The sequence below is a fragment of the Pteronotus mesoamericanus genome, unplaced genomic scaffold (genome assembly GCF_021234165.1).
Source record: "Pteronotus mesoamericanus isolate MK-2021 breed Mesoamerican mustached bat unplaced genomic scaffold, CSHL_Meso_final contig_177, whole genome shotgun sequence".
Taxonomy (NCBI): domain Eukaryota; kingdom Metazoa; phylum Chordata; class Mammalia; order Chiroptera; family Mormoopidae; genus Pteronotus; species Pteronotus mesoamericanus.
This window is the reverse complement of record NW_026555073.1, coordinates 6,342,499-6,447,389: the sequence shown is the minus strand read 5'-3', so window position 1 is coordinate 6,447,389 and position 104,891 is coordinate 6,342,499. Positions and strand designations below refer to the sequence as shown.

The window sequence follows — 104,891 nt, the reverse complement described above, 5'->3', positions numbered from 1 at the left end:
GGGTCCCTGCGTCCCCCTGCCGAGGTGGTAGGTTTGCCTGGGGAAAAGCAGAATACCACTTAAATTTGAATATATCAGGTCAACAACATGTTTAGCATAGGGATAACCCAAATCCCTCACTGCACAATTATTTATTGTTGATGATACATTCCACTTTAACAGGGCGTTCTCTATTTGCTAAATATGGCAACTCTGTAACCTATTTTCTACGCAACGGGCCTTTGGACAGCTCTGGTCACACTGAAAGCCCTGTCATGGTCGCCCGTTTTATACAGATGACAAGCTAAAGCCTTTCACCACTACCAGGATTCTCCACTGGAGCCCCTTCAGTCTTGCCCCTTGGCCCTGATCAGTTTTCTCCGTCCCTCAGTTGCCTCCCCGGTGCCCTCTCTTCCCATACTCTTCACAGAACACCCTCAGTAACTTAGTAAAACGTGTAATGTCACTGACTGGTGTGTGGTGTGGCTCAGTGGATTGAGCACCGGCCTGCGAACCAAAGGGTCACGGGTTCGACTCCTAGTCAGGGCACAGGCCTGGTGTGCGGGCTAGATCCCCAGTAGGGGGACGTGTGTAAGGCAGCCAAACACTGATGTTTCCCCCTATTTCCTCCCTCCCTTCCCTTCTATCAAAAAAATAAATAAATGAAATCTTAAAAAAAAAAGAAAAATGTGCAATACACTCTGTCTTAAGGCTCTCCAAGGAGAACTCTTCCTTAATCCTTTACAGTGAAGCAATGCCCCAGGGTTCTCCAGTCTGACCCCAGCACTCAGCCATGCTGTGCTTCCCGCTGGGGCCCAATCCGCGCTCAATAAAGTGTTTCCTAAAATTGCTCCAGGGAGTCAAGCCCTACCACAACAAATTACTCCATCAAATTGAGACAGTTAAGCCCTGTCAGCACTACGGCAGTTATTAATAGGTAGTTATAAAGCAATGGTTCACATCCTCTCCCTATTTTTGATTGGATTGTTTGTTTTGTGTTGAGTTGTATGAGTTCTTTATGTATTTTTCTATATTAACCCCTCGTCAGAGCTGTTTTTTGGAAATGTCCTCTCCCATTCAGTTGGTTACCTTTTTGTTTTCTTGATGGTTTCTTTTGCTGTGCAGAAGCTTTTCAGTTTGATACAACCCTATTCACTTAATTTTTTCTTTGACTGTCTTTGCCTTTGGGTCAAATTCATGAAACGTTCTCTAACACCAATGTCCATAAGTTTACTACCTGTGTTTTCTCCTATGTAATTTGTTGTTTTAAGTCTGGTATTGATGCCTTTGATCTGTGTAGGGTATGTGGAGGCGGTCAGGCTCCCTCCCCCGGATGCGTGGGGAACCGGAGGGAGCAGCTCCTCACAACCGTGGAGGAGTCTGATAAAGCAGTGTTCCCACAGGCTTTTGCCCGGGTCTCACAGCCTTGAGCCCTGGGTGCGATAAACTGCTCTGTAGCCTTGAGTAGGCCCGCATGTGCAGCTCATGATAGTTACTTCACTTTCTGGCCTGTTGCCTGCTTCGTTTGGGGCTAGTATTTAAGGAATAGGCCCTTTGGACAAGATGGGGAGTTGGGGCGCCAACTTGGAGACAGGTCTGTGGCTTGTGTGACTCCCTCCACCTGGGCTCCTGGCCTGTGTGCAGTGTGGATACAGGCTTTGTGGCCTGTGTGATTTCCCTGGTCCAGGCTTGTGCCTGTGTGACTCTCCCGAATAAAGTCATGCCAAGCATCCCCAAGGATCCACGCATGTTCTTCCATCTACCTGAGCCCCAAGTGGACCTGTCCAGCCTAGAAAGGCTGCAACACAATCTGTTTTGCACTAATTTTTCTATTGTGTTGGCCGAAAAGTCCTTTACATTTTTTTCCGGATGATGGCTCCAGTGGTACTTAGTTGTCTTTAACGTCATTCAGAACAATTTTATTACGTTGTGTTGTGACAGCTGTGATTACAGAGTACATTAAAAAAACAAAATTGATGAAGTTTTGTGCAGCCATTTCAATGTTGAAGATGGAAGAACATATACAACATTTTCAGCATATTTTGCTTTATGATTGCAAGAAAGGTAAAAACACAACTGAAATGCAAAAGAAAAGATTCGTGCAGTATATGGAGAAAGTACTATGATCAAATGTGCCGAAAGTGGTTCGTGCCCTGGCTGATGTGCTTTAGTAGACTGAGCGCTGGCCTGCAAACCTAAAGGTTCGATTCCCAGTCAGGGCACAGGCCTGGGTTGTGGGCCAGGTCCCCAGTAGGGAATGTGCAAGAGGCAACCACACGTAGATGTTTCTCTCTCTCTCTCTCTCTTCCTCCCTCTCCTTCTCTCTAAAAAGTAAATAAATAAAGTCTTTTTTAAAAATAAAAAAAAAGTGGTTTGCAAAGTTTCTTTGTACTATTGACACTTGGGCCAAATAATTCTTTGCTATGGGGCTGTCTTATGCATTGGGACATGTTTAGCAGTGCCCCTGGCCTCTGCCCACTGGAAACCAATAGCAGGAGATAGCCAAATATTTAAAATATCCAAATCGATAAAGTTATTGGAGAAAATGAAAAATGTGTCTTTTATTTTACAGACAAAAGGTACCAGGCTTTTTGGCCAACCCAATATATGAGGACAAACAGCAGTAGTTTCATTCATTCTGCATGTGGCTTCCTAGTTTTCCTAGCACCATTTACTGAAGAGACTTCCTGTTCTCCATTGTATGTTTTTGGCTCCTTTGTCAAAAATTATTTGCCCATGGACATGTGGATTTATTTCTGGGCTCTCAGTTCTCTTTCATTGGTCTGTTTCAGTTATTCTGCCAATACTATGCTGTTTTGATTATTGTTGCTCTGTAGTATAATTTAAAGTTACAACATGTGATAACTCCAGCTTTGTTCTTTTTTTCTCAGAATTGCTTTGGCTATTTGGGGTCTTTTGTGGTTCCATACAAATCTGACAACTTTTTGTTCTATTTCTTTTAAAAATGACATAGCAACTTTTTAAAAAGGATTTTATTTATTTATTTTTTAGAGATAGGGGAAGGGAGGGAGAAACAGAGGGAAAGAAATGTGATGTGTAAGAGAAACACTGATCCATTGCCTCTCGAGTGCCCCCTACTGGGGACCTGGCCCACAACCCAGGCATGTGCCCTGACTGGGAATCAAACCAGTGACCCTTTGGTTTGCAGGCTGGCATTCAATCCACTCAGCCACACCAGCCAGAGCTAAAAATGACATTGCAATTTTGATGAGGATTGCATTAAATCTGTATATTGCTTTGGGTGATATGGCCATTTTAACTGTATCGATTCTTCCAACCACTGAACACAGAATATTTTTCCATTTCATTGTATCTTTTTCAATCTCTTTTAATAATGCTTTGTAGTTTTTAGTATATAGGTCCTTCAATCCTTTGTTAAGTTTATTCCTACGCATTTAATTGCAGAAGAAATTGTGTTTTTTCATTAATTTTTTCTGGAATTTCATTGTTAGTAAACTGGAATGCAGTGGATTTTTGTACATGGGAAATCTCTGGACTTCCTAGATCTGATTGCCTTTTTCCTTCCCCAGTTTAGAGATGTTTTCTACCATTGTTTCTTTGAATAGTCTTTCTGCCTTTTTCTTTTCCTCCTGGGAACCATATAATGCAAATATTCATTTGATTGGTTTTACCCCATAAGTCCTCTGTGCTATCTTCACTTTTTTTCTATCATTTCTATTTTTGCTCTTCTGAATGGATGAGTTCCATTGCCCTGTTTCAACTTTGCTGAGCATTTTTTTCATTTCATCTTATCTACTGCTTAATCCTTTATTGAATTTTTTGTTCCGTTATTATACTCTTCACCTAGTGATTTCTGTTGGGTCTTTTAAAATTTTTTTCTGCATTGAATTTCTCACTTGTTTCATACATTGTTTCACCTGACGTTGACGAGCATCTTCATGACAATTATTTTGAACTCTTTCTAATGTAAAACACTTCACATTTCACGCAGGGCTTCATATTTCATGGAGTTTTATCTTGTTCTTTTTGGGCCATAGTCCTCCATTTCTTTATTTCCCCTGACTCTGTGCTGTTTTCTGTGCATTAGGGAAATCGGCCACCTTTCCAGGTCTAGAACAGGTGCCCTCATATAGGAGAAGAGCCTTATCGTTCTGTCTGGTGTCAGCTTCTTGTTTTCATTCCAGGCTTAGTGATTGAGCAAGCCACCTTCTTTGCTGTTAGCGGTTTTCAGTAGTTGAAGGTGGCCAAGACCTATCAACGTCCCCAAGGCAAAGATCTCAGCACTTACATTCAGGCTGATTGAAAGTTGAACCTCAGGCTTCAGGTTTTAAGATATGCAAAGCAGCCTGTTTCAGGGGAAGACCAGGAGATGGGTATTTGTGGCTGCTGCCTGTGAGCTGAGCCTGAGGGCATAGCCAGATAAAATCGGCTGCTCTGTTTGCTTCAGTATTACAGGGCGGGTGAGTGCAAGCTCCTCTGGCCACAAGAGCCAGAAAATCAAGTGTTCTGTCACCTGCAAATGCTGGGGGGCCATATTTGTGCACAAGCTGCTTTCAGGGAGATACTGGTAGCCTGGACTGGACCGAGGAAGACGACAGTTGGCCCTTAGATGTGAGCTAAAAAGGGATCTTGACCCTCAGGGTATAGGTTTAAAAATATGCAAATAGGCCTCTTTCAGGGAAAGATTGAGAAGTGGGCGTTTCTCTGTGCTGAGCTTTGAGGAAATAGCTACAGGGAATCCTCAAAAGTCCATTAAGAACTGTTTCTTTGTTTGCTATAAACTTGTGTGTCTCCTGAATAAATGCCCCATTGGCTTTTAGAGTTAGTTGTTCTGGTGGCTCATCCCTTGGGTATAAATCTTAAAAGTTGAGGCGCTATATGTTTGCTCCAGACTCTTCACTCCTCAGGGAGAAGCAGGGAGCTGCGTGTGGCATTTTTGGTGAGTGTATGTCTCAGCCTTTGCTACCTGTTTGATGTGGGTATTTTTCTCATTTTCTCAATGTTTATGGGTTGCTGAGCGAGTTTCTGAATTTCTTTCAGAGGGATTGTTCCATGTGTAGCTGTAGTTTCAGTGTGTCTGTGGAGGATGTTGAGTTCAGGAGCTTCTTCTGTCAGCACCTTAGAACAAAACCTCACCCTGGCTAGTGTGGTGCAGCGGACTGAGCGCCGGCCTGCAAACCAAAGGGTTGCTGGTTTGATACCCAGTCAGGACACATGCTCAGGTTGTAGGCCAGGACTGAAGTGGGGGCATGTGAGAGGCAACCATGAATTGATATTTCTCTCCCTCCGTTCCCCTCTCTATAAGTAAAAAAATAGAAAATAAGAGAACAGAGAACCCTGATGTTATTTCTTTCCTCAAGTTCCAAACTTTCTTTTGTTACCATTTCCTTTTCATGCGGAGTACTTTTTCCAGTGATTTTGAAGGTAATATGAGAATATCTTTATTTCCTTTTCATTCCTGAAAGATAATTTTGCTAGATGCAGTTTGCAGTTGACAGTTAATTTCTTTCAGTACTTAAAAAAATACTGTCCCGCTTCTTTCTGGACTTCATGGCTTCAAATGAAATATCTTGGTTAATTTGAATTTAGGTTCACTTATAAGTAATGTACCATATCTCTCTGGGTGCTTTTGAGGTTTTTTTTCTTTGCCCTTCGTTTTCAGAAGTTTATTTAATGAGGTGTTTTGGTAGTGTGGATTTCTTTTTTTTCTTTTTCTTTTCTTTTTTATTAGATTTGATCACCTTTTTTGAATCTGATGGTTTATATTTTTCCCCAAATTGGGTCATTTTCCTTATTTCTTTGGGTAATTTTTCATTCCCACTCTTTCTCTTCTCTCTGTCTGGGAGTTTAATAACAGGAATATTAGCTCCTTTGTTATTGTCCCTGATGTCTCTGAGACTGTTCATTTTTTCTCTTTTTTTCTAATTCCTTTCTTGTGTTCATATTGGGTAAATTCTATTAATAATGTCCTTAAGTTCACTGATTCCATCTTCTGTGATCTCCACTCTATTGCTGGTGCCCATCCAGTACAGTTTTTATGTTGGTTATTGTATTTTTCAGTTCTGTAATTTCCACTGGATTCTTTTCTCTATAGTTCTTTGCTGAGATTTTAAAACTATTTTTCATTGGTTTCCAGATCACTCATAATGGCTTGTTGAAGCATTTTTTTTTAAAAGGTTTTATTTATTTTCACAGAGAGGGGAGGGGAAAAAGGGGAGAAGGAGAGGGAGAGAAACATCGATGTGTGAGAGAAACATCAACCTGTTGCCTCTCGCATGCCCCTAACTGGGGACCTGGCCCCCAACCCAGGCCTGTGCCCTGACTGGGAATTGGAATGGCAACCTTTAGGTTCGCAGGCCAACGCTCAATCCACTGAGCCACAGCAGCCAGGGTGCTTGTTGAAGCATTTTTTGGTAGCTGCTTACATCCTTGGCAGATCTATAACTCACACCTCTGATTGATCACGGAGTCTGTTAATTGTTTTTTGTCATTAAGTTGTGATTTTCCTGGTTCTTCTTATGACAAAGGATTATTCTGGATATTTTGCCTATTATAAGACTCTAGGTCTTATTTAATCACTTTGTGCACAGGATCCCTGAGAGGCAGAGTACAAACATTGGGTAGTGTGAAGTCAGCTCCTGTCTAGGACCCTTTGACGCCTTTCCAGCAAATGTGGGGCAGCTCTTTGTACTGATAGCGTGGTGGTGGTAACTGCGAGACTAATAATACCCATGCGTCCCTGCAGGGTGGGAGTAAAAGCTCAGCTCCCAGCTGGGCCTTGGCGCAACCAGAAGGATGTTAGAGGAGTGCGGCGCTAATTAAGATAGCTTCCCCCCCCCCACCATCTAGATCTTTCTCTGGGATGCTGAGTAGAGCTGGAGGCTAAGCTTTCCACTGGCCCTTGCTGACAGCAGGTAGCGGGGGACCTGAGTCCTTACTAGCCCTGCTTCCCAACATCTTATGTCGGTCTTGCGCTGGTAGATTGAAATGTAGGTTCGGCCTCACACTGGACCATTCTGACACAGGAGTAGAAGGGAAGTAGAGTGCTATTAGCCTGAATCACATTGTCTTGCTCTGTCTGTTGCTACCCGGAGAGCAGCGAGGCTCAGCTTGCCCTGCAAGGGAAGGAGAGCACTGCTGCCTGCTTCTGTCACAGAGGTAGAGGAGATTGGACGCTCAGTGTTGGCCACCCTGCCACCAGCTGCCAGGGGAATGGGAGCAGAGCCCTGCCTGCTTCTGTCAGGCGGCGGATAGAAGTTTAACTCCATGGCTCTGCCAAAACTGAAACCCCTGGGTAGAAAAACTAAAGCGTGTTGCCTGCTTCTGGGGTGAGTTGGATGGTCAGCTTCCTGCTCGGCCTATTAAAACTTCAGAGGTGGGGAAGGCCAGGGGTGTGTGTGGGTTGGAGTAAGGCAGGTATCATGTACAATCTTTTCTTTTAAAAAAATTATTTATTTATGTTAGAGGGAGAGAGAAAGAGAAACATCAATTTGTTGTCCCACTTACTTATGCATTCATCAGTTAATTTTTACATGTGCCCTGACCAGGGATCGAACCCACAAACTTGGCGCATCAGAACAATGCTCCAACCAACTGAGCCACCCAGCCAGGGTCGCATACAATACTTTCTATTGTTGGGCTACCATTTTCACATACATGGTGCTTGAGGAGAGGCGAAACAGACTTTTCTTGGAGGATTTTTTTTTTCTTTCTGTCCTTGCTGGAAGTTTTGAAGCCGGAGGCTTCTCCCACAACCTTTTAATTGGATAAGCGGGAGGTGATAAGGAAACCCCTGGACTCGCTACTGTGTTTCTCAAGTTGTGAGGTTCCTAGGATCTGGTACTTTTCACATTTTTCTGCCTTTCCACCATTCAGAGTCTTCCTATGCTCGTTTCTTGTCTTATGTTCAGGGTTTTTTAGTTGTAAGGAGGAGGCCCTGGGAGGTATGGGGATACTCTATTTTGGCAGAAATCCCTCCCATTGATTTTTACCTTTAGTGTCTCTCAAATGCATTCATCTCAGCATTCTCGCTGCAGCAGCCAGCCTGTCCTTTGGACAATCGCAGTGGCCTTCTAACTAATAAATATATATTGTGAACACATTTTTCCAATACAAAATATAGGGACGACCGAAAAATCTGACAGAATTAAAAAAAAACAACTTTCAGTTGTGAAAGGCAACCTGGGAGATGTATCTTAGATGCCCAGTGTTAAGACTCCTAAGATTTGATGGCTTGACTTTGTAGGGACAACATATCAGGTAGTTCTAAATTTGGGTTGTTGCCCTGGCAGGTGTGGCTCAGTGGATTGATTGTTGGCCTGTGAACCAAAAGGTTGCCAGTTCAATTCCCAGTCAGGGCACGTGCCTGGGTTGCGGGCCAGTTGGTGGCCAGTTGGGGGCTCGCGACAGGCAACCCATCAATGTATCTCTTGCACAAAGATTGGTGTTTCTCTCCCTCTCTTTCTCCCTCCCTTCCCTTCTCTCTTAAATACCCTGTCTCTTTAAAGTAAATAAAAATTAAAAAAAAAGAATTTGGATACAGAGCTCAGGTCTCTGGGGAGGAGGAGGGAGGGGCTGCAGGAGGGGTCGCCGGAGGCGGTGGTAAACGGTCTAGGACGGGATCGGCTGAGAAGCTGGACGCCTCCAGAGCGCGTGGAATTACAGGCAAGAAGATGTGAAAGAAAAGGAGGGCTCTCGGGCTCTCTTCTTGGTCAAGGATGCCTGGGTGATGGCGCTGCAGCTGCCTGCGTTCCCTGTGGAAGGTAAGGTGTTCGTAAGGTATTTCGGGTGGGAGAAGGAACTCCGGGCACAGCCTAGGGTCGGGCTGGCCTGGCAGGGGCTGGCTGGGTTCTTCTCCTTTGGGTGCTCTAGAGGGAGTGGGCTCCGAGGCAGACGCCTGCCATCCTTCCAGAACTGTGTAGCTTTTGTGTGTTAGGTTGCTTTAGATGGTAAACTAACCCTATAGAAATAAGGTAATTAAAACTAACGGGGAGAGATGCTAGGAGAACTCAGGTGTTAGAATTGAGCCTTAATTGATAGGCTTAAGTGACTGATGCGTGTGGAAAGCTGTTACTGCAAAATTGTGTAGCTGTTGAATAAAGACTCCTTTCCTTTATCGCCAAGGTTTTGCTTCCGTAACTCTGCTTAGAGGGTGGTAGCGGGCAGCGGGACCCCTCTTGCTGTTCGGCGATGCTATCTCCCTAAAGCTTAAAGTGATGAGTCATAATCCCAGTAGTTCAGAAGAGGAAGACACTGATAGCTAAGGTTTTCAGGGAAGCATTCGTGCAAAAATTTGGTTTTTATGGGAAAAGACAGGCAGAACACAGCATGGGTAAATGGGCAAAGCGTACTGGGGGGGGTGGTAGCATAAACTTGTTTGAGATAGTTTATGCAGTTTTTCCTAATTGGTAATAATTATCACTCTGGGTGCTCTGTAAATACACAGATTAGCAAATCTTTGGGTTAGAAACTTTGATTCATTAGGTCTGACTGGAGGTGCTAGAATCGGTGTTTTTAAACAAGCATTTCAGGTGTGTCTTTCAACCGTTCAAGGCTGGACAGGCTCACTTGGGATTCAGGCAGACAGAAGAAAATTCGCAGAGCCATGGTAATGTCTGACAGGCCTTTATTCTGGGGTGGGGCGATCCACGCACTCTGTAAGCCGGGTGTCGCGCCGCGGGAAGTCCCAACTCCCTTATATACTACATGCACACAGAGCCGGCAGCGTGCCAAGTTATTATATAACAGAATGTGATTCTGCATATGTGGGCCCATCCTCAAGGTTACGGGAATGCTGCTTCCATTGGGAAAATTGACTCCATTTCCCCTACAAGGTGGTGGTTAAGTTCATCGAAATTTGGGAAACACGCACCTGCAGAGGAAGTAATGGCAGATCAAACTGGAATAGAAAGTAGGTCCCAGATTATGTGGGGCTTTAAGTGCCCAGTAAAAAAAGTTCAGAATGTTGTTGCTAAATATTGGAAATCTTTAAGGTTTAGAAGTGTGTGTGACTCCCTTTGGGTATCTACACTGGAAATGGTACCAGTATTATAAATGTGGATAACATAGGTCACTAGCTGTTGCCTTACTTACGTTGGAAGAACAGTTAGGATTACCTGAACTCTGCAAAATATATGTAGTTGCTGGACTGAGACCTTGAACTTCACAGCTCAGACAAAGGCAAGGGTAAGTCAAGAGCATCGATTCTTCAATTTGTCCCTGTTCTAGGCTGTGATCAGTGATTTGAGCACCATTATATACAGGTATCTGAAAGATGCAGCAAACAGAAATTGAGTTTTTTCTACAAGTGTTTCCTCTGCTACATACTGTGGAGAGTTACATGCTACTTTCAATGTCATAGTGTATAATCTATTAAATGGTATGAGATAGTAGCCCTGGCTGGTGTGACTCAGTGACTCAGAGGACTGAGTGCTGCTGGCCTGTGAACCAAAGGGTCGCGGGTTCGATTCCCAGTCAGGGCACATGCTTGGGTTGCAGGCCAGGTCCCCAGCAGGGGGCACATGAGGTACAACCACACATGGATGTTTCTCTCCCTCTCTTTCTCCCTCCCTTCCCCTGTATCTAAAAATAAATAAATGAAATCTTTAAATGGTATGAGATATAGACAAGTGTACAAATAATTACACATAAGAAAGCCATAATTAACATCAAAAGGCTCAAATGAAATGAAGAGAATTGACTAAGCCCACATATTTGATGAATTACTATTTAAAGATATTTAAAGAGTTTATTTATTTATTTTTAGAGAGAGGGGAAGGGAGGGAGAGAAACATTGATGTGAGAGAGACACATTGATTGGTTGCCTCTCATATGTCTACAAGTGGCGACCTGGCCCGCAACCCAGGCCTGCGCCCTGACCGGGAGTCAAACGGGCAACCTTCCAGTTTGCAGGCTGGCACTCAATCCACTGAGCCACACCAACGAGGGTGAATTACTATTATTATTTTATTAAAATTATTTTTGAATGGGTTAGTTAAAAAAGAGTAAACAGGTATATTACTGTTGATTAATATTGCTATTGATTAGTGGGATTAAACATAAACCCCAGCACTCTGGCTTTTGTACAATGAAGTAATCAGACTCGTCATTTATTATCACGTTAAAGCTTCTGTGTTAATGCCAAAAACCCTTTCCTAGAATATGGCAAAAAGGGAAGGAAAATTCAGAGATACCTAGGTGGCTTCATAACTCGGACAACTCTTATTTTTTGAACTTGATAAATTTGAATGGGAAGATAGACACATGGGTGTAAAAATTATTTTCTTAAAACCTTCATTACCTCATAGTTACATTTCATATGTGTCCTTTTATAGAGATAACATCGAAACAAGCACTACCAGACATTTCCCAGTGATGCTTTTAAAAATTACTAATTTGTATACATTGATTTGATTGAAAAAATTTGATTAGCTACCTATGAATTGCCTATTTGGTTTTCCAAGTTTATTATCTTCCATAAGTATAAGATCTGGAAGACAGGATTAGCATAGCCTTCGCCTTCCTAATAGCACTAGTATTGGGCCTAGCACTTGTGTGTTCTGGAACCATGGTCAAAATTTGTGAAACCCTAATCTAAACTCTAACATCTTAGGGAGTCCGAGACTTTCAAAAAATTTGTAAACCAGCCCTGGCTGCTTTGGCTCACTGGATTGAGCACTGGCCTGCAAACCAAAGGGTCTCTGGTTCGATTCCCAGTCAGGGCACATGCCTGGGTTGTGAGCCAGGTCCCCAGTGGGGGGTGCGTGAGAGACAGCCACACATCAGTGTTTCTCTCCCTCCTTTTCTCCCTCCCTTCCCCTCTCTCTAAAAGAAAATAAATAAGATCTTTAAAAAAATTTTCTAAACCAATCACTGTGATTTTATATGACCAAAATTAATAAAATTAAATTGATTAAAATAGACTCATTGAGATAATGAACAGACTGATGGTTGCCAGAGGGAAGAGGACTGGGAGACTGGGTGAAAAAGGTCAAGGTATTAATAGGTACTAATTGGCAGTTACATGGTCACATGGATGTAAAGTACAGCATAGGGAATAGAGTCCATAGTAATGTGACAACTGTGTACGGTGCCAGGTGGGGACTGGAAATATTGGGAGGACCACTTTGTAAAGTATATGGTTATCTGGCCACTATGCTGTACACTTGAAACTAATACAAAATAATATTGAATGTAAACTGTTATTGAAAAATAAAAATGAAACAATACCATCAATTGATAACATACTTCCCTGGGAACAGCAACATGGGTTGAATCCTTGCAGGCCAGCGCTGAGAAGGAGGGCTTGGGCTAGGCAGTTTCACACTTCGTTGAATGAGATCCAAACTGCAAGTAAACACAAATAGGCAAATGCACAAGTTATTGTGCAGGCATGCTCGCTCCCCATTTTGACAGGAAGTAGAAGTATATATTCATCCAAAGTGAAATTAACTAGAAATGGATCAACCAGAGAGCATACCCGTTCCCCGCCTATTTACTCACCAGGCGTATCATTTTGGAGCTGCAGTGCCCTCTTGTGTCGACTTGGTTCTCCTTTGCCGTTTTGACATATGCAAGTGCTTCAGAGTTTCCATTAGCACGAGGGTTGTCTATAAAAATACACAAAATAAATTTAAATTTTTTTCAAATACTTTTAAGGGTGCTTCTTTAAAATAATCCTAAATAACTTAAAACTCTGTGAAAACAATAAAATAACAGAGAACTCAACTTATATTAATTCGTATCAATTTACTTTTTAATTTCCGGGCATTTAAAAAACATCATTTTCATGACGACGTGAGAAATAATTTTGTAAATGTTACTTGACTTTGTAGTAAAAGAAAACCATGTGCTCTGCTTTAATAACATTGAATATATAAAAACCAGAGGCTACAATACAGGGAATTCAGGTACAGTTATGTAAATCACACAAGAGACTTGAGCACATTCGCCATTGGTTTGTTCGTGCTCTGCTTTACCATTCAACGGTGGAGGACAGCAACATGTAGGGGAAAGAGTAGGTCTTTGCATAGTCAAGGTGGCTGAAGGCGAAATACCTTATGGCTACAATGAATTCAAGTTCACTTAGTAATATGATACAGTTCATTTCAATTCTCAATTCAAAACCTTTCCATCTCTGTTTCCTCGCCTGGCTTCAGCCTATACATGAAGTGCAGAAGACTGTTTATATGTAATACCAGCTTGCAGGTGATCATATAGAAATTCTCTTGTGGTTCCATTGTAGATAATCTTCCAGAAATTCACTGAAGAGATAAAGGCAAATTTATCTAATTTATTTATAGCTTATAAATTTTATCACTTTCCTGCTGTTATCTCATGTATATACAAAGGAATGGCCATTTCAGAAATTATCTGTGTTCCACTTACCTACTTATAATAGTTAAATATTTATATTCCCTGTAGAATTAATCATAAACTCATAAAAGGTCAGAAAGTAAACATGATTTGTTACCCCAAACTGGGGAAATCCAGGTAGGTCCTGGGGTTCAGTTAATAGCATCATACCAGTGCCAATGTCTTGCTTTTGATAATTCCATTGTTGTTATATAAGATATTAGGTATTAGAATAAGCAGAGTGAAGATTATACATGGGAATTCTTTATATTGTTTTGCAACTTTTAGGATAACATTATTTCAAAATAAAAACTTAAAAGAATCATGATGCCTTACCGTTTAAATTTTCACTAACTTCTAAACTATAACTTGAAATGCATGTCCAAACATCATCCTTGGGTGATTCTGAAAAGAGAAATAAAATTAAAATTATTCTTTTTTTCCATTATTGAATAAACTTAAAAGTCTTTCACTGGAGAGTTATCTCAAATTAAAATGTTTAAAAAGAATTTGTTTATTTGTTTTCAGAGAGAGGGGAAGGGAGGGAGAAAGAGGGGAAGAGAAACATCAATGTGTGGTTGCCTCTTGGGGGCCCCCTACTGGGGACCTGGCCTGCAACCCAGACTTATACCCTGACTGGGAATTGAACCAGCGATGCTTTGGTTCACAGGCCGGCACTCAATCCACTGAGCCACACCAGCCAGGGCTCAAATTAAAATTTTTTCATTGAGGGAAAAATATAAACAATTTAATAGAATATTAATTTTGCATATTAATAATGATGATAAAAACATAATCCAAGAAACATGCTTGGAGTATTGGACATGAAGTATTCAACTGATATTTTGAAGTTCTTTGGAAGAGACTGAAATGCTAAATATATGTACCTTTAAGTTGATTTTGCCAGTTTAGAGGCAAAATAATTTACATAATTATAATTTATGTTAAGTTGACATTTATCTTTGATGCATCCTTCTAATTGTGGCTTCTATATTAGATATAGTCTTACTTGGAATAACCATAATTGTAAGGGCCATATAAAGTTCAGTAGTTTGTTCATGTGTGAATGAGATAGCAATAGAGAACTCAATAGAGAACTAGAAAGAACAGCATAGCTGACACCGAAACTCACTTACATGGTGAAATATTTCAGATACAAATGATTAAGAGAATATTTTTTAAAACTGGGGGTGATTCGAGGAAGATTTCCTTTTAATAGTTAATTTTAAGATGCAGAAGGTAAATTTTAAATGCAAAAAGATTACTTATCCCATCCAAGTTTTATTCTGTGCATGGATCTTACCCTTTACATATGGTTTTTTAGGGGATCCAGGTTTACCTGGACAGGTAGTATGTTTTACTTCTCTGCTGGGGTTACTCCTTCCCTCCATTTTGCAGGCAAAGATCTGTTTGAGTAACAGAGAATGCCTCAGTTGGCCACTGGAAATAAATGTCTGATTTGAACATGTGTAGAGTTTGCAAATAATATAAAGCAAGTTATTTGACTGAAAATTTCTGAAAACTAAATGCAAAATAAGTTTTAATTTCAACCAAAAAAAAGACTCATTTTTATCTCTAGTGAAGAGTATAATTTTATATTAAAATGCAAATTTATAAATTATAGCCACATATCCTGAACTTGCATGTAGTACTTCTGCAAAGATTTCTTATAGTGCATGAGAGGTGCTCTCTCGTGTGTTTATGTTTCAAACCCAACCCTGAAAATGAAAGACAAGGTACTTAGAAATCAGGCAGGTCTGCGTTCAAGTTTCAACTTCAGCTTATTTTCCATCTGGGTGGTCCTAAGTAAGTCCCTTAATCTCTCTGAACATCACTTTCTCTATATAAAAAAATGGAGATAATGCTACTTTAAAAGTCTCCTTTTTTTCAGGATGTAACATGTAATATATATGAAGGCACTTAGCGTTATTATTATTTACACAGAATACTTCGTTAGTTGCTTTATTTAAAATGTGGTTAAGCCCTGGCTGGATGGCTTAGTCCGTTGGAGTGTCATCCTGTACACCAAAAGGTTGCAGGTCTGATCCCCAGTCAGGGCACATACCTAGGTCGCTGGTTTTTTGAACCCCAGTCGGGGTGTGTATGGCAGGCAACAGATTGATGTTGTCCTTTCCCCTTCCTCTTCCCCTTCCTCTTCCCCTTCCTCCCCTGCCCTCCCCTCCCCTCCCTTTCTCTCTCTTCCCGCATTCCTCTCTCTTTTGAATCAATAAACATATTTTCGGGTGAGGATTTAAGAGGAACTGCCTGGGACTCCAGAACCTTCCATCTCCCTCAATTTCAATGTGTGTTTGTTTTTAGAGATGGAAGCTATGGGTACTTCTCTTTCTGGTGCTGGAGGCCTGGTGTGGGGCTGGGACCTTGCTCCTCAGGGCCAATATCCAAAGCCAAGATACCCCTCCTGATTTTTATCCACTGTCCCTGGGTATGGGATCAGCCCCGTTTGCATTTCTGCCCCTCCTATCAGTTTCATTGCAGTTTCTCCTTCAATTCCATAGTTGTAGGACTTCCACTCACCTCGATTTCAGGTGGTTCTGAATGATGGTGGTTCTGTAGTTTAGTTATAATTTTGATGTGATTGTGGGAAGAGGCAAGTACCATGTTTATCTAAGCTGCCATATTGACCGGAAGTTCCGAAAATCTGTAGTTTGATGTAGTCCCTTTGTTTATTTTGGTTTCCCCTGACCAGAGTGAGATAGAAGAAAAAATATTACTGAGAGCAATGTCAGAGGGTTTACTGCATCTGTTTTCTTTTAGAAATTGTATGGTTTTGGTTCTTGCATTTTAAGTGTTTAATTCTTTTTGAATTTGTTCTTGTATATGGTCTTACTAAGGTGGTCTAGTTTCATTTTCTTATGTGTATCTGCAATTTTCCCAACACCATTTATTGACTAGACCGTCTTTACCCCATTGTATGTGCTTGCCTCCTTTGTTATATATTAATTGTTTATATAGCCTTGGGTTTATTGCTGGGCTCTCTCTTCTGTTCCATTGAATTATGTGTTTTTATGCCAGTATCATACTGTTTTAATTACTATAGCCTTGTAGTATAGTTTGATGTCAGGTAACATGATACCTCCAACTTTGTTCCTTTTTTCTCGAGAGCACCATGGCTACTCAGGTTTTTCTTTGGTAGTTCTGTATACATTTTAATATTATTTGTTGTAGTTCCCTGAAACATGGCATTAGTATTTTGACAGGGACTGCATTGAATTTATAGATTTCTTTGGGTAGTATGGGCATTTTAATAATGTTAATTCTTTCTATACATAAGCACGGTATATGCTTCCATTTATTTGTATGACCTTTACTTTTTTTCTTCAAAGTGTCATAACTTGCTGAGTATAGGTCTTATTCCTTGGTTAAATTTATTCCTAGGTATTCAATTTTTTTGATGTAATTTTAAATGGATTGTTTTCTTAGTTTTCCTTTCTGATAGTTCATTATTGGTTTATAAAAATGCAACTGATTTCTGAATATTTATTGATATTTTGTATTCTGCTACTTTGCTGAATTCATTTACCAGTTCTATTGTTTTTTTTTTAGTGGAGCCTTTAGGGTTCTCTCTAATATAGTATTTGTCATCTACAAATAATGATAGTTTTACTTCTTTACAATTTGGATTTCTTTTATTTTTTTCTTGTCTGATTGCTGTAACTAGGACTTCTAATATGGTGTTGAATAAAAGCAGTAAAAGTGGATGACCTTGCCTTGTTCCTGATATTAAGGAAAAAGCTAGAGAATATATTCAATAATATTGTAGTAACTAAGCATGGTGAAAGATGGGTATTGGATTTATTGGAACAATAACTTAGTAGGTTATATGATGTCCAATCACTGGGTTATATACCTGAAACTAACATCATATTGTATGTCAACTGTAATTGAAAAATAAAAAAAAAATTAAAAAGAAAGGAAGACAATTTTAGCTTTTCCCCATTGAGTATGATGTTAGCTGTGAGTTTGTCATACATGATCTTTGTTATGTTTTGGTACATTCCTTCTGATCACATTTTGTTCAGAGGTTTTAATCAAATGGATGTCAGATTTTTGTCAAATATTTTTTTCTGCATCTATTGATATGATCATATGATTTTTTATCCTTCATTTTGTTTATGTGGTTTATCACATTAATTGATTTGGGGATATTAGAAACACCGTGGCTGGTGTGGCTCAGTGGATTGGTTGCTGGCTTGCAGACTAAAGGTTGCTGATTTGATTCCCAGTCAGGGCACATGCCTGGGTTGCAGGCCAGGTCCCCACTTGGGGACGTGCGAGAGGCAACTGATCAACATATATCTTGCACATCGAGGTTCCTCTCCTTTTTTCTCCCTCTCTTCCCCTCTGTCTAAAAATTAATAAAATCTTAAAAAGAAAAACCCAAACATCTTGCATCTCAGGAATAAATCCCACTTTATTATGGTATATGATCTTTTTAGTGTTTTGCAGAATTTGGTTTGCTGGTATTTTGTTGAGGATTTTTGGTTCCACGTTCATCAGAGATATTGTTCTATAATTCTTTCTTTTTCTTTTTTTAATAGTATCTTTATCTCATTTTGTTATCAGTGTAAACTCATAAAATGAATTTGGGTGCCTCCTTTCTGCTTCAGTTATTTGGAATAGTTTGAGAAGGATAGGTATTAATTATTTTTTGAATGTTGGGTAAAATTCACCTGTGAAGCCAGGACTTTTGTTTTTTTGAGAGTTTTTTTAGATTACTAATTAGATGTCTTAGGTAGTATCCCATGTTTTACGGTTTTTTTTGTTTCTTCTTGATTCACTCTTGGAAGATTGTATGTTTCTGTGAATTTATCCATTTTTCCAGCAATTTTTGCCATGTAATAGTTGTTTCATAAAATCCTTTGTATTTCTGTGGTGTAAGCTGTCACTTCTCTTTCATTTCTGATTTTCTCTGTTTGGGTTTTCTCTTCTTTATGAGTCTAGATAAAGGTGTACAAATCTTGTTTATCTTTTCAAAGTACTAGCTCTTGGTTTCACTTTTTTCTAGACTGTATTTCATTTATTTTTGCTCGGGTCTTTAGTATTACCTCCTTCTACGCACTTCGGACTTTGTTATTCTTCTGGGAGTGTGGTTAGATTGCTAATGTGAACGTTTTTGTTGTTCCCTGAGGTGAGCGTGTATTGCTATGGAATTTCCACTTAAGGCTGCTTTTGTTGTGTCCTGTAGATTTTGGGTCATGGTGTTTTTATTTTCAATCGTCTCAAGGTATATTTTGCTTTTTTTCAATTTTAAAGTATTTTATCCATTATCATTTATCTCCCTTATACCCCCTACCACCTCCCTTCACCCCGCCTCCCCACAATCACCAGATAAACAGGACTTTTTTGTTCGATCCCTCCACCGCCCGCGCCCCCCGCCCCGCCACTGCCCCTCCCAGAACTGTAAGCCTGCTCTCCATCTGTGAGTCTGTCCCCATTGTCTTTGTTAGTTCAGTTTGTTAATCAGATTCCCCATATGAGTGAAATTATATAGTATTTGTCTTTCTCTGACTGGCTTATGGCACTTTATCTCATTATTATCTCCTTCATTGTATAGCAGCATGATTTTTAGCCTCGCGTTTGTGTGCTTTTCAGTTTTTTTTCCTGTAATTGAGTCTATGTTTCTGCCATTTTGGTTGGAGAAGATGTTTGCTGTGATTTAATCTTCTTAAATTTATTGAGACTTGTTTTGTGGCTTAACGTGTGGTTTATCTTGGAAAATGTTTCATGCGTTTTTGAAAAGAATTTATGTTATGCTACTTCGGGGTAAAATGCTCTGAAAATGTCAATTAAATTTATGTTGTCTAGTGTATCATTTAAGGCTGCTGTTTCCTTGTGGATTTTCTATCTGGAAGATCGGTCCATTGATGTCAATGGGGTGTTAAAATGCCCTGCTATCACTGTATTACCATCAATCTTTCTCTTTATGTCCATCAAGATTTGCTTTACAGGCAACGGGTTGGCTGGGCCAGTAGATGCGGCGGTAGGAGGTGCGCTCCAGCAGGTGGCGGCGAGGAGGAGGAGGAGGACGAGGAGGGGGAGGGGAGGGGGGGGGGGGGGGGGAGGGGGAGATCATGATGCAGCTGCCCTTTTGGAGTTCTTTTTAATAACGTGTGACCCTTGACCTTTGATCCCCTGACCTGCATTGCCTTTGCTCTCTCCACACACTTGTTCATGGGCGCAGCAAGAAGGGAGTCCACAGAGCTGGAGCCGGGAGAGCTGACACGTGGGAGTGACAGCTGGCGGAACGCGTAGGGAGAGCGTGGCCGTCCTTCCAGCTCTGTGTCTGATTTCAAGACAATTCTGTTAGTGAATTAATTGTACTCAAAACCCGAAATTCATTTGAACCGAGTGTTACTGAAAATGAAATAGTTTGAAGTTGACCCCCTCTTGCTTCATCCAGGGTTATTATGAAGGAGACCCCTCGGCCTGACCTGGCTCCAGGAGAGCAGGTCTCTCCACATGCCACCCGGTCACCAGGCCTCCGTGACCACCCTCGCCCCGTGAGGCCACTCCCAGTCCCTCGGCCAGCTCCTCTTCTCATGAGAGCACTCGCCGACCATGCTTACGTGCTGGCTGCCCCTGTCACCTGTGAGAATGGAAGCTCCATGAGAGCAGGGCCCCTGTCTCGTCACCCTTGTGTCTCCAGCCCACAGAACGGTGCCGGGCACAGTGTAGTCTAAATAAAGGCTGTCAAGTGAGTGAACGGAGGGGTCCGCCAGCAACGCATCCTCTCTGCACATTTTCCTTTTGATTTGCCTTTTACTTAGGACTTATTAAAATGATAAGGCATGAGATTTGGGGGCCAATATGAACATTTTGTTGTGGTTGAAATGACTGGCAGCCCCATGCAGGGCACCTGTGAGACACCAGAGCAAAGCAGGACTTTGGGATGAGGGATTGCAGGCCCGCGCTGTGGCACGGCATCCGTGCCTCCTGAGGAGGAGGAGGAGGAGAACTAGAAGAAGAAACGTGAGTCATGCCTCTGGACCGCTTTAGCATCAAGCCATCTAGTGAGAGTCTAGAAAGAAACGTGGAGAAATAAAACAGAGAGGTAGGAAATAGACATCTAGTGTTCCTTAATATTTAATCATTTACAATAAAAACGTTGGCATCAATTAAAAAAAAACCCCAATATTTTCTAGATCAAATGGGCATTCACAAAGGTAGAGATTGGAGGAAATTATTCAGATAATACTAACTTGTATACTTTTGTTCCAGATTGCCTTCATGATCACTCCATCTTTAGTTTTTTGGGTTGGGATAGGCCAGATAACGATACTGTTCTTGAAAACTTTTGAGGAGGGATTTTTTTTTTTAATGTAAAGCAAAAACAAAGCCAAGGAGACAGTATCCTGTGATGCAACCTGTTATCTCAAGATGAGGTCATCGGTGGCACTACCATGTGATGAATTATTTAAAGAACAAATTTCGGGTATGGCGTATATTATTTCTCAGACTTTTTCATTTCAGTTTAAACTTTGGTGGTTTATTGGACACTGAAGGAATCAACTAAAACCAGAAAAAAAGAAGGGCTCATTGCTCTTGAGTTGTATTTCACATTGAGAAGAAATATTTCTGATCAACATTTCTGATGAGCTCAGTACTATGTTTCAGTTCCTGGTAAATCAAGGGTGGAAAGCAAAGACCAGATTTTTATGCACCACAAAGCAAAACAAAAGCAAAAAACCTTCCAGGGCATAATGCATTTTTTATTAAACTTACTGCTGAACTGTTTTGATCACGTGATCCTATCCAGCCATGAAAGTATCAGAAGTGTAAATTCTGGGGTGAAGAAATAATTGCTGGAGGTGGTTAATTAGGCAGAACTCACAAATCTGCATTTACAGTTTGTGCACAAATAAATCATCAGTGGATGACACAAATGTAAAGAAAAATTCTTGACTGCATTCCAGAGAAGCAAGATTGAACTTTTTACCAAAATAACATTTTACAGCTCCCAGAGGGATGTTGTGAGTATTACATGTGATGTGCTCAGAATAGCAATACCGGGCGTTGTGAATCCTAGTAAATGCTCCTGTTTATTCTTACAAGGATTATAGTGGGAAGGATTAAGTCATGGCTTAATCATCCGTAATAAACTACTCTAACTAAAAAAAATTAAAAGATTTGCTTTATATGTATTGCTATGATCGATGCATAAATATTTACAAGTGTCTTATTCTTTTGTTGTATTTATCCCTTTATCATTATGTAGGGTCTTTCTTTGTCTTTTATTATAGCCTTTGTTTTAATGTCTATTATGTCTTAAGTATTGCTACCCCTGTTTTTTTCTTTTGTATTTGCATGAACTATCTTTTTCCACCCATTTACTTTCAGTCTGTGTGTGTCTTTCATTCTGAGGTGGGTCCTCGTAGGCAGCATATATAGGGTTCTTATTTTTTTATCCATTCAGTTGCCCTATGTCTTTTGATTGGAGCATACAATACATTTACACTTAATGTGATTATTGATAGTTAAAGAATTATTACCATTTTACTTTTTGTATCGGTGTTCCTTTTTCCCCTTTCTTCTTAAATAAGACCCTTTAACATTTCTTGTAATGCTGGTTTGGTGGTAATAACTCCTTTAGCTTTCTCTAGTCTCAGAAGCCCTTTATCTGTCCTTTGATACTAAAGAATAGGTTTTCTGGGCAGAAATTATCTGACAGTTTTATGACAGCTTCCTTGTAGGCAATTAACTGTCTTTCTCTTGCTACTTTTAGGATTTTTTTTTATCTGTAACTTTTACCATTTAATTATGATGTGCCTTGGTGTGATCCTCTTTGGATTCATCTTGTTTGGGTCTCTGTACTTCCTGGGCTTGTATGTCTATTTCCTTTACCAAGTTAGGTAAGCTTTCAGCCATTATTTCTTCACTTAGGTTCTCAGTCCCTTATCTTTCTCTTCTTATGGTACTCCTATGATACTAATGTTGTTACTTGATGTAAAAACATAAAAAAGGGACTTCTGGTCAAGATGGTGGTGTAGGCAGATATGGCTTACCTCTTTGCACTACCGCATCAAAATTACAACTAAAATACAGAACAACAATCAGTCAGAACTGTCAGAAATCGAATTGAGTGGAAGTCTGACAATTACGGAAATAAAGAAACCACACCCATCCAGACTGGTAGGAGGGGCAGAGACACGGAATGCAGAAAGGGCTGGTCCCTTGACCACGTGTGGTTGATAAAAATTCAGGAGGGTTATGTCTGGAGCAAGGGGTCCCAACCCCACACCAGGCCCCCCAGCCCAGGGTTCCAGTGCCAGGAAGATAAGTCCCCAGAACTTTTGGCTATAAAAACCAGGAGAGATTGAGTTGGTAGAAGAAACTGCTGGAGCACCAAGCAGTTCCTCTTAAAGAATCCACACATAGACTTACTTACTCACTCATTCCCTCTGAGCTCCAGTGTCAGGGTAGCAGCATGAAAGGCACCAGTGGCATAGAGGGAGGAACTGTAGCACTTGGCATCAAGGCAAGCAGAGGTCATTGTCCCTTTTCTAAAGCTTCCCCACACATAGCCAGCACACTGGTGCCATATCTGAGAGTCCATCAACTTAGCTAACACTCTTTGACCTGCCTTAGAGGTCCCCAGAGACTTTGTCCCACCCAATTTACAGGCCCACCCAAGCTGCTTTTCCATATGAATGTCTGGTCTTGGCTCATGCCCCACAACTTCCTACATCCATCCTCTCAGACAAGCAACAGCAGGCCTCAGTGAGCCCCAGGCATTGGCACTAGCAGCAGCCAGCCTAGATTCACAGCTTGGCTTTGCCTGGGAATCTTGAAGCCCAGCACAAGCAGTGACCATCTCAGATTGCTTTATAGTTTAGGCAGGGTGGCCCCCAGCAGAACATAGGTGGGAGCTGATCTTGGCCTGCACCACCCAGGAAGCCCCAGGGCCAGCGCACGCAGTGGGCACCTACAGACCATGTCAGAGCACCACCACCCTGCCCCTGCACAGCTGATCCTCCACGGAGGGCAGAGGTTGGTGGTCAGGGGTCACAGCCAGTCCTTGCAGCTGACTGTGCTGGGTAAATCCCTCCCATTGATCTGCCAACAGCAACCAAGGCTCAACCACAGGAGGGTGTACTCAGCCCACGTGAAGGGCGCACCTCAAGTACTCAGCTTGGGTGATAGGGGAGGCTGTGCCACTGGACCCTACAGGACACCTACTACATTAGGCCATGCTACCAAGACATGGAATCAAAGCAGCTCTATCTAATACAGTGAAACAAACACAGGAAGGCTGCAGAAATGAGGAGACAGAGAAACATGCCCCAAATGAAAGAACAGATAAAAACTCCAGAAAAAGAGCTAAGTGATATGGAGATAAGCAATCTGTCAGATGTAGAGTTCAAAACACTGGTTATAATGATGTTCAAGGAACTTGGTGAGGACCTTAACAGCATAAAAAAGATCCAGTCAGAAATGAAGGATATACTAATTGAAATAAGGAATAATTTACAAGGAAATTACAGTAGAGTGGATGAAGCCAAGAATCAAATCAATGATTTGGAACATAAGGAAGCAAAAAACACCCAATCAGAACAGTAAAAAGAAAAAAGAACCCTCCCAAGAGAGAATAGTGTAAGGAGCCTCTGGGACAACTTCAAGTGTGCCAACATTCACATCATGGGGGTGCCAGGAGGAGAGAGAGAGAGAGAGAGCAAGAAATGGAAAACCTGTTTTAAAAAATGATAGAAAACTTCCCTAACCTGGTGAAGAAAATAGACATACAAATCCAGGAGGTGCAGAGAGTCCCAATCAAGATGAACCCAAAGAGGCCTACACCAGGACACATTATATTTAAAATGCCAAAGGTTAAAGACAGAGTGAATCTTAAAAACAGCAAGGGAAAAGAAGTCAGTTACCCAAAGGCAGCTCTCGTAATACTGTGAGGTGAGGCGCCCTCCCACTCCTAGAAGCATGCCTGTACCTTTTTCTTCCTCCTCCTCTTCCCTCTCAGACATGCATCTCCTAAACTCTATGGGACCCCCTGAGACTTTCAACCAGGGGAGCAATGGGCAGTGGTAACTTGTCCCTGCCTGTCCCCTGAACCTGTCTCCAAGGCCCTCTTTTCTCTGACTTCTCAGTGAGCTAAGGCAGCCCCACCTAGACTCACTCCTGTTGTTTCTTCTATCTTAAGCCCTTCTGTGTTTCACTGTCCCCAGCTTTAATAATCGTACTCTCAAAACAAAACAAAAAACCCTACCTCATAGACACAGAAACCAGTACGGTGCTTACCAGAGGGAAGGCGGTGAGGGGCATTGAAGGTTAAAGGGGTTTTAAATATATGGTTCCGGAAGGTGATTTGACTTTGGGTGGTTGGCACACAATGCAATATACACATCATATCATAGAAATGTACACTTGAAACCTATGTAATCTTACCGATGTGACCCTTATACATTTATTTAAAAAAAATAAAAATGGCATCAGTTATTACTACGTCTTTGAGGTCCTCTCTCCTATGTTTTGAGTTTTTACCCAATGGTTTTGCAACATTAGATGTGAAATAGAAATAACATACACATTTAGAAAGAAATCATCTTTTCATAACTTGACTTTTTCTTCACCATTATCATTTATTTCCTCTGAGGTAATGTGCCTTTTGAAACACAGAATTAAGGAACAGACCACAATTTGGCAAAAACTTGTCCATTAATATTATATTTCAGCCATAATCAAGGGTTTTTTTTTTTGCTATTTTAGGAACAAAGCTTCCACTGTAATATAAAAACCATCGTAAACATATCCTTGATATTTCTGTCAACATGCCAATAAAAACGTAAAAAGTATAAAACACTAATAAAGCTTGTAATTAACTTTCACTTATAAATGTATATCATAGAACAAAATCTCTTACATATCATTATACACATAGGCATAAATATAAGTATTCCCTAAAACAATTTGTAATGTCAACAAATTTTTCTTAAAAAGCCATTTTAGATAATTTTGCTCCCAGTAATAACCATGCAGAAAGGCAGACCCCTTTTCATCTACTTTAGATAAGTTTTTAATTATTTCTGTTTAAAGATAGAAATGCCCGTTGTCTGGTTTCTTAAGGAAGGCCTGTGTGAGAGAATTCCCTCTAAGAACCTCAATAATTAACAGAAAGTTCGCCATTCTCTTCTAGGGGACCTGGGTCAGGAGCAGAAGAAATTTGGACACAAACTGGCCTTTGACCGGGCTTACCTTCCTCAGTTTGCAGACTGTACGTTGCATGGAGCCTTTGGGGCCATTTGGGTGACTTGTAGGCAGTCCTAGCACTTGCACATTCTCTCTTGGAAGAAATGGCCCTACTTTGCCTGGTCAGTCAATACTGCAAAGAAGGCGGCAGTGCGTTTTATATAGCTCCGGGACATTCCAGTTTTCATCTGATCGAGTGCGTGCAGAGGGATATGTTGTTAGTATGACTGAAAACTACTTGCTAGTTTTATATCTTAAAAGGCTAGCTCTTATCCTTTGTAAAGCTTTTATGTGAGGGGGAAATCCTTGATCTTGGACCCATTTAAGTGCCAGTGCGTAAGTATTCTTCACCCCTTGGCAAATGATCGAATTTATAATCTAGTTAATAGTTGCAGACTGAAATTTTAACACTTACAAATACTTTTAGGATCTCTCATAAGGTGGATGCATAAATCAGATAAATTTATAGGCACACATCGAGTTAAGTATTTACAAATTATTAGCGGATGTTGTAATTTTTATTGTAGTTATTTGAGAAAATACTTGCTCAGGAAACTATGTGTCAATGATATGCATTGGAGATGGGTTTACACTATTCTTTACATATTTCATCTTTTTCTGGCAGTGAGACCTTCTTCTTGGGTGAATAAGTCATGCTGGACAAAGAGTGCTTTCTAAACGTAGACAACCTTCTCCTAAAATTCCCCCCGGAAAAGAAATATAGGAGAGGGTCAAAACAACAATTGGATGCAGCCAGAGACAAGGTTATAACCACTGACTTTTGCATTCTAAGAAGAGAATCACAAGATTTAGTTTCACTGACCAAAAAGTGAAGGTGAATGGTACGTTGAATATGATATGGCGTGAAGCTGATTAAAAAGGCAGCCGTCACGATTATGATCATTCCTATAGCCTTTTTACGACTTGACAGATTTTTCTTCATTGCATTTTTTAGTAAAGTCAAAATGATCATTGTGTAACAGACAAGTATAATAACAAAAGGAATGAGAAATCCAACAAACAATGACACATAATGCAAGATCAAGACATGAGTTTTAGTTTGATCATCCTGTGGAGGCTCAAAGCACTTGGTATTGTTTTTCTCATCTTTGTAACTTTTGGACATTAAAAATGGAGAACTGGTCAAAATCACAAAAATCCAAATGCTAACACACACAAATCTGGCTTTTTTATGTGTCACCAAATGAATATTCTGGACTGGGAAAACAATTGCAATGCACCGGAAAAAGCTCATGGCTGTCATAAAGAAGATGCTACAGTAGAGGTTGACGTACAAGGCATAGGTGCTAATACGGCACAAAACGTCACCAAAGAACCAAATGCCTTTGTGAACATAATAGACCACACGGAGAGGCAGTGTACACACGCACAGCAGATCTGCTAATGCTAAATTCATCATGTATATTTGGAAGGCTGACTTCTCATGATATGTTTTTATGAGGACATAGAGCACAAAGCCATTGCCAAAGAAGCCCACAACAGAGATCATGGAGTACATGGTGGAATACACTTGATTGCGGAAGTCTTCAATACTGCCATTGCACATGTTACTGCTGGCAGACGATACTGTCAGGTTTCCAACTCCATCCATGTTTTCCTAGGAATGTCTGCTTGTTACCTACAATAGATACACACATATATTTATAAAAAGCTTGTCAATTTTTACCAGACCATAAATAACAGGAAGTACTAAGGTTTCACTTTATAATGTCACTCTGTATGCATTTTGACCATGGCAGGAAGCGGGGGTGAGGGGTGGAGGGGTGAGGGGCAATGAGAAGGGATTCAACTGCACCTTGTCCCCAGGAGAAGGGTTGTTTTTTCTTCCCTTTTCCACCCACGGTTGCCTGATGGACTTCCTTTTACTCTTCAAGGCCTAGCTACAACAGCTCCGCTTTATTTGATTACTTCAGTACTCATCTGTGAATCTTCATTTTAAGTGAGTTTGTTTTTCAATTAGAGAAAAGCTCTACAGAAAGTCTCATAAATATGAATTTATCATCTATCTATCATCTATCTATCTACCTATTTATCTGTAGATCAATCTATCTATGTATCTGTCCTCTATCATCTGTTTATTGGAAGAGCAATGAATTCTTTTGGAAAATAAAATCTGGGTGAAAATGTGTGGCTCTCCCAAGAAGAGAGCTTACTGGGTAGCATCTGGGTGATGCTCCTACTTCCGGAACATAATTGGATTTGTTGTTAATGGAACTCACTCCCCTGGGGGATAATCTTAATCTAGAATATGGTTAACTCTATTTAGAACCACAGAACACTAAGGCTGGAGACAATTTAGAAGCCATCCAGTCATTTTAATGGGGAAAATAATTTGCGAAGAGGTGAATTGCATTTCTAAGATCTATACCTAATTTAAGTCTCTGAGGAAAGATGCAGCATAACTCATTGGAATATACCGTATTTTGCTGTATATGATGTGCACCCATGGTTTTGGCCCAAAGTTTCAGGAAAAAAAAAAAAGAATCGTTTTAATTTTTTAATTCAATTGTTTATCTATTTATATTTAGATACTTTTTTTTGTATTATAAAGAAATTGTAGCAATTTATTTTTGAACGTGCTATGGTACAAGAAATTTTATGTCACAAATAATTACAAAACACAAGCCACAGATACAAGGTATTCCAGGTATGGCCCAGGTATAATGAGCATCCTTATTTTTCCCTCAATAATGTGGGCAAAAGAGTAGACATTATACACTGCAAAATACGGTACTTTGTGAGTATATTGTTGTAGATCTTCATCCTTGTTCTCCCCTTAGACTCACAAACATTCCTGTTGGACAATACATGATCATTTCTCTAATAACAAGAAGTTGTTACTTGATCTAGCCTAGTCCAACCATATTAGGGTAGTTAATCAGAGCAATCGATAAGCTTTGATAAGATAAAAATGGGGATAAGATAGTGTGGAAGCACTGATTTCTTTAATGTTCCTCCAGATTCTTTTCCTTTATTCTTTGGGAAGACGGGGAGAAAACTCATCAATATACAATATGGTGGATAACATTTGATTGAAGTCTAATTTGTTGGCCTTTTACAAAGCTCTTGCTCCATGGTAGGAGAGGAGTTGGGGTTTTTAAGGTGAGAGGACTGCTTGAGCAGGCAAGAACGGCACAGTAATGTGCCCTGGCTGCTGTGGCTCAGTGGATTGAGCACTGGCCTGTGAACCAAAGGGTCGCTGGTTCGATGCCCAGTCAGGGCACATGCTTGGGTTGCAGACCAGGTCCCCAGCAGACGGCGTGTGAGAGGCAACCACACCTTGATCTTTCTTTCCCTTCCCCTCTAAAAATAATCTAAATTGTTAATCTTGTCCCTGCATTAGGGACATTAGGGACAGAAACAGACAGCTATGGGGGCTATGTAGTGGTTGTAGGAGGGATATAACTCCCCAGGCTTACTATTAAATGCTAGCAATTATATTTGCTGCAAAGTTGTGACAGCCTTCCATCCATCCATCCAGGCTAGTTCCATATTTCCCTTTCATTAAAAGTGTTATTATTTTCACCAAGAAGTGTTGGTATATGATAAAACGGTGAAGATGAATCATTTTGAGGGTGGATATTTTAAGACGATAGAGAAAAATGAATTCACTGTTCCCAACCTCTGCATTGTTTCTGTTTGCTTTCACCATTTATTCCCTGAACTCAGGTGTAATTGTGAAAAAAAAGGGAAACTGCCTAAAGTTAACCTAGTCTTTTTTTGTTAGCTTCCTATTGGGTTTTCCGCCAAAAAGAGCGGTGTTCCTTTGTGAAGCACTAGATGGTGCTGTTGAGATTTTTGATAGAGCTTTTGTTTTAGGTACTGCACAGGCAGGATCTTGGACAATGACTGTCTCTCCTCCCTGTCGCCATCGACCCTCACTATACCCTGCCACAAACTCTTTCCAGAATGATTTTCCATACATTATAGCTTCCAATTATGTCACGTCCTTGCTCTAAAACCTTCAGTGCTTCCCGAGTAAAATCAAGAATAAAATCCAGATTCCTTGGCCTGATTAAGTCTCTTTACAGTTTGATTGCAGCTAAACGTTCCTAGCTTCTTTTTCATTTCTTCCTTTTGCACACCCCAAAATTCAATGGAACAGCTATGCTACAGTACCAGGGACGTTGTCTACATGTTTCCCATCACCTGCCTATCTTTTTTCATGGATTTCTTCTACTAGAAATGCCCTTTTCTCTGTCTACTTGCAAAAACTACCATCCTTCAGCTTAAATGACACCTTCTTGACCAAGGCTTTCCTCAGCCTCCATCCAAAGTAATTTCTGTATTTTTCCTTCCTAAGGAACTTTAAATTTATCTTGTAGATCAATGATTTATATGCATATATTGTCTTTTCTCACAGACTATCTGTATCCCATATAAGAACGCATCACACACAGGGCTAACACATGTGTTTTCCCATAAGTGCCCAATAAATGTTAATTGAGTGACTGAGGAAATGAAAGATGGAACAAGTTTCTGATTTGAAATGATTATTTATCATTGAAAATCACTTAGAGGTATCTTTTCATTCTAATATAATTATTGGGTTGGCCAAAAAGTTCATTTGGGTTTTTTCCTGTAAGATGGCTCTAGTGGTGCTTAGTTGTCTTTAACTTCATTTGAAACAACTTTCTTAGATTGTATTGTGCCAGCTGTCATATCAGCTTGCGTTTAAAAAAAGTATCAAAATTGGTGAATTTTTGTGTAGCCAATTTAATATTGAAGATGGGAGAAAATGCGCAACATTCTCGGCATTTTATTATTTCATGAAAGGTAAAAACAGAACTGAAATGCAAAAAATAATTTGTGCAGTGTATGGAGAAGGGGCTGTGCCTGACCAAATGTGTCAAAAGGGGTTTGTGAAGTTTCGTGCTGTAGATTTCTCGCTGGACGATACTCCACAGTCGGGGAGACCAGTTGAAGTTGACCGTGATCAAATCAAGACATCGGTTGAGAAAAATCAACGTTTTACCGTGTGGGAGATAGCCGACATACTCCCAACATCCAAACAGTAAAGTTTTTGGTGAAAATGAAAAGTGTATCTTGTATTTTACAGAAAAAAGAAAACTAAACAGATTTTTGACTAAGCCAATGAAAACCTTCCCAGCCTCAGAGCTTACAGTGGCTCTGTTAAGTATAGTCGCTTCCTAAAGTATTAAGGAAGGTACGAAATCATAAAGCTAACTCTAAAGTTAAAGTACACCCATATCTTGATACAGAGTAATCGTTTGTTTGTTAAATATTATAAATATATTTGAAATTCCCAGATCTTTGAGTGAAATATGCCCCCCAAAAACCTGATAAATAAAAAAACAAGGAAACAGGTTATCTTTAGTCCCATAAATAAACTTTACAGTCCTTACAGACCAAAATCAGAATTTCCTAATGTCTCTATTAAGCTTCAATTGTTTGTTTATATTAGATTCAATTGTTTATAACTAAGTCAAGTCAGTGATTTGTTAGGTCATTAAAAAAGACTAAAACTCTCAAACCGTAAACTCTAAGGGGTAGGCATCATTTAGGCTAAGCCATTCATTTGACAGATGATGGCTTTACTGGTCTTAACGAGCATTTAATTCATTTTTATGGAATTAATTGTGATGCCCCAATAATGAGACCCCACTAGGTGGAGACACGGATGCCCAAGAGGCCATGCCCGCCTTCAGGAGGCTCACAGTGTTGTGGGGGCGGAACTGAGGGGCCAGAGGTTCTGATACATTATAGCCAGAGCTATCTTAGCACACAAGTGGGTTATTAATTAACATAAACAAGCAATAAACATACATAAAATTAATTTTCAGCGCAGACGATGAAGGGAGTTACTTTGTTAAGATACTTTGCAAGTTGAAAGAGCAAGAATCATTCAGATAATGGAGCCATACCTCTTTGTGGCTCTGCAGTACTTTTCGCAAAGGTTTCTGCTTTGTGGTCAGTGCCTCTTACGACGTAATGGCAGATGAAGCCTAAACTGAAATCATAAGGTTGAAAAGGAAGTTAATGACATTAGTCCGGAAGGGTCATGGGAGCTTAGCAGCTGTATGTACGGATCCAAATGAGTGGTGGGACATCAAAGCTCTACGGACAAATTTAGGACTAGTTATTGGATTCCATGCTGCATTCTTTGTATTGCTGTTAATCTTGACATCCCTAGGGGCAAAACTTGGACTACGGACCCGGACTCATCACAGATGTTTGCTTCTGTGTGCACGTAGCTTCTGTATCTAAAGATGAACACAGTGTTATAAAAATGCTCTTCACTATGGAACCACGATATTTTCCCTATTTTCTCTTCTAAACAGTTTTTAATGAGGTTCGAAGGGGAAATAATTTACGGGTTCATATCCAAGCATCTAGGTTTCTAGGAGGGGTTAGAACATCAAAACCATCAAGTATATATCTGCCTGGGATGGCCTACGGACAGTTTTCCCTGAAGGGAAGATGGCCTAGAGGACCTTGGACTCTTCTCCCTGAAAATTATTTACATCACTAATATGCCTTTGGAGATCAAGTGCTTCCTAGTTTGTATAGGTAATTTTCCATGAGTGTATGTCCCTTCTCTTCCATTAAACTATATCATAAAATCCAGGCCCCGTGGACATGAACAGCTGAGTGGTGATTGCTGGGGGAAGGGAGGGATAAGGGGACTCAGTGGTAATGGGAAAAAATATATAATAAACATAAAAATAGGTCCAACAAAGTATAACAAGAAATGAGCAGAAAGGCTTTCTTAGAGGAGCAGCAACCTGAACACTTTTCTTCTAAATATGTGTTGCTCCACATCACATTTCATCCATGTTTTCAAAAACGTCAGAGGCTGAAGTGCTCTAAGTGCCAGTAAAATAAACATCTTCCTCCAGTTTATTCTTAGGAACTATAAACAGTCCTGGGACTTTCCAAAGGAACTCTACATGAAAAACAAAAAGGGAAATTCAGGGGAAAATCAAGGAAATGTAAAAAAAAAAATAAATAAATAAAACAGATATGTTTTAAAACTAGGACCCTGAATCTACAACCACAATATTGCTGTTTGAGTCTACTGTGTACTCACATAAGCATTTTTCAGATCTTCAGTTTCTTTTCTCTCTCTGAATGTTCCCGCCTTCTCCAGGTAAGGAGCTGACATAGGTAACGTATTACTAGCAGCCTGGGTGAAGTATGGGTTGCAGGTGGGAAACAGGTGGCTGTTATATTTTGTTACTCAGGCGGTAACCTTTTTTTTTCCAGCTCATCCTAGGTCTCTGTAATCAGTAAAAACATACTAACTGAGTGCAGAATGAAAAAAAATCCTTTCTAATCCCGGAATTATGCGATTCCACTCATCTTCTATATGGAGAGCATTAACTGTCGCTCTTTCACAGCTTTGTGTTTAGACAGAATTGAACATTCCTCCCTAGCATGGGAAGAGAAAGAAAGTTAATGAATTTCGAAGGCCTATGTATAAGAAGCTGAATCCTAATTTACCAGGCTAATACACTAATTAAGCATTTCCATGGTAGCTGTGCAGTTACAATTTGGCCCACTCATTACATTGTCTGAGTAACAGTGCAGTTGTTTCCTCAGGCTTGGGATCCTGAGCTGTCCTCTTGGCTTCTTTTAGTAATTTGGAGCTTTGCACTTAGCAGAGACTTAATGCTTTCACTCTTTTTTCTTTTTCCTTTTTCCTTTTCAGTTCCCTTCAAGACTCTTGTCTCTGACAGTAATAGCTTTAGCAGGATTTAACTTCAATTACTTAATTTAGGAGTTATTCAGATCTCCTATTCCATCAGCCTTTTTATTTGGCTTAATTTATATACTCATATATACACACACACACACACACACACATATATGTATACACACTCCACATATACATATATGTGGAGAGTATATATACTGTCTATAGATATGTATATATACTCCATATATTTGGAGAGTGTATATATGTGTGTGTGTATATGTGTGTGTGTGTGTGTGTATGTGTATTCTCTCTCTCTCTCTCCCCCCTCTCTTTCCATCAACGCTTAACCTCCTTTGAAGGTGTAACCTGGTCAAGCTCCAGTGAATGAGGTAAATAAGAGAGCCCAGAGATAATCTAAAAATATAAGGTCCCAATTCACCCACCAGCCTCTTTATTGTTGCTGCCCTAGAACTACCTAGAATGAAAAGGACGGTCATGCTTTCTACGTGTGGTTCGGGTAGAGCTGTGATCTGCAGTGGCCTAAGGTGGTTCCCAGGCTAGAATTTTCTATTAAGTGAAGATACTGGCCATTCCTCTTTCTATTTTGTTTCTAGTCAAACAAAAAGTCCTTTCTGATCCTCTCAACCCAATGTAACATTTCTCTCCTTTGATGTCCCGTAGGATTTTGTTTGCAGTTTTGTGGATAATTGTCATTTCTTGTTTTGTGCCATAGTCATCTCTGGGGTTATTCAGTTTGAACTGCCCCATTCTTCCCACCTAGTCCTACTCAACTTAAAGGGCAAATAACCAAGTCATATTCTTTTTGTGTGTTGTGCTGTACCTAGTACTGCGCCTTTTAAATATTGCTTGATTTGAGTAAATCAATTTTCTGTATTATTTCATTGATGTCTTATCAATAGCAGAGGGCATCGTGGGATAAAGAAAGGCAAGGGACATGGCGGAGAATTTACAGGACCAGTAAACAGAAGACCCGGATCATGCATCGGGCTGTAGTGGACGATGGCGTGATCTTGACCGAATCCCTTCTTATGACCTCTTCGCTTATCTGTAATTTAATAGGGCTGTATTATACGATCTTTGAATTCCCCTGTAGTTTGCCATTCTATAGATCTATGAACATCAGGGTATGTTTTGCCCCCCTTGATATGGTTTTGATCTTAGGGGAAGAAAAGAGCAAGCAGGATAGGAGACTTATGGCCGCAATGGAATGTAAACTTGTCCCACTTTCTAGGGCTCGGAGGTCGTTCTCTCTGGCCTAACCCCTGTTTTACAAGTTACAACATCTCTGCTTCTGGAGAAACTCATAAAGTCACTTTAGTCGGTTCCTTTTAATATCTCTTGAGTAAGATGCCTATCCTGCTTGATCACACAGCTTTAGGGTTCCAGAAAAAACAATCTGCCCATCCATATATTAGCTGATCCCTGAAATCTACTCTACAGAGTTCCTGGCAGGCCTTGATTTCTTGGTAAAATGAGTCTTTAGGAGTGTCAGGCCCCAGATTTATCGGACTCTGTCATCGCAGATGGAAGGACTGTGATGAAGGGAAGGGGAGAGAACGGAAAGACGCTGGCAACCTGAGACTTGAAGACACTGGTTAAAATTGCAGCTGGGAAACAGCACAGGCCTGGGAAGCTGGCGGTGAAGGAGGGGACAGCTCTCACTCCTGCCCGGTTTCACCCCAGTTTAACATCAACTCTTGATATCTTTCCTCTCCATTCCTCTTCATTAATACTGCTGCTTCTTCCATTCTGGCTCTCATTATCCCAGACATAGATGACTTAAAATGATCTCCTCCTTTTCCCTTGGACCTTGTATTTTACCACGCTGAACTGTTTGTAATTCTTGAAGAGATCTTTCATGCCCTTTTAATTTCAGGCTCTTTTCTCTCAAAATCATCTTGCAAACCACTGCCAGATTAGTCATTTTTAACCTTTGGTTTTGCCCTATCTTTTTATTGCTCAAGAGCTAACAAACACCTATGATCAGTCCCAATCTTATATTTCAGGCAACTACCTATACAAACTAGCCTTACCCTCCTAGCCAATCTTTTGTCTCCTGGAGAAAAGCCTTAATGGCAGAGGCTAGAGAAAGGTTAATAATACCTGGAAGAAGAAGAAATGCATTAGTAAGTACTAAGGAGAGCCTAGGGCTCTTAGAAAGAGAGCTTTGTAACAATCTGGAGCATCTTTTTGGATGTGCAGTTATCTCTAAGATACGCTATAGAATGAAAGTGGCAGCTTGATTTTTGGAATAGGGGCTCTTAGGAAAACTTGGTTGAGGAACAATGTTACCCTGATATGCTAGTTTAGAATCTGGATTTGTCTTCCCTGGGGTGTAGGATAGTGACTCACCACAGTAGGCTAATCCACTTGCTCTTTAGATCAGTGATTTTGCCCTGAGACCATGTCTTCTAGTACCAAAGTTTAACTTCTTTTTATGTTATCCTGTCTTCATGTAAGCGTCTCCATGGTTACCACCCGCCCTGCCCTATGCTGAGCCCACCTCCAGCCTTGCCCCAATTGCATCATCTTTTGAATAATGAAACACCTATTTTGACCTCGTTATTTATGCAGTATAAACAAGTCGTCAACATTTTTGTTTCCTTAAACATAGGATCTTGGGAGGTAGTTAAATATACCTGATATCTCGAACAACCCTCATCCAAGGAAATGCTGGGATCAACTTTGATCAGCAGGGTGAGAGATGGGCTTTTGTTCTCTTTCTAACAACTGGGCTCTAAAACGATCTTAGGAGATCGTCTTCATTCTGGAAGTTGGTTCCAAGAAGATTGTGAGAAAATTTCCCAAAATGGACAATTAAGAGGATCTGTATTAGTCTAATTTTGGAGACGTTATACATTACTGATCTCACTTTGTGGGAGTTAAAAAAAAATTACAAATAGTTTTACTTGGGAAAAGGGATTTACTTATGTGGGTTATGAAATGTGCAAGGAACCAAAACCATCCACATTAGAGGAGACATGTACTTTCTATGAGGGGCAAGCAGGTAAGTGAAAATGTATACCAAGCCTACTTTGTTTTATAACATACAGGAAGATAAGGCAAAAATTCAAAATTAGAGGAAAAAAACATGCTTTATCTTAAGGTCAGTTAGTTGGTTTTAGAAAATGTAACATTGAAAGATAGGTATGGTGTTGAGGGGGTGGCAAGGAATCTCTTCAGTTCACATTGTGGGAAAGCAAGAAGGCTATATGGTTCCACACTGAGATTCTAAGCTTTTTAAAATTTTCATTATTTTTTATTTTTTAAAAGATTTTATTTATTTATTTTTGGAAGAGGGGAGGGGAGGGAGAAAGAGGAGAGAAACATCAGTGTGTGGTTGCTTCTCACACGCCCCCTATTGGGGACCTGGCCCACAACCCAGGCATGTGCCCCGACTGGGAATCAAACTGGCGACCCCTTGGTTTGCAGGCCGGTGCTCAATCCACTGAGCCACACCAGCTGGGGCTAAATTTTATTTTTCAACTACAGTTTACACTCAGTGTTATATTGTATTAGTTTCAGGTGTACAGCACAGTGGTTAGACAATCATATACTTGACAAAGTGGTCCCCCTGATATTTTCAGTACCTAACTGGCCCCATATACAGCTATTACAGTATTATTGACTATAATACTGCACTTTACATTGCCAGGGCTATTTTATAACTACCCATCTGTACTTCTTAATCTCTTCGCCTCTTTCGCCCAGTCCCCAGCCCTCCTCCCCTCTGGCCACCGCCAGTCTGCTCTCTGTGTATACGAGTCTTTTAATTTTGTTTGTCCATTCACTGTGTTCCTTAGATTCCGTGTGTAAATAAAATCATATGGTGCTGGTCTTTCTCTGACAGACTTATTGCCTAACTCACGGTCTAGTGCTATTTTCATTATGCCATGCGATTAAGTTTCAGGTTCTATGCTGATATAAGACAAACTCATATACTGGCATAAATCTTGGCCGTTGAACAAACTGTTACATAGAGGACTGCATAAAAGCCATGGATTCGTGCATTTCTTTGTTCTTTCCTTGAGAATATGGGAGCACTGTTACTGACTATGAGAAATCATATCTTTGTTTGTAATTTTCTTGTTTCTCTTCTGCTGAGCCTGTCCTCACGTACGCCAAATTATTCACCTGAAAGCACAGCTGTGATGTTACCACTTCCCTTTCAAAGGTCTCCAGTGACCTATGAAGTTAAGCTCAAAACATCATTCAAGGCTACAAAATACTCTGCCTGAACCTTATAGAGTCACTTCCCATGGTTTATGATTTATTTCAACAGTTTTCAGCAGCCAGGGTGTGGGAGATTAAAAAAATGCAAATGCTTAAATTGGTACAAGGTTGGGTGGTCATATAGCAAGCGTTGTGGAAGGACAATGGGGTACAGGAAGTTGAGAATGCTACACCTAAAGAACGGTTAAAAGGAAAACCATGAAGTAGTTGAGTAGATTTGGAGAAAAGGGCTGGGCCCAGAGACTGGAAGATTCTTGGAGATTTAAGAACTGGTGTAGTAACAATAAAGGAATGAAGGGACCAAAGGTCTGGGAGCTTATGGTCAGAGTGTGTACTCTGGAGTTGAAGGTTTTTCAGTTGTGTGCTGAGAAATAAGGCCCCAAGTATGATCATAGAATGAGTAACCAAAGTGGAACATGAATGAACGTTTTTCCAGATAAGGTGATCAAAGAAATTTAAAGTCACTTTACTGCGTAGGTTGTTCACCTGAAAGATGAAGTTACTAGGATTTGGGTTAAAAAGGAAGACTGCAAGCCAAGTGTAAAATATTCAGTGAATTAGGGAAAAAGAAGTATGAGGTCAATAGATGATGACATTAATAAGGATTAGAGGGTAGCATAGAGGCATGACTGTTGTACTATGGCAGAAGGGTAATTGTTTAAAGTGGCACCAGGGAGTCAGGAGACATACGGTAAATTCGTCAGGTCTCACAATACCTAGTACATATAGAAAAATAAGCAGCTCTAGCTGGTGTGGCTCAGTGGATTGAGCGCTGGCCTGCGAACCCAAGGGTCGCTGGTTTGATCCCCAGCCAGGGCACATGCCTGGGTTGCGGGCCGGGTCTCCAGTGGGGGACTTGTGAGAGGCAACCACACATGGCTGTTTCTCTCCCTCTCTTTCTCCCTCCTTTTCCCTCTTGAAAAACAAACAAACAAACAAATAAAATCCTAAAAAAAAAGTAAGTATGTGGGAAATCAAATTGAAAAGAAAAATAAGCAGCTTACTATTTTGTGTGTGTTAGTAAACGTTTTTAAAATTACAGCTGGCATTTGATATTATATTAGTTTCAGGTGTACAGCATAGGGTAAAATATTTATATAACTTACAAAGTGATCCTCCCCAAGTCTAGTACCCCCTTGGCACCTTATATATTTATCACAGTATTACTGACTATATTCTCTTTGCTGTACTTTATATCCCAGTGACTATTTGGTAACGCCAATTTGTACTTCTCCTTTTTTTAAAAAAAGATTCTACTTATTTATTTTTGGAGAGAGGGGAAGGGAGGGGGAAAGAGAGGGAGAGAAACATTGGTCGGTTGCATCTCTCATGTCCCCAACTGGGGACCTGGCCCACAAACCAGGCATGTGCCCTGACTGGGAATTGAACCGGTGACCTTTTCTTTCATAGGCTGATGCTCAGTCCACTGAGCCACACCAGCCAGGGCACCAATTTATACTTCTTAATCCCTTCACCCTTTTCACTAACCCCCATACACCTCCCACCTGGCCACCATCAGTTTGTTGTAAGGAGCCTGCTTTTGATGGGGACGACAAAGTTTCTATTGAGGCGAAGAGGTGGTGGGAGAATTATTCGAAGAGGCTTAAGATGTTGTAGAACTTACTCATGATGGAAAGAGGGTTCCAGAGAGCAAAGTGAGGAAAGGGTTAGTAGAAGGGTTAGAAGTAGAAGAAAGAATTAGGAAGGAGGAAGTACAAGGTGTTCTCAGTATGTTAGGACCTTGGAAAGTAGTAGACCATAGAGGTCAATGATTCAACTACAGAATTCAAATTTCTATTTCTACTTACTTTGTGTTTCTGCTTCTTTTTACTTTTTCTTAGAGTAATCTCTACTTGTCTAATGTCTACTACTAAGTGAGAGACTTTTTGCAGACAAGAACTAGATCTAATTAATATGCATAGTGTCTGTAGAACCTGGCAGGGAGCATTATACTTGGTGCCCAATGAATGTGTTAAATCAGACGAACGCATCTCAAAGTTGCTTTCTTGAGGCACATTAGATCTTACAGTTCATTTATTGTATTACCTTCTTATTTTTCCATTGGTGTAATTTTGAAACAGTTAACAGGGGTTTTTTTTTTCAGAACATCTCACCAAAGTAAAAACATAGAACTTGCATGAGAACTAAATTTAAGCAGCTTGTTTCTTATCCAACTAAAATAGCGAGCAAGTCTGACAGCAGCAGGGCATGATTTACTATGTAGTAGCTGAAAGTGGGTCTACTAGGTTCAACTAGATTCCTTGAAAACAGTGATTAAATCTTTTTTTTTTCATGTTTTCTTTTTCCTATTTTACTTCCCCTTACGCTTCTCCATGTTTCCTCTGGAGTGGTTAGCATAGTGCTTTGCAGAGCAGGAACAGAACGGATGGCCAGTGAAATTCTATGTCATTCCTTTTTAAGAAAATATTATTGTGCCATGTTGGTAAAGTGTGCCCTTTGCAATTCCAGGAATAGATGCCAGTTGGAGCCAGAAGTCATCTTCGAGATACTGTTCCAATGAATTTTTGCGTTTGAAAAAAAACCGAAATGTGGGGATGACAGTCGCCTGTCCTGTTGTGCTCCTGTGCTGCTGCCCTAGTACTGGCTCTTCTTTCTGATCTCCCTTCGTCAAGGACAGATTTTTCCGATCTCTCACTGAGGCTGTCAGTGCAGCCAGAGTCTGTGACATGCAAATGTTTGGTGTTCAGGATTTTGCTTCTCTCTTCCCCCTCAAGAATGTATTAACGTCTATGGAATAAAAAGATCATTTTCACGTGGATGACTCAAAATCTCTGCCTCAGCCACAAAAGACTCACCTGAACTGGATTTTTTCTTCTCAAGATTTTGTTTATTTCTTTTTAGAGAGAGGGGAAGGGAGGGAGAAAGAGACGGAGAGAAACATCCATGTGCAAGAGAGAACTGGTTGCCTCTTGCACGCCCCTGACTGGGGGCCTGGCCCACCACCCAGGCATGTGCCCTTACTGGGGATCAAACCTGTGACCTTTTGGGTTGCAGGCTGGCACCCAATCCACTGAGCCACACCAGGCAGGGCATTTTGTTCAGTCTTTTACTGCAGTATCTCCCACTTCTCTCTCTTTCACCAACTTAGTTCAGCATGCTTATCTCATCATGCCTTGGCTAATTGAAGATAATTGAGCTATGCATCCTCTTTCGCCCTTCCGTGTAAGGTCCACGGGGTGAACTTGGCATTTTTCTACTGATAATTCAAGATTCAAGTTGAAGTTATTTTCCACAAACACTCCCTTGTTCATGGTTCTCTTATTTTTTACAGTGCTGTAGTTACTCTTTTAGCGTACATAGCTATCATACCCGTTGAGATGGTGAGCCCATTAATGATGGGGCACCTGCTTCATTAATTTTTGCTCTCTTCCTCTCCTTATTGACCAACTAAAGAAGAGTAACTCTGTCACTAGGTGCTTTTGAGTAATACGAGTATTTAACATCCCAGGGCGGGTGTCTAAGAGGTCGAGGGTGGAGCGTGCTTTTTGTGTGGAAATGTAGGTGTTATTGTGCAAGGATGTAGGCCCCGGCATAAAGGGGAAGTGAAATGTGGAGAGCTCTTGGAGGGTAGAGTTTATTAACAAGTTCTGAAAAATCAGAAAGAATATAGGGGACCATGACTTGTGAATGGACACTTTACAAATCACTGGAGAAGAAAGTAACATGGTTGGGAAGATGAATCCACACATTTAGGACGAAAGAGGAGGCCAAGAGCTTCAAACAATCAAACAAACAAACAAACAAGAAGACAAAAGTCCGGTGAGGCTCACAGGACAGTTCAAAAGTGGCAAGGCCAGAGATTGATAGAATCTAAAGACCCAAGGACGTTTCTGACAATAGGCCTGGGTGAATCTGATAATGGTTGTTTTTGAATTCAGCCAACTGGAGAGACTGAAAGATAAAATCAGTATTTGGATGTAGTTTTATGACTCTATTAATTTGAATGACTCCCCAAGACTTCCTTTACCTTTCTAGTAAATGCTCGCATGCACCGGATGGTCTGCTCTTGTTGGCGGAAGGCGGGCAGGGGCGGGGTGATAAGGGCAGCGCCAGAGCAAAAGAGGAAGTGGGGGAGGTTGGGACTCTGGGCTCAGCCTTCTAAGGCAGGCGCTTCTTCCACTTCTGCTGAGCAGTGGCAGGATGCAGGAAACATAGTTTTCATGAGGCTGCAGCTCCGTGGGGCCCTACTTTTATTTGGCCAACCCCCCCAGGGCCCTCTTTCTCCTGTTCTCCATGCATCCTATTATTGTCAAACGAAACAAGTGAAGTGTGGTGTTCACTTTGAGGCTGAGCTCAGAGAGGTGACGGACTGAGGGACAATGCCCTCTCCAAGCTTTCTTGATGTATAATTAATGAATAAAATGAGGAGCTATTTAAAGTGTCCAACGTGATGATCTGATACATTTCTCCATTGTGAAGGGATTCTCTCCAAGAAAGTTAACTGAGACAGTGTTTGATTAATTTTTTGATATGGCAGGTATTTGTTGGATGGGCACAGGAATGGAGAATCAGCAAATATGAGCATTTTGTAAACTGTAAAGCACCATACAAAGGTAAATTCGTATGGTTTGCTTTCCTGCTCCGAGGAGGCTGAGCTCGGGTTCCACTTCCTGATACCAGCTTTGACCACCCTATTCCCTGCTCGCATTTCTGTTCTTTGAACTTGTATTATGCTCATTGTTTGTACTGATGATATGGCAGCCAGCATTCTAATACCTTGTATTGTATCTTCTAATGTGTAGGAATCTTGTCTCCTAAAGTAGATTGGGAACTACCCTGAGAAAACATCTAGCCTTTTCTTTCCTGAAGCTCTGCGATCGCAATGCCCAGCCTGTCTCAATGGTTTCACACATAGAAAAATGGGCAATAAATATTAGTAGCGTGATTGGTTATTGATTGAGTGGAGCAAAACCACGCAGGGGGTTTCAATCCCCAAAAAACCAGGCTTATAGACCCCAGTGGCTTTCCTTCATGGAATGGAAGATCTCGAGGAAAGGACTAGAAAGATGCTCCCACCCTCACTGTAGCCTTCTTATCACAAGAAGTAGCTTTTTCACTTGCATTTTCAGCGGCATGCTTAGCAGCATTCTCGCAGGAATTAGAAACTATTGGGGAGATGGTATTGCACAGCTGACATTTTTCAGATGTTTCTTCTCTAATGACTTATTTACCCCTAAGGGGAGGGAGAACATCACATTCATCAAGCTGGGCTGTTGTCAGTCTGTTGTCAGTTGGAGTCCAAATACAGGAAAGTGCCGCAGTCTAAAAGGCACTTGGACTGTGTCATTCCGAGCTAATTATACTGTGTGCCCCTTGCATAGTACTGCGACACAGATATTTATTATCATGTGTTATCAGAATAGAGCAGTGCATAAGGACTGGCTTGAAGGGAAATGCAAGCCCGAAAATGGCAATAGGGACCTTGAGGGCCCGTGAGACTGCCTGTGGGAATGCACAGTGGAAGAGAGTCGGATCCTTAGCCTGGGCGGTAGGAATATGTAACAGGCAGCTAACACGCTTCTGAACTGGTAAAGCACTAACCAGAGGGCCTACCTTCTTCCAGGGACACCTGTGTAAGCCTCTGCCTCAGTACCAGAAACGTGGAATCCCTGTTAGTTCTGCTCACAGCTGACGCTGAGACCTGCCTCTAACTTCTTGGTACTTAGATGCCTGGATCTTGGAAGCAAAATAATTCTCTTATGCAGGCGTCCAACCTTTTGGCATCTCTGGGCTGCACTGGAAGAAGAAGAGTTGTCTTGGGCCAGACATTAAATATATTGTGACACGTAATCACACGCACACAAAATCCCATAATGTTTTAGTAAATTTACGACTATGTGTTGGGACCCACAGGCTGCAGGCTGGACACCCCTGCAGGAGATGGCTTTTTATTGAAGGTCTTCATCTTAAACAAGAACTCAAATTTAGATTAAACAGTAAGGGGAACCAATTAAGAATGAAAAGATGCTTTTAATGTCTTCTAAGGCCTGACCTTCATAAGAGTTTTGGAATCAGTACATGGGATGTGTGAGAGATGTTTCTGTTGTTATTGTTAGCTTCATTCCATGTGCCATGTTGAGTCCATGACAACACAAAAACAGCCTTGTGGGAAAACAGAATCTGTTTAGATGAGTTATATGAGAAATCTTAAGAAGGTTTACACATCAGACATCTCCAAATGTGATTCCAAACTGGATTTTTTTTCCTTTTTTGGGAAAAGTGGTTGGATGAAAAGAGAAGAAATGCCCCCTATGCCAGGAGATCTAGACCTCAGCCCCATTTCCTTTCCCATTGGCCACATTTCGGTGGGAGCTCAAATGCTTGGAATATGTTGATTCCACAAACACTCTAAATAATACTTTATTCATCAAAAGGAAGACCAACTTTGTGTTTAAGTGCTCAAGGGTCTATATTTATTCTTCATTTTTTTCCTTTCCTCCTGCTTCTCGCTGGGCCCCTTCCTAACTTCTCCCAAATATTGATTACTATTTCTTTCTCTTTTCTCTCATAAGAACTCCCCGCTAAGTACAGAAGCAAAACTGGTGAGGCACAAAGAATGGAGGGATCCTGGTAGGGTCGAGATGAAATGAGGAAGAAAGACTGAAGAGTTTTGGGGTGCACAACTCATCTATAAATAGTGGTCTTCTCTACCAACCTATAAAGAGCTCTCGATTGAAGGCAAAAATAATCATCAGTTCGTGCTGTTTTAGCACCAGTATTGTAACGTGAATTAATGGATTTAAGAAGTCTGAATTTATAATCTGGTTAAACGGCTTTCTTTGTTGCCTTTTCTGCAAGGATGATGATGTGCCACTACCTGCTTTGAGTCTTCTTAGCGGTTGTATTTCCTCAGTGCAAACCAACAAGTTGGCATCCTGACTCATGAATCACTTTTGTAGGGTTGCTTAGCGGGGCTATGTCTGCTGGCAGTTTACTTACCCTGACCGAACTGGAAAAGTTGTTTCTCACTGGCTTTCAAATCACACCACGTAGACATCCATGTAACCTGAAACCCAAGTAACATTGGTTTGAGAGACAAAAATGACTTTACGCCTGCATTTTATGGAGAGACACACGTGCGCTATACCTGCCTATGTATTCTGGGAACATGATTTGTATTATAACCGAATCTGTGGTTAGACGAGTGGCTTTAGGACAGTGGGATATCACTGTCCTAAATCCATTCAGAACTTTTTGTAAAAATTGTTTTGATCCTTAGCATTTAATCCTAAGAACAGTGGGCTTAATGGAATTAACAGCTCATGAATAAAGGTGGGTAGTGTTTTCACAGAAATACTTGTTACATACTACTCTTAAATATTTTGGGCATTCACGTGGAGGCTTGCACAAGTACTGTACAGGTAGTGCTAACCAGGGCGCTGGGTCTTACTGGCAGGTCCTGGGAGCTGGGGGAAATTGCTGGTACTTCCAATTCCACTGCGGGGGTTATACCCTAAGAATCCCCAAAACACCCATTCAAAAGAACCTATGCACCCCAATGTTCATAGCAGCACAATTGTCAATAGCCAAGTGCTGGAAGCAACCTAAGTGCCCATCAGTAGATGAGTGGATCGAAAAACTAGGGTCCATTTACACAATGGAATTCTGCGCAGCAGAAAGAAGGAAGGAGCTACTGCCTTTCGTGACAGCTTGGATGGAACTGGAGAGCATTATGCTAAGAGAAATAAGCCAGGCGGTGAAAGACAAATACCCAATGATCTCACCTGTAAGTGGAACCTGATCAATGCAACAACCAAGCAAGGAAAATATAACCAGCAACATTGAAAGAAAAAAGAAACTGTCAGTAACAGGAGAGAAGGAGAGAGGGTGGTAACTGGGAGAAGAAGGGGAGGGGTCAAATCAAGGAACATTTATGATGGCCCCATGGGCATAGCCAGAGTGGGGAAGGATGGAGGGAGGGAGATTTGGGTGGGTGGGGCAGGGGAAAGTGGTGGCGGGGAAATGGAGACAAATGTATTTGAACAGTAAAAAAAATGAAAGAAATTGCTGGTACTTCTAGTAAGGACCCTGGATCTGGAGTATGTTTTTGGGAGGAAAAAGTAACTGGCCCCACTACCACCACATGCTATCAAGCTTGTTGGGTATTTTATTCACCTGGAATGGACTTTAAACAAGACCCTTTTTGATGCTGGTTTGTAGTTTCAAATTTCTTTCGTATTTACACTACTTATTTTAAAAGATCTAAAAAGTATTCCTGTACGCTTGTTACTCTAGCTGCTACAGGAGGAAACCAAGCAAAACTGATGTTCGGTAACTTGCTAAAGACACGTAGGCCATTGGAAGGCAAAGGTTGGGTGACCTCCCAGTCATCCAAGGCCATTTCTTTTCCATTGAAATTCAGCAGCAAGGCAGTTTACAGCAGCTACTGTTAGGTTGTAGGGTTTATGACAGAGTCCAAACTGGACGACTGCTTGAAGCAGAAGTTCTCCATGCTTGCTTCTGTTAAAGTAATTCATATTTATTGAGTGCTCATGGTGTGTATGGAGCACTATGCTAGTTATTGTTGGGAAGGGGAGATTTGAAAGAGTAACTAACCTGATACCCTCCCTCAAGATGCTTGCTATCTTTTGAGAAGAAGAATTGTATTTCTGTGGCTCTTATTTCTTAGGACCCTCTTCTTCATCTGGCCTGAAAATGTAGGTGCTGCACAAATTTCAGTTGTTGGTCATCTCTTAGATTGAGTAAACCTAACTTTTAGATTTAGTTGAGCCATTTATATGACCTTGGCTATCAATCATACTCCCCAGGTTTAACTTTGGCCTGCACGTATTCTCCATCATTCACATTCAGGACCATTACTTCCAACCAGTCATAAGACATTACTTTTTGGCACTGGCTAGTGGGTCAGCGAATTGAGCGTCAGCTTGAAAACTGAAATGTTGCTGGTTCGATTCCCAGTCAGGGCACCTGCCTGGGTTGCGGGCCAGGTCCCCAGTTGGGAGCATGTGAGAGGCAACCAGTCAATGTTTCTCTTGCACATTGATGTTTCTCTCCCTCTTTCTCCTTCCCTCCCTTCTCTAAAAAGAAATAAATAAAATTTAAAAAAAATTAAAAAAAACCCCAAACACTATCTGGTCACAGAGATACTCACCTCAGGTCAGTTACCCCATCAATTAAAAAAAAAAAAGACATTGCTTCTTGGAATTTTTGCCATGCCCTCAAACTCAATGGGTCGAAACAGAACATGTCCTACACTTCCCATTTCTATTCCCAAATTACCTATTTCTAGTGGTACTGCTATAGCACTACTGCCCAAAGTGTACAAGTTCAACATCTCAGAGATGTCTCTGACTTACTTTTTTCCTGTGCTGCCTGTATTTAATCACTCACCAATTTCCACCTATTGTTCCATAGGAATGTCTCTTGAGCTCCTCTATAGTCCATTTCTACCGCCATCAACCTAATCTAGAGCCTCATTAAGTTCCGCTCTGTCAGTGGCCTCCCGTCTCCAGTTTTCTGCAGGTGTAGGCAGGTGATGAAACTCATCTCCTGAAAATGCTTGTCATCCCTTACGCAAGTTTGCTGATAAGATTTCCCTTTAAAAAGTACCTGGAGTTCTTTTTTTTAAAAAAAGTATATTTTATTGATTAGGCTATTATGGTTGTCTCGTTTTTTCTCCCCTTGATCCTGCTCTGCTGTACACCCCTCTCCCACCAGCATCCCCTCCCCTTAGTTCATGTCCATGGGTCGTACATGTAAGTTCTTTAGCGTCTCCCTTCCCTACACTATTCTTAACCTCCCCCCGTCTATTTTGTACCTACCATCTATGCTTCTTATTCCCTGTACCTTTCCCCCATCCTCCCCCGTCCCCCTCCCCAGGGATAACCCTCCATGTGATCTCCGTTTCTGTGATTCTGTTCCTGTTCTAGTTGTTCGCTTAGTTAGTTTTTGTTTTTACCTTCAGTTGTTGATAGCGGTGAGTTTGTTGTCATTTTAGTGATCATAGTTTTGATTGTCTTCTTTTTCTTAGGTGAGTCCCTTTAACATTTCATATAATAAGGGCTTGGGGATGATGAACTCCTTGAACTTGACCTTAAGCACAAAAAGTGCCTGGAATTCCAGGTCTAATAATCTTGTCTTACATTTCTATCCAAATTAATTTTCTGTTATTCCTCAACTCAGTCCCTTTATGTAGCCGGATCAGGTGCCTTGTAAATTCCCCAAGGCAAGGAACTATGACTTACCTTGCTCTGTGCCTCAGACTGTATTGAGTTTAATCAACATTTATTTAACCAGATTACAATGTATTTGTACATTGTAATGTACAATGCACATTACATTAATAAGAACATAATTAATAAGAACATAATAAGGCATTAATAAGAACATAAGACATAGCAGAATAGATCAAAGTAGTGATCTGCACAGAGCTATGTTATTTGGGAGATTATAATAGTTATCCTTCACGGCATTAGATTAACAAGGTTGGATATGTAGGTTAAGGATCGGTCCCTTAATCCCTTAATCCCAATGACACAGCAAAGGCAAATTGATAATTTCCTGCACCATGGAAAAATCTTGATTTTATACCGGATAGCTAGTTCCTAAACACATCAAAAGTTTGATTAAAGGTAAGGAGGGAAAAGGTAGTAGAGAATGAAATTGGTAGTTCCAGGTTAGGAAGACAGAAATGCTGGACTCCAGCTGGGCCTCAACCTGCAAACTTCTTTTAACCCACCTTTCTCTTGTGCTTCGCTGGCCCCCAGCCTGATTTATTTCATTTGCAGGAACTCATGGGTATGCAGTGCAGTCCCAGGTCCAGGTTTAATTACATTTTGTTTTTTAATAATCACCTGATAAATGTATGGTGTTGTGGCCTCTCTCTAGATTTCAAAACAATCAGAGTACTGGAAGGCAGAAAAACTGCATTCAAAATTCAAGGATTTTCCTTTTTTGGCTATAGATGGAACCCACCAAGCCACTTGTTTACCCTTAGAAAGAGATCTTTTGCTCCTCAGTAGAAGAAGGTTCCTGGCCAACGATTTTGATTAAAATGTATGAAGTGCTGGTCTGTGTCATATACGTCTAAGGTGCTAAAAAGATGATGTGATTTTGTTATGTTCCTTTGTAGTTTTCAGAGTTTTCTATTTTCAGCCTCTAGTCCTAACTTGCCTATTTCTAGTTGTGTGGCATGTTTCCAGACTATTTCACTTCTCTGAGTCCCTTTTCTTATTTGCAAAACAGGAGAGTAGCACTTACCCTGTCTAAATTGCAGGATATTGAGAGGTCAAGTGGGAAAATGAAGGTGAAACTACCTTATGAAAACAACAGATAATTCTGCACTTTTTTTTTTTTTTACCTTCAGCAGTCACTATATATTTTATTTCAATATTGAAGGAACTGCCACTACGGATTAGAGAAACTCCATTTGGTCCTGAAAATAGGATTTGAAAATATGCCTTAACGTTTCTGACTTAACTGCAAAGGCGCTGGGCTTGGAGAGTGTCCCCTCTCTATTTTGCTACAAGGAGCCCCTACCTTGCAGAAGCACTGAGCAATCCTTGTTTGACAGATTGATTCGATTATCACATCCGTGGCCAATAACTAAAGCAGCCCAATTTAAAGCAGGTGGGACAGATCCTCAAGCTCCCAGGAAATTGCCCAAATCAGCAAAATTTTCCTATGTACAGTTCTGGTCCTCGCATGGAAACATTGAATCTCCTTACCTGCACAGGTCGAGATTGACTCTTCAGGGTCCTTTAGCTTTTGCTCCCAGAAGCAGACTCCAAGTCTTCAGCAAAGCCGATCGACCCGTTTCTTGCAGAGCTGCACAGTGGATCTGGATAATCTGCAGGGTCCCGAGAGTGCAGCTCATTCACACGGCGCCTGCTCTTCAGGCAAGCTTCTTTGGAAAGATGGGCTGCTGCTGTTTTTAAGAGCAGAGGGGGTAGGGAACATGCTAGTCAATGTATACAGATCCTTCTTCCTCTTTCAGATTGGCTTCTCTGGTGCCAGACGACGGAGGGATAGGGAGAGAGAGGGTGGGAAACTGGAGGCTTACAGGTTATTGTGTGTGTAAATGAACTTTTATCCCTAGAACCAGCAACAGAATCCTCAGGAAATCACACAGCTGCCCTGATATGAGAAGCAGGAAGGAATATACTCTGTCCAGCCTAGTTTCTCAGATTTTTATGACTTGGGGGTGGTTAAACTATTTGTAGGCGGAGAAAGATGATATACTCATCTAACTGCCATTATATGAAACTTGATCTTAGGCAAGATAAATTTCTTCTTTCTCTCTCTCTCTCTCTCTCTGTTATGACACTTGTGGCCCTATCTGTATTCGAAAAAGGCTTTTCCTTTCTGGTGGCTTATGTCCTGGAAAAGAATTGTTTTAATTTGAGCTTGGTTTTCTGAAATCCACACAACAGTACATGGCCTCCACAGAATTAAAAGTGGGTTGTTTTCTGTCACACGGAGAATGATCTGGAATGACTGGGCTTGCTGTCAGTGGCGCTGTGTTAAGAATTTGGAAGCCAAGGGAATGCTCTTGCCCTTTGGCTAGGCTCTGGGGTGTTGAGCTATGCGATGCCCTACCTGGCTCTTGGAGAATAGGGGCATGACCTCTGCCATGTGCCTTTTTGAGCTTGGGGTAGCATCTTGATGTCATGAACCAGATGAAGAGACCCTGATGTGAGTTGGTTACATCGATTATATTCAGTTATATTATATAAGATGGTCTATATGGGGGTAGACATAATTATGTTTATTTATTTTAAATATTTTACTTATTTTTTAGAGAGAGGGGAAGGGCGGGAGAAAGAGAGGAACAGAAACATCGATGTGCGAGAGAAACATCAATCGGTTGTCTCTCATGCGCCCCCTACTGGGGACCCGGCCCGCAACCCAGGCCTGTGCCCTGACTGGGAATCAAACCGGTGACCTTTTGGTTCATAGGCTGGCACTCAATCCACTGAGCCACACCAGCCAGGGCTATTTATGTTTATTTTAACACATTAAAAACATGGCCCAATAACTAATAACTAATTTGGTGGTACTCAGTAAAGTGTGAACCCAGCAACATCCCTATGACCCCGCTACATGCTGCGGGAACAAAGCCATTTACTCAAATCCTTCTTCTGTAGGTACCAGAATTCTCTCACAGCCAACCTGGAGCCAGGGTGCTGAGGGTTCTGAAATGTTCATCTTTGTTCATAGAACTCGTGGTTGTGGTAGTAGTTGGGGGGAAATGCCAACAAACCCAATTAAAGGGGAAGATAACATTTGGACCCAAGACCAGACCCTTCCATCATCCTTGGGGAGCTTTACTAACTAAAGTGACATTATAACTAGAATTTTTTCAATTATATTTGGATTTCCAGGCATGTAGGGGAAGTTCGTGAGGGAGATAAAGGGTGAGTTGTCACTTTCTCTGCAGCCTGGACTGTTAGCCATCTTGGAAGGTAGGTGGAAGGGTAGCTCGTACTCGTGTAAGGTAAAAAGGAGAGAGGGGCTAGAGCTTTGACTTTCAAAATGGCACCACAACAGCTTTGGCAGGGAACGGGATACTCTGTTGCTTCTGTGTCCTCCTCTACTCACATTCTCCCTTAGTTGCTTCTCTGTTTTCTGAGTGATGGGAAGGGCAGAACCCCACCCATCCCCAGTCACCAGATTCCGCCATGTGTAACGCGCGACTCTTTGCCCAAATTTTTGAGGGAAAAATAGGGATGCGCATTATACATGGATCGCACCAATTCCGTATCTATATAAATGTTTTCCATTCTTTTATTTATACTTATGCGTTAAAAGTGTAACTCCAGAAAGCAATAACGCTATCCGTACGCAAAGTAATACCCTGGAATCCGATAATCGGTTTTGTTTCTAAATATAAATAAATTAAAAAATGGACTTAAAAAATGAAAGTGAAAGTTTTTTTTCCCCCCTTGAAAGTTTGGGCCAAAACCGTGGATGCACATTATACACGCACAATACGGCATGTGTTTGCCTCCTACAGCTGCCTCAATGTTTACCGTGTTTCCTATAATTGACAGCTGATTTTAAAACATCTCCTTTCCTTACCTCTCCGTCCTTTCTTTTCCTTTCTGTACATCTTCAATACATACTTACCCTCACATTTCCTGCTGTTTCAGGAAGTGGTGCCGTGTCCAGGCTGAGATGTGTCTGCTGCCATCTCTCTACCCTAACCCTCATGTTCTCAGACTCTTTCAGGTATTACTTTATTATTGCGGTAGAGAGTACCAAGGAGGCCGTGGTGAGTGAGAGGGGAGACGAACATGTAATATGTTGGGGACTCTGTCTTACTGAAGTGTGATTTGTTTTTTCATTTTCATTTTTATTATTTAAGAAAAATTTATTGTTCAATTATAATTGTCCCCATTTTGCCCCCATTTCTCTCCCTTGCCCTGCCCCCACCTCCCACAATCCATCCCCCCCTGTCCCCGCTGTCCTTGTCCATGGGTCCTTTATGCCGGTTCCTTGACTTGCCCCTTCCTATTCTTTTCCTCGTTATCCCCTTCCCTACCTCTGGTCACGGTCAGTTTTTTCTTTATTTTCATGTCTCTGGTTCTATTTTGCTTGCCTGTTTGTTTTGTTCATTAGGTTCCACTTATAGGCGAGACCATATGGTATTTGTCTTTCGCCCCCTGGCTTATTTCGCTTAGCATAATGTTCTCCAGTTCCATCCATGCTGTTGCGAAGGGTAGGAGCTCCTTCTTTCTTTCTGCTGCGTAGTGTTCCATTGTGTAAATGTGCCACAGTTTTTTGATCCACTCATTTACTGATGGGCACTTATGGTGTTTGCAGCACTTGGCTACTGTAAATTGCGCTGCTATGAACATAGGGGCGCATAGGTTCTTGAATTGGTGTTTCAGGATTCTTAGGGAAAAATTCCAACAGTGGAATTGCCAGGTCAAAAGGCAGTTCCATTTTCGGTTTTTTGAGGACATTCCATACTGTTTTCCACAGTGGCTGCACCAGCCTGCATTCCTACCAACAGTGCACAAGGGTTCCCTTTTCTCCACAGCCTCGCCAGCACCCATTGCTTGTGGATCTGTTTATGATGGCCATTCTGACCGGTGTGAGGTGGTACCTCATGGTGGTTTTAACCTGCATCTCTCTGATGGCCAGTGATGCTGAGCATCCTTTCACCCATCTCTGGGCCCTCTGTATGTCCTCCTTGGAGAAGTGTCTGTTCAGGTCCATTGCCCATTTTTTAAGTGGATTGTTTGTCTTCCTGGTGTGGAGTTGTGTGAGTTCTTTATATATTGTGGAGCTCAAACCCTTGTCTGAGGTATCATTGCAAATATATTTTCCCATAAAGTTGGTTCCCTTTTCAGTTTGCTGATTCTTTTTCAGCTGTGCAGAGCTTTTTTAGTTTGATGCAGTCCCATTTGTTTATTCTTTCCTTTATAGCTCTTGCCCTAGGGGACATATTGGTGAAAAGATTACTGTGTGGGATATCTGAGAGTTTTCTACCTATGTTCTCCTCTAGGACTTTTATGGTGTCATGGCTTATGTTTAAGTCTTTTATCCATCTGAGGTTTATTTTTATGTATGGTGTAAGTTGGTGGACTAGTGTCATTTTTCTGCATGTAGCTGTCCAGCTCTCCCAACACCATTTGTTGAAGAGGCTGTTTTTACTCCATTTTATGCTCCTGCTTCCTTTGTCGAATATTAATTGGCCGTAGAGGCATGGGTTTATTTCTGGGCTCTTTATTTGGATTCATTGATCTATGTGTCTGTTCTTCTGCCAGTACCAGACTGTTTTGATTACAGTGGCCTTGTAATATAGTTTGATGTCAGGTATTGTGATCCCTCCTACTTTGTTTTCTTTCTCAAAATTGTTGAGGCTATTTGGAGTCATTTATGGTTGCATATAAATTTTTGAAATATTTGTTCTATATCTGTGAAATAGGAAATTGGTGTTTTAATAGGGATTGTGTTGTATCTACAAATTGCTTTGGGTAGTATGGACATTTTAATGATGTTAATTCTTCCTACACATAAACATGGTATATGCTTCCATTTATTTGTGTTTTCCTTAATTTCTTTCTTTAGTGTTCCGTCCCAGTGAAGTATGATTTGGATAGAAGGTTAAAAGACTTTCATTCATAAAACTTTCATAACATTAACTCTTAGTCATAGGATTTATAGTACATGAACTCAGAGAGAGGAAAAGGCGCCTTGAAAAAATCACTTGGTTTAGATACTTTATTGAGTTGTCGAGTGGATTACAGGTCCCTAGCTCATTGTTTGCCTTCCTGTTAGCTCGTGATATTGTTCGGTTTATTGCATCAATAAATCTAGTCCAACTCTCTCATAGTACAGATGAGGAGACAAAGCAGAGAGAAAGTGACGTTCTCAAGATGTATTCGTTTTTCCACAAAGTAAGAGGAGTCTTTTTTTCCTTCCAGAACTGAAATTATTCTACAATCAATAATAATGGCACTTTGGAAAGGTAGATGAAGAGTGTAACTATACTCACAGCCCAGTTCTATACATGTACATTCATTCACAAAGACTGGGATTGCCTTGATTCACCCTTTAGTTCCAGCTTATAAAAACCCAGGGACAATGAGAAGCATCAGTCTGGCTGTGGAAATATGGCTCTCATCACTTTCACTCTTCCTGCTCCAGGGCCTACCCAGTGCGTATAAAGCAATAATGGATTATCATTTCTGGTGAGACCAGGGTGCCTTGACTGATCATTCGGAATGACTTTGAATGAATCCTATAGAACAGGAAACTAGGCCACCTACGAGAGACGGTACAGATCATTTCAGCCAATATCCCTACATTTTTCTGTGGTGTCCAACTTCATAGCCACTAGCCACATGTGGTTATTTAAACTTAAATATAAGTTAGTCAGAGAAAGACAAGTACCATATGATTTCAGTTATACATGGAATCTAATGAACTGAGCTAACAGGCAAAATAGAAACAGACTTACAGAAAGAGAGCAGCCGGACAGCTCTGGGGGAGAAGTAAGGACTTAGGGACAAGGACAACGGTGTGGTGATTGTGGCAGGGGGTGGGGCATGAGGGGAATAAATGGTAATGGAAAAAATACAATAAAAACAAAAAGGAAATAAAAGGGAAAATCCTGTGGTACGCAACAGAATACTACTCAGCCTTCAAAAAGAAGGAAATCTTAACCTTAGCGACAGCACAGATGGACCTGGAAAGCATTACGCTAAGTGAAATAAGCCAGGCAGAGAAAGAGAAGTGCCCTATAATTTCACTCATACATAGAACCTAATGAAGAAAATAAACTAAGAAAATATAAACAGGCTCGTAGATCCAGACAACAGACCGACAGCTGTGAGAGGAGAGCAGGGTTGGGGGGTTGGGTGAAAAAAGGTGAAGGGACCAAGGGAAAAAAACCTCACAGACACAGACCACAGCATGGTGGTCACCAGGGGGAAAGGCGGGGGGGAGGTAGGAGAAGATAAAGGGGGGGATACATGGTCATGGAGGGAGACTTGCGGTGGTGAACACACAACACAACACACAGATGATGTATTAAAGAATTGTACACCTGAAACCTGTATAATTTTATTAACCAATGGCACCCCAATAAATCCAATAAGAAGTTTTTAAAGACTCTGTTCTTCAGTCACACTACCCACATGTCAGATGCTCAGGAGCAGCATATGGATAGCGGCTACTGCCTTGAACGTGCAAAATTTAGGATCGATTTTAAAATTAATGCTATGCTTGTGTTAGGGAGTATCACTGGCACATGGTCATACAGTTAAGTGCCAGATTTGGGAAAGTAACCCAGGTTTCTGGATTCCGAATCAAGAATAAACAGCTTTACTTTCATCCCCTTGTATATCTTTCTATTTCAGAGTAGATCTATGGGCATAACTGAGGCACGCTGATTAGGTGTGACTTTAGCACGGGCTTTCAAGCTTCTGGAGGTGGCCACCTAGTTAGCCTGGATGATGGAGCGCCTTTGCATCAATTTGTACAGTTCTTGCCTTTCTTCCCTGGCAGGACCAGAGAGGGAGAATAGATATATAAAGGTGCAGGGAAAGGTAAAGAAAAAAAGTGACGAAATGCAAGATGTAGTGATGATGATCAGCAGCAGCTTTACCTCTTCCTACTTAGTGTTTGCCTCTCAGTGCAGCTGCAGGTGGGTGTGGGTCAGGAGATAGGGTTGGTGGTCGTTTTGGCAGCTGTGGGCAGAGACTCAGGAACTGGGCAGATTGAAGAGGCACCACCTCAGCTTTTTCTCCAGGAGAGGATCAGTAATGGAGGAATTAGGCAAAGGCATTTATAGAGAACTAGATCTTTCCTTGACTGAATGGACTGTCCACAACCACTTAGAAGTGTGCTGACGTTCTTCTAAGGACAATGGAAGAAAATTTCCTGAGAAATAGCTGTGCTATAAATTCCTGGTGAAATAACTGGAGACTAGTCTACTGACAATCACTTTAGGCATCCCTAAGTCCATAGCCCCAGAGAGGACTTGCTAATCCAAATTTAGGTACAGAAGCCTCAAAATGTACTTCACAGTGACAGTCTTCTTTCAGTTCAGAACCACTGAGAAGTGACCAAGGAGCATTAGTGTTCTTACTAGAAAAAAAGTGATAGTAATATCAGCTCTGCCTATTTCACAATGTTATAAGGTAATATGCAGATACAATTATTTCTTTTCTTGCTTCTCCATCCTCCTCTCCTCCGGAGTGCTATTTCTCACTCAAAATATTGTGCAAATACTTAACATTTTTTGAGAGAGAAATTTGAGTGCCTTTGAGAGAATTTGGGACTCTGTAGAGTGTTATAATTCTAGGGCAAGGGGTTATTTCCATTGAAGGTCCAGTTGCAAAGGCCTGTTTTTACATGTGGAGCTAAGTTTACCACAATGGGAGTTACCTGCGAGGTGTGTTTGCATGTGTTTTCTGTGTGTATGGGTGAGCGAAGTGCTATTTGTAAAACATCCTTAGCTATTGGGCCTCTAGAAGGTGAAGTGACTTGAAAATTCATTCATTTGACTTGAAAATGGAGTCCCCAGGTCTGGGCTTATTGTGGCTCCGTCACTCTTGGTGTGATCTGGGAGAGAGCAGGTCGCTGGGATTTTCGGAGTCTTCGTTTTCCCATTTGTGTTTAATATCAGTAAAGGGTCACTAATCACCACTGTTACTTTCCTGGGAATTACAGTGAGCTAGTGCATGTGAAAACACTTGTAAACTAGAAATAGCTGTACAAACAACCTTGTAGTTATTTCCTACTATTGGGGAAATCCCCCAAGGACCTGTTCACAAGCTGTTTTTAGCGTATTTCCTTTATTTCACTCAGCAGTGATCAAGCAATACTCTAGACAAGATCGGAAGCAAACAAACATTTGATTTGGGGGCCCAGCCCTTGAACCTAGCTTCACCACCCTCACTTAAGAAAAATACATGCATCATATTCTTCTTATTCGTGAGATCATATGGTATTTGTCTTTTACCGCCTGGCTTCCTTCACGTAGCATAATATTCTCCAGGTCCATCCATGCTGTTATGAAGGGTAGGAGCTCCGTCTTTCTTTCTGCTGTGCAATATTCCATTGTGTAAATGTCCCATAGTTTTTTTTAAAAAAGATTTAATTATTTATTTTTCAGAGAGCAGAAGGAGGGAGAGAAACATCCATGTGTGGCTGCACCTCGTGCACCCCCCTACTGGAGACCTGGCCCGCAATCCAGGCATGCGCCCCACACTGGGAATCGAACCGGCGACTCCTTGGTTTGCAGGCTGGCACCCAATCCACTGAGCCACACGAGCCAGGACTGTCCCATAGTTTTTTGATCCACTCATTTACTGATGGCCACTTAGGCTGTTTCCAAATCTTGGTTATTGTAAATAATCTAACACAAAATAAAACCACAGGCAGGGAAACATGGAACAGACTGTCAGTGATCAGAGGGGTGGGGGGAGGGGCATAAAGATGGAAAGGAGGGGAAGGGACTAGACAAAGAACGTGTATGAATGACCCAGGGACACGGACAACAGTGTGGGAATGGACTGTGGGAGCGGGGGCGGGGAATTGGCAGAGGAGGGCAAAGGGAAAAAATTGGGACAGCTGTAATAGAATAACAATAAAAATGATTTATTAAAAATATATGCAGAATGAGATTTAGTCAAAAGTTTGGAAACAAATGAAGCATGTTTTTAAGGTTCTCAACTCCCCTTTATCATTTTGTTTTCAGCATCTCCTCCCCTAAGTGGAGTAGAGGGTAGCAGAGGAAAATACGCTAGGTTGTATGCACTAGTGGTTAGTAGTGCAAACTCTGGAGGTGGAGAGATCTGGGAAGGATTTTGATTCCACCATTTGCTAGTTGTAACTGTGGACAAGTTACCTAATCTGTTAGCTTCTTATATTCCTGGTCTGTAAAGTGGGGCCAATCATTACACTAAATTGTGGGGTTGTTGTGAGGCTTAAATACAACAGTGCCTTGCATAAATTGTGTTTTCAATAAATATACCTTTATTTTTATTCATGGTATGGTTTTGCTCGCGCAGGTCTATTTATATTTTAAAGTTACCAGCTAGGAAATAGCCACTGTCCAAAGAACAACTTCTGGTTTGGAGTGTTAAAAAACTTTCCCAGCCCTGTCTGGTGTGGCTCAGTGGATGGAGCGCTGGCCTGAGAACCAAAGGGTCACGCGTTCAATTCCCAGTCAGGGCACATGCCTGGGTTGTGGGCCAGGTCCCGAGTGGGAGGCGTGCGAGAGGCAACCACACATGGATGTATTTCTCCCTTTCTCCCTCCTTCCCCCTCTCTCTAAAAGTAAATAAATAAAATCTTAAAATAAACAAACAAAAAACTTTCTCAGATCTTAGTCTTGCTATTTTGGTGTTTTGTACAAGTCAGTGCTCAGGCAATATTGGCCACAAATTTGAATACAAAATAGACTATTGATTTTTTTAAATGATATTTCCACAGTTTTTCCATTGTACATGTTTTCAGTGATTTGTTTTACTTGAAATCAATTACGTCCTAATAAATACGTGTATGCGTGTCCTGTCCAGAGTCCCTGAGAACTAGCTGGCTGGTGCGTAGATTGGCTGGTCAAGGCTTTGACCTTGACTAAAACAAACTCACAAAAATAAAGATTTTTTTCCTATTCTTCAGAAAATAAAAACAGATGTTATGTGTCTCATAGGGCTAAGCAGAATTCCTAGAAGTGCAATAGGTATGATATGGAACCAAGGGCTAAGGTTGTTTAATTTCATAATTTTTGACTTGGAACATACTTCTATGGGCAACTTCAACTTCACTTTGCCAGTTGACAGATTTACTTGTGTTCCATGAAGTTGTAGCTAATAATTTATTTCTCACCCACAGGGAAAAAAGTTGTTAGCAAAGTTGTGAGAAGGGGACATATATGTGGTTAGTGGTTGATTAAACATTTTTCTTATACAAGAAAAATATACTTGAAGGATGAGAAGGAAATGTTTATCTGATGTGCAGGCGCCCAAACTGATCGCTTTGGTTAACCTGCAGCACGAGCTGTTGTATTTTTGTTGTTGCTGTTGTTGTTGATGAAAGGAGGCATGTAAAAAGCACTTGAACGTGGGAACGTATTATAAAATTCTGAGAATATTATTTGTTATTAGCTCAGTGGTTGTGAAATGCTCTTGTTAGAGAATGTTGAGCTTTCTTTTTGGCATTATTATTGATATCCTTCCTCCTTTGAAACGGTTCTAGTGCCCACTTTAAGTTCTCAATGAAGCACAGTCTTGACTCTGATGACTATTGGATCTCTAGGCTGTTTTAGTGACCGGGCGGGGACCACTGGACCTATGTGCCTCAGGCCGGCCTGTACTGTGTGTGTTCTTGACTTTGCGTGGGGAAGGTGTCACAATATGAGTCCAGGTGATTTTGAGAATATGTTTATTAAAGCTGGGGACAGGGGAACAAACGAAGGAGTAAGGGCAGGAGAAGCAACAGGAGAGAGCCCAGGCGGGGCTCTGCTTCGGCTCCTAGAAACACCGTAGGAAAGGATTGAGCCAAGGAGAGGCTGCTGTCAGCTCCCTGGGAAGGGAAGGTCGCAGAGACAGAAGTGAGCCACAGAGGGTGGGACGTCAGAGAAGAGGGGGGTCTTGGAGACAGGATCAGAGGGTTAGCCTGGGACGAGCTGCCAGATGCCCATTGTTCCCCTGGCTGCAAGTCTTGTGGGGACCGTGAGAGTTTAGGAGGAAGTAAAAGGCGAGTGGCCAGGGAAGGGCATAGGCATGCTCTGGCTGAGCCCACCCTGAGCCTTTGTCCTGAGGGCTTTATCTTTTTTCAGTGGGTGAGAATCCTAGGGGAGGATTGCAGCAGAATATTCATCGGCTTTCCACGTGCATTTTTAATATGCTGATGCGTCAAAATGAGCACATAGAGGGGTTTGGGAGTATTCTTTGGTCTGCTTTACTGTTTCACTTTTATCTTGGGTCTGTCTGGCTTTAATGGGGTTTTTGTTATCTGTTCCCCTGACTTCATCTGTCCTTGGGTTTAGCTGGGACAAATGGCATTAATTGGGTCTCTGTTCTCTATTTGCCCAGACCACGGAGATTTGAGCTACGTATTCTCTGCTTACGGAGGAGAGGTATCCTTGGTTAGGGGAGATTAGCTCTTGCGATTCACCAGCTAACTCAAAGTTGCTCAACGTGTTTGACCTTGTTTAATGTCCTTGTCTCAGTTTCCTCATTCCAGTTCCCCAGGAATTTTCCTCTTTTCTTTCTGTGTTGTTGCAGTTTGAGTCCAGTAGTATTTAAACAAACAAAAAATAAAAAACAGGCAAACAAGCAGTCATCAGGAATAGTTAAAGTGGTAGCTGTAAGAGTGTCTTTTTTGTTCCTGAGATAAAGAGTTCTCATTTTACTCATTTTGGGTAAACCGTCAGTTCTTTTCTTCCTGTTTTAAGCAGGAAGTGCTGATAACATTATATATAAATAAGCACTCCATGTTGCATAACTGTTGCCTCCTTTCAGATATTTAGTGTATCACATAGTCTTGCACTGAATCGGTACTCAGGAGATCTGTTCAGAAGTACGTTTTCAATAAAAAAGAAAAACGAGCTAAAAGTCTAGAAGTTGGTCTTCTACACCGAGTATGGCTTCTTGAAGGCGCGCTTTGTCTGCCCAACACGGGAAATTCAGTCTGACCTTGTCAGTCCGGCAGGGTCATCCCTGAGAAAAATTAGGGGGTAAATGAAGTCAGCCCTTCTTGATATCTCTTTTAATCACAGATCTCTTCTCGCTCTCTCTTTTTAAATCTCTTCTGCTGTCCAGGCTTCCAGTACTTTTTTTTTTTCTGACTGAGTTTTAGCTGTTTGAAGAAAAGTGGATCTGAGAAATCACTAATATTTCAGTGTAAATAAATTTAAATTGTGCTTTTTTCCCCCTGAAGTCACTTTATTTTGTTTTAGTTATCTGAAATTAAAAAATGTCAGCAAGCAAAAAATAAAATCAATGAAAAAATCATCTATGATGTCACCTTGCTGAATTAGTCAACATTTAACATTTATGTGTATAGCCTTTTATGCTTTCTTTACATATATACATAGGTAGATTCATCGAAATGGGATTGCATTATACATATTGTTTATCAACCTGTTATTTATATTTAGCAGTACATTATGAATTTCTTTTGATAATGTTAAATATATTTTCTCTCCTTTCTCTCTCAGTTTCTTTTCATTTAAAAAAATGTTATGGTGCTAAACCATTTCTAGATAAATGGATTCTGGGTCATCTACAGAGCAACTTCCTTGCTGCAAGAAGTTAGACCTCAATTCAAGGGTGTGTAGGAAAAAAACACGCAAGGTAAACACAAAAAACAAACAAACAGAATGGTCCATTTGTTTGTCTGAGGAACCAGTGGGGCAAAGTTACCATTTGTGGAATAATAACTGAATTCCTCCAAGAAGGAATGGCGTGTGGATGCTACAGAGAGCTGGTGCCTCAACAGCTCGTGTCCCTCCATGTGCCACTGCCATGCACCAGGACAGGGCGTGGTGTGGAAATCTCCCCCTCCACCCCGCAAACAAGCACGTTTAAGAAAAGGGGGTGACCCCTTTGCCAGTCACACAGCACGTGACAGTGAAGACCCTGCTGCTACATTTTTAAAATTAAAATTCTATGCTGGGATAATTAGAGGTTCGCATGCAGTTGTAAGAAATAATACACAGAGACGTTGTGTACACTTTGCCCAGCTTCCCCCAATGATAACATCTCGCCAAACTATAGTACATTGTGACAGCCAGGAGACAGACCCAGATACAGTCAGATACAGAGCGTTTCCGTCACCGCACAGATTCATTGTGCGCGTTTATGGTCCCCTCCACTTTGTTCTTGACCTCGTCCCTCAGCCTCAGGCAACTATTAGTGTCTTCTCCATTTCTATACTTTTGCCATTTAAACACATATACAGTGGAATCATACAGTATGTAACCCTTTGGGATTGGCGTTTTCTTGCTCAGCACTATTTGCTGAAACTTCATCCAAGTTGTGTGTCAGTAGTTCAGTGTTATAAATGTCCCTCTAAAGACTTCTTTAGCTGCATTCTCACAAATTTTGGTTTAACAGATTTGTAACTTTCATTTAACTCAGAGTGTTTTCTTTTAAAAAAAAATTTAAAATTTTAATTACAGGTATTTTATTTTTATTTTTCAATTACATTTGACTTAGAATATTATTTTGTATTAGTTTAAACTATAGGACCACTATGCTGTCCACCTAAAGGTATTTTGTAATATATTTGTGATTTCATCTTTAACACTTACCTCTTTGTAAGTGTGTTTAATTTCTAAATTAGGGGATTTCCCCAGGTATCTTACTTCTATTGATTTCCAGTTTAATTCCATTATGCTTAGATAACATCCTTTATATGATTTCAGTAATCTTAAATTTCTTAAGATTTGTTTCATGCCCCGGAATATGGTTCATTTTAGGTAAATCTTCCATGTTTACTTGAAATAATTTGTGTTCTGCTTTTCTTGTGTAGTGAGCTCTAGAAATGCCAAATAGACTAAGTGGCTGAATAGTCTTGATTAGATCTTTTATATCATTACTAGTTTTCTGACTATTTGTTATATTTATTATTAGTTAAGGAGTGTTACATCTCTAACTATGCTCTGGATTTGTTTTTCAGTTTTGTCAAGTTTTGCTTCATATACTTTGAAGCTGTGTTATTGAGTACATGCACATTTAATATTTTCACATCTATCTGGTGAATTAACCCTTTTATAATAATATAATGACCTTCCGTAACTACCTGGAATTGTTTTTAAAATGACATTAACTTTCTTTATAAATTATAAAAGTAATTTTCGTTCACTTCATAAAACCTAGAAAATAAGAAAATCACCACAAAAAAAACCCTTTATAATCTCAGTGCCTCAATACTACCGCTCACATTGGTCTTCTAAACACATTGTTTGTTATAAAATGGCATAATACACAGATTATTGTTTAGCTTGCTTTTCACTTATAATATTTTATGAGCCTGTTGGTGATTTTTTTTCCTACAACATCATTTTTTATTTAATATTCTGATTATAAAAGAGTCTCATAGTACACAATCAGCTGACATAAACTAGTGAGGAGTGACTATCCTTTTTTATTATCACTGCTCCTCTGTTCACTCACTTGTCAATCCTTTCCTAGACCGCAGGTAACTATTTCTATTAGCTCCACCTCTTCCAGGGACAACGCCACAATGAATTTGGTAGTGGATGAGGGAAAATATGAAGCATATCGAAATTATTGACTAAAACTCTTCCCCTGATATGCAAAGTTGATATCTCTGATCCTCCATAAGTAGGTCATGTGTTTAGAGTTGTTTCTTTTTTTTAAAGATTTTATTTATTTATTTTTAGAGGGAGGGGGAAGGAAGGGGCGAGGGAAAGAAACATCCATGTGCGGTTGCCTCTCGTGTGCCCCCCACCTGGGGACCTGGCCTGCAACCCAGCCATGTGCCCCGGAGGGGAATCGAACTGGCGACCTTTTGGTTTGCAGGCTGGCGCTCAATCCACTGAGCCTCACGAGTCAGGGTTGGAGTTGTTTCTTCAGTTGTGAGAAGGACTTATACTATTCCCCATTCGTGACTTGACTGATTCCTGGAAGATGGTTAACTGGAGTTAAAATGTAAATGATAGGAGAAGACATCACATAGCTGTATAATATCTCAGTACCTTTAGCAGCACAATCCAGCAATCAAAATGATCTAGGTCTAAAGGCAGTAGGAACATGTCAGTAACATGTCAGAGTATGCCTACAAGAGAGGGTAGGAAAGTATTGGCTGGGTGTTTTCTAAGCTTCAGGCTCAGATTCCTTGATGAGTAAATGATAATATAGATAAAGGCATCCTGGAAAAATGATCAGACAGGATGAATAAGCTTAAGTAAAGTCTACGTAATAAAACATGTTGCTTCTTGTAGATTTGTGCACCAAACGCTTAACTTCTGTTGGCAAAGCATTATCTGCCTTAAAGGAAGAAATCCCATGTGGTTTGATTGGCAGAGAAATGTGCATTATACTTTGCACCAGAGGTATGTAACCAAATTTCCCTTTTTCTGAGGATTGAGAATGTGGGCGCCAGGTGAGTTTACTTAACAACTGTTTTAATATTTCGAGTGCTTTGAAATCCCAGTAAGTGCCCTCTGCATGTATTCCTCTGGGAAGGGGTGCGTAGGCTGTTGAAAAACTGCAGCACAGCTTCCTTTTTAGCTGTTGAATATCCCACCAGGTGCCTGAGGTTTGACTACCATCCAGAATCTTGACCAAGGTTACAAGCACTTTCACTGCCTGACAAATAGAGCTTCCTGACCCAACACAAGGGAACTTTCCGACATCTCAGGAATAATGAACAACCAAATATGTCAAAGGTTTGCTACTGTTCTTTAACAATTCAAAACAAGAAACAATTTGTTTCTGGCAGGCTGACATTTCTTTTTTTTTTAAACTTTCCCTTTTTAAAAAAAACATTTCATTTATTTGCTTTTTAGAGATAGGGGAAAGGAGGGAGAAAGAGAGGGAGAGAAACATTGATTGGTTGCCTCTTGCACACCCCCAACTGGGGAACCTGGGCCGCAACCCAGGCATGTGCCCTGACTGGGAGTCGAACCTATGACCTTTTGATTTGCAGGCCAGTGTTCAGTCCACTGAGCCACACCAGCCAGTGCAGGCAGCCATTTCTTGAAATGGTGCTAAGAGAAAACTGGAATGCCGCCATTGGCCATTTAACCATTATCGAGATTATATGATATGTAAACCCAGGAAGGCTTGCAAAATATAGTTACATGTTTCCTGGCTGTCTGTGTCATTTTATTCTGTCATTTGTTCTGTCGCTGGTTGTTCTTTATCTCCGCTGATGACTTCCTATGGCCATTCTCCTAAAGTTCAATACTCAGCTTTCTTTTCTTTAAATTTTTTAAAAATTACAATTTACATTCAGTATTATTTTGTGAGTTTCAGGATTACAACATAGTGATTAGGCAATCATGTATGTTTCCAAGTATTCCCCTGATATTTCCAGTACCTACCTAACACTACCCATAGTTACTACAATATTGACTATCATCTCTATGCTGTACTTTACATCCCCATGACTGCTTTGGAACTACCAACTTGTATTTCTTAACCCCTTAACATTTTTTTTACCCAGTCACCCAATCTCCTCCTCTATGGCAACCATCAGTTTGATACCTATGAGTATGTTTCAATTTTGTTCCTTTATTTTGTTCTTTAGATTCCACATATAGTGAAATCCTATGGTATTTGTCTTCCTCTGACTGACCTATTTCACTTAGCATAACGTTCTCCAGGTCCATGCATGCTGTCACAGATTTTATTCTTTTTTAAGGATGAGTAATATTCCATTGAGTATATGTACCACAGTTTTTTAAGTCTGCTCTCTATTGCTGGGCGTTTGGGTTGCTTCCATATCTTCGCTAATGTAAGTAACGCAGTTCCACTTTTAATTTTTTGAGGAAACTCCACACTGCTTTCCACAATGGCTGCACCAGTCTGCATTCCCACCAACAGTGCACTTGGGTTCCCTTTTCTCCACATCCTTGCCAATTGTTTGTTGATTTATTGGTAATAGCCATTCTGACAGGTATGAGGTGATATCACATTGTGGTGTTAATTTGCATCTGTCTAATGATTAGTGATGTTCAGCATCTTTTTATGTCTGGGCCGTCTGTATGTCCTCTGGAGAAGCGTGAATTCAGGTCTTTTGCCCATTTTTAAAAAAATTTTTTTTTAAGATTTTGTTTATTTACTGTTTTAGAGAGAGAGGGAAAGAGTGAGGAAGAGAGAGAGAGAAACATCAATGTGTGGTTGCCTCTTGCTGGGGACCTGGCCTGCAACCCAGGCATGTGCCCTGACTAGGAATCGAACCAGTGACCCTTTGGTTCATAGGCCAGCACTCAGTCCACTGAGCCACACCCGCCAGAGCCTGTTGCCCATTTTTAAAATTGGTTTGTTTGTCTTTCTGGTATTGAGTTGTGTAAGTTCTTCATAAATTTTGGAAATTAACACCTATCAGATGTATCATTGGTGAATATGTTCTCCCATTCAGTGGGTTGTCTTTTCATTTTGTTGGTTTCCCTTTGCTGTGCAAAAGCATTTTATCTTGACGTGGTCCCATTTGTTCCTTTTTTCCTTTGTCTGAGGAACTACATCAGAAAAAAAATATTGCTACGAGAAATGTCTGAGACTTTATTGCCTATGTTTTTCTTCTAGGATTTTTACAGTTTTGAGTCTAAAGAACTTGGGTTTTGTGAGGCAGAGTAAGAGGGGCTACTTGGTTCAGTGCAACTAGCCCCTCCCAAACTGGGAGCTCTTTCTCCATCCTGAAGGTTAATAGTTCCAAGGGGCTAAACCATGGTTCAGTCCCCTGTACAATTGATAAGGTCTGTTCAGCTGTGTACCATCCGCCCAGACCTCTCCTGGTCGGAGAGCAATGTCCCATATTTCCCCAGTATAGAGGATTTTGGAAATAAAAATAGTATAAAGTTGTAAAGAATAAAATAGAAAGCACTCAAAAAAGAGATAACATTATTTAGTTCAAAGAATAATTTTATGTAATGTTTTGCATAAGTGATACATTTACGTAATTGAAGAAGTATATATACTCATACAAATGTATAAAGTGAAAACTCTCCCTTTTATGTCTGTCTTCTGTCTGCTCAGTTCCAACTATACCTCACAGGTATCACTCTTATTAGTTTTCTTGAGTGTATTTCAGAAGGTATTGATATAAATGTAAGCAAATATGAAAGTATAATTTCTTTTTAATTTTCAAAAGGTGACATACTGTATACACTGTTCTTTACTCTGCCTCTTTTTAACTCAGTATTTCATGACATCATACTGTATCGGTACCACAGAAAACTTTTTCAACTTCATTTACAGCTATGGGGTGCTTCAGTGTTTGGATTTATCATAATTTATTTAAGCAATCCCCTATTGCGGCACACGTGGGTTGGGTCAGAACCTCCTTGCTTGTTATTCTCTGTGCTTTCTTGACCTCCCTCAGTCATCAAAGCATCTTCATCCCATGTCCTATCTCTTTACAACATTACTCTCAACTAGGAAGCAAATGGTTTCAGGCTCTTTGGGAAATAAATCTCAGGCTGTATCTTGTGTCGTCTCCTATGTATAGGTAGACGATCCCATAGCGTATTCACCAGAGGAAGGTGCACTCATAGCGGGGAAGATAATAAGTGATGGGGTCAAAGGATATTTTAGCAACACCTTTGACCCTTGGCCAAAAAAAAAAAATTGCTTAATTTCACAAAGCACAGTTATTTTTATATCCATTTTCCAAATAATGGAACTGAGGCCTAGTACAGCGAGATTACTTCCCTACAGTGGCCTGTTTGCATCAGAGAATGTAGGTTTTCTTTTAATCCAGTGTTACTTTTTTGCCTATGCCTGATTATGCCTTCCAATACCGTTCACGGTGTCATTTGAGTGTCATTCCTGGTAAGGATGTGAAGCATTTATGGTCTTCTCAATATCCCTATCAAATGACTTGTGAAGAGAGCACACCCTGTTCAAATCAACTAATTATTAGTAAAGATTCATTGGCAATGCAATGAGAGCAAGAATCAATGAATTGTGGCGATGTGTACCGCAGGAGAAGTGTATGTGTACGCACTTATGTGTGTGTGTGTGTATGAGTGTATGCATGTATACGATCAAAGGAAGAAGTTGGTAATATCACGGGAGCAACCAGAGAAGCTAAAATATAAGAGGCTTGGGAGGAGTGTGCAGAGACACCTGTCTGTTGATCTCATAGTTATGTTGGATGCTGATATTGCAGCTGCTGTCTGTGTGTCTAGGCATGACATTTAATTGCAATACATTGCAGTGTATTGTAGAATCATTTTGGAAATGCCCTGCCGGCTCCTGGGTCTCCACAGCCTTTCCTGAGTTGTGTGTACCAGGTCTGTCCTGAAAGTATCCAGCCACACACTATGAAAAATAGAGACATTTACTGAAGAAGATACAAGAAACATTGTCCATAGGACAATGATGCCTCAGTCCCCTTCGAAGTAAGTGCCTTGGGACCTCACACAGCTCTCCCAGTCGCCATCAGCTGCCCTGTCATGTTTTGCTGAATCTCATCAATGGTCTGAAATCTCTTCCCTTTCGAAGGTAACTTTAGTTTTGGAAAAAGACAGAAGTGGCAGGGTGCTGGGCTGTAGGGGGTCTGAGACACCTGGGGGATTTGATGTTTCAACAAAAAACTCTGCATGAGACGTGATGCATGAGTGGGTGCGTTGTTGTGATGAAGCTGCCAATCCCCAGTTGCCCACAGCTGTGGACTTCTGAGTCATCCGAATAGTTTCTGCAGAGGAATGTTCATGCTTAACACAAAACCATGCAGATTTGTTGCTCTACTTGCTCAGTCATTTTTTTTTTTAGATTTCATTTATTTATTTTTAGAGAGAGGGGAAGGGAGGGAGAAAGAGAGGGATAGAAACATTGATGTGTGAGAGATAACATTGATCAATTGTCTCTTTCATGCCCCCAACTGGCGACCCGGCCCGCAACCCAGGCATGTGCCCTGACCAGGAATTGAACCAGCGACCTTTTGGTTTGCAGGCTGGCACTCAATCTACTGTTGCTCAGTCATTTTGAATGTGACAACCATACAGTCCACATGCTCACTCACTGGCATGTACCGCCCCCACTGACTACTACGGTGAAGTCGTCATTACTCACACATGCGTGTTCCAGGCCACTCTCTTTGGCTGCCAGGTTACATCAATGTCAAGAAAACTGTTCTCCTTGTATTAACAATGGCTGGAGTTTTCCTGCACAGCCCCAGCAGCCTGATTGCTCTGATACTCTGGTCATTTGTCAGTGCTCAGGTATAACCTGACTTTAGATGAAGAGATGAAGATCCTAAGAGTAGGAAGGAGAAGGTCTGTCCCTTATGTCTTTACCAGAATCCCCCTACCCCACCTTGTGGCCCTATTTTCTTTCCCCTTCAGGCTCCTAGTGATTTTGGTTTCCCACATCCACCCTGTCATGCAAGTCTTAGGCAAGGACTGGGCCCTTTGGTGAGAGTGCCCTTTTTGACCTTTTTGTAAGTGACACCTTTATGCAACTGACTATTATTTCCAGGTTCTCTCTCTGGCAGATGGAAATAGTAGAGGGGTCTGAGTTCTGAGGTCCCGTATCTTGGGAAGAGAACATAAGCCTCAGCTACAGGAAAGAAAAGATGCATATAGCGAGGAGAAGGACCCATTCCTCCTCAAAGCTGGCATCAAAACAATTTCTTTTTCCTCATTTAAGTTTAGTTCTCTTGTAAAACCTAGTAAGAAATGTATAATCAGTCATGTAAGATAAGCTCAAATGGACTGAGGTCAGCTCTGGGTCTTGCAGAGCCTCTTTGATTCTGAGAAGGAAGAGGAAGAGGGTGGTGAAAACAACAATCACTCTTTGATTATTATGAGCAGTTTCTGTTCCCACCCCTTGGCTGAGACTTTTGTTTTGAGAAAGAAAAAACAAACCACAAAATCTTTATTATATTCTAAAGGAAGTTTCAATCAATTGTAAGATGCAGGTTTTCGATTCTCTCTTATTTCTCTCTCTCTCTCTTAAAACTAGAACTGAAAACTATTATTTTCTAGTAATTAAATGGCGCTCTCTCTTTAAATAATGATGCCAGTTACCTTGAGAGTTGTCAGGAAATTTATGTGAGTCATTTATTGTTTAAAAGGGAACTTTCTGGACACATATTAAGTATGTGCCTGTCAAACGCATACTTAAAATAAACTTCTGCAAAACTTCTAAATTAAATGTAAAGTCCAAGGGCTACAATATGTTTTAAAAAAAATTTTATTCAACTTTAGTATATATGGTACAAAACACGAAGGAGGCCTCAACTTAAGTCTGACTTATTGAATAACCATTATAAGCTTTATAAGATTTCTGGAAATTAGTAAAAGATATACAAGAAGCAAGCAAATTCCCATTCAGGAAAAAGCTCTGTTCAATATGGTATGAAATTTTCTGATGATTTTATTAACCCTTGTTCCACTGCATCCCAGTCCTTCAGACTGGTGTAGCACAGTGTGGAGGAAGCATAGCCAGATTTCTAATCTCCTTCCATCAATTGAAGAGAGCGTAACAGACTGAATATGCAATTTCCTAACTTTATTGGTGGGCTGCCTGAAGGATCGGCCTTTGTATCAACTAATTGAGAAATTAGAAAATATTAAGACAAATAATAATAAAAAATTAAGACAATAATAAAAATACAACATACTAAGGCTTAGGGGATGCAGCAGAAGCAGTGCTAAAGGTAAATTTATAGTGTAAATGTTTGCATTAAAAACAAGAAATATCTCAAATCAACAATGTAACACTGTGATTTCCTGGAACTAGAAGAGTAGAACAAACTGAACTCAAAGATAGAACAAGGAAATAATAATGATTTGAGTGAAGATAAACAAAAGAGGGAATAGAAAAACAATAAAGATAATCAATGAAAGATCAACAAAATTAGTAAAACTTTAGCTAAATTGACAAAAAAGAGGAGGAAAAACTCAAATAACTAAAATAAAAGATGAAAGAAAGCCATTGCTATCAACTTTACAGAAATAAAAAGGATTATATATGAGTTCTACAAACAGGTGTATAACAAAAGATTGAATGAGTTAGATAAAATGAACAAAACCCTTAAAAGTCCTAGAAATACTCAACCTACCAAGATTGAATCATGAATAAATAAAAAGAAATCTAAATAGATAAATAACTGGCAAAAAGATTGAATCATTAATCAAAAACTTCCCAACAAAAAAAGTACAGGACCAGATGGCTTAGTTGGTGAATTCTACCAAACACTTAAAGGAGAATTAATAATGATCCTCCTGAAATTCTTCCAAAAATTGAAAAGAAGGGAAAAAAATCCAAACTAATTTTTGGAGGCCAGGATTATCTTGGTGCCCAAATTAAACAAAGACCCTTCAAGAAAGGACCAAGCCCTTATTGGTGTGGCTCACTGGACTGAGTGCCAGCCTGCAAACCAAAAGGTCACTGGTTCAATTCCTGGTCAGGGCACATGCCTGGGTTGCGGGCCAGGTCCCCAGTCGGGGGTGCATGAAAGGCAACCACACATTGATGTCTCTCTCCCTCTCTTTCTCTTTCCCTTCCCCTCTCTTTAAAAATAAATAAACAAAATCTTAAAAAAAAACTTTATTTGAAAAAAAGAACCAATGTATTTTATGAATATTCATGCAGAAATCCTCAACAAAACAGTAACAAACTTAATTCAACAGCATATTTAAAAGATTAAACATTGTGATGAAGTAGGATTTATTCTTGGAATGCAAGAATGTTTAACCATATTAAAGTAAGTCAATGTAATGCATTACATGAATACCATGGAGGAAAAAAAAAACGTAGGCCTTTCACAAATTGTTGCAGAGAAAGTATTAATCAAAATACAGTACTCTGTTTTGATAAAAAAAAACACTCAATAAACTAAGAATATAAGAAAACTACCCAACATAATGAAGACCATATAACAAAAAGCCATAGCTAACATGACACTTACAGGTAAAAGACTGAAGCCTTTCTTTCTAAAATCAGGAACGAGAGATTTCCCACAATTTAACATAGTAGTGGAAGTCAGCCAGATAAATTAGGCTAGCAAAAGAAACAAAATAGACCAACGGAATAGAATAGAGACTCCAGAAATACACCCTCACATATATGGTCAGATAACTATTATTTAAGAAGTGTTTTGACATTTTAAATTCTTTTTTTTTACTTTTATTTTTGAATTACAGTTGACATTCAATGTTATATTAGTTTCAGTTGTACAGCATAGTGGTTAGACAATCACGTAATCTTCCCAAAGTGATCTTTACAAAGTGATCGTCCCAAAATTGAAAACAGCCACTAGGCATTATACTTAGTTATGACAATATTATTGACTATATTCTCTGTACTGTTCTTTACCTCCCGATGACTATTTTGGAACTACCAATCTGTACTTCTCTTTTTTCCTTTTTATTGAATTTATTGTGGTCACACCGGTTATCAGAATTACACAGGTCTCAGGTGCACAGTTCTACAACTCATCTCATCTGTACACGGTATTGTGTGTTCACCACTCCACGTCAGATCCCCGTTCATCACCATTTAGCCCCCCTATACTCTCCTCTACCTCCCTCCAACCCCTTCCCTACACTCTCAGGGGTTTTTTCTCCTTTGCTGAATCCCTCCAGCCCCCGCCCAGCCTGCCCCCTTGACAGCTCTCAGTCTATCAGTCTGTCCCAGCCTGCAATGAACTCTAGTATTCAATCAATACCCCCCAAGCAGTCTCTGCACTCTGACTGTGCGCCACTTTGTGTCAGCTACTATTTAGGCACAGAAAAGCAAACGCTGATCTTGAAGAACACACCATTTTCTTGAGTAGCGAGGACATACAGACACGCACCAAAACAGAAATATCTGTCCGAATACGGCATTGCCCAGTATCTGTCTCGGAGAGCCAGTTCTGGAGAAGATCAAAGGGTAGTCTTGAGCGCTTCTGTGGTCCCAGGTTTCCTGGAGGAGGAGCAGCGGCTTGAGTTGGGCCCCAAAAGGACTGGAATGATTCAGGTAATTTTCCATGGGCGGCAGCAATCCAGGAAAAGCGAACAGCACGTCTCATGGCTCTCTCTATAGGAAAAGGCAACTTACAAGTTTCCCAGCCACGCTTCCTTCTGAAGAAACAAATCAAAATGAACTTTTTTAGTCTTTAGTGTTTGACTCTATTTTTGGACTGCCAGCAGTTAATATGTGGCATCTTATTAAAGCAGAGCATTGTATTGTCCTTTCCTTCACCAATTCCTAGAATGTCCTGGATAACAGAGACTTGGCGGAATGCACAAAATCCCCTTAATTTGCAAATAATTTCTGTGATGATTAGAGACCGAGTATTCGAGACTGAATAGAGTATGGTGTGATGAAAGGTGTATTTCTCTCAGAATCAAGTCCTTCTACTTCTAGTTCTCAATAACTAGATAACTGTGTGATCCTGGGTAAAATTACCTTCATGTACTTTTCTTCTGTCGTCTTTACATTTGAAGATACTGGAGTTTTTCTCACTGAACCCAGAAGCTGTTCATTGGTTTTTTTTTCAATGCACTGTCCCAGAACTCACTACTAATTAATTAGAGCTGGCCCATGCCCTGTAATATATTTGCTTTCTGTGGATTAATGAATGGTCTTTAAGGTTCTTTCTGGTGGAAAATTCTTAAGGGATATTTCAAATGGAGGCCTTTCAGCTTAAATACGTGTCTTATCACCGGGTCATCGTCCTGCATTGCATTAGAATTAATTTTTAAAAATCGTGTAGTCATTCTGCAAATAGTGCTTTGTTACCGCCTAGTAATTATTTTATCTTACAAGTGATAATTTGTTAAATAAAAAAATTAAAGTGTACCGTAATTTGTCGTAACTCAGATTGGAAACTTCTTCCTTTTTAAAAATATACCAGGAGCCTCAAAGAACAGGAACTAGGTTTGCTTTCAACCTCTGGAGGCCCTGCCTTGAGAACTCCAGGAGTTTCTCTCTCTCTCTCTCTCTCTCTCTCTCTCTCTCTCTCTCTCTCTTAGGCTCTTTAGAAAGATCTGCCCTCATTGTCTTCACTCACCTTGAGGTAAATCCTCCCTCTGTTACTAATTTGCTGTGCAGCTTTGGGAAAGTCACTTCACCTTGCTGGGTCTCATTTGCCCATTAAAAATGTTGGACCAGCCCTGGCTGGTGTGGCTCAGTAGACTGAGTGCCTGCCTGTGAACCAGAGGGTCGGGAGTTCGATTCCTGGGCAGGGCACATGCCTAATTGTGGGCCAGGTCTCCAGTGGGGGGCGCACAAGAGGCAACCACACATTGATGTTTCTCTCTCTCTTTCTCCCTCCCTTCTCTGTCTAAAAAATAAATAAATACATAAAAAATGATAAAATAAAAAGAATGTTGGACCAGGTGGCCTGTAAGAATCCTTCCAGATTTAATATTATTTTATTCTTTGAGGTGTAAATAAATCATTATGTATTATATTTCTTAAGGAAAAAGATAGCTGGACAGAAGGGTAAAAGACCCAGGATGGATTCAGGGCACTAGCATTTTTATGACGATCATAGCTTTACATCGAAGGGAAGGAGTTTTGTCTTTTTTTTTTCCTCTTATGCATAAGAATGGAAAACTTTATTTATTTAAAAAAATTTTTTTATTGCTGTTCAAGTACAGTTGTCTCCATTTTCGTGCCGCCACTTCCCCCCGCCCCAGCCATGCCCACTCCCACCCTCAATCCTACCCCCCTTTGGCTTTGTCCGTGGGTCCTTCATACATGTTCCTTGACGACCCTTCCCTTTCTTTCCCCGTTATCTCCCTGCCCTCGAAGGGAAGGAGTTTTGACAGGTGAGATTTTGGACACTGACCAGCTGGTGAGACAGAGATATTTATTGAGGATCTAGGTCTTCCAGGAATTCCTGAAATCCAATCTGATACTGGTTTGTAGTTTCTCCTCGTGTTCATCCTGGGACTACCAGATTTAGGGAATGGGCTTTGTTTCATCTCGTTGTATAACAGATAAAAGAACTGTGTGTGGGCGCAGTGTGTGTGTGCGCATGACAGAGAGAGAGAATGGGTGAACTTATACACAAACCGAACCTTGGCAACAGTTGTTGTCTGACACATTTTTCTTTTACTAAGAGATGTGACTGAAAAAATTCTTTCCTGGCAAATCTAGACTCCCATCTGTCATCAGTTGTCTGAGCAGCATCCTGCCTCGGGAATATGAGAGCTCTTCTAATTTGATGATTATGATTATCTTTTGATTGTGACTATCTGTGCATTGGCCTCAGATGGGGCCCTCATGGGCAGCAGTCAGACTCAGTTATCTCTAGGGTAGCCTGAACAATTTCTACTTTTTTAGGTAAGGAAGAGTGATGCTGTACAGAGAAAACCCTGTCTAGTGCTCTGGTATCATGGCATGACCCCTGCTTTCTCGGGGAGGACAGATTTTATTTGCCTCTAGATCTAACCACAATCAAGTTACTTAACATTTCTTAATTTCCTCCTTTGAGAATTAAAGATGAACTATCCTTATAGGAAACCATGTGACATAGCAAAAAGTATGTTCAGCCTTGAATGTTAAGAGACAAGCGTTTTAACCCTGGCTTTACCATCAGATAGCTGCTTGTAAACTTCTAGGTCACATAACACTCTCTGGCTGTCATTTTAGTTGCTTATGAGAGTTGTCCTATTTATTACCCAAAGTTATTATATGAAAATTCTGAGAATTAGAAAGCACTACCCAAAAGTATGGTGATATAATGACGGTCTTACACGGTTATAAGATAAATTGCTTTCCACCAGCTAGAATACATTTGTTTTATTGTTTACGTTACTACAAATGTGATATGCTTAACTTTAGAAAAATTAGACCATATGAACAAGCAAAAAGGAATATAGGTGATGCACACTGGGAAGGCAGCAGCACCAGATCCAAGATGGCGGCCAGCAGGAGGCTGATGAAGGAGCTTGAAGAAATCCGCAAATGTGGAATGAAAAACTTCCGTAACATCCAGGTTGATGAAGCTAATTTATTGACTTGGCAAGAGCTTATTGTTCCTGACAATCCTCCATATGATAAGGGGGCCTTCAGAATCGAAATCAACTTTCCAGCAGAGTACCCATTCAAACCACCGAAGATCACATTTAAAACAAAGATCTATCACCCCAACATCGATGAAAAGGGGCAGGTCTGTCTGCCAGTAATTAGTGCTGAAAACTGGAAGCCAGCAACCAAAACCGACCAAGTAATCCAGTCCCTCATAGCACTGGTGAACGACCCCCAGCCCGAGCACCCGCTTCGGGCTGACCTAGCTGAAGAATACTCTAAGGCCCGTAAAAAATTCTGTAAGAATGCTGAAGAGTTTACAAAGAAATATGGGGAAAAGCGACCTGTGGACTAAAATCTGCCGCGATTGATTCCAGTGAGTGTGAGCAGAGACCCGAGCAGTGCATTCAGACACCTCGCAGAGCAGGACTCTGTGGAAATTGACATGTGCCACCGCCTGGCGTTCGCTTGTGGCAGTTACTAACTTTCTACAGTTTTCTTAATCAAAGGTGATATAGGTAACCTGTAAAGAAAGGATTAAAAATTTAAGATGTTCTAAAAAAAAAAGAAAGAGGAATATAATATCCATATAGATAACCACATTTAACCCTTTGGTATTTGTATATCTTTCTTGATTCTGGAACAGAAAAGATATGTAATTACTTTTCTCCTATGGAAGTGTGATCATAACATATATTATTTCATACTGTTCCATTACCCCTTAAAACTTTAGGATGATTGTGTTTCTATTTCAATAGAGCATTTGGTACCTTACTATTTATAATGGCTCCACGATTTTCCATTGTTGGAACTTACCATAATTCTTAAGGAGTTTTAAATTGTTACCAACTTTTTGTTCTGGGGTCAATAACGTTTTTAGATGCCCATTATATGTTGTGTAGGGTGGTTTGAACAGTCAATCCTTTCTGTTGATAAAGGACGCAGAGTGTGGAATCATTCTAACAATCTTGTATCTGAAACCCATGTTATTCGTGTTGTCTCTGCAAAATGCAAATGTTTATTGCAGCAATTTTCAACCTTTTTGGTCTCATGGCACATGTAAACTAATTCTTAAAATTCAGCAGCACACCAAAAAAATGTGTTATATTTTTTGCCGGTCTGACAAAAAAATAGGTATAATTTTGATTCATTCATACTGGGCAGCTATCATTGTGTTGGCTGTTGTCATTTTTTAATTTGACAATCTAAGGGAAAAGAGGTCAGTCAGTGCCCCTGACTAAGTAGTCAGGTATTGCATATTTTAAATATTCTTGTGGCACACCGGTTGAAAATCACTGGTTTATTGTCATCCAGATTTTATATATGACAGCATGTTTGATAGCAGCTCTGTATAAAATAAACGACTGGGCTTCGTGCTGTATGTGACAAATGCTAAACAATGTGTTCTATTGATTCCACTTCTGCAATTCTCAATGTCCTTGAAACAGGGCAAGAAACTGAGAAAGAACAACTTGACAAAGATGGAGATGATTCAGAAAAGTCGTTCTATAAGCAATGTAGATCTTTTTATTTTTAGATTTTATTTATTTATTTTTAGAGTGGGGGGGAAGGGAGGGAGGAAGAGAGGGAGAGAAACATCCCTGTGTGGTTGCCTCTCACATGCCCCCAACTGGGGACCTGGCCCACAACCTAGGCATGTGCCCTGACTGGGAATTGAACTGGTGACCCTTTGGTTCACAGGCCAGTACTCAATCCACTGAGTGACACCAGCCGGGGCTCAGTGTATAGCTTTTTAGTGGCTAAGGCAAGACTGTACTGTCTGTGGAGGCTGTGAACAAGGCGGAGAAAGCAGTGCCAGAAGTCAGGAAGGAAACTCTAGTTCCAATTCATATGCTAATTTGCTCTCAGACCCGCAACAAATCACTTCTCTGTTCTGGGACTTGGTTTCCACACCTGATAAATGAAGGAGGTGGTAATGGTAAGTGTTCTTACAAGTTCCCTGCGTTGAAAAGCCTCAGAATCTCTGTAGGGCTCAACGTGTGTTCGTGTGTTACGTGCATGTGCACTTTTCACCAAGAAAAGTTTAGGCATGTAGGCCTATAGGGTCAGAATTTAAATAAGGAAGGCAGATTTTGAGAAGTCACTAGAGATTAGGGGTGACTCAGTCTTCCAATAAAAGGGGCAACAATCTTGTTACTTGAGTCACGCCAATCTGGACTTCAGAGAAGTGTGGCGAACGTCTAATCTCTATATCTCTGTTTCTCTTCTGTTTGTCAGATCCACAGCCAGTCAGTGCCCACAGCATGCCTGCTGCTTTTGGCGGGGGTGGGTGGGGGACGCTGATCAAACACACAGATGGTGCAATGCTGAGAGGAAGAGTTAATATATTTGATGACAGAAAACAGGATCTAAAAAGCCATCTTCGATATGGATTTTCACTGTGTTTGACTAATGTGCGTGGTGGGATAGGGAGCCAGCTAAGGGTAAGAGTAAGAGAGAGGTTCTTTATCCTTTATCGTTATTATTCATTAGTATTTTACCTCCAGGATAGTTAGGTCAGATAGTCTCTTGGTAATAAAATCTGTGTGTGTGTGTGTGTGTGTGTGTGAGAGAGAGAGAGAGAGAGAGAGAGAGAGAGAGAGAGAGAGAGAGAGAGAGGAGCTTTTTAGATCTCAGTTATTTCACCAGATAGGAACTAATCTCTTAAGCTGGTGAGTTGTGTAGAGTGTTAACAATAAATCATCAGGTTTTTTCCTTTGGATCATTGCTTAATGATTTGGGGAAAATATTTTGCAGTGCCAGAGGATGGCGCTGTCTCCAACAAAAATCAAAAAATTCTGTAAATCAGCGTTCCTAGTGAATCAATTCCTGAAGGTGAGAGCTTTTTTATGTCTAAAACACTGTGCTGAAGGCTGTGGAAATGTGAAAGTTTTCCCTGGTAGGACCTTTGAGCGTGTGTGTAGAGACGATAAAGTACTTACAAGAGTTATTTCCATGTGTTACATGGTGATGAGTAATAAAGGCTAAATGAGAGGCACTAAAAATATATAGGAGACCCTGGGCAGGGAAAGGGAGAGGTAGTGATGATGATAAATGATCTGGGATGGTCAGAGAAACCCTTAGGGAGGAAATGGGAACTCACTCTCCATCCCAGTCAAATTACCAAGGAACCCTGCTATATAAAAAAATCTTCACTTTGGGAGTCACTTAGGGCTTTGTGGAACTTTGTAATACACACGATGACAGAGGAAAATGGAAAAAGGAAAACTCGCAGCTTAGAACTATTTACAGGCCTGCCTACCAGGCTTACTGTGAAGGCTAATTTTAGAGTATTTTTTTGGTTTGTTTTTTTCCCTTTCTATAGACATGGTAATCACCTCCTGTTCTGTGTCTCCAGCTGCTCCTTTCTGGTAATCGGGGAAAGAAGCCAAGGATGCCCGTAGGCTATGGGTCAGGGAGGAAGAGCAGGTGCCAGAGTTAGGGTATTGAAACAGCGGGGAATGGGAGTGGTGGGGGGTCTGTCCAGCAGTCAATTATACCCTATAGGCAGATCCTCAAGGACAGACAAGTCAACTGTGAGCCAACAGCTGCCCACTGTCCCTTCCCCAGCGGTTTGAGGATACTGCTAGCTAAGTTTGAGCTTGCTATACCCTAGGTGAAAGGACAAAGCCGATGCCATTTGGTACTGTGGCACCATTTGCTGAGCAGGCCTATGACCTTGTTAAACATGACTGCCATTTTACTCATCTGAGCTTGTCCCAAGGACTGGAGATTACTAGAAAACAAGAACAGAACAGAACGAACCGCTCCTTACAGCCACAGGCAGAAAACCACACAAAGCCACACAACAACCACACAAAAGCCACACAAAACCTCCTGTGTGGCAATGCCCGCAGCGGCCAAGGGTCCACACAACAGCAAGCCCCGCCCCCCGCCCTTTTATAACCCAATTATAATCCAATAAAAGCTCAAAGCCCCCACCTCCACACGATGCCCCGCCCCTTTCTTGGAAAGTGAATAAAACTTTGCTATCTGTCTTCTCTTTCTTCTCTCACACATTCAGACTTTCAGATTTTCAGGTTCTCCCATGCTTGCCACCCTAGGTTTGGCTCCTTACACCAAACTCCTTGCGGTCTCATGATTAACTCCTTCCTTTGCCCTAGTAGAAATAGTCTGGAACCAAGAGTCCATAAATGTGTGTACGAGTCCAGCTTTATCGCAAGTCTGGTTTTTCCATCTGAAAAATGAGTGCCCAGCACATAGTGTGTAGTTGCTGTGGTTGTGTTTGTTTGTTTGCTTGTTTTTAGAAAACTGCATGTGGAGTTTATTTTTTTAGCATTTAAAAACATTTTTATTTACTTATTTTTAGAGAGAGGGGAAGGGAGAGAGACAGCGAGGAAGAGAAACATCAACATGTGATTGCCTCTCACATGCCCCCTACTGGGGTCCTGGCCTGAAACCCAGGCAGGTGCCCTGACTGGGAATCAAACTGGTGACCCTTTGGTTCACAGGCCAGTGCTCAATCCACTGAGCCAAACCAGCCAGCGCTGCATGTGGAATTTAATGGGCTGCAGAGATATGAGGTGAAGGTGTTATTATTTAAACTCGATTGTGGATGCTGGCAACATTTGGAAACTGCTTTTAATTGAATAATCAGTCTGAAAAAAACTTGCTTCCAGAGTAAAAGTCCTTACCTCCGGGAAAGCCCTACTTTGGTTTACTGTCTGTTTGTGTTCTCTCCCTCCCTGCCTACTTCTTGCCTCTCCCTCTTTCTCTTTCTCTCACACACAGTGTGAAACGAAAGGATAAAAAAGAAAAAAATGCCATACCTCTTGGTGTGGACTCATGGATACCCAAACAACTTTCAATTTCATAGTATCGTATCCTTAAGACTCTTACTGTACCTTGAACTTCAAATTTTAATCTACTTTAATTATAGGTATACGCTTTCACAGACTATTTAAGGCAGCCAAGCTTTAACTTGTTCACAACCTTAGGTGGTGTTCAAACCAACGAAGACTGCATTCGTCAAGTCTTCAAAATGAAAATAAAAAGTTGCTAAATTATGCAGTAAAAATAGAGGTATCATTTTTTCCAGATTACACAAAAAGCATTAACAGTGGTGATTCAGATATTTCCTGAGAAAATGCTGTGTGCAGATTTATTACAGACTCATGTAGATTGAAGGGTTGACCCACTGCTTCCAGCTAAACGTATTACAAGGAATAAGAGATAGAATTTGGCCCCTGGTGCCATTTGGCTACACAGACTGCCACGCAAGAGTCTCCGGTTGGAATTGCCACCATCATGTAAGTATAGCACCTATTTTTTAAAAGTTGTCTGCATTAAAAGCATTGAGCGTGTCTTTAACTAATTCTTACAAGCATGTAAATGGGGCTCTGTGGGAAGAAAAGTATGTAAAAAATTGCCAGCAGATGGGAACGTGACTTGCCTTACATTTTTGTACTCCAGTGTATTCATTGAGCACTTAACTCTTGTTACTTACCATTGCTAGTTGCCAGATGTGTGTGTGTGTGTGTGTGTGTGTGTGTATGTGTGTGCACGCGCGTGCGCGCGCGTGTGTGTTCTTTCTGGCTGGACTCTAAACTGATTGACAGCAGGATAGTATGTCATTTTTCTGCATATCACTATTATTTCTTCTGTAATTACAGCTGATTAAATGTTGTATTTTCCTATTCAGAAACTCTAAATAGTATAGCCATTCCTACTATCTCTGGCCAAGGCCATAATTTAGAGTTTATGTGGTATAGTTTGTTATGTTTGGATAGTCTGGCTTTAAAAAGTATTAACTTGGCCTCATCATAAAATAATCATAAGCATTTCTTATTTTTCGGTAAGGCTTCCCCTGACTCAAATTAACAACCATAAACAGCAAGATGAACCTGCTCAGATTTCAGGTTGCATTTGATAAAAGTCATATTTTTGCTTTGGAGTGGTTGGGAGTTACTTAGTTCTACATCTTTCTGAGGTAACATGTGACTCGATATTTGCACGCACACACTTACACAGGAGTCTTTGAACTCATTCCTGGCCCAGAGGAGGGGAGGTGGCTCTCTAGGCGCTTCTCAACAGCAGTTGTTTGACTCATTTTCCTGTTCTAATGCGGTTCCCTCAGAGTATGAGTTAATGAATTCCCTTTTTGTTGTGCAAAGGCATACAATGTTATGACTTGTTGTGCTCAGAAGAAGCTTCTGTTGATGTTGTTTTTTGATACGGAAACAACTAACCTGGCTTTGCCTCAAAAGGGACAAGGAAGGGAAAGGGCAAAAAAGAAATATTAAGTATGGTTGAGTAAAAATATCTCAGGCATGACTTGTCCAAAGTTGTCTTTTGTGATACAACTCCTTTTCAATGAAATGAGAAGGGATATTTTTTCTTGGACATTTATTTACCTTTTTGTTATCTTTATTTTTTAAAGCTTCCTGCCTTACAGTATTTCCTTTTGTACCCAGTACCCTCTTCTATGTCCCACATGAAAGTTTCTTGATGTGAAACCTATCTCTTTTTATCTGTCTTTGGCCACCACCTAAACATTACCTTGCATGTCATGGGCAGTTTATACATGTTTATTGATTAGACTGCATTGAAATTCTCTCTTCCCCTCATCAGCACACTTGGAATTGCTGCAATCGGTTAAGGAATTCTTCAATTTAGAACCTATGGCATAATATGGCTCTTTACTGTTTTTACCCCAACTGGATACTGATAAAACTTAGCACACTATTATAGGTTGACCAGAGAGAGAGATTTTAGGAAAGGGGGAACCTTTTGAGCCGCTCTTCAATCAAATCACATGGCTCGTTGCCAGAGCCACCAAAAAGCTTCTGAAACACCACCAAATGGAGTTTCAGGCACTGTGATAATCTGGGAGCTCGGAGAGTTGCTTGAGTGACAAAAGAAAGAGACACGCCTACAGACCATAAACTTAAATCCTTTATCTGATGTTGCCTTTGCCTATCTGTTGTGCTAACCTGGTTCTCAGGGACCTTAAAAGAAGCAACAGAATAACTGGCATTTAAGAAATTTGTAAGCGTTTCAACCAAGCCTAACCATTGCTGGAGGAATCCAACCTTACGGATATCTTGAATTTCCTTTTTTATTCTCACACAACGAAAGTGACTGACTAATCCCTGAAATCTCCTGGGGAACAAGAAAGGAGAAGGGGAAGGGCTGTATACATGGAGGACCCCCGGGGTGGGGGGTGTTTCCATGTCTGTGTGGCGTACCGTGAGAGGTGGCACCAAAACCTTCTATGGTGGAAATATTTTTCCCAGACTGGCCAGAGTGCCTGCAATTCGGCAGCATTAGTTTTATAGTCTATATTAACGCATTGCCTCTCAAGAAGGCTAGTGCTAAAATGCAGGGTTAACCAGGCAAGAGAAACTGTGAGTTTCTCTTAATTACTGTAAGTTAAATGATTAAATTAGCCATCTGTCTGTCTGCCTGTGCCTTTACCAGAGATGTTTGAAAGTCACAAATGAGATTCAGTGGCCAGGTTTCACTATGGAAAACATAGGGATGTTTATTGTCCGATGAAGGCCACGAATGGAGGTACTGATGGTTTTTCAATCTGGCTTAATCAACACCAACTTACACAAGGCTGGAAATGATGTTAAACATTTATCCAATTGCATCATAATTTTGACTCCTAAATTGACTGTCTCTTTCGCTAGCCTGGTGAGAACACAAGGAGCTTTTGTTTGTCCTGTACCGGAGCTTATCTGCAGTGTCTGAAATAGAGTAGGCCTTTATAAAATGTGACTTAAGTGAATAAATTATAGTGGCTACACACAAAATTAAAAGTGTATCATTCAAAGTTAGCAGTTTTTGGGGGACATGACACCTTCGACATAGGTGTAGATAAAGACAAGGATTTTATGGAGTTTATTAAAAAAAGGTGGAATTATGGTGATGGAAAAAAACTCTTTTGCAGTTACCAAAATTTTCTTTTCTCAGATTTTTCCTGCTGTCCCGGTTACTGACGGTCACTGAAATGATGTAAGTGTATAATGTTTTTTACTGCTTTGTAAATGTCCATAAACTGTAAAATATTTCAAGAGGGCTGCTAATTTTTCAAAATGTTTGCCAGTGATGAACCTGGGGTGGAAATTAGTGAAGAACGGTACTTCAGGAATGGTCCAGGATGAAACGGCAGAAGGTGGAGAGAGAGGTTGGCAGCGGAAGTGTTGAAATCATTTGCTACTATGGGCCTATGGTTTTTATCACCGCACAACTGTCTGTGTACTTGTCTGTCTTCTCCGTGGTTAGCCAGAGAAGGTCTCATTCATCTTCATATATTTACTGCTGAGCACAACTTTTCTGACTGCCGCATAAAGGCACCTGGTCAAGGTGTGTTGAATGAATGACTAAGGAACCTAAAGCGATGCCCTTTGACATTTATTCATTCCACACAATTTATTGAGCACCTATTGTGAGTTTGGCATGAGGATAGTCACCTGTAATAACACCCTTTCCTGTCCAAAAGGGACTCACTTTTTAGAGAGGTACAAGTGAACAAATAATTATAAATCCGTAAAGAAGAACCATGGATAGATATATGTGAAGTATCACAGGAGCGCAGAAGAGGCATTCCTAACCCAACCCGGGAGAGGTAGTGCAGAATCTGATGTTTTTTATTATCAAGTTTTGCTCTAAATACTATTATTAAACATTAGTTGAATCATTTGTTACTGGCCAACATATTAATATTAATATGAGAGAGATTCCTAGGGCATACGTGACAAATAGAAACAACCCACTTTTTTAAACATCTTCAGTCTTACTAACTTTCCAAAATTACAGTTCCCTGGAATTAGTCAGTTATGCTTGAAATACTATTAGTCATGACAGTGACCTTTGAGGGTGACCTGGCCTTCAGGGAACCAGAATTAGTAACTTGGGTAAAGAGGAAGAGGAAAGGCATTTTAAGGGAAGGGCCAGTGTGAACAGAATTATGTGGGAAAAAAAATGACATAGTGTGTGGATCTTTGAGCTCTTCAATGTTAGAATGTAAAATTGGAGCTAGAGGGTGATGTCATAGGTCAGGAGAGGTAGGCAAGGGAGATTCTGAAGCACCATGCTAAAGAGTCTAGATGATATATTTTGAGGGCATGGGAACCAATGAGGGATTTTTAGCAGTGGAGTTATCTGATCATGTTTTTACTATATTAAGAACAACTCACATTTCTGTAGCCCTGACTATGCTTGGAATATCTCAATGGGCCTTATTTGTATATCAACACAGTGAGTCCTTATAATATCCCTATGAACTAGGCACTATTCTTATTTATATTTTAGTGGTGAGGAAATGGGCATGGGAAGATTAAGTAACTTTTCCAGTGTCACACAGCTAGTAAATGGTAGAGGCAGCGTTTGAACTGTGGCAGTCTAGCTCCAGTATACTTGCACTTAACCACTGCACTTCAAAGTTTAAGAAGGAGGTTTGGATTCCAGAAGGCCAGCTAAGAAGCTGTTGCAGCCCTGGCTGGTGTGGCTCAGTGGATTGAGTGCCGGCCTGAGAACCAAAGGGTCTTCGGTTCGATTCCTAGTCAGGGCACATGCCTGCACTGTGGGCCAGGTTCCCAGTAGGGGGCTTGCTAGATGCAACCACACATCAATGTTTCTCTCTTTCTCTTTCTCCCTCCCTTCCTCTCTGTCTAAAAATAAATAAATAAAATCTTTAAAAAAAAAAGTTGTTGCAATCATGCAGGTAGGAGTTGATGAAGTCCTCAACTAAGGTAGTAGAAATAAAGTAGAAGACAGCAGAGATGAGGGTGAAAAATTTTTTAGTGCCTATAAGGTAAAATTGGTATGATTTTGATTGAATGTGAGCCCGGAGAGGACAGTAAAAAAAGAAAGTAGAGTCAGAAGTGACTTACAGGTTTCTCTGCATTGAAATATCTTTAAGATATCCAAGTAGAGAGATCTAGCAGGCAGCTAGATCTATGGCTCTGAAGCTTAAAAGGGATATCTTTTTTAAAAATTGGATTTATTGGGACGACTTTGGTTAATACCATTATACAGATTCGGATGTACGATTCTACAATACATCATCTGTATTGTGTGTTCACCACCCAAGTCAAGTCTCCCTCCATCACCATTTATCCCCCTTTATCCATTTATACCTCCCCCAACCGCCTTCTCCTCTGGTGATCACTTTGCTGTTGTCTGTGTGTATAAGTTGTTTTTTCTCTTTTTTTCCCTCTGCTTAATCCCTTCACCTTTTTCATGCAGCCCCGTATCTCCTCCTTGCTGACAGTTCTCAGTCTGTTCTCTGTATCCATGAATTTGTCTCCACTTTGTCAGTTTATTTTGTTCATTAGATTCCATATATGAGTGAAATCAGATGGTACTTGTCTTTCTCTGACTGGCTTATTTCACTTAGCATAATACCCTCTAGGTCCATCCATGCTGTCGCAAAAGGTAAAATTTCCTTTTTTTTTTCTACAGCTGAGTACTATTTCATTGTGTACATGTACCACAGCTTTTTCATCCACTCATCTATTGACAGTTTTGTTGCTTCCAAATCCTGTCTATTGTAAACAAAGCTGCAGTAAACATAGGGATGCGTATATATTTTTGAATTAGTGTTTGGGGTTTATTTGGATGTATTCCCAGAAGTGGGATCACTGAGTCATAAGGCAGTTTCATTTTTAAGATTTTGAGGAAACTTCACACTCCTTTCCACAGTGCCTGCACCGGTCTCCATTCCCACCAACAGTGCGCAGAGGTTCCCTAAAAAGGATATCTTTTAAGGTAGAGAATTGCGTAAGACCGTGTACACAGGAAAAGGAAAAGTACCGATGATGAAATGCTAGGGAACATTAACATTTTTAGGAGCAAGTTAAGATCAAGAATCAATGAAGGAGGCAGAAAACAGAATGTCAGAGGAAAATGAGACTGTGGCATCATGGAAAATCAGGGAATATAATGTATTGAAGCAGAGGGAATAATCAAGAGTGTCAAACGCAGCGAGGAAGTCTATGAATAGAAGAATCAAAAAGACGTGTTACACTTGACAAGTGATCATTAGGCCGTGAAAGGAGTGCCATTGGAATGTTGGGGGCGGCAGCCGCGCTGCGTAGATAGGTTGGAGCAAGAGTGGAAGATGGGAAATTGGTGACAGTGAAGGCAGACGAGTCTGTCAAAAAGTTTGATGATTTTGATGAGGAGAAAGACAGAGGTAACAGGTAAGGACTGTGGGGACATAGCAAGTTTCTTGTTTGTGTTTATTGGTTGAATGAGAGGCTTATAGAAGGAGATGCCTGGCAGACCAAGGAAGAGGTTAGACGGGACGGGGCCCAGGGTGAAGCTGAGGGAGAACTGCTTTGAGTAGAAGGAAAACATCTGCCTCCTTAAGGGAAAAGGAGGTAAGGATTGATATGGATGCAGATGGTTTGGTAGGTAGGGCTGAATGGGTGAGGCAGTTGAGGGAGATAAAAGGGATTTAACTTCTGAGATTAATTTTGACCAATTTCTTTAAGGCCCTTACGCAATGCCTGCCTCTTCATTTTCAGTTGATTACTTTGATATCTCTTAGGAAAATAGGTCTGGGGCGGGAAATAATAGACAGTGGAGAGTTATACAAAGGTAAGGAATACATCTAGTTCCAACCATCAAAGGTTCTAAGGAAACAGATGAAAGCCAGCAAGAGCACGTGCAGACACGGGGGTATGTGTGGGTATCAAGGAAGGCTTCCTTCACTGATACGTAGGTAGCGTTTGTTACAGACTTTGAGAGATGGGTACTGTTGGAGAACGATCTAGTCAGAGGAAATGGTGTGAACAAGGGTTTGAAGTGAAGGAACCATGACAGAGTGTGTTAGGGAACAGGACATTTTTGATTTTGGTGACTAAGTGAAGAAGAGATTGAGGAAATGCAGGCTGATCACATTGGAGATAACCTTCTTAACAGTTTTTCTTTAGAAGGACCCCAAGACAGGCAGTCTGAGATTAGGAGACACAGGGAGAGACTTTCACGTGTTACTACCCTTTTTTTTTTTGTGATTTTTTTCCTGTGAAAATCTTTGAAAACTGTGTTTTAATTTTCACAGCCATAGATGTAAGGGAGACTTTCCTCCTGGTTCTAGCCTTGGGAACCCGATGCAGTTAAGTTGAGGTTTGAAAGTAGCCTTTGAGCAAACTCTCCATTGCATTGGGTATTTGAAAACACTTCTGGGGGGGGGGCCTGGGGACTGGAGAAGCAACCGCGTCAAAACCCCCCAGGCAGCGGGGAACCCTCAGCTTCGGGAGCTGCAAGGGCGCATCTCTTTGTCTCCAAGTTCTCCTGGAGGGAAGAATGGGAAGACCTCTCCTGGGAACCTGAAGTTCTTGGCTCTCTGCACGGCTCTGGATGACCTGGTGGGCAAGGACCCCCTGCTTGGCACTGAATATGCACATAATAAAATATTTGATGAATGAATGAAAAAAAAAAGAAAACACTCCTGGGATGTTCTCAGTCACCTTTGCATCTCCCATGGGGCTTACTTTCATTTTGGGGAAACATTCGTTGGTGCTTAATAAATGTTTCCCTGATAGACACCACGAACTCAAGCCCTGCCAACTCCTTGCGTATATGTAATATATTCTCACCCTGGCTGGTGTTGCTCAGTGGATTGAGCGCCAGCCTGCAAATCAAAAGGTCACTGGTTCAATTCCTGGTCAGATCACATGCCCGGGTTGCAGACCAGGTCCCCAGTAGGGGGTGTGTGAGAGACAACCACACACGGATGTTTTCTCTCCCTCTCTCCCTCACTTCCCTGCTCTCTGAAAATAAATAAATAAAATCTTTTATGAAATATATTCTCTTTTTCTCCATGCCCTCAATCTGGTTTGATATTAAATTAACTTTGACAGTTCTGGCTGTGTCGGTGCTCATTAAATTTTCCCTGCGTCCGTATAGAAGTTCCTGGTGACAGCCGATGTCCTACCCCTTTTGAGACTATACCCAGTTTTTCCTAGTGGATTTGGTGGGGAGTGGGCTTCCTGATATGTGGCCCTATCCTCTGAGCCTACGCAGTGAGTTTTTTTGATTCAAATATATTATTGAAAAGCTATAGAACATGGACAAAAGGCATCAATCAAACAACAAAACAATTACCAGACACGCTTTCTTATATATATTCTTTACAGTTCACCAGTTAATTGCTTTTGGTCTGCTTTGAAAGTCAATAACGTGAATAGGGCAATACAACTTTTTAAATAGCTTAGTATTTCTGTCTGGGTCATTTTGGGGGTAACTTTCCCCTCTGAGTCTCTAGAGTTAATTTCCAGTTAATTGTGATTGTCATTGAGGGTAAGAAATAAGGAGAGCACTTAGCCTCTTTGAGGTTGCTTCATGATTAGTAATTATTAGCCACGTGTACATGAAGGGGGATGGTGTGGGCTGTTGGTGGAGAAAGGGAGGTAGGGGAAGGTTTGCTTGTAAAATCAGCTTCTTAGAAAAGGTGCCTGACAGCTTGGCTCTCATATGATCTTGGCTAACTAATAAGAGCTCTGCCCAGAGAGAGAGAATGGAGAGCATGAACTTCTCTTCCCCGACAGGAGAAATAGAATATAAGCCATTCAAGATTTTTGCTTTAGTGGGAAGCATGAGAATTTAAATATGTCACATGAGACTTGAAAACAGGGTCCAAAAAGACCCTGTTTAATGGGAATTGGTGTTTTCTTAAAGATGGCGTTTTCAGTAATAACGAAAATGCGTATTAAGGACTTTAAAGGTGGGGAGAAAAGAAAAATAGCAAGTTTGACTTTTTTATTTTCTGAATATCGATATCCCAATTTATGACCCACATTACCAAAAGGGGTCCAATTGTAAGCTCCTGTTTACCCTGAGTAAACAACCTGTTAGGCCAAGAATGAACAAAAGTTTGATGGTCAGACAAGCCTGGATTCTATGGTTGCATCTCCTCTTAGTCAAATGTGACTACGTTACTTAACCTCTCTAAGGTTTAGGTTTTTTTTTCATCTGTAAAATGGGGATGATAAGAGTACGTATACCTCAGAGAGAAGTTTAAAATATTAAAAGAAATCATGAAAATAAAGTACTGAGCACAGCGCCTGTAATATGTAAGGTGTTCAATAACTGATAATTCCTTTCCTTCTTCCCCTTCCTCATTTGGTTTAGGTGCAGAATTTACTATGACCGATGGTTTAAGAACTCACCAGTGATGTTTCTTTCTTGGGTATGAGATTTGCAGGACTGAAACCAAACACTGCAAAGTGATGGCCGGGCTTTACCTGGTCCACATGGTGTGAAGACAAAAGAAAACAAAATGCCAAGCAATTTTGAATTAATTGCCCTCATTAAAACTTTGAGTGATCTCATTTGAGAGTCTGACTTTGGCTCCTGAATAACCAAAATAAAAAAAAATGGCTGCAATAAGCTAGAGCTGATTATGAGCTATTGCCTTCAGATAAGATGTTACTCATTTATCATAGATCAGCTTTCTGGAACCTGAAGGCACTTGAATTTGTGACTCCTGCAAATATTCTAGCGTACTCATGCATCTTGGGGACCAAAACAATGTGATTTAAAAATGAGAAGATAATCTGAATAGGCATTTTTCCAAGGAGGATATACAGATGGCCAATTGGTACATGAAAAGATGCTCAACATCACTAATCAGCAGGGAAATGCAAATCGGAACCACAATGAGATATTACTTCACATTTGATAAAATGGCTGTTACCAAAAAGACAAGAAGTTACAAGTGTTCGTGAGGATGTGGAGAAAAGGGAACTCTCATGCGCTGTTGGTAGGGCTATAAATTGGTGCAGCCACTGTGGAAAACAGTGTGGAGTTTTCTCAAAAAAATTAAAAATAAAACTACTGGATGATCCAGAAATTCTGGGTATTTATTTAAAGGAAACAAAAACACTGATTCAGAAAGTTGTCTACACACTCATGTTTGTAACAGGAAAGCAACCTAAGTGTCTTTCAATGGATGAGTGGATAATTAGTGGGCACCCTTTCTTATATATATTATTTAAAATTCAGTGGTTGTTTTCTCTTGCTTTACTTTGAAAGTCAATGCTGTGAATAGGGTTATGAAACTTCTAAAATATCTTAGCATTTCACTCATTTCACTCTGGGTCAATATATACACAAATACTACTCAGCCATTAAAAAGAAATAAATTTGCCATTTGTGACAACATGGATGGATCTTTAGTGCATTATGCTACATGAAATAAACCAGAGGAAGATAAATACTGTATGATCTCACTTATATTTATAATGTTAAAAAAAACCAAAATCACAGATACAGAGAACAAATCAGTGGTTGCCAGAGGCAGGAGATAGGTAAAATGAGTAAAGGCAGTCAAAAGATACAAACTTCAAGTTATAAAATAAATACGTTGTGCCGATGTAATACACAACATGGGGACTATAGGTAATAATACCGTTTTGTATATTTGAAAGTTGTTAAGACAGTAGATCTTAAATGTTCTCATCACAATAAAATATATCCATAAAAAATCTTGGGAACAATATTGATTACTTGAAGCTTTGATATCAGAAGCAAACTGTATACATGTCCCAAGGATGGAGCTATTAGTGGCAGTTATCACCAAACATAATAAATATTAGCAACCTAGAATTTAAAAGGGATATAAAATGCTTATGTAGCTTAGAATTTATGCAGTCTAGAATTTATAAGGGATATAAAATGCTTATGCAGCTTTCTTTTAAAATCTTCTTCTGAGGATATATTTATTGATTTTAGAGAGAAAGGAAGCGGGGAGAGAGAGATGAAAGAGAAACAGGATTGATTGCCTCTCATATATGACCTGACTGGGGATCTAACCCACAACCCAAGCATGAACCCTGACTGGGGATCGAATGCACAACCTTCTGATGTTCTGGACAAGGCTCCAACGAACTGAGCCACTTAGCCAGGGCTGTAGCTTTCTTCTTAAGTAAAAGTTCCATCAATACATCTCTTCAGGTTTTTTATCAGCTCAGAATCTCCAATTTGCCTTCTATATAATGTGACAAGTCAGTAAGTTAAGTTGACATTAACTATCTCCCCACAAACATTTCTAACAAATTTAATGAGAGAGATAGTCAGAGATGGATGAGGAGGTGAAGAGGCGGCGGGGAGAAAGGCAGGGACAGAGGAAGTAGTGGGGTGGGATTGGAATTGTGCCTTCAGTGTATCATGAGGAGGCTCAATACATCAATGATGTTTTAAATATCTACCTCATACAAGGCGCATGCTGGTGGTATGGAGCTAGATACCCTAGATGGCATACAGGAGGATTTAGATGAGCAGAAAGGATGTTCTGGGCATGCTCCTTACTAAATGTGAAGCATCCCAATGTGAATAATTAATTTTGTGCTGTAGAGGAACTAGTTAGTAATTCCGACCAGTGCTTCTGCTTAGAGGAAGGGAGAACACTTCTGATGGAGCTTTTCTTTTAATTTGTTCATTTCACATGAAGAAACTTTATTGTAAAAATTTCAGTTCCTTGGGTAATTAATATTTTAATTGATAAATAGAGGTAAGGGGTAACCAAGAGAAACCCTAATCTTCCTACCAACACCCATCCAAAGTGTTTTCCTGGGACACTGATATGTACATCCATGCGAGCAGGAAAATTTCTTCTAATTCTTTGCTTAAGATAAATAATCAGAAGAGCGAAATCAAATATGAATAAGGATATGGATCTATGTATGTCAAACGTTGAAATAAAAGACGGATTTTGCCTTTGCAATCAATTGCCACCATAAATAATTTTATGTGGTTGCGTGGCCTACCATGAAACCAGGTCTAACCATGAGAAAGATATTAGCATGCTAGCCTGCTAAAACATTGAATTACTTAAACTAAAACATAGTGTTAAGTAACTTCTGGTTTTTGTTTATATCTGGTCTTACATTGCTTTTTTTCTACTTCACTACAGGAATCCTGCCCAATTTAGTGCACTTACAAATCGAGATCATATGAAAGATTTCCGAAGGTACCTGGCATTCAAATATATCCAGTACCTAGTCCTACCTTCTACAAACATCATCGTCACTCTGTTGGGACTGTTTGCCAGTCTGTATGTCACACTGATACTGATGTCACCTTCTGTATCCAGAAAATCCACTACAGTGTTTATCTGTAACATAGCTCAGGCAGACATGTTAGTTGTCTGTAGCATCTTTTCTGCCATGATTCAGGATGTGATAGAGAGCAACCTATTATTGTCTTCCTTTCAATCAACCTTGAGGCAAAATTTCCAGATTGCAAACATCCATGTCAGTTCACTTTTACTCAGCTGTGTGAGCCTCGAGGCCTTTCTGATCACTTTCTTCCCAGCAGAAACACGCCACATAAGAACAGTGAGAAGCGCCAGGGTGGTTTCTAAAATAATCTGGATTACTGTAATTACTGAATGTTTTTTTTATCAGATGGAGTGCCTTAAAGAACTTGACATCTCTTCTCTTGGCATTCACAAGCAAGTTTTGTTGTTGCTAAATTTCTGTTTTGGAGCCACAAAGCTATTGAAATCTTTTATTTACCCAGTTGGACTACTTTTAAGGATCTGCAATGCATTTCTTTTTTATAAAATGTATTTCAGAGCATTACCTTGAAATGGTCTGTGATAGTTAATTGTACATGTCAACTGGCCTAGGCTATGGTGCCCAGTTCTTTGGTCAAACACTAATTTAGATGTTGCTATGAAGATATTTTGTAGATGTGATATATATGCATGATCAGTTGCCTTTAAGTAAAAGAAATCACCCTTAATAATGTGGGTGGACCTGATTGAATCAGTGTAAGATCTTATGAAAAACAACTGAGGTTTCACAGTTAAGAAGAAATTCTGCCTCAAGACTGGTAACATAGAAATCCTGTTTGAATTTCCACGCTGGTTACCTGCCCTACAGATTTGAGAATCAAGACTGCAGCATGAATTCTTGTCTGAAATTTCTGTCTGTTTTACAAATTTTGGACTTTCTAGACTCCACAATCATGTGAGTCAATTACTTAAAGAATAAAAATTTAAAAATATACATATCCTATTGGTTTTGTTTCTTTGGAGAACCCTGACTGATACTGATTTTGTTACTAAGAGTCATCCTGGAGGAACAGAAAAGCAGGAACCTACAACCAAAAATATTTTACCCAACAAAGGTATCATTTAACACTGAAGGAGAAATAAAGAGCTTTCCAAATAAGAATAAAGTAAAGGAATTTACTATCTCTAAACTAGTATTACAAGAAATGTTAAAAGTGACTTGTTTAAGGATAAGAAAGAAATAAAAGAGGAACATACATATAGAAAATAAAATGGCGATAATTAAGTACTTATTAATAATTATTTAAAAAATAAATGGGTTAAATACTCCACTGAAAAAACATTGAGTAGTTGAATCGATAAGAAAACAAGACCCATATATATGCTGTCTACAAGGGATCTACCTCAGAACAAAAGATACACACTGAAAGTAAAGGGATGGAAAAAATAGTTCATGCAAATGAAATTTAAAAAAATAAGAAAAAAGAAACCTGCAGTAGCAATACTTGTATCAGACAAAACAGACTTCAAAACAAACACCGTAACAAAAGACAAAGAAGGACATTACATAATGCTAAAGGGATCAATCCAAGTAGAGGATATAATCCTTGTAAACATATATACACCCAACCGCAACAACAAAAACACCTAAATATATTTAAAAAGTCTTGGTGGACATATAGGAGAAGTTGACAGTAATGCAGTCAATTGTAGAGGATTTCAACACCTTGTTGACTTCAATGGATAGGTCTCCCATAAAAAAAATCAACAAGGAATCAGCCTATACAACACACTAGATCATATGGTTTTAATTGATATCTACAGAACATTTGACCTCAAAGCAGCAGAATATATATTTTTTAAGTGCACATTGAACATTTTCAGGATAAACCATATGTTAAGACATAAAACAAGTCTTAATAAATTCAAGAAGATTGAAATCATATCAAACGTCTTCTCCAACCACAATGGTATGAAACTAGAAATCAATTACAAGGAAAAACCTGAAAAATACACAGACATGGAGGCTAACTAACATGTTACTAAACAGTGAATACATCAACAATGAGATTTAGGAAAAACAAAAAAAATTTCTTGAGACAAATTAAAATAAACACAAAACAACTTCAGATCTATTGGACGCAATGAAAGCCATCCTAGGAGGGAAATTCATAGCAATATAGGCATACCTCAAGAAGCAAGAAAAGTCACAAATAAACAATCTAACTTTATACATAAAGGAATTAGAAAAAGGCCCTGACCAATGTAGCTCAGTTGGTTGGGCGTCATCCTACAGGTTCTGGGGCGCATGCCTGGGTTGTAGGTTCAGTCACTTAATGGGGTTTGTACAAGGGGCAACAGATCAATGTTTCTCTCCCTCACTTTCTCCCTCCCTTCTCTAAAAATAAATACATAAAATCTTAAAGAACTAGAAACAGAACAACCAAGCACAAAGTGAGTAGAAGAAAGGAAATAATAAAGATCACAGCAGAAATAAATGAAATAAAGTTAAAAAAATAATACAAAAGATCAATGAAACCATGAGATGGTTCTTTGAAAAGATAAACAAAATTGACAAACCTTTAATTAGACTTATCAAGATAAAAAAGAGGATTCAAGTAAGTCAGAAGTGAAAGAGGAGAAATAACAATAGATACCACAGAAATAAAAAGGATTGTAAGAAAATGTTATGAACAACTGTTTGCCATCAAATTTATTAGCCTGAATGGAATAAGTAAATTCCTAGAAACACAATTCTCCAAAATGGAATCTTCTTGAGCAAGCAAAACAAAAGAAAAATAAACAATTGGGATTACATGAAATAAAAAGTTTTTGCACAGCAAAGGAAACCATCAACAAAATGAAAAGGGAACCCACTGAATGGGAGAACATACCAATGATACATCTGAAAAGGGCTTCATATCCAAAATTTATAAAGAGCACAACTATTTTCTTATTTATTTATTTATTTATTTATTTAAGTATATTTTTTCGAATACATTTGTCTCTGCCTACCCCCCACCACTTTCCCTTGCCCCCTCCCTCCCTCCCTCAGCTCTTCCCCTTTGGTTTTGTCCATGAGTCCTTGCTATATGTTCCTTGCCTTTCCCCTTCCCTTCCTTTTCCCCGCCCCCTCCCTCCTTCCCTCTTGTCTCTGTTGATTTTATAAAGAACACAACTAACTCAACCCTAAAACAAACAAACAATCTGATTAAAAACTGGACAAAGGACTTGAATAGATACTTTTCCAAAGAGGAGACACAAATGGCCAATAGACATGAAAAAAATGCTCAATGTTACTACTCATTAGATGCAAATTAAAACCACAATGAGATTTCACCTCCCACCTACCAGAATAGCCATTATTAATAAATCAACAAAACATTCTGCCTTGGGGTGGTGAATGCACAACACAATATACAGATGAAGCATTATAGAACTGGACTCCTGAAAACTGTATAAGTTTATTAACCGATGTCACCCTAATAATCAATACAAATTTTTAAAAATCAACAAATACTGTTTTGGCGTGGATATGGGGAAAAGGGAACCCTAGTGCACTGTTGGTGGGAATGCAGACTGGCTCAGGCACTGTGGAAAATCAGTATGGAGATACCTCAAAAAATTAAAAGTGGAACTGCCTTATGACCCAGAGATTCCTCTCCTGGGAATATATTCAAAGGAATCCAAAACACCTTTTCGAAAGAATATATGCTTCCTTATGTTCATTGCAGTGCTATTTATAAGAGCCAAAATTTGGAAGCAACCCAAGTGCCCATCAATAGATGAATTGATAAAAATAAACTGCGGTCCACGTACACAATGGAATACTACTCAGCTGTAGTAAAGAAGAAAATACTACCTTTTGCAACAGCATCAATGAACCTAGAGGGTGTCATGCTAAGTGAAATAAGCCAGGTAGAGAAAGACAAATACCATACAACTTATGCGTGGAATCTAATGAGCAAGATAAACAAGCAAGCAAAATAGAAACAGACTCATTGGTGCAGAGAACAGACTGGCAGCTGTTAGAGGGGAGGAGGTTTAGGGGAGCTGGTGAAATAGGTGAAGGGATTAAGCAAAAAAACAGCAACAACAAAAAAACCTCATATCACAGACAACTGTATGGCGATTACGAGAGGGAAAGCGGGGTAAATGCTTTTGCAAGGAGACAAAACTTTGTATGATGAACTCACAATACAATATGCAGATAATGTAGAATTAAACACTTGAAACCTACATAATTTTCTAACCTATGTAACCCCAATAAATTCAATAAAAATATATTTAAAAAAATTTGTGTCCACACAGTCCAAATTCATAGGTTGAAATTCTAACCCCCAAAGATGATGATATTAGGAGGTGGACCCTTTAGAAAGTGTTTCGGTAGCAGGGGCGCGGGCTTCACGCATGGGATTAGTGTTCTAATACAAGAGACCCACACAGTCCCTTGCCACTTCTGCCATGTGAGGATACATCCGGAAGTCGCCTGAGCATGCTGGCACTGTGATATCAGACTTCTACCTCCCAAACTGTGAGATGTAAATTTCTATTGTTAATAAGCTGCCCAATCAGTTTTGTTATAGCGGCCCAAATAGACTTAAGACAGAAGACCCCTTGTCCACTGCTGTTAGGAACGTCTGAAAAACATGGCGGTTCCTAAAAATTAAAAATAAATTTACTATAAAATCCAGAAATTTCACTTATTTCTAGATACGTAAACAATTGAAAGCAGGAACTTGAACAGATACTTGGACATCTATGTTTATAGCAGCATTAGTCAGAGTGGCCAAAGATGGGAAGCAATGTAAAATGTTTATTGCCTACTAAATGGAGAATTGAAATGTGTTATAAACATGCAATGGGAATTATTCAGCCCTAAAAAGGAATAAAATTTTTATACATGCTACATTACACATGAACTTAAAGAAATTATGCTAAATGAAATAAATCAGTCACAAAAGGTCAAATATTTTATTACGCCACTATTATATACTGATATACAAAATTCTAAGAGACATAAAGTAGTATAAAGTAGTATGATTACTAAGCCTTGTGGGGAGTGAAGAATAGGGAGTTATTATTTAATGGGTACAGAATTTCAGTTTGTGATAAAGAAAATTTTCTGAAAATGTATCGTGGTGATGGCTGAACAAAAATATAATTGCACATAATGCCATTGATCTGTACCTTTAAAAACCTGCAAGTCTTTTCCATTATTTAAATCTAGTTGAATTCTACTGTGGTCTGAGAATATAAATTTATGAATTATATTTTTTCAAATGTGTTTTTATTTTATCTTTTAGATCTTTTTTCAGGTTAAAGTAAAATATAACAGAAGGTACAAAATTTCTGATATACACCCTGTTCCCTCACATGAACAAACTCTCCCGCAATCAAACTCCTACACCAGACTGGTACATTTGTTACAATCAATGAATTTATATTGACATATCTTTATTGCCAGAAGTCCGTAGTTTACACCGGGATTAATTCTTGGTGTTGTATATTCTAGGGGATTTTACAAATGTATAAATGACATCTATCCATCATTAGATTACGATACAAAATATTTTCACTGCCATAAAATCCTTCATGTACCACCTATTTCCCCCAAATCCATAGCAACCACTGATTTTTTCACTGTTTGCATAGTTTCCCTTTCTAGAATGTCAAGTCGTTGGACTCATACAGTATGTAGTCTTTTCAGATCAACTACTTGCATTTGGTTATATGCATTTAAGATTTCTCCACGTATTCATGACGTTATAACAAACTTCCTTTCTATCACTATAAAATTCCACTGTCTACGTGTACCATAGATTACCCATGCACTTTTAAAAAGACATCTTGGTTGCTTTCAAGTTTTGAAAATCATGAATAAAGGTGCCATAAACATTTTTTTTGCAGGTTTTCATCTGGGCATAAGTTTTCAACTCACTTGGGAAAAAAGTGAGTGCAATTTTTGAGTCGTGTGTTAACCAGTCATGCTTACGTGAACTAACAGTATACAAAACTCCACTCTACTTTGTCACTTTTGAGTAAACTCCATCTTCTATTCACCCATTCATCTTTTCTTCATTCTTTCTTCATGGTGAGTCTAAACTTAATTTTCCAGTTGCTTCTGTTTCAGTTCCTGGTGTGTGTATTTTGTACATTCAAGATAAATCAAATTCATACAACAAGATTACAACTATTTACATGACAGCAAACGCATAGTTCAAATCCCCAAGTCATGTAAAAGGGTAAAAAAAGTTTCCTATTAAACTCCAAATTGTGGTTAAAAAATGCTATTTTTGTAAAAAAAAAAAAAATCACCAAACTGTCTTGTTTTCAATCTTACCTTTGCCCAGGCAATAAATGAGAGTTTCTATTGTTCCACATCCTCACTAGCATTTGCTCTTGTCAGTGTTTTGGATTATTATTATGGCCATTTTAATAGGTGTGCCGTATCTTGTGTTAATACGCAACACGCTAATGACACATCATGTTGAAAATCTTTATATATGCCTACTTGCCATCTGTGTATCTTCTTTGGTAAGATGATTGTTCAAGTTTTTTGCTGATATTTAAATTGCATTGTTTGTTTTATTATTTTTGAGTCATAAGTATTTGTATATTTTGGGTAATAGTCCTTTATTAGATAGTTCATTTGCAAATATTTTCTCAGTCCGTGGCTTGATTTCTAATTGTTTAACAGTGTCTTTCACAGAGAAAAGTTTTCATCCTTTTGGCCCCCTTTACACTTTAGTAGTCCCCCTTCCCTCTGGTAACCGTCACATGGTTGTCTGGGACTATGAATTTCAGTTTTATATCCCACATGTGTGTGAAATCATATGACCCTCAGCTTTTTCTGGCTGACTTATTTCACTTACCAAGATATTCTCAAGGTCTATCCATGTCGTCACAAATGGCAGTATTTTATCTTTTCTTATGGCTGAGTAATGTTCTATTGTATATATGTACCACATCTTCTTCATCCAGTTTTCTTTTTTTAATTCTTTTTAAAAAATATTTTATTTATTTATTTATTTATTTAGAGGGAGGGGAAGGAAGAAAGGGAGGTGGAGGGGAAGGGAGAAAGGGAGGTGGAGGAACATTGATGTGTGGGAGGAACATCAATTGGCTGCCTTTCGCTTGCTCCCAACCTGGTATGTGGCCCGCAACCCAGGCCTGTGCCCTGACTGGGGATCGAACTGGTGACATTTGGTTCGCAGACCGGCACTCAACCCACTGAGCCACACCAGCCAGGGCATCCAGTTTTCTATTGAAGGACACTTTAGTTGTCTCCATATCTTGTCCACCATGAATAATGCTGCAATGAATATAGGGGTGCATATATCTCTACAAATGTTTTTGTTTTTCAGGTAGATACCCAGAAGAGGGATGCTAGATCATATGGTAACTCTATTCTTAATTTTTTGAGGACCTGCCATACTGCTTTCTGCAGTGGCTATACCAGTTTACATTCCCACCAGCAGTGAATGTGGGTTCCTCTTTCTCTACAACCTCTCCAACACTGGTTATTACCTGTCTTGTTGACAATAGCCATTCTAACAGGTGTGAGGTGGCATCTCATTGTAGTTCTGATTTGCATTTTCCTAACAAGTGTGAAGTTGAGCATCTTTTCATATATCTGTTGGCCATTTCTATGTCTTGGGAAAAGTGTTCAATTCCTCTATTCATTTTTAATTGTATTATTTGTTTGTTTGGTATTGAGTAGTATGAGTTCTTCATATATTTTGGATATTAATCCCCTGTTGGAGCTGTTGTTTTCAAATATCATCTCCCATTCATTTGGTTGCCTTTTTGTTTGGTTGTCAGTTTTATTTGCTGTGCAGAACCTTTTTAGTTTTATACAGTCCCATTTATTTATTTTCGTGTTTGCTTCCTTTGCCTTTGAGTTCAAATTCATAAAATATTTTCTACGACTAAAGTTCATAAGTCTAGTATCTATGTTTTCTTTTTTGTAATTTATTGTTTCAGATCTTATATTTGGGTCTTTGATCCATTTTGAGTTCATATTTGTACATGGGGCAAAATTGTAATCTGTTTTCATTCTTTGCCATGTGGCTTTCCAATTTTTCCAGCACCATTTATTAAAGAGCCTTTATTTTTCCATTGTGTGTTTTTTGCTCCTTTGTCAAAAATTATTTGCCCAGATACATGTGGTTTTATTTCTGGGCTCTCAATTCTGGTCCATTGATTTGTGTGTTTGTTTTCCTGCCATTACCATGCTGTTTTGATTATCATAGCTCTGTAATAGAACTTAAAGCCAGGTAGTGTGATATCTCTGGCTTTGTTCTTGATTCTCAGGATTGCTTTGGCTACTGGAGGTCTTTTGTGGTTCTATACAAATCTGATGATTTTTGTTCTATTTCTTTAAAAAATAACATTGGGCCCTGGCTGGTGTGATTCAATGCATTGAGTGCCGGCCTGTGAACCAAAGGGTCGCCAGTTCGATTCCCAGTGAGGGGGCCTGAGAGAGCCAACCACACATTATTGTTTCTTTCCCTCCTTTTCTCCTTCCCCTCCCATCTCTCTACAAATAAATTTAAAAAAATAACATAGGACTTTTGATGGGGATTGCATTAAATCTGTATTTTACTTTGAGTAATAGAACCATTTAACTATGTTTATTCTTCCAACCCAATAACATGAAGTATCTTTCCATTTCATTGTGTATTTTTTCAATTACTTTTAATAATGTTCTGTAGGTTTCAGTATATAAGTCCCTCACATTTTTAAAGTTTATTCCTAGATACTTTATTTTTTCTTTTTAAATTTTTTTTATTGTTCAAATACTTCTTTTCCCATTTTCCTGCTACCACTTTCCCCTAAATATTGTATTCTTTTAATTGCAGCAAAAGAACTTTTTTGTCTCATTTTTTTTGAAGCTTTATTTTTAGTATACCAGAAAGCAGTACATTTTTGTACATTGATTTTTTTATCCTGCGACTCTACTGTATTTGTTTATTGTTTCTAATAGTTTTTTGGTAAAGTCCTTAGGACTTTCTATATGCAGAATCATGTCATTTACGAAAAGTAACACTTTTACTTCTTCTTCTTTTCCATTGTGAATACCTTTTATTACCCTCCCTCGCCTGGTCGCTCTGGCGAGGACTCCCAGCACTATGCTGAGTAAGAGTGGTGAGAGTGTGCATCCTTGTCTTTTTCCTGATCTTAGAGGAAGAGCTTTCAGTTTTTCACCATTGAGTGTGAGACTGGCCGAGCGTTTGTCATCTGTGGCCTTTACTATGTGAAGGTACTTTCCTCCTGTATCCATTTTATTGAGTGTTTTAATCATAAATGGATGATGTATCTTATTAATGCTTTTTCGGTATGTATTTATATGACTATATGATTTTTATCCTTTCTTTTGTTAATGTGGTATATGACATTGATCAATTTGTGTTTGTTGAATCATCCTTGTGAAATGAACCCCACTTGATAGTGATATATCATGTTTTAAAATATATTGTTGCATTCAACTTGCTAATATTTAAGATTTTTCTGCACATGTATTCAGTTTTAAATTTTGATGAAGTTCAGCTTATCAGTTATCTCTTTCATGGATTGTACCTTGAGTGTTATAATTTATTGCCATAACCAGAGTCACCAGAGTCACCTAAATGATCTCCTATGTCCTGTTCTAGTATTGTGAAGTTTTGCATTTTACACTTAGGTATGTGATTGATTTAGAGTTAATTTTGGTGAAGGGTATAAGACTGTGTCTAGATTTTTTTTTTTTTTGGCACATGGATATTCAATTGTTCCAGCATAAAATGGTCTTTTGTTGAAGATTATTTTTTTCCTTATTGTATTGCATCTGCTCCATCCTCAAAAATTAGTTGTCTATAGTTACATTAAGTCTATTTCTGGTCACTCTATTCTGTTCCATTGATTTATATGTCTATTATTTTACCAATACCATACTGTGTTGAATTCTGTGACTTTATTATAAGTCTGAAAGATGAGTAGTGTTAGTCCTCCAATTTAGTTCTCATTATTGTGTTGGTGAATCTTGGTCTTTTGCCTCTGCATATAAAATTTAGAATCAGTTTGCTAATAATTTTCTGGGATTTGATTGAGCTTCCAGCTAATCTGCAGATACATTTGGGGAGAACTGGCATTGTGATAATATTGAGTCTTCTTAACTAGGAACATGGACTGTCTGTACATTTACTTAGTTATCCTTTGCTTTCTTGAGTCAGTTTTGTGATTGTCTTTATCTAGATCATGTAAATAGTTTATTAGATTTATACCTGTATTTTTAGCTTTATACCTGTTATTTTACTTTTTGAATAATAATGCAAATGGCATTATACCTCACATTTCATATTCTACTTATTCCTTGCTGGGATAAAGAAAACAACTGACTCTTGTATATTAAACTTGTATATTGCAACCCTGGTGTACTTGCTTTATTAGATCCAAGAGTTTTTTGTTGAGTCTTTAAAATCTTATACATAGGTAGTCATTTCAAATGTGAAGAAGAGTTTTACTTCTTTTTCATTTTATATATTTTTATTTCCATTTCTTGTCTTATTGCATAGCTAGGAGTTGCACTATGATGTTGAAAAGGCATAGTTCAAAGGGACATTCTTGCCTTGTTCCTGACAATCATGAAAGTTTCTAGTTTCTTACCATTAATTATAAGAGCTGTTTCCTGTAGACATTTTTACCAAGTGTAGAAAGTTTTGAGGGTTTCAATTATGAGGAAGTGTTGAATTTTGTAAAGTACTTTCTTTGCATCACTTGATATTATCATATGATTTTTTTTTCTCTTTAGCTTGTTAATGTGATGATTACATTGATTGTCAAATGTTGATCCAGTGTTACCTACTTGTCTTAAACCCCACTTGGTTGTGGTGTATAATTCTCTCTGAAGAACATCCTTTAACGTTTCTTGCAAGGCAGGTCTACTGACAATAAATTCCTTCAACTTTCTTTTTTTTCTTTTTTCTTTTTTGTCTGGCGTAATTTTTTTTCTTCTTCACTTTTCAATGACAATTTCACAGGGAATAGATATCTAGGGCGTGTTTTGTCTCAACATTTTAAATATTTCCCTACACTCTCTTCTTGTTTGCATTATTTCTGTGGAAAAGCCATATCTAATTCTTATCTTTGCTCCTGTATAGGCAAGTCAATTTTTCTTCTGGCTCATTTCAGTTTTTTTATCTTCGATTTTTTTTTTTCAGTTTGACTATGGCATGCCGCCTAGATGTATTTTGTTTGATGTTTATTCTAGTTGGTGTTTTCTGAGTGTCCTGGAACTGGTTTTTGGTGTCTGATAATAACTGGGGGAAATTTTCAGTTGTTATTAGTTTCAATATTTCTTCTCTTATTTCCTCCTTAGTTGTCTGAGGGTTTTCTTGCAAGCAAAATTAATAATTAAGCAAATTCATGGACAGTGAGTCTTATGGTTTTATCCCCCAAATTAAATTATTTTTGCTACTTCATAGGGATACTCCTGAGTAAAACTAGCCTTTTGTTTCTTGCAAATGCACAGTGAAGAACACAATGACTAACCATTTAATTTAGGATCATTGCCATGATTTATGCTCATGTGTCTATAGTTTTGCCCACCATTACTTTTGTACCATCAGTGCAAATGCCAACACAATGAAGAAGGCAAATGACATCTTAGTATTATTATGAAAATAACTGTGACCTTACTGATTTCCTAAACATGCCTAGGGACCTGCAGGGTTTCACAGAGCATGCTCAGAATCATTGCCTTTCTGAGCAGCCACCTAAACACACACATGAATTTCTACTATATTCCACAAGATGGTGGTATTATACTGCACATCAGTAATTAAATGTTGGGTCAAAATTGATTTTAAAAATTTGTTCATTTACAGAAACCCATGTGGCAAAATGTTTCTTTTTTTATTTTTTTCTTTGAAAAAATTTCCTTATGGGGCTCTTGGAGCACCAGGTCTATCTTATCTGAGCCCTCACTTCCGGCACAAAATCTTGTTTCCTGAAGACTCTTTTGCCCACAGATACCTTCCAGATAAACCCTTTTCTCAGGAGCACACAGACAAGTCATGTTAACTTAGATGGCAACATTTTCTAATCATGAAGGCCAAAGGACTCTTGAAAACTTATCATTTAATACTTTTTCATTAAGAAAATTTCCCCCTCTCCCAAGTCACCTTCCACTTTTGTTTTTGCAAACCACACACTCTGAAAATCCATGTGACGTCCATGGGATCCTTCAGTTCTCTGGTTCTTAGCTTTTATTTTTCTGAGGGGATGGGTACAAACTCTTTTGTGAATTTGAGGAAAGCTGTGGTCTTTTCTTTCAGAAAAG

General features: G+C 39.9%; 2 protein-coding genes across 2 annotated transcripts; one reads left to right on the top strand and one right to left on the bottom strand.

The window, feature by feature from the left end:
• Positions 1 to 25,391: 25,391 nt before the first annotated feature.
• Positions 25,392 to 49,538, bottom strand: CYSLTR1 (cysteinyl leukotriene receptor 1). Its single transcript, XM_054566658.1, has 4 exons — positions 49,174 to 49,538; positions 44,426 to 44,492; positions 31,437 to 31,522; positions 25,392 to 27,169 (listed from the first exon to the last, which is right to left on the bottom strand). Exon 4 carries the CDS (start codon positions 27,140 to 27,142, stop codon positions 26,123 to 26,125), a length of 1,020 nt encoding a protein of 339 aa, XP_054422633.1. The 5' UTR covers positions 27,143 to 27,169; positions 31,437 to 31,522; positions 44,426 to 44,492; positions 49,174 to 49,538; the 3' UTR covers positions 25,392 to 26,122.
• A 25,898-nt stretch (positions 49,539 to 75,436) lies between these two features.
• On the top strand, positions 75,437 to 76,021 carry LOC129065346 (ubiquitin-conjugating enzyme E2 L3-like). Its single transcript, XM_054566612.1, has one exon. The coding sequence runs from the start codon at positions 75,467 to 75,469 to the stop codon at positions 75,929 to 75,931; it is 465 nt and encodes a 154-aa protein (XP_054422587.1). The 5' UTR covers positions 75,437 to 75,466; the 3' UTR covers positions 75,932 to 76,021.
• The last annotated feature ends 28,870 nt before the right edge of the window (positions 76,022 to 104,891 follow it).

Excerpts from the sequence above, each read along its gene's own strand:
- CYSLTR1 (XM_054566658.1), bottom strand. The coding sequence starts at position 27,142 with ATGGATGGAGTTGGAAACCTGACAGTATCGTCTGCCAGCAGTAACATG.
- LOC129065346 (XM_054566612.1), top strand. The coding sequence starts at position 75,467 with ATGGCGGCCAGCAGGAGGCTGATGAAGGAGCTTGAAGAAATCCGCAAA.